This window comes from Amphiprion ocellaris, chromosome 20 (assembly GCF_022539595.1).
Source record: "Amphiprion ocellaris isolate individual 3 ecotype Okinawa chromosome 20, ASM2253959v1, whole genome shotgun sequence".
Lineage (NCBI taxonomy): Eukaryota > Metazoa > Chordata > Actinopteri > Pomacentridae > Amphiprion > Amphiprion ocellaris.
In genome coordinates, this window is record NC_072785.1 from 23,742,359 (window position 1) to 23,851,933 (window position 109,575).

Below are 109,575 nucleotides of genomic sequence, written 5' to 3' on the forward strand. Positions count from 1 at the left end.
TCAGATAATACCAAAGAGGAGGTTTATGTTTGCTCTGCTTGAGGCTTAGAGCAGTTAAAAATAACAAATTTGAGGTTCTTACAGATGAATAATTACTACTACTACTATTTACTAATCCTTCCCTTTCTGGTAGCCATTCCTCCTCACTTCTACTAGCATCATCCTTCTCACTCGACTGTGGTAATTCCTCTACTATCCTGTCGGCCTGTCTATGATGCCCTGCTGCTGAGCTCTACAAAATAGAAATACATACAAAAACTTCATGTTACAGTCTAAAAACATTTTAAAAAGCTTATTTACAGCCACAATAAGTTCCTGCAGATGACATATTTTCAAGAACAGCAGCAGTAATAGCCTAATTGTGGCCAATGAATTGTAATTGAAATATAGCTGGTGATGCATGATGTACACTAGTGGACACGAGATTAATCATAATTTCCTCCCAATATAACATCAATACTTGGAAAATTTTGCAATTGCATGACTCCTTAGATGTTCCTTGATGTCACCATATTTTTCTTCCCTGCAAAGGTCTCTTTTTATAGAAGGTTTGAACAAAAGAAAATGAGCTACTTGGTGTTTCTGGCTGCCTGTCGGCCATCTTGGTTTGACTCTTTTTAAAGAATTTGCAATGGCTAGCCAATCACTGGCAGTGGATGAAATGATCCAGTAGGATCCACTGTAGTGGCTGATGTCCAACTAGCCCAATCAAAACTCATGCAGGTACAAGAAAACAGCTTTAGAAGAGCTGCACACTGTTGTGACCTCTATGCATGGAAGGTTTAAAGGCAGAAATAATGAACACAACACAAATAAATTGCTGGCATACTACAAATTCTGCATAATACACAGTGGAAAATCACAGTGATATTGTAATAATTGAAGGTATTTTACAGTTGTCAGGAGAGGCAAATAATTCTAAACTAAATAGTTACAGAGAAGAGGGGGAGAAATAAACTGATTTCAGAATGACGGAATGAGATCTATAACGAATGAAACACAGGTTTCAGGTAGTTTAGCTCCGCCCACTGAGACTATCTCCGCCTGTCTTCTCTAACGTCCGCAGTTGAGACATAAACTCTGACTTGGTGACACTCAGACTCCCGCTGGACTTTCCATTCAATTTACACATTTCTTCATATATGTATAAACACACACACACACACACACACACAGATAAAACTACCAGAAATCCATATATATAATATGACCAACATATGACAAAAAAACTACCAGAACTATGAATAAAATGACCAAAATATGAGATAAAACTACCAGAAATATGTAAAAAATGACCAAAATATGATTGGTTGATAATGTATCAGTGTTATTATTGATTATTGATTGGTTGCAAGGACAGACATTTGTGTCTGAGTCTCTGCTGTCATCTATTGGTCCATCAACAACATGACTTTTCCCAGATTTAATCCCAGAGTCCTGACTTGTTAGTAGAATGATGAAGAGGTCAAAGATCACAGCATGTAGTGTAAAAGTTCCAGAGAAGACATTAACTGCAGATTGTAAATTTGTAAAACCGTAAATTTGCAATAGTTTCTACATCATGACAAGTTGTTTTGATCATAGATTTAAATACCACATTGTTCAGTTACTAAATGACTAAATGTTGTGTTACTTTGTAGACACTCTGGAAGTTGTCATGTGGAAATGATGATTTGTCAAAAGATAATTCCTCAAATGTGAACATTTTCAAAATGTGCTTTTTTCACTAAAACAAATGCAATAATTAGGAGTTGTGGTTATTTATAGGTTATTATGCTGTGGTTTTACTGGAGATCAGACTGGGCTGAATGTGGAACCTGGACTAGAATCAGTTTGACGTCCTGCTGCAGGGCTTTGAGGTAAAAGATTCACACTAAGTTGGATGATGAAAAGATGTTGAAAATATTAGGTCCACATGACCACCACTGTTTCTCTCCCTGCTCAGATTTAGTTGCATGTTCTAGTTGGAGAAAGGTCAAAACTTCTACAAGCTTTGACAAAGTAAATGAGTACAAAATGAATCAATCAGTAACCTGCAGCTCTAACTTCCTACACGCTAAATGAGACTCCTAATATGTAGACGACGACTCATCTGCATTCCAGTATCCTCACTACCAAACTGTCCAGCAGCCAGAGAAAGATGAGCCAGTAGATGGAATGTCAAAGAATACCTGGATGTCCCTCTGTTTGGATTGGGAAGTATCCCAGCATGCTTTTCTGGCCATCCCGACCCACAATCCTTTGCAGTTACTTTGAGCATGAGTATAGACAAGCTGGAGCTGCTGACAGATGACGGGTCATTTTCCACCACAGGAAGTTTAAAATGCATTATTCTGATCAGCAGCATGTCCCAGCTGTACTCATGCTGAATAAAACACAACGGACCATGGGCTGTACTGAAAGTAAAAAGGATGAAGAACTGCATCAAACCTGCTTTCTGTGATTCTATTTTCTTTTATCACCAGTAGGTTCCACTTCCAGGGTAACAGATGACATTTGTGTGTGTATATATATATACATATATATATATATATATATATATATATATATATATATCAGTTTATGAGATTATGGTAATGCACTGGACTTATATCTCTGCCATTTGGCTTCAGGTGTGTCTGATTAAGCCGTCCATCACCGGTAGATGACTAGATATCAGGTGACTCACCGTGCACGCCTCATTCTGCTCTGAGGGTTAGTGAACAGAAGTCCAACATGCTGAAACATTTCCACTCTGTACACATTTTTCTCTGTAATTTATCAAACAGAAATATTAAAAACCTTTTCCTGTCCTCTTCTGCTGCACGGTAAATTAAATGGCACCATTTTGTGAGTTAAGTCACTCACTACTTGAAATTTTTCTATTTTTTTAATCTAACAATTCAAACAACACAGTCATTTTCATTTTTTATTCATGTCTGCCAATTATGCTTTCCTTGTTTTATAATTTAAAGCCTTTATCTTTGCACATGCCTCATATTCGCTCATTCTGGCTCCTTTTTAGGTCTCGTTTCCCTTCTGTCCTCCTCTCAACACTACATCCTTTTATATGTCACTACGCAGGAAAACAATAATCCTTTTCACACTTTTTTTTTTCAGAGCTAACACCTGCAGGTTCCAGCAACACGTGGAGAAGATTATATATAGAGGTGAAACGACATGGAAGAGAAGAAAACGGGAAGAAGAAGGAGAGAGAAACAATAGAAAATGACATTATAGTGCACAACTCTTCTGAGTATTAATTGGAGATGAAACGTGCAGACACACAGATCAGAGCTGTTTCTTTCAAAGACCAGGAGATGCTGTTAACCCGTTGTGTTGTCTTCAGATCCTGTGCACTTCCCTTGTCCTCAGGGTCAAAAATGAGCCGCCTCCACCGAGCCTCTAAAATAGAGCAGCTTCATTGAATTTTCAACCAAAAATCTATTTTACATGAAAAAACAACTTGTCATGCATCACACACTTTGTGAATGTCTGAGTTTTTTGCTCTTCAGAAGGCAGAAAGACTGTATTTAATAAATGGACACCATTCGTTTTTATTGCATCACACATGCTAAAACTGTTTTCTTTGCTCAAGTAGAGGTTTATTATCACTATTATTGTTGTTAAAGGTACTGCATAGGTGTAAACATTATTTATTTAGCAAGAGATAGTACTTCTGTATCCTAAGAAAGTACCAGAAATGTGCAGAAAGTAGCTTTAAATGCATTTTTGAAGAGAAACAACAGTGTATACTGTACAATGGAATGGAAAACTACAACACTTCCTGGTCTCTAAGGCCTCCTTAATCCATGGTTTGTGTTTGTTGGTCTCTGATGTTAAATCCTCCCCCTGTCCCGGTCCATGATGTGGTTGTTTCTTTTACAGTGGTCCCTGATGGCTGATTTTTTTGTTTTCTTGATCTGCTTTTTCTTTTTGTGTTCTTGTGAGTCGTCCAGCTGTTTCCTTTATTCTGTCTGCTGTTCCTTTCTTCTTGTGTTGAATGATCTTCCAGTTTCTCCAGTGTAAGTTTTATTGCATGATTTACATGGAGTTTCATATATGATGTTGCATTTTTTGTCTTTTGGTTGGACTGATAGCTGCTGAAGTTTTCTATGTGGTTCTACTGCTGTGTTGACGTTGTGTTTTCTCATTATGGGATGTATGGGTTCTGTTGTCCTTCGGATGTATGGAATGCTGATTATGTCTTTATTTTTATTGTTCTGGTTTTTGTGTATGTTTTGTTTTTGTTTGTTTTAGTTATTTCTCTTTGTTTTTGGCTCATATGGGATATTGGCAGTGTGTGAGTGTGTTCTGATGTGTTTTTCCTCCTCCTGTCTGTCTTTATCGTCGGTTATGATGCTGGTCCGTTCTAATAGTGTTCTAACTGGTAGTTTGTGTTCTGTGGGTGTTCTGATGTCCAGAGGAGGTTCTGGTCCGTGTGTGTGGGTTTCCTGTAAACTGTTATTTTGATGCTGCTGTCTTCTCTGTGGTGAATGTTCATGTCCAGGAATGAAATGGTCCGGTTTATTTCCTCTTCATGTGTGGATTGTATGTTTCCCGTGTCGTCCTTGTTATTCAGATGATCAGTGAGTTCTTGTGTGTGTCCAGATTTTATTATTTCCAGGATGTCGTGGACGTATCTTCTCCAGAGTGTGGGTCTGCAAAGCGGGGATGGCTTTGGTTTCCAGGTCCTCCATGAAAAAGTTGCTCATCATGGCTGAAAGTGGATCTTTTTTTAATTTTATTTTACCAGGTAAGATCAGATGAGAACAGTTTCTCCTTTACAATGATGACCTGGCCAGATGTGCCATTGCTAAACCTGGTTTCTGACTGTAGATTATTCCTTTCAACTGAAAATCCCCCACTGTGACTCCATCCTCCCTTTGTTATTGACAGCATTTAGGCTGCTGTGATAAAAGATTGGTGTTATTCATTCATTTGTTTTCCATCATTGGAAGGACTCTCAGTCATATAAGGAGCTCTGTCTGTTACACAGCAGCTTTATGGAGGAGATGTAGACCAGGCTCTGAATGCAAACAGATAGACTCTGTGGTCTGTCCCTGGTAGAATGTAGGAGGATTATTATGATTCACAGTTTTGTATTTCACTTTTTACAAAATGTTCTGTTGGATAGAGAAGCAGCTTCGTTACATGTTTAAAACTGAATTACAGACAAACCAACACATGTTTGTGCTGAGCTGTAGATCAGAGATGTCAAACTCACATACAGCCAAATATAATCTCCAGTGGGTTGGACCAGTAAAATCACAGCATGATAACCTATAAATAACCACAACTCCTAATTTATCCCTTTGTTTTAGTGCAAAAACTGACATTCTGATACAATGTTTTTACAAAACATTATGAACAACCTGAAATCTCTTAAGAAATTAAGCGAAATTTCAACAACATTCATCCTCAGTTTATCATTTCCACATTACAACTTCCAGATCACAGAGTGTCTACAAAGGAACACAACATTTAGTCATCTGGAACTGAACCAGAGAGGATTTAACTCTATGATCAAAACAACTTGTCAAGATCAAGAAATTATTTTAAATTTACAGTTTTACAAATATACAATTTGCAGCTGATGTCTTCTCTGTAATTTTTACACTTTGCAAAGACATCATGCGGGCCGGATCGGACCCTCTGGAGGGCCGATTTTGGTCCACGGGCCACATGTTTGATACCACTAATAACTGATGTGTTACTGTTTTAATTTGTTGTCCTCTATTGGTCAATTTTCATAAGAGAACTGAGAATGGTTTTGATCATTTCTTGCTTCAATTGCTTCTCATCCCTCCCCCTCTATCTCTACCCCTCTATCTCTACCCCTCTACCTCTATCCCTCTATCTCTCTTCCTCTACCTCTTCTGTCCCTCTCAATCCGCCCAGCCAGCAGTAGATGGATCCCCCCACATAAAGAGCCGAGTTCTGCTCAAGGTTTTTTTTCCCTGTTAAAAGGATGTTTTCTTGCCACTGTCGCCTTGGGGCTGCTCTGGGGTTCAGGCATATGGGTTTTTAAAGCGTCTTGAGACACTTTGACTGTAATTGGCACTATATAAATTGAATTGAATTGAACTGAATTGAATTGAATTGAATTAATTCAAATCAACAGGTGACCTGGATGAAGCTTGTTTTGTTCCTCCAACCTCCCCTGTCTGCTGGGGTCTGTGTGTACTGTAGAATATATCAAACAGTGCGTTAGCATGCTCAGATATTTAGCTTTTACTGCAGGGAAAGACCAATTTCAGTGTGAAAAAAAACCCGGAAACCATGGTGAAAATGAACCCAATGCACAGAGACTTGTCAGACTGCTGTGGTTCAGTCACTTGAAATATCTCCTCTGAAATAGCATTTTCACTCACGTCACTTGTTTTCATGAACCCAATTACCCGTTCTTTTTATTTTCCCCTGTGAGCACATATCTCACACAAACAGCCACAAGTTTACACTTTGACTCAGTGACTCCCGTCAGATGTTTTCAAGCACTGGTGCTTTGTGTACATCTACAAGGAATACCGGAGTCCTATTCATGTGTGTTTGTGTAGAACTAGCATAAAAGAACCTTTATTATAGAGTTATTGATATATAGCATGTTTTTATTATTTTTATTGAATAATTTGCCCAGACATTTTGACACTTGAAGGTCTCAGGATGCTCAGATCACTGTAGAAATAAACACACTGTGTTCAGAGAGGATAACATAGAACCAGTTATTCCAAGTTTGTGTCTCTCTGACGTTACCACACTGCTGGTGTGGAGAGGAAATACGACATCTGACTTTAGTAGAACACCCAACAATCAGTAAACAGCAGCTGAATTAACAGAATTTTGAAGCACTACCATTAAAATCCTTGTTCTATGTCCTATCTGCTCATAGAAATGGAGTTAGGGATGACTGTTGTTTTAACGTACTAGGAGTTGATGCTGAAGGGGCCAGTGAGGGGCAGTATTTGCAGTTTAAGTGACCTGTACGCACTGTATATACTATATATATCACAATCATGTTTACATTTCATCCCTGCATCACCGCTCTCCCATTGCACTATCATCCAGCTATTTCATATATAAAAAAAGGCATAAAAGGCAACAATAACTCTGTATTTATTGTTGATAACTGTATCTTGTACTAAACTCCCACTCTCTTCACTTTAAACATGCTTTTTTTTGCACATTTCTATAGTTGCACATAGTAGCTGTACTCTCATTTTCCTTCTGTATCTTTAACACATAAAACTACTTGTGTGTTTTGTTTTTAAGTCACATATTTGGCCAATTCATTTAAATCTGATGAAATATTTTGGGGTTTTGTGGGGGGAAAAACACAAAAACTGCTATGACCTCTCAAAAACTGTGACATTTTGCATAAAAAAAACTCAGCAATTCGTCAAGAAAATAATGTGAAAGTGCATCAAATATGGAAACTGCGATCTTAGTATAAAGCTCAGATGATGCTTCATTTCTGTGGAAGCATTTCTTTCAGTTAAGGACACACTGCTTCAAATGCTAGAGAGGGTTTGATCTCTAAGCAAGCTGAGATAGCCGCCCCTTTAAAGGCCAGCACAAAGCCAGGAAGTCCACTTTAAAGCCTGAATTTTCTCCTCAGTCTCAGTTCTTGGTGACACTTTCAAGTGCACGTCTCCTCAAAGGCGTGGATGACACTGTCGTATGCCGGAGGGGGCGTCTGAGAGGGCAGGAATCCTTTCAGTCCGTTGTTGCCCAGCCAGAATGAATGTCTCTTGTTTGGCACCAGGGAGGTTGAATCAGACGAAGCTACCGTGTCCTCGGTCACCTGGGTGTCTTCTCCCATGTCCAGACTGGGCCTGCTCTTCTTGGCCAGAGGCCGAAAGGTGGAGGTCTCTGCTCCCGGTTTGCTCCCCAGAGGCCCCACCGGCTCGAGGGAAGGTTGTCTGTAGACGCTCAGGAAAGTGCTTCTGTAGAGGCCCAGCTGGCTGCCTGTGGGGTCACGTGCTTGTGAAGTGCCAGATTTCTTTTTGGAGCGCCTGGTGATCCTGGCCGTGGCCCGGCGCCTCGACGCCCAGGTCAGCAGAACGTAGATCAAAGCGCCCAGCACCAGGCCCACCAGCACTGACAGACAAAAGGCCAGAATCATATCGCCTGGAAGCAGAAAAATCAATGCGGAGTCTCAGAAAAAAGGGGAAATACAGAAGGATCAAAATAGCAGTTGGAAACATTTAGCAGGACGGGAGGCAGGGATGCAATGTGTGGTTCTGAAAAAAAGGGAAATTATTTCCCCAGATAGTGGAAACAAAATCTTATTAACATAGACAAGGAATATGGTAGAGGTGCATCACTGCAGCAAAGTAGGTCTCAAATGTGCCAGACTTGTTTAAGTATTGATTTTTTACTGCTGGGAGCTGCTATACTGGGCACGATGTTACATAAAACCTTACATCATACCTGTTGTGTGGGTTCACCGACTATGTGCAGCAGGATCATTGTGTTGAAGCACAAACTGATCATGTAATTAAAGTGACGCATGAAAGATAACTTGGGTCATGCTAATCTTTAAATTATGACACATATGAATGAACACTGATTACAAAAGTTTCCTGTCTTCTCAGGAAAAGTTGATCATAGGAAGTTTATTGTATACTGTAGCAGAACAAAGAGCCACATTAAAAGACATATGAGAAAGTTATACTGTGTATAAATGGAATTTTACAAGCTAAAATATGATAGAAGGTACAAACAAAGCAAGTTTAAGGGGATGAAACATAAGAAACTGAGGGAGAAATGCAACAGAGCAGTTAGAGATGTCTGAGTAGTGTTAAATTTAACTTCATAAATATACAAATATAATGATTTTTAAGCTGCAATTGCGAAAAATGAGGTTGAATTCTGGAAATCTGTTCTGAATAAATGGTGTATACTAACTGTTCTGACCCTGGCGACAGTAAGGAAGCACATTCAGGATACCTGAATAATATCAATGGGTCATCATTTGGCAACAGAAATCTATTCTAGCCTAATCACTTCTCTAGTTTGAGCACATTTGATGATTTTCTCAAAACTGTGTCTCGAAAATGACTAAATACTTTAGAAAGTCAAAAAAAGCAAGTTTAAGTTGATAAAACTAAAGAAACTGAGGGAGAAATGCAACAGTGCAGTGTGATGGATCTCAAGTGTCCTCACTTTAACTTAATAAATATACAAATAAACTGTGATTTAGTAGAATAAAGTTGTTTTCTGGAAATTTATTCCAAATAAATGGTATATACTAACTATTCTGACATGGCAACAGCAAGGAAACACATCCATAACACCTATAAAATAGATAAGATTTCCTCTAATAATCTAATATTAAAATTCTGGTATTTTAAATAAGGAACTATCACATCTTCATTTCACAATGCAACACTTGCATAGTTTAGACTATGGTTTTTGTGCCCAAAAGCCCCCAGATCTTTAGAAGAAACAACCATAGACACACTTACCAACATTAAATGATTGCAGTATTTCCAAAATGGGATGTGTTTCATTTTGTGCCATTATTCCACCATAAGCTGGTGTTCGATTCCGCTCGGACTCCCGCAGACGGACAAACACTAAGCTTTTTCCAAGACAGGCCCTTCTCCCCCTGCAGTGTTTGCTGAGGCGGAAACTTTGCTGTCATGCTTCCTTCCCTCTCTGGCTTTAAAATTAGCAAATGCATTGCTTATCTGTGTGGGACATAACACTGGGAAACAGGGTTGTTTCCTTTTGCATCATTTCCTTGGGATCAATACTCTTTAACAAAGGCTCTATTGGCACGATTTATGTAACGTTTATGGTCACACGACGTCCTTCATGTGGTGCACATAAGTTCTTAGGAGAACTTTCAGGTGAAATACCAAGAAACAAGACCCATTAAAATGCGGATTTCCCGCTAATGTCTTGGAAAAGTTTCAAGTGTCTTAACAAGGATCTGGATAAACTATCTTGTAAAAATCCAACCATCCACTAGAGAGTCTGCAGTGTGAGAAGCTCTCAGTCTCTGTGGGGATTTCCTTCAATTGTTGCTCTGTTCCCACTTTAATCCTGCTGCCCTCAGAGCTTTCAGGGGAACAAAACCACAAATCAGCCCTCTGTAGCCCAACAGCTGATACTAAACCCAACTATTCCCGCTCTATAAATGTACATAATCACAAGCTTTACAAGACTACAACAAAGAAAGAGTGTTGTTTACACTTTTCCAGCTTCATGAGAGTAAACTGTGATTCTAGGTGTTAAGACAGTCATTTCACATAGAAGTCCAGCAGGTGGCGCTCAAGTACTTGTAACGAAACAGCAGGTTTGAGCACTTCATGGCTTAGTCAGCTATTTATTGCAAGAATTGCAGAGTCACAAGGTTTTGGAAGATTTCACAAATCACAATTTAAGTGTGACAGCTAAAAACGTGAAAAATGTTAAATGAAACTGTTTAATTTTGAAGCATCATTTAGTAATTTCTCTGAATCTCTGTACTCCTGATTTACAATCTTTTAGAAAAAATTCTGAGAAGACCCACAGTGCATTTCTAATTTCCCTTCTGTAGACATCTACAGCATCCTGTAAAAATGTCATGTGACTGATATTCCTGCATATTGTAACCCTGGGATGGAGGAAATGTTCAGATTCTTCAGTAAAAGCTGCAATACCACATTGTAAAAATGCTTAGTTAAAGGGAATATTTCAAATTTATGAAGGATGATGAAGGCATCATGAAAAATTGATATGTAATTGTAGAACAGTTTTTGTGAATTTTATTATATTTTATTTATTAATTTATTTATTTGTTCTTGTGGATGCATTAATGTTTAAGCAGAGTTATACTATTAGCTGCTGTCCAAGGTGAAGCTACATATAATTAATTAATTGATGAGTTTTTACATACTTTGAACTGTATTTTATTTCTTTTAATATTTTTTCTACCTCTTTAATAATGTGTTGATTTTTTTTTTTTTTACGTGTTGTGCTTTCATCTGTCTTTTAAATTCTGATGAATCTATGCCCATTTGTTTTATATTGCTGCCCTGTGAAACACTTTGTCACCTAGAGTCTGAAAAATGCTGTATAAAAAATACATGATCCTTTGAAGCATGTTATTGGTAGCATAATTTTAAAATGCTGTCTAATCTGAATACTATAGGGTTGTTTTCGTTGGTTGCTGTGATTGCTTTTAAAGTTCAAAATGCCCTAAAATGGCTTCTAAGTCCTTGCAATGAAAAAAAAAAGGCTTGTTAAGTCACCCCAAAGTAAGTGAAGGCTTCAGTTATCCGGCTCCACCAGAGTAATCATAACATAATCCCATATTTATTTGTTTATGTATGTATTTATTTATTTTAATTATATTTATTTTAATTATATTTATTTATCATAATGATATTCATTCATTTCGTTAGTTATTTATTCATTTACATATTTATTTATTTTTTGTAATCTAATTGCATGCCATCAGTTAAACCCGGAAATAGACTGTCAGTATAAACTAACTGCGAGGAGAAACAGATACCAGAGGTTCATCTGTGTGCAGCTGAAGAATGAGTGGATCAATGAATGAATGAATGAATGAATGAATGAAGCCTTTTGTCCCTAAAAACGATGCTGACATGAACCAAACCACCTCATTTCCGACCCTCCTCCTCCTCCTCCTCCTCCTCCTTCTGCTGCAGTTTGCGGTCACAAACTTCTCTCGGCCTCCATGTTTCGCTCTCTTCGTTGCCGTGGCAACCGGGCAACACACGCACTCACTTCCTCCGTGAAGTTATCATGGTCCGCAGGGCTGAGAGGGGTAAGATGAAATGTCAGCGTACAGCTTTGAAATACATCCATAGAACAGTGTTTGTTTACTTTAGACTTGATGCTGTTGCGGTGGAAGCTTCCATGTTGGTGGTTTTGAGGTTTTTTTTAGTCACTGAGTTTGGCTCGTGTTGAACAGGTGGCTGAGTAACAACACGCCAGCGTTCAAATAGCTCCACAGGTACCGAGTTTAGTTTGATACATAATGAAAAGAACCGCTTCAAACTAGCGCAACAGACACTTATCTGCGGATATATACAGATGTAGGTCTGTCTTTTCTACGCTTTTTACCGTTTTAGTGTCGAAGAAACGCTGGAGTCCCAAAGGTGGAAGTGCCGAGCTAACTTCTTTAAGCTAGTTCTGACATTTTCTCACTCAACATCTGACTTATTTTAAATTTTCCTTCACTTACATACAGGTAATCATATTTAATTTGGCTCAATTGTAATCACTCATAAGAAGCTAAGAGGTCATGGCACTAAGAAAACTGATAACTGAAGTAGCTGTATGTGTATTTTTGACCCAGCAGATTTAGTAATTTTTCCAGAAGACCTATAATTAATCTATGAAAGAACCAAAATGCATGATTGTAACAAAGACACATGTTTCAGTATTTCCATCATAGTAAACCAAGACTTACAGGAGTCATTGGAAAGTCAAAACTGCAATAATATACACGGTCTTTGCAAGTTTGTGTAAACTTTGTTCACCACTGTAAATAGACTAAATCATACTGTGTAATTGTTACTTCCCTTTTGATAATGTTTTGCTTATCTACTTATCTTTGTCTAGCTGTAATGCTATTTTTATATATGTGACTTCCTGACAACTTGTAATCAACCAAATTCAGTGGAATGTACCCGCAACATTGGCTGACATTACCTACAAGTTCTCATAATGTTTAGAAAACATTGTTTTCTAAAGTTCAAAGAACATTTTAAGGATATTTATAATTTCAAATAAATGGTTCTGTGAGGTTAAAAGTTAACTAGGATGTAGCATTTTAACATTCAGTGGATGTTATGAGGATGTCAGATCATGTTTTTGATAATTAGTAAGCTATGAGCAAACTGTGTAGTGAAAAAATTGCTTGAAGAAAAGGTGCCTGAAGTCAAACCTCCTTGACACACCTCTCTTTTGCAGGCAGTGAATGGAAGAAGTGCTATTATTGGATGGTAAAGCTGCTTGTCCCTGCTTGAAACCTGAGATTCAATTGGACCTGGTCCTGCAGTGAAACTAGAAAGAGAGAAACAGAGGGAGGGAGGGAGGGAGGGGTGCAGGGGATGTCCCACTCAGGACAGTTGTGAAGGATCTTTGCTCTCAGCATCAGTGACCCATCTTGTCATACAGCTGCGACGAGTCGACATGGCTTCTCCGAGGCATTTCGGCCGAGGGTCCGTGGACATAGCTAATGTGATGCAAAAACTGCAGGGTAAGTGTCACTTTTTTTGCTCAGATGGCCTACGGACTAAACATCCTCTCCTCCTGCGCTGCTGCACAGTAATATAGTGCTGATTCAACGCCTGGGCTGCATGCCCATCTGAAGTTTGCCAGCATTTGCAGGCAGGATGCTGACACACACCCGCTCACACACTTACTCAAGCTAGAGCATTTAGGCAGCATATAGTTAGAAAACTTAGTGTAGTGAAATGATTAAAATTGAATTATTGATATTATTTATTGTTTGTGGATTGGCATAATTTTAATATTAAGTTACAGTCCTACATTTTGCAAGCGACCTGTTTTCAAGTACTTGTAGTCTTTGAAAACATACTAGAATCACACATTTGTGTAATTAGATAAAATGTGCACATGGTCACTTTTGCCACCAGACTTATTTTTTATAAGACGGCACATAATCTTATTTGGAATAATAAAAAAATCTTGTAATGTCTTATGACCTAACTTTAAAAAGACATACTACATTGTTTTGGTGGCGTGCTGTATGTTGAGTGATTTAGAAGTTATTTAGAGGAACATGATGCCATTTATTCACTGAATATTGTGAAACTCCTGATCTCAACACATGCTTCAAAGCATGAGCTTTAATTAATTGGTTGTCCCATCTTTAAATCAGATTTTCTGTAGACATTAGTAACGCAAATTTTTAGCAAAGAGGCTTGTGTTTTCATATCCTGTCAGCAGTGTATCACAAGTGAAATTAATGCATCATAGATGCATTAAATCATTTTTTTTTAAGGAAATTGGGTAATCTTTGCCCTTTTCTTTGACCACTTCTTAGAAAATGTTCTTTTTTATCTTTAGTTGAAAGTTTAGGATCTTTCTGAATCCGGCTACTGGTCATCAGGAACATTTAATCTGCCTGAGTCTTGGCATGAGATACTGAGTCACAACAACTGCAGCTTCATGAATGCACAGACAATGCACTGAACAAGACTAAAACCTGACACCCTTTCTGCCCTTGGTAAGAGAATAGATCAATAGCAGGAGCCTCAGTTTGTTGGTGTCCCCCTTTTGTTACAAGGGCATTAGGCCACAACCATCACTACACGAGTCTGGTCATTTCTGGCATTTTGTTTCCAGTTAAGATGCATTTTTAGATGTACAGTATAGCAGGAAATTTCACACCTTATGGCTTGTTTCCATAGCTACTGTTATGAAATATTTGTGTGTGGTTTTGCCAGTGTTGCCCAGTTCCTGCTACTGAGACACTTGGTTTCCTGTGTACTGCACAGCTGTTTCAATTGACTTGATATTAATATGTATTCTAAGCACAGTGAGGGTGAAATGTGTCACTGCAGAGAACACCTGCCATTTGGGTGTTTTGACAGTATTGGCTCAGACGTGCAATGATACGAAGGATAAGCTCACTCAAGGTGATTTAAAGTTGTTTAGGACTCTCTAGGTAGATGTTTCCTCCTGTTAATTGCAGAGAGATAAATGCAAGCTGCATCTTGTAGCTGTTACTGAAAAAAAAAATCTAAACTCAATATTGTTTTTTTCACCTGAAGAGTGCACAAATGCCACAATCTGCTATGCAACGCGCCACTCATTGTTGCGTTTTATGTCAGGAAGTGGAATTTGGTGTCAGGTCACATCTGGAAGATGTTATTGTGCCAGTGGTTTGAGGTGCTCTGTAAATGGCAGGCAACAAGGTAGTCTGTGCTTTTTCGCTGTTAATCAAAAGCAGCTTCCTGTCATTAAAGGCATCCTGCAGAGAGACTTACTGCAGAATCGCTTTGACTTGAGCAACAGTCCATGTGGGTGGATGAATTATTGACAACAGATAAGCTTGTAGTCTTGTGAATACACAAATCTACAAGTAGATTCTGCAAGATTTGTGAAGAAGTGTTTTAGTGTTACAAATAATCCACCTCAGGATAAACAGCTCTTTGAACTTGTTGCTGACGTCACGCTGTGGCAGTATTCTGTGCATCTGCTTGGTTTCGGGACCAGATGACGATGGCGCACCAACACCTTGCAGCCTTAAATGCCCTCAGGGTGCAACTGATGTCTGTCTGTTGCCTGGTGTGTCTGCATGACAGGCGCTTTGCTCTCATTGGCTTTCTTGTGGGTTTCACTAGTCGAGTGTCAAACAGGATATGAAGACACAGAGCTGGTGAAGCTGGTGAAGGGTTTGTGGTGATGCCGTGATGTGCTGTGATGATTCTCCTCCCCGGAAATACGGAGAATCAGTCAGATCTCATATCATATAGAATGATATGTGAAAATAATGCAGTTTTTCTGATATTTTTGTGTACGTTTCTCTGATTTCCAGTCATTTAATGTGAAAATATTACCCCTAATTGCTTCCTGTGATAAATAAGACAGTAACTAAAGCTCACTGTCTGAAAGGGGAAATAATTAGGGTTGCATCACACAGTTATTTCCTCAATAGTAGCAATGTCCACAAATATTGAAACAAAAACACCTTGAATTTTTGTTGTTGCTAGACCAACAGCCCCAAATCCAAATATATCCTCTTGAAGTTATGTGAAACCACTGGTGGAAAGTAACTACATATACTTCCGTACAGTTTTGAGATGCTTGTACTTTATGTCAGTATTGCGATTTTATGCTACTTTATATTTCTACTCCACTACATTTCTGAGGAAAATATTGTACTTTCTACTAATTACATTTATTTGACAGCTTTTAAGAAAAAGATTTTACACATTGGATACCATATCTATGATGTAAGATTTAAACATACGACACATTGTTACAGATTAATCCATTAATTTACAACCTTTTAGGCTTTTGACATCTTATAAAAAGCATTGTGTTCAGGTTCACATTTCAGATGTCTGAGTTGTGAACAGCTCCACCAAATGGTGATTTTTATCCTGCAAACTTCTCACATGGTCTCATTTTAATAAATGTTCAATTGATCCAAAGTCTCATTTAAAAAAATAAAAAATAAAAGAATATAGAAAGACACAACAAATATATTTGTGTAGATGAACTTTGTCTTTTTTTAAGATAAGATAAATCCCACAGTGGGGAAATTTGCATTGTTACAGAAGCAAAGATAATGGAAACATTTAAGTAATATAGGAAACAAATAAAATAAACTAAAATCTATATAAGTACTAATTCTAAAAATAAAACAGTAATGTTATTGCACAGATTTTTTGATGAATAGAAATGCTGAAAATTTTAATATTGCACACATTGTCTATATTGCAGAGATTGTACATAAGTAAAAAATTTATTAAATAGTATATATTCTGTTATATGTAGAAAAATAGATTTTGCTCAGGATTTTTAAAGTACAAAATATTTATAATTCACAAAATTTGTGCTCCCACTAAATATCTTACTGGATTTATTTACTTTGTTGTGTATAAAACTGTGTATAAAGTAGTTCAAACTGGTTCCACCTGCAGCAGCTACTACAGTAACATTCTGCTGACACACTGAGGTTTCTCTATTAATAATTTAATGAAGTTATGTATAATAATAATTCAGTCCAAATGTGTAATTTTACTTTAAAATGTTACCTACATTTTGCTCCTAATACTTATATAGTATTGCTTAAGTAGCAGCAATGATAAAAGCAGATTAAAAAAAACTCATTGTTTTGCTTGAAAAATTATATAAAAAAATGTATTTTTTTTTTTTTTAGCTTGAATGCTAAATCCCCAAATCATACTTTTTGGTAGATCACCTCCCCATCCTGCACATGGAGCCAGTAACTAGATTGCAGCCTTGTTATTAAAGGTCACAAACTAAAAACACTGAGCGCCACTGTGGTGGAGTGCAGCCATTATGTTCGCCAAAGGGGGTGGAGTAGTTACATCAAGACAAGAAGGAGAAAGAGAAGCATGCGTGTTGTCAGCTGTGAGAGATGCTTTTACTCTAGTGTTGCTAACAGCTGCTGGAGACAGACAGACAGCCATCACACTGACATGACAGAGAGCCTAATTACCGCTCTACACTCTGCTAAGCTGCATCAGACTCTTTTAAATACTTCTTGCACAAGCTAGCATGTATATCTTGTCTTTGATCCCGTCTTCATTTTGTTGTCAGTGTTTTTGACGATCACATTACAGTGTTGTCATATTGTTTTGAAGCTCAGGAAGCCATTCAGTAAGTAATAAACCCTCAGTGTCAAGTATCTGAGAATGGACTGGCTCGAGTCCAGCGACAGAATCACTTCTTGTCCTGCTTGGTGCTAAAACTAGGCCTGCTCTCTGCTAAATGGAACAGCAGAGTGAGTGGGCTTTCACAGTGCTCCCAGGCGACCAACCCACACTGATGTAAATGCACCTACCTACTGTATACTATTGCCAGAGGTATCATCTGCGCTAAGATCACCTTAAGTACTCCATTACTCATGTGAATTGCACATGCTTTAGTGGTTTGATGTGCCGCGTGGTGTTTGTTGCTGGGGTCATCCACTTATAATTGGCACTTAGCTGCTGGTACTGCATCAGCCGTAATTAAATCAGTTGACAAAATCGTAATGACTCAATAATGGGGAGATGTTTTACGTAAAGATTTCATGCATGTCAGAGTAAGTATATCCTGACCTACATATGTGAGTCTTATGACTCAAGGTGAACCGTGTGACTGAGTTCAGGACTCTGGACAGCTCCTTAATAGCAGGCCGAGAATAGCACAGAGCAGCTGGAACATCAGGAAAAGTTCATGTAATGATGGGTAGAAGCTTTTTATTTCTTGTGTTATTTTTGTTCAATTTGATGATCAGATTATGAAAGTGTTTTAGGGCACAGTATTGGACATCAATACCTTTGTGTGTCCGCAGAGTACAGATGGCTTTCCAAGAGTCGGTGCTGGATGTCTGTGTCGGATTTGTAATCTTGTTTACTTATTCCTGAATTATGTAAGTCGGGATTAAATATAAAATTTTTGTAGTTCATCTTACGTGTAGTTTGTGAAGTTTACCTGCACATTGCTGTAGTTGACAGGATGCAGTTGCTTAGTCTGAATTAGAAAGTCAACACTTGAGTCTTTAACAATAACTACACTTAGAACATTTAACAAAAAAAATAACATCAAGACAGTTAAACAATACCAGATTTGTCAACAGACACGCAAATATACAATAAGTATCAAATAATAGGCCATACAAAATCAGAAACTGATATTCCAAGCAATGCATAAAACTAGATGAGTCATTCATAAATTATAGAACAATACAGTCAGTGATAGCGTTAAGTAATATCGTTGTAAAGCAATAAAGTCATAAGGCATAATTACTACGGACAACTGCATTTATATTAAGAGAACAGTTTAGAACTAGTGAAAAGATTATATGGACTGGTAACTACAGCTAAATTAATCTAAGTTTTAAGTTGAGTTGACTTTCAGTGTTAGATTATTTAGGCAGGAGTTAGTATACCGAAGCATTACATTTAAGTTAAATAGTCTAAATGAAAAAAGGGTTTCTAATCAAACAAATTTATACTTCTCATTGTCAGATTACTTGAGTTGATATTGGCATTGAAACTCGTGCTGGCACTAGTATTCACAGTTTTTAAATGATCTCCTGCCCTGGTTGATTCTGGTGGAAACAAAAACACACCACTTCCTTTGCAGCTTAGGATTTTTCCTGGGTTTGGACCTGTCTGGATGTTTGGAGTTTAAAATGATAAAAGTAAGAATAGAAGTTGAAGCAAGCAAAGAAAATATTTTTATAGCCCTTTACCATTCAATGTTCATCCTGTGAGATGTAGCATTATGTAGGACTCTATATTATGAAAAGTTGAATTTATATCAGCAATTAATACATGCATTGATAGATCAGACTCTTCTGTTTTTGTCCAGTGTAACTTTTTGAAAGAAAAACTTTTATCATGAAATAATGCAGTTTATAGTGGATTGATGAATTTAAAAAAATGTAAAATATATTTTCTCCAAACCAATAGGTGCTACAACATCTAATTAATTATGGATTTAATATTTGTTTGTTTTTTGTCCTAACTGAAAAACTGATTCAAGTACCTAATCTGAGTCTTGCATCTCCGAAAAGCTCTTTGTTCTTAGTGTGAGCAGCTGTCAACATGATTTTAATGGCACGACTAACCTTTTGCTGTTTTGATGTGAAAAGGGAAAAAAAAATCTGCTAAACAGCTTTTCTGGGCCAGTTGCACCAGCAGTCTATAGAGGAGTAATAATAGAACGACAACCTCAGGACTATTTTTAGCATATCAGAAAGGCTTTTAGTAAGCTGGTGGTCTTGAAAGAATAAAGGGGAGTTTTCTGCAGGAGACGATAAGCTATCAAGTACCATATTTACTAACTATTGTGTGTTATATTCAGAACAGTTGAGTAGAAAACCAGAGTGGCCAGAGCTGAAGTGGTTCTGCAAGGTCTTGTAGGACAAATATGGATCTACTAAAGAGCTTTTACATGTTACTTTGTATACAAAAGGGAATCCCGGCTTGGGTGTGTCTGCTTTGTCGTCACAATAGCACCAAGAAGGAGCAGGTGGTGGACGTCTGTCACCAGCCTCGGCATTAATTATTAAGATTTGCTGCAGCAGGGTGAGCTTTGTGTAGCAGTCTTTTAATTTTGTTCTGGCCTGTTTAATCAATAGGCCTGTGGGGACTTTATTTAATGTTACAGTCAGAGAATTTTTTTTTTAAGTATTTTTTTTAATTATTGTTATTATTGTTGTCTTGGACACTAATGCTTTTACAGTCTCATAGAAGATTAAATAAATCTTTTATTCACACACAGGCCAATACACACACACACACACACACACATACACACGCACAAACCAAGCTTAAATTGGGATAATGCAGCCAAGGCTGTGACATCACCGCCTCCCACATGCTGATTGGTGGAGCCATTCTCCAAGCCGAGCTCTCTCCAGCCTCAGATGGTACGATGATACAGCGAGGCAGTGCAGCGGGGGCTGTGCACATCCACACAGGCATGGCTCCTCTGGATGGCAAAAACACAGGAAGAAGGAAGGCTGGGATTGTAAATCACCCTCTCTGTTAGGGGTTTTCTGCTTTTGCCATCTGTGTGTGTGTGTGTGTGTGTGTGTGTGCGTGCGTGCGTGTGTGTGTGTGTGAGAGTGTCAGGGAGGAGGGGACGGTTTCATCTCCAGCAGCTCCTTTTTTTATGCTTTCACTGGGGGAAATCAGGCAGCCAGATCTGTTTTGCTTCCTGCTGGAAAAAAAGGTTGAAGGGACAGCCGTGTGTCAGTTTTTCCACTGTGGATCTAATTTTCAAGCATACATCTATGTGTACCCTGGAACTCATGAAATGCGAAGAGCGAGCACCGGAGAGTGGGGTGTAGAATGGCTCACTATAAGGATGTATCTGTCAGGAAGACTTCTTTAAATCTGGTGACTGGATTTTTTCAGTATCTCCGTGGTAAGTAGGGCAGCAGCACCCTTCATCTCTCATCTGTGTTGACCTGTGTAGCTGATATGGGACACAACATATGCTAATGTTTTGTAGGCGAATCCCTGCTTTGTGAACTAGTTATCCTGCTGCACAAACACAGCTGTACTGTATGTGTGCTGCATGTGTGTGTGTGTGTGTGTGTGTTTTTCCAGTGGATGTGCGTGCTATGCTTCAGTGGGCATCCCCTGTGCATCAGTGATGAAGCATTTGCCTGTGGGTTAACGTGATGCCTTTGCTCCCTGTATAGTGTTCGCATTGCTTCCTTATACACGTGACCACTGTCTATATCTCTGAGGGTGGATGTTTAAAAATGGCCACTCTGTGCGGTGTGCAGCACTCGCCAGCCGGCATGCGTGACAGGGTGTTAGAAATCAGCCCCCGACGCAACAACAGCAACACCAGACCAAAGAAATGTGCTGTTTTGTTGTACTTGCTGCATAATGCATGAGGCGTCGTGGCTGAATATATTAATAGACCACAAAAGGAGGCTGGGGGGTGATCGAAACAATCACGCATGTTATTAGTGAACACAGGCAAGACTTGTGAGATGTGTTGGCAGAAATTTCCTCCCCACTCACTTTCTAATCTCCTCGTATGACCTCTTCGTGAAAACATTTCTCAGTAGCATCATTTATACTCACGCTGGCAAGCTTCTGTTAATCACGCTGCACACATCTAATCATTGCAGAAGGTGTGCAGTTTAACATACATGGTGCAGGACTGCTGTAATGCTGCCTGACATCCCGGAAGCAGCGTAAAATTATACAGTGTGAGGTTGGACGAAGCAGCGTCCCAGCTGGGGGAAGCGATAACTGACAAAAGTTAATGTTACGGATAAATATTTTATGTGTTTTGTATTTCTATGGCATCTATAAACTCAACCACATCCATATCAATTAACAGCCACCCTCTTTGCAAGAACAAATCCAAACATCAAGTCCTATATATGTGTATATTTCTCTCCATCTGTTTGCATGTTCCTGTAGTCAAAGTGTTTGGCTTCAGCTCCACAGTCCACCATCAGAGCACGTGTTGCTGCTATCGTGTATTGACATGCCCTGTGTGCCTTTAATTTACAGATGAGCAAGAGGCGGTGCAGAAGAGAACATTCACAAAATGGATCAATTCTCATTTAGCCAAGGTATGTGTCAATTTCCACTAATGCCATCCACTGCTTGCTTCTACTTTACTGTCACTCGTTAGGAGATTGCAGGATTTAACAAGCTCGTCTTGAACAAACTGTCAAAACAATTACATCACAAGTAAGTTGGAAGTAGCGCTGTGATGACCTTTTATCCTCAGAGTGACTCGTATCATTTTATCCCCAGTCATGATTGTGTACTTCCTCTTTGGTAAGTAGCATCTCAGGGTACTGACCGGTCATGCCTGTAGAAAGAACTGGCGAGATTTGCCAAGCAACAGCCTGTAATGACCTCTTAAAACAGAGCACAAGATAACTGCAATTATCCAGTTAACTGTAAATAATGGCATCATTTAGCTCATTTCAAAATCAAATCACGTTTAATGGAACAGGACTGGTTATAATGGCGGTTTGCTGGATCTGACAGAGTGGAAGGAACATAGACTCACACCTGTGATTCTTCTGGCCTATTATGCTGTGACAAGAGCTATTGAAAGGTGTGGGCAGAGGCTGCAAAGATGACACACACATGAAAAAGCTCATAGTCAGTTTAGTTTTTAATAAATCTCACTAGGGGGATTTATACTCAGAAGAGCTTCTATACCACTAGTGGAGTGTGTTTGTGTGGACATATGGGGGGCTTAATGGAATTATTCAGACACCGGTGTGTGGGTTATGTATTTATTGTGTATTTAGCGTTTGTGTGTGTCACTATGTGTGTTGGTGTTTGGCATGTGTGTGTGTTTGTGGGCAGGATTGGCAGGGACAGTAATGCGGTGTGCAGATGGAGAACAAGAGGGTGAGGACAGTTCCCTGCGGGCAGTCGTCTGCTTCTAACGTTCATGCATGTAAATGACGATGCAGCGAGTGCACAACAATAACACAAGCCTGCATGCTGTGCTACATCACACTGTGACCCGAAAATAACAGCGGCTGAATTAGATTATGCACCCCATCAAACCTTAAAACTACAAAGCATAATAGAACTACCAGAGAACTGTTAAAAAATCAGAATAAGCAGCTGGTAATCTTTACGTAACTGTAAGTACAGATGACACAGCAGAGTGTGCCACTCAGACAGCATTGCGGGGTTTAAATCTAGGATCTGGCAGAGAGATTTAGTTTCGAGGGGTCTTTTGTTTGGGCCTGATCTGCCCACAATAGTTCAAAGCTTGGGCTTGTAAAACTTTGGAAGAATCTGAGTTATGTGGTGGGCCAATGTTGGGACGCTCTGTTGGTCTATTCATCATTATTCATGCGCTGCGCTCAGGCTCACTCACTGTGCATACCAATAGGGCTAATGTAGCATAAGCCTCATCATGAAAGCAATGTCATACTGCAGACAGCTCCTCAGTGACCGCCTTATTTTACAGGAAAGTTAATGGTGGTGACTTTTATTGTCAGTACACGGAATATTACTTGCAATAATAGTAAAAGTTCTGCTTGAAAATTGTCTGTTTTTATGGATCAATGTTGAGTATTGGCTTGAATGAAATCTCCCTGTTTTATGGGTGAAAGTGTGTATTATCTGAGCTTGAACTTCCGGCAGCTGTCACACTTCCCCTTCAGCTTTTGTGTCCATTTCCTGTGATATTGTATTACTAAGCGCCTTTTCGGTTTTTTCAACAGTTTTTTCCACTCTCATATAATTCAGTGAATTAAGTTTTCAGGGTGGGTGTGATTTACAAATGACAGGGGTTGTTTCGCATTTGGAAAACTAAACTAAAGCATTGCTCTTTTGTGCTTAAATCTGACTCACAGAAATAGACCAGATTATTACAGACAAATTCTACCCTATTTTCGCATATTCCACTAGTGATCCTTGAGCTGTTTGCTTTAATAAATCTAAAGTTTACAAATTAAGTTTGAATCAAGATTGCAGAATTCAACAAGACACATTCTCTGAAGCTGTTTTGTCATGACAGGAAAAAATGAGTACATGTACCCGATAGCAGGATAGACAATTGCCTCTTCACACTGTTTTGCCCCAGATAGGCAGCCAACTGCATCCTGTCATGGAATATGTTGAGTTGTGAAATGGCCTGTATACAGTGCCAAATAAAGAATTCCCATGGTGAGCCTTTCTTTTAATTAAAGCTTCACTCTGCCGAAATGAATAAACATCTGTTTCATTTGCTAATTCTGTGCTGAACGTGTGTTGCAGTATGTCATAACGCTGTCATTCGTCTTGGGCAGCTCTGTAAATGTGTGGAAATATTATGAGGACACAGTTAGGGTTAAACGAGTAGCATCGCCTCAGGACTGGGCACCAGGCCACTGCCGAGGAAAAGGCACCATCTTTTCAGCTGCAGGGAGGCTCTGTGGTTGTTGCTAACAAGCCTGTTTCTCACAAGCAGCGCTTGGTTTCCCCTCGTCCCTGCTAATGTGCTAGAATACCAACATCCTTTCACACTGTAGACTCACCAGCGTAAATACATTTGTCGTGGGTTTCCATAATTGATTCATATGCAAGAAATTTCCACAATATTTTCTTTCTGCATGTTAAACCTGTAGGGGTGATGAAAAAAATAGATAATCGATTAATCGAGATTATTAAATGGCCAATTATGAATCGATTTTAAATTTCCAAAAAAATCTATTATTACATTTTTCAAATTGTAATACAAAGGCGAGTCCTCCTGTTACTGGCTGTCATATATGATTTAACCACAAGGTGGAGCGCTATTAACTGTCTGTCATAACAAGACACGTGTAACTGAGCCAGCGAGCAAGTGTGTCGGCGCTAACCGGGTGCGACGCCTGAAAAATGAAAACAGAAAACACAACATCCGACAACCAACTAATCCACCCAGCTCCATCTGGGTTTAAAACAAGCGTGTGGGTACATTTTGGTTTTCATGGTAAGTCCTCACAAGATATCGACAGAGCCTATGTTGTCTGCAAGCTTTGCCACGCTAAGCTAAACTACTGCGGCAATACTAGCAACGTGAGAGCTCACATGTCGCGCTTCCATCCAGAGGAGGCAGCCAGGGCTGAGAACGAGCGTCTGAAGCCTGTCATCCCACCAAACCAGGTGGCTAAGCTCGCACCCGGCTCGGAGCGAGCTAAGAAAATCACAAAGTGTATATCCTACTTCATCGCGAAGGATACGAGACCATACAGCGTGGTGGAAAACACGGGCTTCCGCTATTTAGTCCACAATCTGGAGCCAAGATATGTTATTCCGTCCCGTGTCATGTGGACCAGCTGGTCTTCCTCCATAAGAATCTGGTTGTTCCAGAGCAATGAATATTGTTAACTATTATTTGATCACTCAATTTACACAGTGTGTTCTGTTTTTACAACTGTGTACAGTATAGCTATAAGGTTACAGTAAAATGTGTGTAAAGGAAATTAACTCTACATTCATTTTTACTATATAAGTTACCATGCAAAAATCTGGTTGTTCTAGACCACTGATTCAGTACTTGATTACTCACAACACAGTGTGTTGTGTTCTGTTTTTTCTATTACAGCGTATAAGCTACAGAAAGTTTATTGAATTTCCTATTTCATTTTGCCATTTAAGTTGCCATGACGGTCCAAGGTATCACACGCTGATCTGTGACCACAGAAAGTTCCAAAGCATCTGCATCTTTGTTATATGGAGAGTAAAATGAATAAATAAATAGAATTTGGACATGTATTCACAAGTGTGGATATTTTTTAACAGTGAAAGACTACATTTAAAACAAAGTAAAGCAAAAATTAATTTGGATATTACAATTACACTACAATACTGAAGGTGCTGTGAGGTGTTACTCAAAAGAGAAGTCAAATAATTCAGCAACTGACTGACGTTAAATTGAAGATCAATAATCGGCAATAATCAAAAATCGAATAGATAATCGGCAATAATCGAAAATCGGTTGGTAATCGAATCGGGACTTCAATAATCGTAATCGAATCGAATCGGGAAATTGGGCCAATTCACCACCCCAATAAACCTGTGTCTTCTCCCCTCCAGCATAAACCACCATTAGAGGTTAACGACCTTTTCGAGGACATCAAAGATGGGGTGAAGCTCTTGGCCCTGTTGGAGGTCCTGTCTGGCCAAAGACTTGTAAGTCTTATTTGTTTATTGCACAGAGTTTAGATACATAAATTGCGTGGTTGCGTTAATACACATAAGATGCTTTGCTGGGTGATTAATGCTCTCTGGATTTCATGTGTGGATTTAGTAAAGGGGAAGAACTGCCCTTTATATTATCCACTAGAAGTAATGAATATGCAAATAAGGGCACATATTTTCACTTCCACATTCTAGCAAGTCAGCATTTTCTAGTGTAAAACATGAAATATGCATATGAGTTTAAGTGCCTCGGTTGCATTAGACAAAGAATCATTTATGATTTAAAAATTTTAAAAACGCACAAATTTGAGTCATAGAGTTGATTAGTCCCGTAATTGGACTGATTTGTTTCATTTATTCCATTGGAATTGTTAAACAAATTAGAGATGCAGGCAGTGATGGACAGGCATGAGGATGTTAAGTTTCTGTTTTAGCCAAAGCTATGAGATTCTAATTTATTCCAAACTTAGTCTTTGCTAATGACAATGCAGTGGAATCATTACGCCTGGCTAACGACTGTATACACCTATCAGCCACAACATTGAGAACACTGACATGTGAAGTGAATAGCACTGATCATCTTGTTACAATGCAATGCTCTGCTGGGAAAACTTGAATGTTACTTTGATGTGTACCTCCCACTTAAATGTCGGACCAAGCACACACGGATAGCGAAAGTATTGTCAGACAGCAAAGCAGAACGATGAACCCTGCCACTTTGCAAAAAAACTGCTCAGGGCCGACTTGAGGAAAACGACAAAGAGCCCAGAGATCCTGCCTCTAAACTCCCTAGATCCCAATCAGATCAAGTACCTGCAGGATACACCAGAACAAGCCACAGAGGCCCCTCTTCACAACCTACTAAACCAATAGGATTCACTGCCAATGTCCACCCCAGGACAACCCAAGATGTCTTGTGTCTATGCCCTGATTATTCAGGCCTCTTTTGGTGGCATGATACAGACCTACACATTATTAGGCAGGTGGTTTTAATGTTGTGGCTGATCATTGTACTCCTGTTGTTATATGACATGCAAACCTCCTAATATGACACATCTGTAATATATATTTAACAAAACTTCAAACACCCCATGTTTTGACAAAAATGTTGTAAGCATTTAGTGTTGGATCACTGCACATAAATTAATGGGCCATAATTTAGATCTGAGCCTCCCACTGTGAGAAGCTGTTAGTGCAACACTCACTATCTCTCTGACACTCACACAAACACTGACCCAGATTCTGGTATTTAGTAATTAGACCTGTCTTGATGCAAACTGCCATGTCATCGGTAAAGCTGTTACTTGGCAAATGAGGCAGGCTTTATAGTGAACACTTACTGCTTTCAGGAGAACAACCCTTCTGGTGTATATCAGCTGAAACTTTCACATTAGCTCCTTTTAGATGTGCTCTCCATTAATCTGATGGCTTTTGAAAAAGACGACTTCATGTCTGGATTATCACCCTGGTAACTCTACTATAAAAGTTGCCATGGCAAACTTAATTGGTCAGATGTAGTAACATATCTTTATCCCTTTGAACAAGTCTGCACAAGTCTGAACTGCATCGGACAGACACACACAAGTAACATACTTTGAGTAGTGTGACAGGTTTCATAAAGCTTTTTCCATGTTTCAGCACTAATATTAGTACATATACATCACAGAGTGCAGGAGACACAGTTTGTATGCCAAAATCACAAAATCTTTCTCGTTTAATTATCCAAGAATTTCACAACTAACACAAACCAAATGTCAATAAAATGTAGCTTTATTGTGATGAAGACATGCTAGAACAGGTCAGATTAATAGGTCTCAACATGATAAACAAGGACAGGAGCTAAGGTTTAGTTTGTTGCCTCTAGTTGTTTGTAGCAGTCTTTTCTCTGACTTTATGAAATAGCTATAGAGTGAATTTCACATCTAATACAAACTAAAATGTCCATAAATTTTTACTTTTACTGCAGTGAAGACAGATGCTGGAACAGATCACATTAATGGGACTTAGCACTGTCGAAACGTCAGCAGTTTAGTTTGTTGCTTCCAGCTGTTTGTAGGAGTCTTTCCTCCGACTTTATTAAATACCTGTAGGATAAGACTGAGGCAGCATCCATATGAGTGTCTCCAAAGAAAGAGACCTGTGAACATTTAAGCATGTTGAAAAACACTAGTAACTTTTAATCACTTCTAATTATAAATGATCCTTGCCGTAGAGACAGGATCAATCAGGGTCTAGCAGTAAGTCAGCATCACACACAGAGTCCCAGTTTAAACACTACTATTGAATTGCTTGTTGTTCTTTGTTGTGCCATGAAAATGCCAAAAATTGAAACTTTACTGCAAGGAAGACAGAGGCTAGAATAGGTCAAATTAATGGGACTTACCATGACAAAGCATTAGTAGTAGCTGAAGCTTAGTTTGTAGCTTCTTGCTGTTTGTAGCAGTGTTTCCTCTGACGTTATTAAATAGCTGTAGCATCAAGCTGAGGCATGCTCCATATGAGCAACTCTGAAGAGAGAGAGCATTTACACACATGAAACAGCAGTGGTAACTTCATTAACACAGAGCCACAGTTTAAATGATCGACTTAAATTATTTGTTACACAGTGGATTTAGATGTATTATTTTCTTTAATACTGCATTATTATGAATTCGTGTCACTTGATGTTCAGGCCAATCTCTTGTGTAGAACAAAAATCACACATAGCATGGCTTTTTCTGTCACTGTGGTACGTCTGAATGAAGCAGTGAGGAGCATTACGTAAAGGTGACCTCTGTCTGAATGACAGAATGGCATCACTTTACCAGATTGATGAAACCAGCAATGTAATCCCATGTCTGAAAGGAGCTGCAGACAGATCTTATTGATTATAATCCATGTTTTAAAACACAGGGTGATTCTTTGTCTCTCAAAACAGCTTTGACAATCTGCAGATAATTTATCTAAGAAAAGCCTTGTTAAAACCCCCAGGACATGTTCACCATCTCACAGTGCAATTAGAACCAAATGTGATCATTATTTCAGCTGCCAATGTGAGTGGTTGGTACAGTAGACAAAATCACCATCTGCAGTTAAATTTGTACCATGTTTCTAGTCAGCAGATGGTTTAATGAAAATATCCCCAGCTTTGCATGATATGGCTTCCTTGGCTAGCTTGATTTTCCCTCTCTGTCCTGTCTGTCTTAAGCCCTGTGAGCAAGGCCGCCAGCTGAAGAGGATCCACTGGGTTTCCAACATCGGCACTGCACTTAAATTCCTCGAAGGCAGGAAGGTAAGCATGCCCTCACAACAAACATTTAAACGTTTTGAAGTATTTGTCAATTACAAATAATACTTGAAACAGTGGCATGTCTTAAAGAAATCAAGGGTATGATTTAGAAGTCATGAGAAAATGCTGTTGACTGGATATTTGTCTGCACAACATGCACTATGTTCAGAGTAGCGGGAGAAGTACTTCTTGATTACATAACCCATTTCTAAATCCCTTGGCTCTATGAAGCCAGTGTCCCACTTTCATCTGGGTTCCCTGAGGACTCAGACTTACATTGTTGTGATCTCTCTCCCATCATGTGTGCCTTCAGTCTGTGTATCGAGGATCTCCGGTCAGTCGCCATTAAACGCCCTGTGTGATCATATACTGTATGCATTCTTTTCATTTGATGCACGATGTACTATATGCAACGCTTGGATACAGCCATTCTGTTTTCATAAATGTAGTCATTACGCTTTTCTATTGACATGAATTTAATGCATTTTGACTTGGACACTGGTTTCTGGTGTGTCTGGTTCTCTGAATTGCTCAAGAGTAAAGATGTTAAATTTCCAAATTCTAGCAGTTCTCTAATGCAAGGTTTGCAATGCTGTGGTGCATCTGCTTGTTCCTTAATGCTTAGTTTAACACTCTTTTTTTTTGCTCTGGTTGACCTTTCACTGTGGCTGTTTCTGCCTTCTGCCAGTGACAATACTTAACTGCATCAAAGACCTGACTTTGATGAGCAAACAAAAGCTTGCAATGTTCTTTTGGGTTGTAAGAAATTCAAAGGGCTTCTATGAGTGAAAATTCTCACTTTCAAACTATCTGCATGTGGCTGACTTTTCAGAGTAATCTTCTGCTGGGTTTTCGTTTCAGATCAAACTTGTTAACATTCACGCCACTGATATCGCAGATGGACGACCATCAATTGTCCTTGGGTTGATATGGACCATTATCCTCTACTTCCAGGTAATGCTTCATCTGAGAGTTTAATAACTGTGCTCACTCCAGGGTGAGTTGCTGCCCTGCAGATAAACCTCTCAGGCCAGAAATTTTTTGCCCAACACTTTAATTCAGTATTGATTTTTGGCAAAATAGTATTTCCTTTTTTTTTTCCCTGTTGTTTCTCAATTAGATTGAGGAGCTAACCAGCAACCTGCCAGCCCTCCAGGCCCTATCCAACAGCAACTCTTCTGTGGAGAGCATACCCAGCTCTGAAACAGGAAGCCCTCCCATGAAGAGGAAGGTGGTTAACAAATTTCAAGGCAATGCCAAGAAGGCCCTGCTCAGATGGGTGCAGTGCACAGCAGCCAAGTATGTCACCTTTAAATTACCTTCTCAAATTACCAACATGGATAGAGTTCTAAATGCAAATCTGCACAAATGATACAAGGAAATGACTTGTAACTCATTTTGTAAGCCATATCTTTAAGATTTCTACGTTTATGCACGTTTATATCAGTCCTGTGAAACATAAATGGTTACATATATGTTTTTCAGGCATCATGGAATTGAGGTGAAGGACTTTGGTCCCAGCTGGCGGGATGGTGTGGCCTTCCAGACGGTGGTGCACGCCATCAGGCCAGACCTGGTAGACATGGAGGTGGTACGGCGGAGAAGTAACAGGGAGAATTTGGAGGATGCATTTGCACTTGCAGAAAACGAGTTGGGCATTCCCCGTCTGCTGGATCCAGAAGGTGTGTCCTTGACCTTTTCTGCTGCTTACATTAAAGATTTCAGAGTTATAGTCTGATGTACCAAAATAGCACTGGATATGTGTGTTAAATTGTTGATTCTCCTTTAGTTTGCTGGTGTTTGTGATGTAAAATCAGCAAATATGCCATATTAACTAGATTAATTCAATTGTGTTACCATGCAGATTCATTCTATATGAGCGTTTTTTAGAGGAAATGCATGCCGAAAATACCAAAGCCACCTCGCAGAGGATTAAAATTCAGTGTTTATCCGTAGCTCAGAGTTGAAGTCTGTAGAAGCAAAGCAGTCCTGCAGTGGCTCTGCAGTCCTGTCTTCAGTGGCAGAGTCGTGATGTTTTATTGCACACAGAGCTGCACTAAAACGTCTCTGCTTTTACAGGAGCTTGACCCTGATTTCTTGAAACATCAGGTCAGGGATGGAGATGAGAGTAGACATGTATAATTAGTTGTCATGCCTCAGTAGATATATCCTCTTGAGGACAAAGATTGTTTTTGTGTCATACTGACTTAGTATCAAATGTAATGAGTCTGTCATACATTCCTGTCATTTCTACAGGCATGAGGGTGTGGTATTGACATGGTTATTTTAAGCTTAAATTACATTTGTTTCTGTTGGCTAGATGAGCTAATTTTCAGTGTGAAATTTCATCCAATGACATTGTTTGTGTTGCTCTATAGATGTGGATGTAGACAAGCCAGATGAGAAGTCCATCATGACATATGTGGCTCAGTTTCTCAAGCACTACCCAAACCCCCACCATTCTGAAACAGATGGACAGCAGGATGAGGTACCTTGTTTAAATTTATGATTCCGTATATTAAGTTCATCTAAGGCAGGTGATACTTGTGGCAGTTTTGGGGATGTCTTTGTGTATATTGCCTAGGCTCTATTTAACTCCATGTGCTATTGTCGGTAAAGCTGTATATATGGTTGCCATCCACATTTCCCAATAACTGCCTGGTATGAGGTGCGATCAAAATGTTCTGACACTGTTACTGTTGAGTTTGCATGGACCAGGTTACAGTCATTGAACATGTGTGAGCAGTAAATGTCAGGATTCCACTTGAGACTGCTATATCAACTTTTGGATCTGCATTACCCACATTTTTGTGACCGCTGGTGCGTATTTGGGATTTTACCATGGAACTCAAACTCATTTGGGAGCATCTCATTTGGGATTAGCAAACTTTAATGTCAAAGAGCATCACTGGTAAGGAGAGTTGGAACTGTTGCCACAATCCAGAGACCAAAAAGCAGTCTTTGCAGTGGAAAAGCCTGGCATGTTAGCTCAGGAGCCCACCTAGTGAATGCTTGTCGTTTTGTACAACATTTACAGAGTAATGCTGTCTGAGTTAGTCTCCCAGGGTCAGACTGTAAAGGCAGAGTTCTGCTGTTACGTCCTGAGGCATTTGAGGGCGCGTATTCAGCACAAACGACCTGAACTGTGGTGCAATGAAATGTGGGTGCTGTGTGAGCATGGTGACTATGCACAAGTTTTTTACCACAACAACACAATCTTCACTCCGCATCTGCACCACTCGCCAAATTTCCCTCTCTGCGCCTTCTTCCTCTGCCCCAGAAAGAAATCCAAGTTAAAGGGTCGCCGTTTTGACACGCTTTAGCAGATTCAACACCCATCACAGACGGTACTTGATATGTACAGAGCAGAATTTCCAGGTACCGTTTCAAGCACTAGGAGTAACGTATCACTGTGCAGGGTGACTAATTTCACACAGCGGTCTGACAGATTTAAATTAGGTGTGATTTTTGCTTTTTATAGGTGCAGTCTCTGAACTTTTTGATCGCACTTTGTATATCATCCATTGTAGAGAAAGACCGCATACAGAGATCATACCATCATTATGTGAAACTGCTTTACCTGCTGCTGACCTCAACAATTGCAAGCCTGTGCCTGCAATTCTTCACACTTGTCATTTTATCACGTAAAGCTTAAATGAGTGAAAGCAATCATAGCATGATCACGGCAGTCATATAATTATCGGCGTTTTGTTTTCCATCAACACGGACTCATTTAATTTCTCCATCTACTCATTTTTTGTGCACATTAAGCTGCTTCTTGGCTCAATTCCAACTTTTGCACTGTCACTGCCAGTACTTCAGGTGAGAGTTCAGGTCATAGTGCTGCATGCTTTCTGTTTGGAGTGTATGCCCATCTCGCCCTCAACTTATTTCCCATCCACTTTGCTTCTTCTTTTTTTTCCCCTTGCTAATCTAATGACTTTATGACGTATTTGCATCTCTGTGTGCCTTGCTGCTTTCCTGGATAGTTTGGTCCCCAAGATATAGAGCAAATGCTTGAGGTATGTTCAACTAAACATACTAATTCAAAAGTTTGAAGAAGATAGTTTTAGTGTCCGTACCCCTTCATATTCCTTTACTTCTACCTCAGCTTGTAAGATTAATTAGTTCTGAAATGCAGACTTATATCCTAGCAGATTAAGTCTTCTGTCTAATCTTTAACTGTGTGTTTCTGGAATGTCATTTCGGTGTGATGCTTCGAATGGCATGCTGATTAGAAAACAGGATTAAGTTTGTTCCCAATCTAAGCTGCCTGTCTATTAAATGCGACAGAGGGAGGAGCGGAAGATGCTGAGAGAGCTGAAGGTGTTTTTAGATCAACTGGAAAGAGATGTGCTGCGAGCCCAAGGGGCAGAGGGAAACCTCACCGACAAATATCAGGTGAGGTTATGTGTGGAATTACAGAAATGCATTCCTACATTCACAGGAGATGTTTTTCAACATGCGAGTCTCCTGATGTTTTTCAGGCATTTAAGAGCTTCCGTGTACAGTACGAAATGAAGAAAAAGCAAACAGATCCACTGCTGCAGCCAGTTCACAAGGAAGGCAAGCTCTCCGTGGATCAAGCTCTGGTCAAACAGGCCTGGGACCGTGTGTCTGCCAGGGTAATTGTACTGCATGCTTCTGTACAACATGAATAATTCATAACTAAGCCACAAAGAAAAACAGAATTAATTATGATGATTAATCAGACGTAGATTAAACAAAACATGAGGATTAATAATAGATCATTGTCTCTTTTAATTTGTCATTGCTAAATAAATTGCATCATCACTCTGGAAGCTGATAGAAACACATGTCGGGGTTCTTCTATTTACTCTGTGCCAGTGAAAGTTCATTGGGGTGTAAGTGATTGAATCAGCTTGTTCAGAGGGGAGGAGATGGGAACAGAGGCCGTTTTGTTCATCGGGCAGTCCTCCTCTCTGGGCATCTCCAGCTTGTCTAGACTGGCATAAAACTCTTTTGTAGCCTGATTGCTTGAGAACATGTGGAAACATTTTGATAAGCATAGCCTGCTCTTGCTTTGGTAGAGTGCTTTTTTTAAAATGGATGTCAATTGCAGCTGCTGGACTGGCACATCCATCTGGACAAGTCCCTGCCTGGTCCTCTGGGAGTGATCGGAGCCTGGCTTCACAGAGCAGAGATGGCTCTGAGAGAGGACATTCCCATCCAACACGCTCATGAGGAGACAGCCAATGTTCTTCACAGAAAACTGGAGCAGCATAAGGTAAGGTCGCATGCCTTTCGGTGTATTTGGATGCCTATCATACTACTAGCATCGTTTAATCGAAGTACATTATAATGCAAAAGCAATGAAGGCATAATTTTCTTTAATTCTGCAGGAAGTATTAAAAAACTTGGAATCACACCGGCAGCCCTTCCAGCAGATACACAGGGACAGATCAGTAAATGGAGTGCCTGTCCCACCTGAACAGCTCCAAGATATGGCAGAACGGTAAGATGTTTATCAAAATAATTTATATTCTTTTGTCTTATGAGGTAATTTTATGCACACAACAAAATCAATTTGATGTTTTCAGTATTTTTCTGCACTACATTCCTTAAAACCAAAGCAAAAACCGAATGACAATTGTTTAATTTGCAGGTTCAACTTTGTGTCTACATCATCACACGCTCACTTAATCAAAATGGAATTCTGGGAAATGAAGTATCGACTGATGGCATTTCTTATGCTGGCTGAGTCAAAGCTCAAGTCCTGGATCATTAAATATGGCCGACGGGATTCAGTTGAACTCCTGTTGCAAAGCTACCTTGTAAGTTGAAATCATTCTCATTGTAGTTGCAGTATTTGAATGGTGCTGCATCTGTCAGACCATCTCATGTTTGTCTTTCTGTTCCAGACTTTCATTGAAGGCCACAGATTTTTCGAGCAATATGAGATAATCTTCACATCCCTCAAACACGCTGCAGAGGTTTATGTTAAGTCTGACAGCTCAAGTAAGACTCCTTTCTGTTTTCTTCCCAAATTGTCTGTTATTTATACATGTCATATGTGTGTAAGTGTTTGTCTGGGCTCCTAGTAAACAGTCTTACTATTGATTTCATGTTACAGGGTCTAAGACCTGTAACAAAGGTAAGTCTAAAAACAGTTTGACAATGTTCAAAACCTTAATCTTGCCTGTCTCCTGAGCCATTTCTCTCTGTAAATTTGGGGCTGCACTTTTCTTTTCTAACATTCTTTGAACTCCTAGAACTGAACAATCATACTGCATTCTGCATGAAGGAGTAACCATAACTGGAATGCTATTTAAGCATGATTTTCCTGACCTAACACACAGTAACATCAACCGCCAGGCCAAATGATCATCAGATATAATCAGCTGCTCTTAGTAACAATGTTGATTTTGAGCTAAAATGCTCTTGTTCAACATTTTACTTTCAGTTGATGAAGCAGAAGGGGTGAGCAAATTCCTCAATGATACTACGGCTCAGTGGAAGAACCTGGCTTTGGAGGTGCGGAGTGTTCGCAGCATGCTGGAAGAGGTGATTGCTAACTGGGAAAAGTATAGTAGCACAGTGGCAGCTCTGCAGGCCTGGCTGGAAGATGCTGAGCAGATGCTCAACCAATCAGAGAATGCCAAACGTGTAAGTACGTTCAAGGATACTAGTGAAAAGAGAATGTGTCTGATTGGCCATAGGATGTGCAGTTGAACTCCCTGTGTTTCCTCTTTGTTGCAGGATTTCTTCAGAAACCTTTCTCACTGGATCCAGCAGCACATGGACATGAATGATGCTGGGAACTTCCTCATTGAGACATGTGACGACACGGTCTCACGGGATCTGAAGCAGCAGCTTCTGCTGCTGAACGGAAGATGGAGGGAGCTGTTTGTCAAAGTCAAACATGTAAATGCAATGCTTTCGATATATAAATGTGCCACCAAAGCAGTTTTGATAATACAGGTGCATTTAAAACATTTTTTTAAATCACATACCGTCTTCTTCCATTTTATTGGCAGTATGCAAGAGCAGATGAGGTGGACAAGCTGAGACAAGACTACCAAGATGGGATTAATACCTTGAAAATGTTCATGGATGCAACCAATGAGAAGATGACTGCTCCTGTCCAAGTATCTTTCCTAAATGTCAGAGCCTTTGCTCAAGATGTTGAGGTAAATAGCCTGTACTCTTATCATCTCTCTCCGTTCCACAAATTCTTAATCTCTGTTCTGCATGTTATAATAAGATATTTTTCAACTCCCAATAGGAAATCAAGCACAAAGTGCCAGCTATGGAAGCTGCATGTAAAGCAGCCAGCCGTACTGCTCAGCTGTTGACCAAAGACACACCACAAGAGGAAGTTTCACAGATGATGGCTGTGATGGCTTCGATTAAAGAGCAGCTGAGTAAGGTGTGTGCATGTCAATATGCATTCGGTGTCTCTTCTTCATTTTCTCATGTGTGAAAACCTCATTGTAGTTAAACTGATGTGGAGATTCAAGACTGATATTGTTGTCCAGTGTGTGTAGAAGGCGTTCAGAGCTTGTAATTCTTGCCAGTATTTATTATTAAGGTCTGCCAGTTCTCATAAGATACAAATTACTGTTTTTAATAACATGTAAAGCTACAGTTTCTTGTTCTGAAAATATTCTGCAGTTTATAAAACTTGTTCCTACTGAGACTAATGAAACATCTGTTACATCTCACAGTTACTTTTTATTTGTGATGCCGCTGATTTAAGATCAAAATAACACTTCCATCAACATGCTGTCTTCCAACCAGATAAGGGAGAGATGTTTACCTTTGCTAAGGGAGTCTCAGTCCCTTTTACCTCCACTGGAAGAAATGGAGAAGAACATCACAGGCTTCTACCAAGCTCTGGAGAAGGCTAGTCATATCACCAGCACCCCTGATTCTGAGGGACCAGTAGATTTCAAACAGAAATGCCAGGTGAGTAATATAATTTGCACTAAAATTTCACTAAATGACTTTAAAATAGATAAAGAAATTTGTAGCATTTCAGTTTGTCATTTTCTGCAAGACTATTTTCAGAGAATATATGAATAAATGTCTATTACTCTGCTTGTCATTTAACACTACAGGAGCTGGTGACCTTCACTCATAGCTGTAAGAAATGTCTGACAGTAATAGAGAGAAACCACCAAACCATTCAAAAAATAATGAACAGCAGTAAAACCCTGCAGCACATGGACATGAGTCTTCTGCAGAAACGAGTAGCAGACCTGCAGACCTCCTCACAGGTAAAACCCTCAACCTTCTGCAGTTCAACACATTAACCTTTAGAAGTGTCTAAAAATGACTTGTTTTTGTGTTTAGAACATGATTAAGGAATCCACAGAGTGGCGAAAACACGTGGAGGCAAACAGCTGCCTCATGAAGAGGTTTGATGAGTCACGGGTAGAGCTGGAGAAGGTTCTTAAAATGGCGCAGAACTGTCTGACAGAAAGAGGCAACCCAGAGGAGCTGCTTAAGAAACACACAGTAAGAGCCTTGTGTGATATTCTGATTGTTTTTCACCTCTTACAGTTGTGTGTTTTTTTTTTTTTTTTTAACAAGAGAAGCTGCTGATGAGTCATCCAAAACATATGGATACAAACATACTAGTTCCAAGGTTGAAAGAGCCAACTGTAGCTGTACATACAATGTAGAATGTTACACAAGCAGCGCTGGAACAACATGGAACAAATCCACAAACAGAAAAAATCAAATAGACAGGCCTTGGTGAACACAGCCTCTGCTTAGGCCAATGCTTGGTGCAATTTTATAAAAACTGGTGCAACAAAATTTGAAAGGTTTTTACTGTGCTGATGTTCCAGTTTGCCACCAAATGTCATGAAATTTGGCTTGGTAGTTTAATTTTGCTGACAAATAGATACAAAGACAACCAAATCCACACACACTGCATCAGTTCTTACCTTGGTGCAGGGTCTAGAGAATAATTACAGTAGGATGTATATTAATGAGACTCAACCTATCCTGATGATGTTTTTTGCAGGAATTCTTTGGACAGCTCGACCAACGGGTCTTGAACACATTCCTCAAGGCTTGTGATGAGCTGACAGATATTCTGCCGGAGCAGGAGCAGCAGTCACTGCAGGAAACGGTCAGGAAGCTGCATAAACACTGGAAGGTTGGTGCCATGTATCTAATGTATTACTATGAAAAATCACCGTATTCATTTTGCAAATCTCCCACAGCCCTGTGTATAACAAATACAGAAAAATATCCTTAAAACTTACAAGAATGTTTGCTAATAATCCATTTGTACATATTTAACAATTTAATGTTATCATAATGCAAACAAACAAAAAAAACACTTTAATTTTTACTGCCACATATGAATCTATATTTGTATAGTTTTGTATAGCTGTCCAAAATGTTACTTGTTACAAACTGCACTGCCCTGAATCTGACTTCATAGCTGTTGCCCTTCTCCTTTGCCAGGACATTCAGACAAACTCCCCCTTTCACCTGCTGCACCTGAAAGTGGAGGTCGAGAAGAGCAAGCTGATGCTGTCCCTGCAGGAGTGCCAGGCAGAGGTGACCAGAGAAAACCGCCACCTGGCCAGCATGGGCAGCGAGAGGCTCATCAAGGAGCACAGGGTAACAATAAGCACAGTGTAGCTGGCTGAGTTACATGTATTGATTAACAGACTGTGAAATAATTCAGTGCCAATTCACTGCCTCGTACAGTAAGCAGTGTGGGAAGATTTTCATGATATCGATCCTTCCGAAAGACCTGAAGCTTTTCCGCTTTCAACCAAATACTATCCTCGATTGGCAGCGTTTTGTTGTCTTGGATTCACATAAATCTTCCACTGTGTAAAAATGGCTTTCTGGCTTTCAGGCCTTCTTCAGGGAAAAGGGCCCTCAGTCCATATGTGAGAAGAGGCTGCAGCTGATGGAGGAACTTTGCCAAAAACTCCCCGAGGGCGACCCAGCTCACCAAACCTTGGAAACAGCGAGAAAGGACTTTGCTGAGGTCCGGGAGGAAATCGAGAACACCCATCAGAAGCTAATGCAGCACCCAGAAAAATGGAAGGACTACAATGCAAGGTGCTGCAAACTTATGCTTATTTTGGTGAATTCCCTTTTTTTAGTAAGTTTTTGTGAAGGTGTTGCAGTGGTTATGTCTTACATAAATCCAAGAAAACACAGGAATTGTGGTGTAGAATTGTCCATTGTAGTAACAATAGAACAGTGTGCTGTGCATTCCCAGGCTGTGTCATACATTTTTTACATTTTTTTTAAAGTAATCATGTTAAAATTCCTTTAGTCTAGTGAAATACAGAACAGCAATTGTAGTTTTCAGTGCTGATGTGTCTGATAGATGGCAAATCATTATTGGAAAGTTTTGATCCTTTATACATTCTTATTCACATCCCTAATGACACACACTACCCGCCAAGAAGCAGGAAACATAATTTATTTTTTATAGCACAATCTAGTTAGCCCTGATATGTACGTATATTTTAGAGAAAATCACTATTATTATTCCTGACATCTTTTTGAACTTGCATAAGGTTTTTTCTTTATATTGTCATACAGGTATGCTGAACTCTCCTGCTGGCTGATATCTAAAGAAAGCCAACTGCGTCTGCTGAGAAACAGAGCCAACGACCCCAGAAAATATGGCCAAGTGAAGGCGACCATCATGGTGAGTTTGTCCCTTTTATAAACTTCAAACTATCCACCAACATTCTCCTCCTCACCTCTTCTGTGGTGGGTCACTTGAGCTGTACCACTAACTTGTCAATGTCACCTGTGAGGAGATAAAACTGTAGAACTGCTTTGCGTCAAATGAGTCTTTTGTCCGCATGTCTTGTATCACACTCTGTTGCTGCGTGCAGGAGCTGAGAAATGATGCAGAGCTACAGGAGGGGAATCTCGGCTGGTTGAAAGCCCGTATGGCCGCACTGATTGAAATCTGTGCTGACAGCGATGCCCAGAGGCAAGGAAGTGCACTGAGCAAGCTCTCCACTGATTTTAAGAGTCTTCTTGCTTCTCTCATAGAGGTGGGTGAAGTTCTCACGTTTTATTAAGGTGCCAGACAAAATTTGACACTATGCTCCCTCTGGGACTCTATAGTGTGCTGCTGAAATACTTTAATCTACCTGAAAAGCACAGGCAGAAGCAAATATGTCATAATAATATGTTTAAAACAGGAGTGCATATTGTTAGAAGATTCATACATCTGTCATTATCCCACTTTCACTTAAGACACCTCTTGAAGTCCATGTAAAGCAGTGAAAAAAGGTGTTTTAAGTTTAAACTCTTATTAACTATCCAGACAAATGTGAATGATTCTACCAAATTAGGTTTCAAATTCTGAAAAAAAAAGTAGTAGGAGATGGTTGGCTTGGCCCCGTTCACCAGTAAGCATGGATTATCTATGAATCCTATTGATGAAAGTTTATAAGACTACCCAGTGTAAAGTGGCTATGCATCAATGTGGCTCTTGTGTTAGAACATAATGTTATAGTGTTATGGGAAGGGGTCATTCAAAGTGTAGCTCTAGTGTGTTGTCAAGCTCTGTTTTGTGGCCTGCTGAAAAAATCCTGAACACAGAACTCTACAATTAGGTAGTACATGGTTCACAGTTTTGTCACATGTTTTTATTAGTACTGTACAATGTGTTTAGAAACAAATCTGTGGATATCTTCACTGAAAACATGAAACCATAGTAAAAAATGCTCCACAGACATGTTCCACTCAAGAAAAGCTAATACTAAGAATTGTTACTATCCACATCAGAGTTCTTATACATTCATATTTTGTACATATTGAATAATATAGTGCAGGCCTATACACAGGCTTTCACCATCAATTCTGATTACTGTTTGTCACATTTATGTAATTTCACATTATTTCGTATCTGGTAGTAAGTATCATTTGTGAAAGTCTTCTAAATTTGTCTGTCATATCCTCTAACAGGCTGAGAAGATGGTGCTGGCTGTGGGTGATTGTGTACAGTTCAGGGAAGAGGTACAAACTACCTTGGACGACCTTGTTCAGGGCCAGAAAGAAGCCCAGGCTGAAGTTACCAAAATACTGGACTGTTCAACTGCTAGAGAAGCCCAACAACTGCTGCTTGTCCACCAGGTACTGTAGAACTCCTGTTAACCTGATATAACTTGTCTTAGTGTTTAGCTTGTTTAGCGTTTGCTCATTGCTATTAAATATAGATGATTTTTTTTACTATTTACTATCTAATTTGACTGTGTCTCCCTGCCCATAGCAACTGTTAAAGCGACTGAAGCTGAAGAGAAAAGATGTCCAGCAGCTGATCACCAGAGGCCAGCAGCTCCAGGCCGAGGAGGGACTGGGCGAGACTCTGCAGCAGGACCTGCAGAGCTTAGAGAACACACTCAGCAAAATGGAACAGAATATGGATTCACAGGAGCAAAGCCTCGAGGTGAGAAATACTGAAATAGAAAGTGATTCCGGAAAGCTTCGATAAACTTATATTTCACTGTAGATAAAATCAGCAGCGTAGCTCTGAATACTAACCTACAGCTACAAAAATAGAATGAAGATGGTTTTACTGCGTTCTTTGCTAAATAGTGTTAAAACAGACACCTCCACCTCATATTGCTTGAGCTGTTCTTCTTTATTTTTCCTAAAAGTCAGAATGGTATCTTGTGACATGCTGCACTGATTTATTACTGTAAAATGAGAATATGATGAGGCATTGTCTGGATGTTAGCTTAATCTTGACACTTTTCATCTCCTGATCAGTTTATTATTGAGTTATGGCACTATCAATTGTCTCCTTCCTCAATTTCCTGAACCCCTTCACTCTTAATTGAGTAAAGTGTCAGAATTAGATCTGTCAGTAGCTGAAACACTGTTTATTTAATCTCTGCTATAATATGCTCTCAATAGTTTTGTTGCCTTCCAAGCTTGTGTGCATCTGCTGCGCAATGTTTTGACACTGGTTTATCAACTTTTTGCTTCTCTTTGCATTTTTAACATCAACCTGTGCATCTAGACTGTAAATGAAAATAAGCCCTTTTGCCTAATTTTTGCACAATAACATCGTATCACTAAAGAAATGTGTTTCCTTCTATAAATATATACATAAAGTGTAACACTTAAATGAAATGATCAGCTGTTGATCGAAAAAGCTTCCAGTTGGAAAGTACTAGAGGGATTCCTGTTAATGCAGCAGGTTTTGCAGATGTAGCATTCATGGAAAATGTTCGGAGTGGAGGGTAGAAAGGTCTTCTTGATATTTTCCGCTGCAGGGAATTGCTTTCTGAGGCATTACGGTGCTTTAAGACGATAGCGACGCTGTGAGTCAGTCTTCTTACCCTTAATGATGCTATTGTTGGATGTTGACAACACAGGGGTAATAATCTTGAAATGGAAACTTTGTTGGACCTTTTTGTGCCACAGGTCCATGTAAAAGATCCTCATTAGGGTGTGCAACAGTGAAATGAACGTTTCTGGCTGTCAATAGCTGAACAGTTCATGTGCAGTGGAGTGAGGTGCTGGCAGAGGATTATCTTTGTGAGCTCTGTAAATATGCTCATCGCCCCACTGATAAGGCCATAAAATGACAGTGGCATCTGCATACATAATGGTATTGTGTGAGATGGTTTAGCAAATACAGTCATGTGTCAGTTTTTTCTTTGGTGGTGATCTTGATCTGGGATTTCTGCTACTGGATTAGGGCTGAATGATGTGTACTGTAAATAACACCATATTGCGATTATTTTGACGGATGTTGCTCAGCGAGGATGCTAATTTTTATTTTTTCTGCTGGAGCAAATATAAAACTGATGATGTACCAGACAAACAGGTTCCCTCATGACTAGAGAATATGATTTGTAGGCATCTCTGTAGCACCACAATCCTTCATTTATAATCGTACGTTGTGACATGTTTTTGCTCCTGCGATTTGGATATGACATTTATCATATTGCAAGCTTGATAATGTTTTGATTAATTGTTCAACACATGCCTTGAATTATTTTCCTGCTTGAATGTAAAAGCATTTATACTACATTCAAGTGCTAGTGATAGTTGCAAGATGTAATATCAGAACTAAAGAGGGTGGTTTGTTTGATGAAGAAACATATTATTAGTGTCTCTTCCAGTTTTTGTTGTTATACATTTTAGAAGTTTCAATCAGACTCCTGTGCACTGCTAAACTTGCGGATATATATTAATTAGTGCAGTGTTTTGGTGCTAGACTTTGATCAGCAGGAAAAAAACACACACAAAAAAAAACAACTTTCAGATATCCCAGTTACTTTATCAGGCACAGACGTGAGACAAATTTCTTCGGTTCAAATACATTTTATAAGTAAATAAATGGCAATAGAAATGTAGTTGATTGGTTTGATGTCAATCATTTTGGATCATTGGATCATCAGGTCACACTGGCAGCCTGGCAGGAGTTTGACAGCCAACAGGAAGCAGTTCATGAGTTTGTCAACAAAGCTCGCTCGTCAATGGAGAGAGACCTGAACTTCAGCAGTCCAGAGAGCCTGGCGGTTGAACTCGACCAGGCCAGAGTGAGTACATTTTACTTCTAGGTAAATATCCTGTGGTTGAATCTCAACACTGTAAAAAATAATACTAAAATTTGCCATTTTGTAACCAGGTGTTGTTGAAGCAGTGCGAAGCCGAGGCCTTGCACATGAACACGTTGCTGAAGAGAGCGACGGAAATCCAGCTCGGTCCGAAAAACAAGACTCTGCTTTCACAACAAGCTCGTTCCCTCAGCGAGCAAGTGGACAAAGTGGAGGCTGGACTGAAAAAAGAGTAAGATGATGGATTAGATTCAATTTACTGTCAGATAGTGTTTCCAAATACTCTGTGGCTTTTCCGCATTGCGATACCAGATGAATTGAGCAAAAAGGAAAACTGACATTGTAATGAAGACATATTTGAATGTCAGTTGAGAGTATTTTTGTCTGATGAATGACCTGACTCACTCTGACAGACCCATATATTCTCTGGTAAATCTTATTATCTATCTTACATGAATACCACAGTTTATTGGCAACTATTGCTCAGGTAATTTATGATTTTTTTTTTACTCTTGTGCCCCAGTGTGAAGACTCTGGAAGACATGAAAGATCAGTGGGATCGGTTCGGAGCTGGATTTGAGGCCTTTTCCTTGTGGATATCTGACAAGGAAAAGCAGCTGGACGTAATGAAGTCTTCTACTTTGCCTCTTGCGGAACAGATCAGCACAGTTAAGGTACAGTACTGTCTCCTGAAGTTACAGCCCTCTCACACTGTGTACCTACAGTAATCTTAGCCAGCAAGCTTAAACCACAAAACCAGAACACTACAGTGTAAATCAATAAGGCCTTCTTAAGGAGACATTGGCATCAGTGTCGCAGCTTTGCTTTGTCCAAGCACTGACAGACTGTCTCTGTTTTTGACACCCACATCAGCCCTCTGTCTTAAACACAAACGTAGAGGAGGAACTATTTATGAGGTCTGTGGTTTGTGTTTGACTTTGTAGTTTCAGTGCTGCTGGCATGCTCAATGCTGTCCCAATTAGACACAAGTCTGTCTTTAGTATGAAGTGTAACTTTTTACTATTAAACTTTCAGTTTAGGTGTTTTTGATGGTTATAATCATGGCTTTTCCTGCACCTTCAATCAGGTTTCAGTCAGCACCAAAAAATGGCATCAAATGAGACTAAAAGTAGTACTTTTTTTAGTTTTAGTAATATTAATAATTTACTCAAGCATCATAGATATTTTAGTTTATCAAATGGACAAAAATATATTTAGATTTCTGTCAATCAAGTTTACCGTCATGTGTAAGTAGCCCCCTAAAAGCCCATTCTGAACCAAGGAAAGCCTTGATTAGGATGATTTGCTCTATTATGTGAAAATGCCACTCACAATATAGATTTTGATTTAAATTTCAGCTGTTAAATTCTAGGTTTGAAGAACAACTTGACCAATTTTTCACTTTAAGTGTGTTTACAGGTGTTAGCTCCTGAGAGATTTGAGCAAAGTCTGATAAATTATGTCAAGTGACTCCACTTGAGTCAGTGTTGGTAGTTGCTGATCATCATTTCTGATTAAGAGGCTACATTAGCTGCTACTAGCATAAGACACCCAGATCTCACTGCTGTTTCCTGATTGGTCACTAAGCTGGTTCACAAGACTTATCTACATGTTGCCACAAAGACCTGCTCATTGTGAGACCTGAAGCTTGAAATACCTCCTTTTTTGTACAAGTTTATGTACATCACACTCTTTTCTTCTAAGTTTAGAGTGAAAAATGATCTTTTGTTTGTTGTTCTCATTGAAGCAGTGTTCTTGAAAAAGGGGGCAACTGGTTGCAACGTGCATTCTTATTTTGTTGAATTGCAATGTAAGTTGTTTTTTTACGCAGTAATATGAATAATGCATGAAAGGGAGCTCTGTTACAGTATCTATCTCAAGCGTGGGTGAATTATTGTAAACTTTAAATCTGAAACCAGACCCTTCACTTGTCTAGCAACAAGTCCAGCTGAGTCACTTAATGCCAGCGGCAGAGAAAGAAGAACCGAAGCGAGTTTAAATGATACCACTGGGCCTTTCTAAACAATAACATCCAAGTTTTTAATGAAGTCCAAGAGAAAGCAGCGTTATTCTAATGGTTTTTGGAGTTTACAAATGCTTGTCAGTAAGATAAAAGAATAGTTACTGAAAAATGACTGTTATTAGAAAGACGTTTACAAAAAACGTTCTTTTTGAAGTCACGCTTCAGTTCATAATGTAACAAAGTTAAAGCATGTGATGGAGCTTTGCCACAAGAGACAACATGAAAAATGTGATTGTCACACTGTGTTTATAAAATTTTTGGCATATCATTTTAAACTCAGTATCAGACAAGCTGCATAACCTGTAGCCTTCTTTTTTTTTTTTGCTAATTGCACTGTTTCAACTTGTGATTATGATCACAAATCTATTAACTATTCGTCGCTAGTTGTATTGTATTTTTAATTTGTATTTTAATAGGGAAAAAAATCACCTCAAATCATATATATTTTTGTTTTTGCATTTTTGTATTTGTAAGATTATTAACATATAACATTATTGGTTATTGGCCACAATAAATATATAAATATAGGCTCTTTTACACTCATTTTGTGCACTATCCACTGTGAATCAGATACTGTCAAAGAAGTGTCAAATCAGTGGAGTAGTTCATTAATTTTACCACACTGAACATCTCTGCAATGCTCAGTGTCATGATGCAGTCTGCCAGCCAAAGGCCAGTGATGATCAGGTAACTTTGTCAAACATGTAGTCAAAATCACTATTGAAGTGTTCAGAAAAAGGTTCTCAAAATAAGAGTCTTCGAACAGTTTTCACAGTCTATAATGAATAATGTTTATTCACTACAGAGGCTCTAAGAACAAACATGAGTTTGTGTTACATCCTCTTATATACTTCCGTAAACTTCTTCTAAACTCTCCTCCTTTTCCTGGAAAACCACAACCCGTCTTTCTTAAAAAAACAATCAGAACTTCTCTATCATCATGTATACATGTACATGTATACATGAATTCAGTTTACACATCATGTTTTCCAGTTTTATCATTTGTTTGTGCTTAAGTTTGATCTAAACATTGTGTTTTCCAGTTTCAGCATTAGTTCAATATCAAAATCGCACAACATCAGAAAAATCCTGCTGTGTTTCACTTCTGCTAAACAGTTTTAAAAGACTCAAAGTGAACATCTCTGTTTTGCTTTTTATTGTTTTTGCAATTCCAGGCTGTTGGGAAGGAGCTTCAGGACCGAGCTCAGGTTCTTTCCCAGCTGGAGACAGACTCCCAGGCACTGGCCCAGTTTGTATCATCAGGGGAGGCGGCTCGCATCAAGGCCCGTCTGACCCAGATCGGCAGGTACTGGGAGGAGCTGAAGGAGAGTGTGCAGCAGCTTGATGGACAGCTGGAGGAAAGTTCTTCTCACCAGCAGAAGTTCAAAATGAACCTGGAGGAGGTAAATACGCTCACCGATACTGACACAATACAGTATTTACTGAAGATCTGGCTATACAATTTGTTTGTGTCTCTTCTGTCTCCCAGGTGCAAGCATCTCTTGGTGAGCTACATACGAAACTGGAGCATCCAATCAAATCCTGCACCTCCTCCTCAGAGACCTACAAAGCTCTTCAAAACCACATGGTATTCCCTACTTTTTTCCTGCTTCTTTAGTAATAAAATCACAGTACCTTTGTGCAAAACAAAATTTTTTCAGTGCTCATTTTATTAGTGAGCTGCAACGTCTTGTATCTCTGTGGCAGTGATTCAGTTCACTGGAAATGCTTTGTGCGTCACTGTCATGTTTTGTTGTTCCCCAGGATGTCTGTCAGTGTCTGGAGAGGCTGAAGGGAACCCTGCTGTCGCTGTCAGCTGGAGCCCGACGACTCAGTGACAAAGAGCAAGCAGAGAGGACGGTGACGGTACTGAACACCAGCTATGAGGAAAACGTACAGGAGGCAAAGGACAAACAGAGCACTCTGGAGAACCTGCTGTCTCTCTGGCAAAAGTATGAATTATGAAACAGAGAATGACCCTAACATAATGCAGGATTTTGATGCCATATCAAATGAAGAAATGTTGATAGTTAACTTAACCTGGTCAGATAGATACAATACAAAGTGTGTTTTCTCTAGCCAGCATTGTGAATGAACTGAAAAATAAATCTTGCAGTTTGAGACACCAGTTTTTCTAATATGTTTCAGGTACGAGAAGCAACGCTCGAACTTTCTTTCCTGCTTGGAGAGAAGTGAATCTGCATCCAAACCAGAAAGTCGGTGTCTGTCAGCGGATAAAGCCAAGCTGCGCAGCGAGATGCAGGATCTGCAGGTACAGTTTATACGTATGACTGTCCTAACACTAAAATAAATCGTAAGTCAATAATATATTATTATGAATGCATAGATGAAAAAGTACATGGTTTTGCTTTCAGGCCCTGCACTCTGAGATCCAGTCCCTTGAGAGGGCTCATGTTGAATTGGCATCTCTGGGGCCTTCATTATATCCTACTGCACCTGATGAGAGAGTCAGTCAGCTGAAAGATGAGCTGGAGACCCTGAAGAGGAGATTGCATGTCCAAAATGAAATCCTTCCCCAAAGGTATAGTAAGATAGTCCAACTGAAAATTATGTTTTTTCATAGTAGTTCATCCAGATAGTAGCTTGTCTTTGACAACACCTGTCAGTATTTATACAGCAACAACACATATGTCACCTGAAAGGACTTCATTAAGGTGAAGAAATTACAAAATTACACAGACAAACACAACAAATACCAACCAAACTTTTCTTTAGATTTCCTTTAACATGCACCTTGGCAACAATGGGAGAACAAATAGCTTCCCTTTATCAGGAAAAGACCTCCAGCAGAACCAGCCTCTGGGAGGGCAGCAGTCTGACATGACCATTTGGGGTGAGGGTAAAAGGGAGAGAGAACAGAATAGCCCATAGAAAAGAGAGAGAAAAGAGCAGAATGAAAACGTGTAGCTCCACAGCCAGAAATACCTGCAGAGAGGACAAAACATAAACTACAGGAAAGAGAAAACACAACGTTAGTGACATACAGTGGCAGCATATGAATGTATAGAGAGAAAAGGAGAGGGGTTAACATTTTTATGTGTCTGGTAGGATGAAAATTCTTTAAAAATATTTAAACATGTGAATACTAATAAAATACAGCTATTGTTGTTTTGTGGTATACTGTATGTTTTGTATCCCAGTCTTTAAATGATCTGTTGTCAGTTATCAGCTGCTAGAGTTACAGTACTCCTAATGTTTGTTATGCTCATTTACATACAGACACTTACATGTACACATGGTGTAACAGTGGGGATTTTTTTTTTGTTAAATTCAATTTAATAACATTCAGAAAATATACTGGGAAAATGTTATTTATAGCAGGCTTGACTGAATTGCAGACTCACTGTGGATTCACTTTCTTCCCCAGATTCAAAGAGCTTCAGAGCCACCTATCACTGGTGGAGCAGTTTGACCAGGCGCTGCTCAAATTCTCCCAATGGAGTGAAACCATGCTCTCAAATCTGCACTCAGCTTCTCAGATCAACATTAGCAACCTGCAGTCTGCCGCCACCCAGATAAAGGTAAGAACAGAACCGCAAAGAAAATCAGCGCATACTAAGGTCACTTAAAGCCCAGAAAATAGTGCTTTGCTGCAGAGCAACGGTTGATCCTCATCACTTCCCTTTGACAGGAGACCCAGGTGGCCCTTCAGAAACAGTCCGGTGTGAGACAGAGCTTGGAGCAGCAGACCGAGAAGCTCTGTCAGTTCTGTGAGCCTGGTGATGTTCAGCTCCTCCGCAGCAGAGCAGACAGCTGCCTGCAGCCTTACCTGGAGGCCCAGCAGTTAGCTGAGCTGCAGTTAGAGTGTCTGGAGAGACTCGAGACTTTTTTACAGTCCCACAGTGTAGCAGCAGGAGTGTTACGGGGCCTGAGACAGACGGTGGAGAGTGCCGGGAGCTGGGATCGTGGAAGAGTCGAGGAGCTGCAGCAAGAACTGGCCACTGTTGTTCCAGACATTACTCAGCTGGAGACTCTCGCCATCAGTCTGGACAGCAGTCTCTGCAAAAGCCATCTCCACATCGGTGCTGATGAGGGTTCTCGTAAGACGTGCCGCATGCTGGCTGATTCACTCAGTGCTGAGCTGGATGCTGTGAGGAACTTGCTTGGTACTAAGCAGAGTGAAGCAGAAGCCCTGGGGGCGCTGTGGACTTCATTTAGACAGCGGAAAGAACAGCTGCTCAAAGCGGTGGAAGACATTGAAGAGAAAGCCGACCACCAGAGCTTCAAAGAGCCCAGCCTGCATGCTCTACAGCAGCGGTAAAGTATTACAGCAATATCTGATTTAGGTCAGTGAGGTCAGCGGCAGAGTTAGTGGGGCATTACCTTTATGTGCTAGTACCATGGGGAGGCATGAGAACACAAGCAACAATATGTTATCTCTCTGTTTGTCAGACTTCGGTTCTTTAATCAGCTGGAGGATGAGCTCCAGTCACATCAGCATGAGGAGCAGTGGTTGAGGGATAAAGGCAACCAGCTGGCTCAGAGAGACGCAGAGCTGGCCGGGGAGGTTCTGAGAGAAATCAGCCTGCTGGAGACGACATGGGAGGACACCAAGAGGCTCATCACAGAAAGGTACTGAAGGACCCCAAAAGCTTGTTTGCTTGTTTTTGCTGAATGCATTTCTATGTTAGGCATTTTGTTGTATTTTATACTTCATCTATGTGTAAGCTGGTATAGCCCGTATCTAATAAACTTCTCACTTCTGATGCCAGACAAGACCAGTGCAATATCCTTGCCGAGCTTATGAGAGAATACCAAATCCTGAAAGCCTCCATCAGCTGCATTATTGAGAGTGCTGAACCTCTGGTTGAGATAAACTCTGTTCTGAAGGACCACGAGGAAACCAAGAGATCACTAACCAAGGTTAGAACAGATGCATATTTCATCCTCAGAGTTTTGCTTTTTGGGGTTATATTCTACAATCTTTTTTTTTTTTTTTTTTTTTTTTTTTTTAAATTTTTGTCGTTTTTTTTTTCCTTCCTGGTTGGTCATTAATGTACTTTTGTTGTATTTGCTTCATTTGTAGCATGAAGGAGTGAAGGTGGAGATGGCCAGTAAGCAACATGAACTGGATCAGTTTTCCGGCAAAGGAAAGCAGCTGGTGATTGAACTAAAGAAGATCCCTGACTGTGACTTTCAAATGATGAAGAAGGACATGGAGACGCTTGTTGATCAGTGGCTGGACGTAAGTCTGACTTTATGCATTAGTGTGATGTGTTATTGTTTTGCAATCAGTGCAGCTATTTCAGGCCGTGGTTATACAGGCAGTACTTGTTCATTAGACCAATTCAGTTTATTTTATTACTTGATTTAATTTTATGTTTTATTGTCAAAGATGCTATATAAATAAAATTTATAATTGTTATCATTAATATTATTAGTATTAGCATTGGTATTATTATTAATAGTAATAGTGGTACTAATAATAATACTGGTAGGCCTGTTGAGTTTCTTATTATTGTTATCATAATATCATTATTATTAATAGTAGAAGTAGTGGTGGTGGTAGTAGTAGTAGTAGTACTAATCATGGTAGTAGTAGACAAATTAATGTACATATTTACTTTATGTGTTTTTATTGTCAAACATGCTATATAAATGAAGTTTATTAGTAATACTACTACTATTACAACTATCAAAGAAGAAGAAGAATGCTAGTAATGGTGCTATTGGGACAGTGAAGTTTCTTTTGTACTTTTTTTGTACTATTTTGTCAGTTTAGTGTCTTTGTGTTTCAACAATTCTAGCGTAACAAACTTTAGTGACTGCTTTAATTTGTTACCCAGGTGTCTGAGAAAATAGATGACAACATAGTTCGTCTGAACCAGAGTTTGGCTCTGTGGGATGATGTGCGGAAGATCAACGAAGACATTGATGGCTGGACGAGCAGCTGTGTGATGGAACTAAATGAAAGCCTGAACAACCTGAACAACAGTCAGAAGGTGTCAGGACGGCTCTCAGCATTACAGGTAGGGTAAGACGTAAGATGTCTTTGTAAAACTGGGTAATGATATGATTTTACTTTTAATGACTAACACTATATGTGGGTTAATGTTATAGCAAATAAATACCGGAATACAACAGATAGTGTGCACATTTACTCAGTAGGACATGTTCAAAAAAAATGTCTCAAATACCACAAACATCTCTGGTAAGAGACACCAAATGCCTGCTTTACATTGCAGAAATGCTTAGATGTACAGACGCTGTGTGACCACAACCACATTGTGTATTATCTTCTAGATTACTAAACAAAACTGAAAAACCAAGCCAGACTGGGTGTATTACAGCCGTTTCTCTTTTCATCCACAGGCGGAAATGGGCGAGAAGGAGCAGAAACTTGAAACCCTGCAAAGCAAAGTGTCAGAGCTGAAGAAGTGCAGTCAAAGTCAAGAAACTCCTGCCAAACTGCAGGTAATAGATGTGATTATAATCTTACCTTTTAGTTTTTCCTGAATGATTGTACTGTTTTTCAGGAATTGTACTCCATTTGCACTCACAGACCATCAGATTTTAACTCTCTGGTCCTCCTCAGTTCACCACAAACTTCTTTTTCTAATTGCGTCAGGTTTTGGAGAACGACCTGAGGAAAAAGATCAGCACTGTTCAGAAGCTACATGAGCAGGCCAGAGGAAACCTCATGGACTTCAGCACCCAGAGGAAACAGCTGGAAGACTACATCTCACAGATGTCTGCATGGCTCAAAAGCATGGAAGATTCTCTGGTTTCTTCTCCGACTGGGTCAGATCCCGAAGACATCTGCCGAGTGAAGGTAGAGCCTAAATAATAGTCACATTATAACTTAAAACCCTTGCAAAAGTGGGAAGAAGAACCTTGGTTCAATATACAGTACTGAGATGCAATGTTGTTGGTATTACAGATAGGAGGTCATTTTCTTGTAGGAAACAATGCCAACAATGTGAGCTAATCAGCTAATGTACATTTTTAAACGTGTTTTGAAGGACCTTCAGAAAGAGCTGCAAAATCAGCAGGGGAGTATTGACTCCACCAGGGAGAGCCTCAACACGCTTTGTAGAAAATATCCATCTGAGGAGCTGGCTGGTCTGGGTTCAGCTCTCACTGACCTCATCAAGACTTATGAGTCAGTGAACCAGCTTTCTGCCAGGACGCTGGTCTCACTGCAGAACTGTCTTCAGCAGCAGTTCAATGGTAAGAAGTGCAATTTATTAAGAGTTCAATCAAATAAATGGCTTTTTTGATGAGAATCCATGCCTCATCTAGTGGTCACTGAGTAAAAAACATTGAGTCTCTCTGATTCTAGACCAAATATTATTTCTGTTTATCCCCCATCCTCCTTAGACCTAGTTCAGGAGTTCCATCGCTGGCTTTCAGAACAAAGGGAGATCGTGAAAGAATGCTCTGATCGATCGGGAGACACTCAGATTGTGGAACGCAAACTACAGAAGCTAAAGGTAGGTTCAATAAATCAGACTTTGATGGGAATAAGAAAAGACTGCAATTTGCTCTTAATTTATCACAGTGGAAATTAAAATAACAGTTTAGGTGCAAGGAGATTTAGCAAGGAAACTAAGAGGATGTGATTTTCCGTCAGGGTGCCATGGATCGCGTGGAGGAAGGTGAGGTGCGTCTTACTCAGGTCTGCGAGGAAGGAGAGAAGCTCCTACTTCATCTCCCCAAAGCCAGCGCTGGCCAGGTCCAGCAGCACCTGTCCTCCATCCAGCAGGACTGGGACAGCTTTGTGGAGCAGTGCAGACAGAACCAGCAGATCCTGGAGGACAGCGCTTCTCTCATGAAGGGGTAAGAGAGTCACACGAGCCACTTCTGTCATGCACATTGTAAGGCCGGCGTTTATAAGCATTTTGAATTCCCTCTAGGTTCGAAGGTCGCCTCAAGAAGCTCAGGTGGTGGTTGGAGCATATGGAGAAGAGAATGACCACAGATCTACTTGAGGCCAAGCAGCGAGGACCAGAAAAGGCTGTGCTGGAGCAAGTGGAGGAGTATCAGCAGGAGGTGCTCAAAGAAAGGTGCTCAATCTGTGTATATTTTCTTAAAATAGTTTTTAATGCAGAGAAAACTAAATTCATGATCCATGAGCCAAATATATTGTTCCCGGCAATCTTGTTATTTTCTTGAGCAGTTGACAGTATCTGGTTTCCAAAAGAGCAGAAAGTTCTTAACCTTCCAAAAGGCCTCCAACTCAAATAGTGGAAGATACTTTATCATCTATCGGACGGCTGAAACTATCAGTAATCATAGATGAAAGATTGTAATTGGCATAAAGAGCCTGAGGGGGAGAACACTGGAAACAGGAGTGAGAGGTTGCAAATAATTCAGTTACTTCTCTCTGCAGAGGTGAATAAACTCTCATCCTTTTTCAGTAAACTAAAGATCTTTATAATGTCTCTTCTCTGAGTTCATCCACTAGAAAATATTTTGGAATTTGGATCAATGAGTGGCTGACTTTTTGTAACAAGTGACTAAATTACAACAAAAATGGTTTCTTTCACAGGAATGAACTATGTTTCTCCTCTGCGTTGTAGTAGAACACTTGCTGAGACAACTTTTTTATCAGTGTGAGATTGTGACTCCTAAGCCCTTGGATACGGTTTATCTCGCTGTATTAGGTTTTATCGCCATTGATAATTATGGTCCCCATCACTGTGGGCTATATGCTAAGGTTGGACAGCCTTTCCTTACATGACTTCATTACTGTCCTTTACTGAACATGCTCAAGTAATTGGATTACTCTGCAGGTGCTGTTTTCAATTCAGTTTTACTCTCTGTTCAACCTTGAATAACATGCAGAACAATCTGAAGCTCATTTTTAGAACAATTTTGGTTTTACGTTTCATCTTATGTTACTTCTAGCTGCTCTTGTTTTAATGGATTCATTTGTTTTGAAATATTAAATAATCCAATTAATGTTTTATGGAACATTTAAGCAGTTATTGGAACTTTATGTAATCATTATTTAATGTTTTTTTTTAAAACAATCTTTCCCTTTAATTTTTTTGTTGTTTTTCTTATTCATGTGCTTGCATCTCATAGATAGATAGATAGATACAAAGATACATAGATTCTTTATTCATCCCCTTGGGGAATTTCAAGATATCCACTAGCTCACACATGTTACATTTAAGATAGATGAGGGAACAATGTACCAAGGATCATGCAAATATCCCCAAAAGGTTCTCTGTAATTGTCCTCATTGAAACACTTACTGAAACATTCTACTTCTTTACATGCAGGGACTCCTTTGAGCGTCTCTGTCAGGAGGGCCAGGCTCTAAATGAAGGTGGGCGAGGCGACGGGAGTGAAACGAGAGTGTCAGCTCAGCTTCAGTCGCAGCACCAGGCCCTGCAGAGGCGTGTGAGAGAGAGGCTGCGCAGTTGTCAGCTCACTTTACAAGAGCAGCAAGCCTTTGAAGAGACACTGCAGACTACCTGGATCTGGCTTAATGGTGTTCAGGAGCGTCTGGCTTCGCTCAACAGCACAGTTGGCAATAAAGAGACTCTGGAGAAAAGACTAGGTCTTGTGCAGGTCAGTGGATAATGCCCTGCTCCAAAAATATAGCTATTTACTTTACAGTGTTTTCTTGCCACATTATTTAGAATCACATAAATTATCTTGTAGATGAGTCATATTTATTTTTCGTTGTTTTTGTGTGTGTTTAGGATATCCTGCTAATGAAAGGTGAAGGTGAGGTGAAGCTCAACATGACAGTAGGCAAAGGAGAACAGGTCCTAAAGCACAACAGAATGGAGGGGCAGGAGGCTATTTGTTCACAGCTCCAGAACCTGAAGGATGCCTGGGCCAATATGTTGATGACCTCTATGAGCTGCCACAGGTAGAAAACGTATCATGTCAAAGAGCTGTCAGGCTTACAGCTGATACTATATACACAGATCGTCAATATTTCATAACCTAATAACGATGTATCTTTGTCCACAGTCGTCTGGAGTGGACAGTGGCCCAGTGGACCAGCTTTCAGGAAAATAAGAGCCAGCTGCAGCAGTGGATGGAGTCAGTGGAGCAGGAGGTGGGGATGACTCTGCCTCAGCAGCCAGGCCTCAAAGAGAAATCTGCTTTACTGGAGCGCCTCAGGGCCATCCAGGCCGACGTGGACGCTCATGCAACGGCTCTGTCACGCCTAACGGACAAAGCGGTGGAGATGCATGAAAAAACTGGCGACCAGACGTTTGGACCAGAGTCAAGGGCGGAGCTCAATGCACACTTTGCTGATATCTCAGCTGTCGTCAAGGTGATTTAGATTTACTTAAATAGTGCTTACAAATCTTTCTGAATCCTTGATGAATAATGCAGGAAAACGTGGCCAGCAAAAAAGAAGCTGGAATCCAAGAACACTCCCAAAGGCGAGATAGTTAGTGTCTTGGCAACTTTTCCTTGGAAAATTGTCTAAGCAGTTGAAGTGTTGTCCAAATGGAAAGACTATTTACATTGAGAAAATTAAGACAGTACGTTAATAAATGACCATGACTGCAAACTCCCATTCAATAGCATACAATAAAATACTTCATACTAAACTATACTATACTAGACACATTAATATTTAGACAGGACTCATAATATCTTAAAATTTGTGTTTACATTGTATTTTTCTTCCCCACAGGGTAAAGTGCAGTCCATGCAAAACATCGTGTCTGAACATGAGCAGTATTTCGATGCTGTAAGAGACTTCAATGACTGGCTGGTTTCTGCAAAAGAGGAGCTCCAGCGCTGGTCTGACCTTTCAGGAGACTCAGTTTCCATCAAAAGAAAGCTCTCCAAAGTGCAGGTGAGCAATCTCAAAAGGTTATAGTTGAGAAAATAACCTTGTATGAGAAGTCCTTCAGTTTAAGGACACATGGAACACGTCCTAATCTTCCTCCTCAGTGTTGACTCCATCTTCCTTGTCATGTGATAAGGATTAAACATGGATACGCAGTTATTTTTGCCGCATGTGGCAGCAGTTTCACTGCCACACTCAAGGCGTCAAGATAATTATTTTGACTCAGTCAGGCTTAACTTTGTTGAATCTATGCAGCTTATATGCGTGATCCTTTTTTTTCATTTAATTGGGACATTAACTTGTAAAGATTAAACGACTATAAAGACTCTTAAAGACTTCCTTAGAACCCACTAATTGTCAAAAGTGTTGCGAGGGCTAATAAAACTAATGAGGAGCCCTTTAGGGGTAGAAACAATATTTAGGTGAGAATCTATGTGAACGAATGAATACATGGTGGATTGGACAAACATGCCAATTTATCCTCAAAACTAAAAAAAATAATAGTAATCAAAATGTACAATAGGCTATGTAGCTACTTACAGGACTGTTGAGAGATTTCTTTCTCAATATATTTTGGTGGAACTAAGTTTAGAAATATGCAAGCATGATTTCCCAAATCATACTCCTGGTTTACAAAGTTGTTTATTAATCCCATGAACATATGGTAAAATAACTGATCTGTGGTGAATGTTTTGTAATTAAATTTGTTCATCATTCCTGGTTGATCTTTCCAGGAGCTGCTTGACTCTAAGCAGCGTGGCAGAGAGAGGCTGAACCGGGTTCAAAGATGCGGTGCAGTGGCGAGAGATTACACTGGCTCAGGGGGTTACGAGGCTTTGGAGCGAGAAGAAGCAGCCCTCCTGTCGTCATGGGATCAGTGGGAACGTGGTGCGCTGCAGACACGCGCTAGTTTAGAGACAACACTCTCACAAATAGCCAGCTCTGAACAAGAGTTCACCAGCTTGTCAGCACAGCTGGAGCAGGACCTGCAGGACTTCAACCGCCAGCTGAAGGACTGGAGACTGCGACTGACCCAAGCAGAGGGTAAAAATGATGGAGAGGAAGCTGTTAAAGGCTGGCAGATTGCAAAGGCAAGTCCTGGCTTAGTTTAATTCCATTAATAAGCAGTCATCATTGAAACTTGATAGCAGGAGATGACTAAAGCATGTAAAATGCTGCATTCATTGCTTCATGATATTTGTTTTCCATCCAGGACACTTTGGAGGAACTTGTCAAAGCTGAACCCACGTCTGATAGTCTGAAGACCCAACTCAATGATCTGTGCCGGTTCTCCAGAGAAATGGGAACGCAGTCTGAGAGAGTGTCTGCTCTCATTAAGGAATACAACAGGTGAGAAAATGCAAATATGGTGAGCTGTTACTACATTTAGCATATATCAGACATTTTACTTTTTTTCAGATCATTAAAAAAACCCGTTATGAAATTGCATACTAGGTATGACTAGAAAAATTGTAACTCTAGTACAATCCAGTGCAAAGCAACATAATAGGCAAACAAAATACAGTACTCAAGACTGACAATTTCTGTCTTTCTATGTTTGTGAAACATGTGAGGCTTTATTCGCCCACACACTGTCTAACTTGCAAAGATACTTTTGTTAGTGTAATGTTTTGGTGCTAGATCAATGTTTGGTCCACCACATTTCCATATACAGTGTAGAGAAGCAAGCATGCTCGAAACAAACACTACAATTAAGTTAAACGCTGCAAACCGCACACTACACTGTGTAACTGTTAGTTACTACTTAAGTGAATCAAAACCTCTCGGACACAATGTCAATAAAGTTAATAATCTTGGAAAGTTCATATTAATTACATGGCAAAGTAAGTGATTTCTAGTCAGACTGACAGACAAGCACAATAGGAATGACAAAATCTGATTTGATTTGCAAATTACATTATAATTTAATGCCCTGCAATATATCCAGAATCATTTTCTTCCTGATTTCTAGTCTGAGTCTCCAAGCATCCAGGGAATGCCAGAGCAAAGAGAAACTACTGGAACAAGGCTTCCGCTCAGCTTTCAGAGAGTTCCAGCAGTGGTTGGTCAATGCCAAAATCAACACAGCCAAGTGCTTTGACGTACCTCAAAATCTCAATGAGGCCGCGTCAAGTTTGCAGAAGATTCAGGTAGAGTCAAATGCCATGAAGCAGAAAAATAGATTTGTACTGGTACAAACAATTATTTTAATCTTTAAACTTGTCTGTGTGTTACATCTGTTCTCACTTCTCTTCTCAGGAGTTTCTAAGTGACAGAGAACAAGGTCAGTCAAAGGTGAATGCTGTGGTTGTGAATGCTGAGCTCGTCTCCAGCGTTGCAGCTAAAGACAAAGTAGATGCAGTTCGGGCTAAAATGAACACCGCCAGAGAGGACTGGAAAAACATCATGTCTAGTCTGCACAACAGGGAGACGAGTCTGCAAGTAAGCATTTAAACAATGGAGCCATGTTTCATCTCATTCCCTCAAAACCGTGGTGCATTATTTAGTTTTAAGTCAGTGAAACATATCAGCATCTTCTTGTGTGTTTCAGAACCTTTTATCTCAGATGAAGGACTTTGAGGCCAGTGCAGAGCCTCTTCAGGAGTGCCTGAACGCCACAGAGCTGGCTGTACAGGAAAGCAGCACAAGACTTCATGATCTCACAGCCAAAAAGTTAGAGCTTCACAAGCTGCAGGTACAAATGCCCAAAGTCCACCAAGCTTGGAACATCCCTCAAAACCAGTCATGCTCGAGTGCCATAACCACTCAGGGCTGAGCTCCTTCCATTTGCAGAAGCTCACCATTCCAGCTCTGTTATGAAGTGTTAGCACTGAAACTCTTCACTTCGGAAGCAAACCGCCAATAGCTTATGCTAACTGCCAGAACTTTCCGCTCCTCACTTTTTAACAGTGTCTTTAAAAACGCAGTGATTTTAGAATATAATCATTGTTTAAACCTGTCTGCTGGCTATTTTCTGAGGGCTTGACTGCATGTCATGACCAAGAGCTTTTACCAGAAGTAACACTGGCCATATGTCTCATCTGCTTTTCTTTACGTCATGTTCTCATCTCTAACCCGTCTTTGCTGTGTGTCTGAATTTAACTGTCTTATATCTATGTGTGTCAGCTTGCATGCCTCTTTGATAACTTGCTTGTGCTCTTCCAGTCTGTGCTTGAGGAGTTAGCCTCTCACGAGGTTCAGCTGAACAGGCTGAAAGAGAAGGCCCAGCTGTTGTGGGATGAACACGCGGCCGGCAAGGGTTTTGTGCACCGCGTCTCGCAACTCTCCGCTCAGTACCTAGCTTTAACCAACCTGACCAAGGTAAAGTAATGCCTACCAAACTGCCTGGGCACTGGGGCTTTTCTGTGGGTAGAGCTGGAGACGAAACGGATGCACTAGACTGGACGGAGCTCTGACTTGACTGTATTTTACAGATGATAAACAGTGACTGTACTAACTCACCATTGTTAAATACTAATGTCTTTCTTTTGTTAGTGTAAGTATTTGTTGGAAGATATACACACTAATTTCCTTCATGTCTTTTGTAGTACATAATCTTTAGACATCTGCATGTGCACTTGAGGTTGAAATCTACTCGGCCAACTTCAAAACCTATATTGGTCTTTTTTTGATTGTGTCCTGCTCTGTGGTTCTGCAGGAAAAGGCATCCCGGATTGATCGAATAGTCACAGAGCACCACCTTTTCTCCCAAGGGTTAAAGGAGCTGCAGAACTGGGTGGCTGACACCAGCCATATGCTGCAGACATACTGCGCCCCCACTGCTGACAAAAATGTTCTTGACAGCAGGATGATCAAGCTGGAGGTAAACAAAGTCGCTGTTAGATTTTCAAAAGGCAAACTACCATGTTGAATACCACATGTAGAGATTAATCAATGCACACTGATGGATGTTGCACCAGGCCTTGCTGACTGCTCGTCAGGAGAAGGAGATACAGCTGAAGATGCTGATCACAAGAGGAGAGTCAGTTCAGAGAAACACCTCAGCAGAGGGAGTACCTGTGGTCCAAAAACAAATACAGGACCTAAAGGATTCATGGGATGCCCTGCTCTCAGCTTCTATTCAGTGCAAAAGGTTTGTCCTTTACCAAAAATAAGGACACAAAAGTTTGTCCACCAAGAATTTCTCTGTAAAAAGAAAAAAGTGAAGTCCACACAACTAGCATCTGCTGCTCTTTCTCTCCTTCTGTTCTTCTATTGTAGCTTTTGTTGTATCCACCATTGTCTGACATTATTCTAATCTCAAAAATCAACAGTCAGCTGGAGGGTTCACTGTCCCAGTGGACCAGTTACCAGGAGGATGTACGGCAGTTTATGGCCTGGGTGGAGCGTGTGGAGGAGAGTCTTGATCCTACCGATAAACAATGCCCAGAGATGAGAGATAAAACTGCTAATCTGAGCAAGGCCAAGGTACAGCAGTCTTTCTCTATCATACTGTGTACCACAAATGATTTACTGCATTGACTTGCCACTTGAATAATCTTTGATGAAAATGCAGCACAGTTTGATTTCCATTCAGAATTGATTGATAATATAACGTTCTCTCTTGTTTCAGTTACTGTATGAAGAAGTGCTCAGCCACACCAGCCTGCTGGACACCATCACTGCAAAAAGTGCCAGTATCACTGAGAACTATGTCACTCAACTGGAGCTGCAAGATCTGCAGGAGCGTTACAACACTATCAAAGACAACGCTATGGTAAAAAGCAGCAGAATGTACACAACGCTTCAGTATTATACAAAAATACAGTTAAATTTAGTATCCTGAGTTCTAATAACACAATATGAGACAATTTGATTTAAGAAAAATGAGGTTAATCAACACAGAATTCAACACAGAAAACATCACCACACTGCTTGAAATGCAGTGAGTGTGAGGCGTAAAAATAGCAACCTCTGGGCTGCATATTAACACAGACGTCAAAGGAAAAATGAGATACAATTGATTGATAGATTACAGCTGAATCCTCACTGTGTACTTCCTCAGAGGGCTGTCGGAAAAGCAGAAGAGCTGGTGAAAGCCCATCAAGAGTATCAGCGGGGCCTTCATGCGTTTGAAGAGTGGCTGGAAGAGGAACAAGAGAAGCTTGGCTGCTACACCCAGCTGGAGGGGGATGTTGATATGCTGGAGGAAACTCTCCAAAAGCTGCAGGTCATTATCAAATTATCAGTGTGGTAATTAAATGCCATTAGTTACATAGTCAGAAGTTGTATTCAATTAATATGTAAAAATGTAGAGAGATAAAAGTGCTCGACTGCTTCTATGTAATTACAGGAGCTGCAGCTTCACTGCACAGAGGGCCAGGCTTTGCTAAACACCATACTGGTCAGTCGAGAGCTGGTCATCCCCTGGGGCCTCCCTCAGATAGAAGACAGAGCGCTGGAGACACTTCAGCAGGAGTGGAGGCTCTACCAGGCCCGGCTGGCCGACACGCGAGCTCAGCTCAACAGCGCTCTGGCCAAACTGCGGCAGATGGAGCAGAAGTTCCAGCGTCTTGACAGCTGGCTGAAGGGCATGGAGACAAAAGCACAACTGCGGAGTAATCGGCGATCCGACCGCGCCACCAAAGATGCTCAACTTCAGCTGATAAAGGTCATCTCTGATTTCCGCACTTTCCATAAATCTCGCAACAAATTATTTTAGTTCTGAAATCAAGTAATGAATGTAATTAAACCGAATTAATCCAAGTGTCGTTCTGACATTTATAAGAATCCGTCTTTTATCAGAGCTGGCAGGAGGAAGTGCTGGTTTATCAGGAGGAGATGGAAGGCCTCAGTCTTTTGGCTCAGCAAGTTCTGGATGAGACGCATATTAGCAGCCGGATCAGCAGCAGAGCCACTCAGATCACAGCTCGATACCACGCCCTGCTTCTGCATTTACTGGTAACATCTTCTTGAATACAGTAACACATAAACTACAGTTCAAAAGTTTGGGGCCACCTAGGCAATTTCATGTTTTCCATGAAAATTCTCACTTTTTTTTCATAATTGCACAATTCAACACCATTAGCTAACACAATGTAGCATTAGAACACAGGAGTGATGGTTGCTGGAAATGTTCCTCTGTATCCCTATGGAGATATTCCATTAAAAATCAGCTGTTTCCCACTAGAATAGTCATTCACCACATTAACAATGTCTAGACTGGATTTATCATTCATTTAATGCTATCTTCACTGAATAACCTGCTTTTCTTTCAAGAATAAGGACATTTCTAAGTGACCCCAAACCTTTGAATGGTAGTGTAGCTGTAAATGGCCAATAATATAAGGTACATTCATCCATATACTTCAATGCATACCCTTTGTTTCTTGTTGTTTTTGGCTCCTGTTATATTTTTCTGACTGTGGTCATTTTTAACTGCAGTTTAAAGGACAGCAAACTCAAAACTGTTTCTTTGACAAAGTTATAATGTCATAAATCCTAAAAAAGAAACATGCAACTTCGGTGATTCATTTTAAAGACATTGAAAAAAAAATTCTGATTAACACCTAAAACATTTTTAGTTTATTGGCTCCAACTCTTGTTCATATTTGAGCCACTAATGGCTCCATGGATGTGCTGAGGAGTGCAGAATTTTTTGTTTTTTACAGAATCTGGTCAATGCAAACACCTTATTTTGTGTGAAGTTTTGAAAGAAACATGTAGATTAAAGTGATTTTGACAAAATATCCTGATTTTAAGCTTGTATTATATTTAGAAAGCTTAGAATATAGTTTAAGTTCACAGATGGAATGACACATCCCAAATGAGTGGTAACAGGACTGTCGTAAAGTTGAGAAATCCTACAATTCTTCGTGTTTTTACAGGTAGTGGTTCTGATAAATTGTATAATCTTGATGTTTTTTTTAAATATACACCATATCTTTCGAATCCACCAGGGGCTATTGTTGTTCAGAGGGTTCTTAGATTAAAAGAGGTAGAGTAAAATATCAATCAATCAGTGTTTTGACAGATAATTAAAAAGATGTCATCAGTTTAGCTATCATAATCCTTCTTCTCCCCCTATAACCTTGTTTTTCCTGTTACTTTGTATTGCAGGAGACCATTAAACAGCTGCAGGAGGAAGTGTCCTGCATTGAAGAGGCTCAGTGTGTCTTCACCACCTTCTCAGACTGGCTCAGCTCAGCTCAGAATAACTTCAGCACTGTGGCTATAAGTGTTGATATAGTGGACCGCTTTGCCATGGAGAGAAAGATGAAGAAACTGGAGGTATACTTAATAAAATACTGGACATGTCTTCTGCATAAATGTCTGTCCTGTAGAGAAAATGTATAGTATTAGACCTCCAACAGAACTGTGTGACACCACTGTGGCTTGGCCAAACTTTTTGTAGCATTGCTGACCTTTCTAAGATGTTTGTTATTAGGAGAAATCCCAGAAAAATAATAGAAGTTGCACAATCTGGTATTTGTTAGACACCTATTCATCACGGCTCATGTCATCTTCAGGCTCTTCAGGCTGACATGGAGCAGGGTCACACTTACCTGAAGGCGATGAGGGAGAAGACGGAGCGAGCCATGGCGTTCTTGGAAGAACCTGAAGCAGAGCAGCTGAAGGAAGAAGTGGACACTCGACTCTTCCTCCTAGAGGAGTTGATGACAGCTCTACGCACAGAACATAGCTCCCTTGAGAAATGCATCTCCCTCTCCAAAGACTATATGGATAAATACAAGGCTCAGGCCCAGTGGGTGATGGAAACCAAGAACCTTTTAGCATCGAGTGTAGAGCCTAAAGCTGAACTCTACCAGAAGAAGGCTCAGCTAGCAAAATACAAGGTAACAATGCTAACAAAACGTGTTTTGTCCTTGAAACTGTGAAAATAGATATACTACTACTTGATTTTATCTACTGTATTTTGTTTCTTGTCATGCTTTCAGACCATCCAGCAGACAGTGCAGTCTCATGAGTCAGCAGTAAAATCTGTCATTGAGAAAGGGGAGGCGCTGCTCGACACAGTAAATGACCCCACTATCAGTGAGAACATGAAGAGACTGCAGTCTGACTACCAAGACCTGTGTTTGGCTGCTAAGGTATGGCTGGTACGGGAAGTTGGACTTGGGTGGAGAGTCTGAAATGAGTAGAAAATTAGTCATTTTATTCATTGCTAATGTTTGTATGTTATATTTCATCAGCAAGCATTGCAGACAGAAGCAATTTTGAACACAAGTGTAAGGTTTTGAAAGCAATGCACAGGTATATTAGATTATCATGTATGATTAAAATATAAAAATAAGAGAGGTTTGCTTTTATGTTTCAGATGCAGGTTCAGAACCTCATAGAGTGGGTGAAGGAGCACGAGGATTACAACAGTGAACTGCAAGAAGTTGAGAAATGGCTTTTACAGATGTCCAGCCGGCTGGTGACTTCGGACTCCATGCAGACCAGTAGTATGGAGATGGCCACTCAGCAGCTTGCCCGACATAAGGTGGTTTACTACATAGTGTCCTAAATTAAATTTTTTTTATTGTAATATTCACAGTTTACATCATTACATGAAGATACTTTTGGACCTTGTGATAATATCCGGAACCCGAGATGAGCAAAATATCGATTTGGGAAGTGTGCCCATTCAGTGTTAATGATGCACTGTTTGACCATTTTATTTTAAAGACTGAAACCAGCTTTTAATCCTCTCCCTTAATTCAATAGCTTTCCCTCATTCCCCTGCTTTTAGTCATCAATGTCATTATAAATTCCAGTCTAAGCTGCCTGTACTTTATTTAAACTGTCCACAACTTTATTCTTATCTCTTGTCTTTTTTAGTTATTTAGTTTTAATCATTTGTGTCTGCTTTATTCAACTTATCTTTACTGTTTTTGATGAATTAAATGTAATTAATTACATTTTTATTAATTTTTTGTTCATTTGCCTGTAAAGCACTTTTAATAACCTCTGTGTATGATAAGGTGCTATGTAAATTAACTTGCTTGTTTGCTTGCATTATCTTCAGGCAATTATGGAAGAGATTGCCAGTTTTGAGGAGCGTCTCACCAGCTTGAAGCAGAAAGGTGAAGGTCTCGTTGCCAGCTGTACAGATCAAGTTCAAGCTAAGATCAGCCAACAAGTCCAGGCTCACCAACAGGGAACCAGAGACAGCTACTCTGCTATCTGCAGCACTGCCCAGCGTGTGAGTAATAAAAGACAACCACTGCTTTTTATTTACTGTTTTTCCAACAGATTTATCACACCGAGTAAAGTTAGTGAAGTCATAATGCCCCCATTGTGCATCAGGTCTACCAGAGTCTGGACCGGGAGTTGCAGAAACATGTTAACCATCAGGACACTCTGCAGCAGAGCCAAACGTGGCTCTCCACGGTACAAGAGGAGCTTCAGCTCAACGATCAGGGACCATCTGGTCTGCAGGAAGCACTGAAGCAGGTGCTCATCACAGCACAGTTTTGGCTGGTCTTGGAATGCAGTAATGTTATTTTTCTGTAATTTATTTAGATTAATTACTTTTCCACACACAGGTGAAGCACTACAGAGCCCTTCAGGAGCAGGCCAGCACTTACCTGGACCTGGTGTGTTCTGTGTGTGACCTGTCAGATGATGCTGTAAGAGTGACAGCTGCTGAGGTCCAGCAGGTCAAACTCACGGTCAGTGTTATTTTACCTTGTTACATATTTCACAACGTAAAAGACGAATTGTATGATTTTAGTACAATTAGTATCACTATAAGTCTTGAATACTGTAATTAAAATGAAACAGGATTTTTGCAAAATAATGTAATGTGGTGTACTACAGCAAATTTTAGTGTGTATATTACTGAACAAATATTATTCATCAGTAAATCACTGAATGCATTCAGTAAGAGATACAGTGTGGTTGCACCAGTGATAGAGATATATATTAAAATAAAAATATAACATTATATTGTGTCCATATATTAAGAAGGGTTTTTCATGATGCATAATCCTGCAAATATTAACTTTGTGAGGGTTTGCAATGTGTTTGTGCAGATAGAGGAACGGATGTCCAGTGCTCAGGAGCTTTCAGAGGGCTGGAGAGAGATCAAAGAACAAAAACAAGATCTAACCAGCCTCTTCCAGGACATGGAGCAGCAGCTTCTCAGCCTCTCCAGAAGACCAGCAGAGCTGGAGACCAAGATAGCACAAAACATGCTGTCACAAGCCAAGGTAGGAGACAGTATCATAGCCATCAGTCCCTCAAGAATGCACACAGGCTGAAACCTTTGTGATCATGCTGCAAAATCACCCTTTCTCTTTCTTCTGCTGTTATGTTTATCAAAGTGATAATATCTGTTTGTCTGCATGTGCTTTTTAATTTAACTGTACAGCAGAGTGAGTCCAGACTGGATTCTGTCTGTGATTTTGCCATTATTATCTAATCCAACATTTTGGCTGAGGTTGTGAAGAGATTAGAGAGAGATCTGCTTAGTGTTTGGAAGTATTTATTTTTGCCATCCAATATATTGCTTGTCACTCAGGAATGCAGCCAGCAACTGCAGTCTAAACAGAGGATCCTGACTAAGATGACCGAGACAGTGAGCAGATTGACAGGAGGCCAGGACTCTCCGGAACATGCAGAGCTTGACCGTCTGAGCCATTCCTGGCTTGAGCTCTGTCACCAGGCCAATAAGCTGCAGAGCCAGAGAGAGGAGGACCTGCAGAGATCTAAAGAATATCACGATTGTATCGCTGCAGTGGAGGTGCTGTTTGAGCAGGTGTCCAAAGAGTGGGACAATCTGGCCAGGTGTGTCCATCAAAATCAGTTATTTCATACTGCTATGAAAGTGTCACAATATCAGAGATCAAAAATAAAGTCATCTGTGGGCAGAAGCTGTTAAGCAAAAGTAGCTTCTATAACCACTATTTCATATATTTTCAAATTCTGAATTTCATGTCTATAAATCAAAATATGTAATCTTTAAGTGTCATTGTTTGTACTCCACAAATTTGTATAATGAGTTGTTCTGTTTTTGTGCCACAGAACGGACGCTGAAAGTTCATCTCAGCATTTGGAGGCATTGAGGAAACTTGCAGTAACTCTTGAAGAACAAAAAGGGGCTCTTGAAGACCTCAAGGACCAGAAACAGAAAGTCATCCAGCATCTGAACTTGGACGACAAGGAGCTGGTAAAAGAGCAAATCAGCCACTTTGAGCAGCGATGGTCTCAGATGCAAAACCTAATTGAAAGAAAGATCCAGGACTCAGTGGTGACCCTAGAAGATATGGGTCAGGTGGAGGCCCGCCTGAGAGAGGCTCGGGACTGGGCAGAGGAGCAGCAGCCTGCCCTGTCTGAGGCCATGAAAATGAGCCCTCCTCCTGAGCTGGCTCAAAGCTTCCTGTTTGACCACCTGAGCATCTGCAGCGAGCTGGAGGCCAAGCAGCTCCTCCTGGCCCAGGCGATGGCGGACGCTGACAGGGTTCTAGCGCGACTGGGCCTCAGCGAACGGCATCATCTGCAGCAGCTGATTTCTGACACACAATCTGAGGTGGAATCTCTGAGCGTGAAAGTGGTGCAGCGCAGAAAACACCTGAGCAAAGCTTTTACAGAGAGAACACAGTTCCTGATGGCTGTGAGTCAGTCTATTTCCTGGGTCCAGCAGAATGAGAAGAAGGCCCAGGCGGAGGAGTACATTGCTTTGTTACCTGATGACTTAGCCAAGCAGGTTCGAACATGCAGAAACATCCAAAGCAGCTTAAAAGCCTATCAGAGCGAGCTCACCTCCTTGTGGTCTCAGGGGAGAGACCTGATGAGGGATGCCAGCGAGGAGGAAAGGACTGAGATTCTCACAAAGTTACAAGAGTTACAAAATATCTTTGACAAAACGCTCCACAGATGCGGCCAGAAACTTCAGGAGCTTGAAAAAGTGCTTGTTTCTCGAAAGTATTTCAAGACTGATCTAGAGAAAATATGCCAATGGATAAAACAAGCTGATATCGTTACCTTCCCTGAAATAAACCTCATGGTTGGAGATGCTGAACTGGAAGCGCAGCTAATGAAATATCAGCAGATAGTTGAGCAGGCAATTGAATATGAGAACCTCCTCTTAATTGTACAAAGAGCTGGACAGGAGATATTGCCCACATTGAATGAAGTAGATCATTGCTATTTGGATGAAAAACTCAACACCCTCCCCCAGCAATATAACAGCATATTAGCACTAGCCAAAGAGAAACAGGAGAAAATCCAGCAGGCCATTCTCACAAGGAACGAGTACACATCTTTCATAGACGTCACTCACAAAGCTCTGAAAGAACTCGAAGAACAGTTCAACAGTCTGGGGACGCAGCCTGTAGGCCTGCAAACAGAAGAGGTTCTCAGCTTGCAGAGTGATTACAAAGCAATCCAGACTGATCTCAGCAACCTGGGTCTAGCTGTGAGTGAACTGAACCAGAAGAAAGAGGGATTTCGGAGCACCGGGCAACCGTGGCGCCCGGAGGAAATGACGCAGCTTGTGAGCCTGTACAATGGGCTAAAGAGGTTGGTGGAACAGAAAGTAGAGCATTTGGATGAAACCTTGGAGTCATTTGAGGACCACAAAGCGATGGCTATGCAGGTTGACTTTGAGTTAAAGGCCACAAAAGAGCAGCTGGTGAAAGTGAACGCTGAGACGCAGTCGGCCGAGGAGAGGCTAAAGAACTACCACGCTCTGGCTGGGAGTCTGCAAAGTGCCAACTCTCACTTGTCGAGGCTGATGGAGCAGATGGACACCCTCGCTCCTCGTGTGGACCAGGCAGCCCATGACGCCTCTAAAGAGCAAGTGGTCCTGTGGCAAGACGAGCTGCGATCCTTACAGGCTGCCGTAGGGGATCTGATTGAAGAATGCGAGACCAGGTTTATCCAAAGTAAAGACTTTGAGACGGAGATGAAAAGGACTCTGGACTGGTTACAGCAGGTCAGGGATGATCTGGGCTGTGCTGTGATTGTGGATGTCAGAGTGGAGAAGGTGCAGGAGGAGATCAGGAAGCAGCAAATCATGCAGGAAGAAGTTCAGTCCAGACTGAGAATTGTGGCTGCTCTTAGTAGCAGAGAAAAGCAGGAGTTTATCAGTGCCAATGAGCTCGTCCCAACCCACGTAGATACAAGCCTGGAGGAAATGGCAAAGCTGCAAGCAGATGTTCAGAAAGCGCTGTGCTCCAAACAGGTGGGACAGTCTTACATTCAGTGTTTAATGAATGTGAAATGCTTTAGTGTTGTTAGCTGTAGTAATCCAGTATTTTCTATCTCATTTGCTTTTGTGTGCAGATTACTCTGGAGGAGGCCTTGGTGCTGTGTCAGAAATACCACTTCAGGATGCAGTCGGCCTGTGAGTGGCTGGAGGATGCTGTGTCTTTCCTGCAGCAAGCTAGTTTAGGTGTGGATGTAGAGAACTATGAAGAGTGTCTCAGACAGCAGGGAGACATCATGGCTACAGAACAGGAGTTTCTTATCCACCTGGAAGAGTTGCAGACTCTGCTTCCTCAGCTGGAGAACCTAGTGAACCCTACAGCTAAAGAGCAGCTTCGGGTGAGTGTGGAGTCGGCAAAGCAGAGAGGCGTGGAGGTTCGAGATCAGCTCCAGTGTCATCAGGACGTCCTTCACAGGTAATGAGAAGGAAATAAAGATAACAGATTTTAATTGCAGTTAATAGTGGAATTTTATACTGTGATACATTCTGTTTTTCTCAGCTGTGTGGCCCAGTGGAAGACATACCAGGAGGCAAGGCAGACAGTCATTGAGCTCATGAATGAAGCTGAAAAGAAGCTGACTGAATTTTCTACTGCAAAGGCAGCAACAAGCCAAGAGGCTGAGGACAAGCTGTGCAGTCACCGGGTACGAGATAGAACTTCCTTTTAGAAAATAGGTGGTCCTTCTATGAATTCTATGTGCAATTAACTGTCTTTTTTTTTCTTTTAGTCCCTTGTATCACTGGTGAATGGCTTCCAAGAGAAGCTGAGTGGTTTAGAGGAACAAGCCGCTCAGCTTGAGCTGGTGGGCAGCGATGCCAGCAAGGCCACCATCAGTCGCTCCATGACCACCGTGTGGCAGCGCTGGACACGACTACGCAGTGTTGCACGAGGACAGGAGAGGGTGCTGGAGGACACAGCACAGGAATGGAGGACTTTCACAGAGAAGGTACACAGGCAGAAGGCAGTTACAATTACATAAAGATATAGCTTTGCAGGTGAAGACTTTCATAAGTAAATATATTCTTTTTTACAGATGGTGAAGGTTAGAGCAGTCTCTGATGAGCTCCAGAGTCGTGTCCCGGACAGTGCAGTAGAGAAGGCCTCCAAAGCTACTCTGCAGTCTCTGTTGGACCAACATGACCTGCTGAGCCAAGATTTGGAGCGGGAACTCTCTGCCCTCACACTGCTGCGCCAGTACGCCCTCAGCCTGCTGCACGATGTGGAAGTGCCTTCACCAACAAATGATCAGGATGAGCTGCCCAGCCTGAAGGAGATCAGAGCTGTACAAGACCAAATGGAAAGGTAGGAGAGGCTAAACTCTAAATGAGGGCAATCTGCAGTAACTGTTTTTAATGGCTAACTTGATAGATAGGTGCTTCCTTTCCTTCCTGAAATTCAACATCTTCAGTGCTCTCTAAGTTAACTATGTATGTTTTGCCATTCTGAATTTAATAAGAATCAATTTTCTGTTTGCCTCCAGCCTTTTGACTCAGTCCAGGACCAAGCGAGCTCAGGCAGCCCAAGAACTGAGGGACAGAGAAGAAGTGGAGAAGGAGCTTAGTGTTGTAAAAGCCTGGATCCAGGAGACCCGAGAGCTTCTTCTCAATCCCACACCAGACATTGATTCTCTGTTGCAGGAGCTTGAGGTATATCTGCCATCTAAAAAGACAAATGTGTAAATTTGTCTACATGTCTAAGGTGTTCCTAGAACAACACAGTGCATCATTTTTTTCTGTTATTTCAACAAAAAATTAAATTTATCTACTTTTTGTTGTGTACAGATTGTACATGGAGATGTGATCACATATCGTCAGAATGTGGAGAAATTAGCAGAGCAACAGCAGAGCAAGTACCTGGACCTCTACACTATACTTCCTTCTGAAATCTCCATGCAACTAGCTGAGGTGTCGCTGGCATTGGGTGCTATTGAGGATCAGGTATTGTATCATATGAACAGCTTCAAAAGTAGATAAGAAATTGTTTGCATGTGTCACTTCTGGTATTATTTACTCATCTGGCTTTTGTTTACTTTTCTCCTTTATGTTCCAGGTTCTCTCTAAAGAAAGAGAAAACCAGAAAACCAGAGAAATAAAGGAGGACTTCAGCTCCAGAATCCATGACATTTCTGAGAAACTCAAAGCCATCTCCAATAAATTTAAGGAAAAGTCTCCCGATGTTGATCATGCCAAAGAAGAGGTTAAGGTATGTTATCTTCTTTTTGCTGTAGGTGACACAGATGGCTCTGAAATTCTTGTTTTTTATTATGTAAAACTATTCCTAGTATTGCTCTTCCTTTTCTCAGAGTCTGTTTGAGGATTTGGACTCCTGCGGTCGCACTCTCTCAGAACTTGATGCTGCTGTTCAAGAGTTCGGGCGCAGAAACCCCCTGCTGGCCAAACAGCTGAGCGACGCCATCAACAAGCTATCAGAGATGCATCACCACACAACACGACTGGCAGACTGCAGGAACAACTGGCTCAAAAAGGTTTGCTTTTTAAAGTTTTCTGCACATAACACAGCTGGTGAGCTATAACATTGATAAATAGAATGACATGGGTAAAAATACTTTCTTAATTGTGTTTTTATGTTGTTCTGTTCAGGCTGTCTGCTATTTAGATGAGTATAATGAGATGCTAGACTTCATCTTGAGGTGGTCGGAGAAAGCCAAAAGCCTGGTGAGGGCAAACATCATCTGGAACTCTTCAGTTCATCTGCAGGAGCAGATTCGGATGTATCAGGTGAGTTGGGATGTTCTGGTGTTTTAAAGTTGACTCTACATTTTTCCATATATTTATAGAAGGAAGGATTTAAATAGATGGATATATAAATAGCAACTAGACTTTTTGGTTGTTTCAGACTTTTCACCTTTCATCTAAGAGGCTTCTTCAGAAGTGAAAGAGACTCTTAAAGTGACACATCTTCAAAAGCCTAAAAGAGAAATTTAGTTGCTTTTTAATGAAGCTCCTGGGATAAAATGGCTTAGATAACTCAGAATCCACACACAGACAGACATGGTTTCACCGTGATTTGTGTTTCTCTACCCAACAGTTCATGGACACTTGTGGACTTTAAGGGAATGTTGCAGGGAATAAACCTCTGACCCTTTGGTCTCTTACCACCAGAAGCCCAAAAAACACATGCCTTTCATTCACCTACCTTTCTTTCTTGTGTTTAGGCTGTCCTGCGTGAATCTCGAGAGCTCCACGGAGACCTGGAATCTATGGCAGAGAAAGTAGAGCTTCTGTCTGAGGTGCTGCAGGTCGAGTCTATGAGCCAGCAGGTTTGTGAACTCAGTCGACACACTGAGGAGCTTCAGCAAAGCATCAAGACCCGACTGCAGAGCCTCCAGGATGCAGACAAGGTACTGAGATTTCCTTTTTTCTGTTTTACTTTTTGTATCATATGATGTATTCATACCTCGTGATAAATATATAACTGACTTGTGTCTGCAGAGCATGGAGGCCCTCGAGTATGAAGTTAAGGCGCTACATGTTGCTCTGGAGCAGGTCCAAGCCACACTGACCTCACCAGAGTTGGCACGTCAGAGCCTGAAAGAACAGCTGGCCCAGAGACAGGTAACCGTACAACGTCAACATAATCCATGATGTGGTCTATAATTTAAAACACCTTGTGTGCTTACTTTGCATGTTGGAGCTTACAAACAGTTTCACACAATATTAACTTTCCCTGTTTTTGCAGCGTCTGTTGGCAGATATGGAGAGCTTCAAGCAGCAGGTGCAGGCCGTGCAGCTGTGTCAGAGTGCTCTCCAGGTCCCAGAGGAGGTGATGCCCAACCTTGCCATCTGTCGCACTGCTCTGCGTCTGCAGCAAGAAGCCAGTCAGCTGCAGCACGTTGCCATTCAGCAGTGCAACATCCTGCAGGTACAGTGGGGGGCGCCATACCTGCAGCAGACTAACATGTTGTCAAGCCTGCATTCAGAGACAATATGCAATAAAACTGGACATGGGAAGTAGCTCAAGAATGTATTTTGAGGCTGTAAACAATAGAAAATTGATATGAAAATGATTCCAGTTAATGTTTTGTAACTTGTTCTTTTAGTTTCAACATGTGGGGGAATTCACATGGTTCTTTACATATTTTGAGAACTTTACTGTTTTTACATTCTATGAAAAACTTTTAGTGGATGTTTGCACTGATATAAAAGTTGCAAAATGATTTCATTTTTTTATGTAGGAGGCAGTGGTGCAGTACGAGCAATATGAACATGAAGTGAGAGACCTACAGGGGCTGATAGAGGAAGCACATCGGGTCATTCAGGATCGACCGATTCCCAGCAGCAACATCCAGGAGCTGCAGGCCCAGATCCTTCACCATGAAGTACAATGCTTTAATTCACTTACTTAATTTTCTCTGTCCTGTACAGGAAAGGGAGTAACTGAGGCTAAGGAACCCTAGACATACCATTTGTTTAATACAGGCCCAACTATAGAATGCTTAATTGTGTTTCTAAATCTGTGCCTTTACTGCTAAATACACATTCACTGAGCATTTACTGAGCTGACAGTCTGTATCTGTTGAATTAATTCAGTGTAATCCTGCTGTCTCCTTATGGTATTGTCTGCACTGTATAATAAGTTGAAGGTGAAAAGGTGAAAATCCCTCGTAACTGCTTAGTAAGTTTTGTATGTCATTAAATATTTTAGGAACTTGCCCAAAAGATCAAAGGCTACCAGGAGCAAATTGCCTCACTAAATTCAAAGTGCAAAATGCTGGCAGTAAAGGCGAAGCATGCCACCATGCTGCTGACAGTGAGCGATGTGGAGGGGCTGCCTGAGGGGCTGCAGGAGATGGAGGCGGAGAAATCCAAGAAATCCTCAGCACACGCCATCATGGTAAGCGACCATGATCTCCCGTGTCATATACTCATTCTGCTATTTCTGGCTTTAGCTAACAGAGTTTTATTCCTTTAATTTAATCAACTAAACACCTAATGTTTTCCAGTTCATCTTCCATTTCTGCTCTTCTGTTAATTCTGCTTCTTGCATGTGGTGTCAGATGACGGCTGGTCGCTGTCACACTCTGTTGTCACCTGTAACTGAGGAGTCCGGTGAGGAGGGAACTAACAGCGAGGTTTCATCTCCTCCTGTGTGTCGTTCTCCTTCTCCTATAACTCACACTGAAGTCACTATAACCAAGGTATCTGTCTTTTCTCTTCGTCTTCATAGCAATAATGCAGATATGTGTGAAATTTCTATAGTTTTTCTGACATCTTTACTCAGTTTGCTATCACACCTAATCCATGCAATAGATACATCATTAAGGCCAAAATATACCAACTCTAGTAATCATCCATTTGTATTTTCTGCCTGCATCTGCAACTTCACCGTGACATATAGTAATATGGGGGCTTTAATAAAGTATTACTTTGATAATAATGAATGTTTTGTCTAGATGGGAAGAGGAACTCTTACAAGAGCTCCAATCCAGGAATTATATGACCCCACATTTGAGTCTGTGGCCAACTTAGATGACCTGCAACGCTCATGGGAGACTTTGAAGAATGTGGTATGTATAATACAAGACCTCACTCAGCTTAATTTAATTATAGTGTCATTTCTACATTGCTACATGTTCTCATGAAAACCTGACACAGGTTGCAGTAACTATAGTATGCAATTATTTCATAGTAAGTCATTAGTACTCATATTGAATTTCATCTCATTAGAAACTTGCAACAGTGTCTAATAATTCAGAAAAGTAATTGATTTATTATTCCTGCTATCGATCATTATTTTCAGGCATCAATAATATTTCAAACTTACCTCTTTTTATTCTAATTTGTTGACTTACAGATCAGTGAGAAGCAGAGATCTTTGTATGAAGCTCTGGAAAAGCAGCAGCATTACCAGGGTTCACTGCAGTCAATCTCTTCTAAAATGGAGGCTTTAGAGGCCAAACTCAGCGAGCCTCTGGAGGCAGATAGAAGTCCAGATAGTCACATAAGGGCACACGAGGTGAGTCCCATACAGAAATGTGTTGAATTGTTTTATGTGTAGGAAGCTAAGGTCACTCTTGCCTCTGTCTTTGTGTCAACATGTTTATTTTAAGACATACCACTATATTGCCTCCAGGCATAAAAAAAATTTCTAATCTTCAAGTCTTCTGTGCAGGGTCTGACTGAAGAGATTCAGGGTGTGCAGGAGGAAATAGACAGGCTGCAGAAAAGCTTCACCGAGGATCTTGCCACCAATGCTGTGGACTCGGACATGGCTGACCAGCTGGCCATGCAGTCCTCCCTCGCTGTGTTAGCGGAGAGGATGGCCACCATCCACATGAAGGCCACAGGAAAACAGCAACTATTGGAGGTAGTTTTTGTAAAAGTGCATTGTAGCTAAAAGTTGTGCGTTATTTACTAATCTCAATTCTGTCTTAATAACTTGAAAATTGCTGTACTTCAGGAGCGCGTCAGTGACCGTCTGGAGGGTCAGCGTCAGGAACAAGCCATACATCTGTATCACACCCAGGCAGATGAACTGGACCAGTGGCTGATCAGAATGCGCAGTGCTGTAACCTTCATCCTTGAACCTCAACCTGTAGAGGAGACAGATATGGAGGATCAGCTGGCCGAATGTCAAGTGAGAGCTCCCTCTGCTGTCTGCTCACAGCAATAAATGCAATCAGGCGTTTGAATTCCTGCTTCACTTAAGAATATTAATGGATTTGTTAATATGAATGTGAGGTTACTTAATAATACATACGTCATAGCGGATTGTTAGGAATGGTACAGAAACTCTGAAGTACTGTTTTTTAGGTTAGTGTTTCAGTTCAGGACATTAATGCAAATTAAATTTAACATAGGGATTATTTACATATGTCCTTAAATATTGTGTTTGCCTTATTACATATGGATCATCCCAGGGGGGCAGGGGCCTTTCAGTGGGTAAACAAGAGCATTAGTGGAGTTAGAGGGGTATTCAGATGGCTGTCCTCCTAAGCGACTGTAGCACTAGTCTTAAGCAGATTATGCAGATAGCTCTGTGGGACAGGGGTGTGTTAGAAGCAAAGGGTGGAGTAGTCAGGGCAGGAAGCTTTCAGATGATTAATGGAGTCTCTGCCGGGATTGGTGCTGGTCACAAAGCTGCTAGAATATCCAAGTAGGGGAATCCTAGAGTGCGGGGCGGGTCAGGATGGGACAGTTACTCTCTGCCTGAGAATAACCTGCTGAAGCTATCGATTGCAAAGGAGTGGCAATGCAATTAGAAAGCAAATGCGTCTTCAAACATTGGAGCAACTGTCACTAATGGGCACTGACAACTGGTCTGGACTTAGGATGGTGTTTAACGCAGGGGAATTGCTTTTGAATTTGAGAAAGAGTGCGTATGCTGCAGGGCATGGAGCGTGAAGGATTAGCGGTAATATGTTGCACAGGAGGCGAGACCGGCGAGGTGGGCCAAGGATGAGAACTCTCCCTGTCCTGTGGACGGGGAAAGCTGCTGGTGTTGGGGCTTCAGCCGGACCTGGAGGGTCTGTAGTGTAGAGGGGGAGTGAGCTCCTGTAGGTGGTGAGACATCATGTTTGAGCTGGCCTCTCTCCTCCTGCTGATGCAGAACATGCTGCTGGAGATCGAAGAGAAGGTGTCGGCCCTGTCAGAGCTGTCCATGCACAGCGAGAGCCTGCTGCTGGAGGGCCGGACGGACACCAGGGAGGAGGCTGAACATTTGGCCAGGAAGCTACGTACGCTGAAGGGTGGTTTGTTGGAGCTGCAGAGGATGCTGCAAGACAAGCAGGTTAACATTCAGGTGAGATTTAAACTCTGACATACACTAGTGTGTGTGTGTTTGTAACGCAGAATATTTGACAATATTGGGTTCAGTCCTTACTGTGGCAACCACCTTTACAATGTTTGCACACGTGTCAGTGCAAGGTGTTTAATATAAAAAGCTTTTCCACAATAGCGCGTAATGTTTACTTTTTGCCAGCACAATTAAGAACATTGTATATTTGCACTACCCTGTTCATTAGAGCAGAGAACACATCAGGTTGGACTAAGTATCGTGTTCATTTGCTATCTGTCTCCTGGCCAAAGATGGAAGGTTGCTCAAGTAAATATTAAATTTTCCTCCTGAAGCTCCCAGTATGACATGTCTTTGCTTTAGTATTTTCTTTTGCTGTCTGATGAATTTGCAAAACCTTTGCAGATGTGAGTCAAACTGTAATTAATCTGTTTGACGTCCTGATTATTTGCCAAAGTGTGTGCTCTTAAAGAATTCCTGTTTTACAATGAACTGTGTGATTCTCCAGGGTTCTCTGCAGGAGCAGGAAGACAGTGAATCAGACTCCAGTCTCTCTCAGAGTCCTAGTGTGCAGGACTGGCTGGCCCAGGCCCGAACCACACGAACTCAGCAGCACCAAGACAGTGTTCAGAGACAGAGGGTAGGAAGTTTTACCTTGTTTTTTTTAACCTTGTTTAAATGCTTATGTATTGCAAAACGAAAAACTGAAATGTCCACATTTTGTACCGACGGTTAGGCAGCAACATGATCCTGATAATACATATAAAAAAAATCCAGACAGCCCTCAAAAATGGGAAAGACAACAAACCTCTTCCACCATTTCAAAAAGCAGCGTATGCAAAGAGTCTGGTGTGAAACTGCTAATGCTAGCAACCAAGCTCATGTTTGCATTCAGTGTTTCTCACCAAAACATGTTGACTGTATCCTTGAGGTTTAACAAACACATTGCATGTGTTTCCTGTCTCATTAATATACATTAAATCAATGTATATTGAGTTAATGAATGATATCGATAAATATGAAAAAATTTGACAATATTGTAGCTCAGCTTCTCTTTGAACAATAAAATCAAAACACATCAGAATTGAGGGTTGTGACTCAATGTATTTTACAAGGTTTTATGACGAAGTGAAGCATAATCGCACATCTAGTACAATCTAACATGTTTGTCATGTTGTTTGTTTTCTCCTGCAGGAACTGGAGGAGCAGCTTGCAGAGCAGAAAAAGCTGCTTCAGTCAGTTGCCAGCAGAGGAGAGGAGATCCTCATCCAGCAGGCCTCACCCAGCAGTGCCAGGTATTTCACATACATGTACACAAAAACATATGCAACTAATGTATGTCATGATGCATGTAATGATGTTCCTTCGTGTTTCTGTCACTCTGCAGTACATCGGAGCCATTTTCACCGACAGCTTTGGCTGAGAGGGAAACTCAGGCTGGACGGGAACAGATGAGGCAGAGATGGGAAAGTTTGAGACTGGAGCTCAAAACTAAACTGCAGCTGCTGCAGAAAACCCTGGAGCAGGACCACAAGCAGCCGGTACAATCACCGTGGTTTTACTGTTGTTAACATACAGTTGTGATAGAAAATGAAACGTAGTGTTGTTAACCGGCCCCTATTTCTTTTTTTTTCCAGGTGTTTTCCAGACCTCCTCGTGTGACCACAGCTGGGCCTCTGTTTAAAGGCGATTCACAGGCAGACAAATCCTCCCTGAAGACTCTGTATGATAACTTCAGACAGACCATAGAAGACATGACCACTCAGGTACCGCATTTCTGTAATTAAACTGTACATTTAAGATATTTAGTTAAGTGTGTTGTGTTAATGGAAGTTTTCATCATTCCTATGTCTCTGTAGCCCGGTGGTGGTGAGACACAGGTGCCGCAGATGGAACAGAAGCTCTACACAGCTGTGTCATCCACCTCCTCCTGGCTGGATGGTGTCGAGAACAACGTCTTCTCTGGATCAGTGCTGCTGGCGGAAAATGCAGAGACTCAGCTGCAAAAGCAGGAGGTACAGTTGGAACAGCAGCTTTATTATCACTGCAGATTTAAAATAAATCACACAAGCCTGGTAATACACATGACCTCAGATTAATTCAAAACTCTCAATCACTACAAGATGAATCCTTTACCCATCTTTATGTGGTTGAAGTTTGGCATTAGTTGAGGAAATAACATATATATAGAAATGTGTATTTGCCATTGGACTGTCAAACTGACAAACTGTCAGTTTACCCTACAGATATATATGACATATGTATAATACTGTAGTTGTGTATTCTTTAAAATAGATCTAACTGCTTCTTCTCTGTAGACCCTGGAGAACGATGTGAGACATGTCACAGAAGAGGTGAAGCTCAGCCAGACTCTGCTCGCTGGATCTTCAGGGATGAGACATGAAGACAGAGCGCTGCTGGAAGACAACCTTGACTGCCTGAAGGAGAGATTAGGAGCTCTGGGTTGTGCTCTGGGACAACGCTGTGACCACATGAGGACCAGAGCACACGAACTCACAGCCTACCAGGTCTGCCAAATATTGTGCTCATCTTGTGCTTGAAGGGCTTTTAAATATTGATTTTGATTTATATGGAGTCATTTTTGCAGCACTAATAACAGTTCAGGAAACATTTATTTCTGTCATGTCTTCAGTAAGCATAAATTAAAATATTTAATAAGTAAATGTAATATTATACACTCAGACGTTTAGATATGTACTAATGTACACTGCACATATTAATATAAATGTTCTCTAAATGTTCTTCTGTCTGAAAGACTGAACTGCAGCTTCTCCAAACTGCTTTAATTGAGACCAAGTGCCAGATCCTACAAGCCCTGGCTGGAGCAATGGATAGACCAGCCTCGAAACAACTGGAGGTAATGAGAGTCTTAACTTAAAAATTCATGCACATACCGCAGCACTCTTACTGTCTCTCAGGAAAACTTGCAGAGAAAAAGAAAATGACTGAATTTCACGAATTCATGTCACCCCTGTCTCTCAGGTCATTGCTAGTGCAGAGGAGAGCCTGAAAGACTTTGAACAGAGAATCACAGAGCTCAAAACCAGAGGAGCAGCTCTACAGGCAGATCAGATATCAACAAACAAACTGCTGAAACTACAGGTAACAGACATCACCGTCGGCTCTCACAAAGTTGTGCTCAGTTTGAAATCTTTGTAGTAAAAGCTACTTTTTTTTCTGAATGTACCGTGAAGAAACTGCAATGAAAGTCTACATACTGTATACAGCATGAAATTGAGGTGTTTTTAGCAAAACAAAAACACCAGACTAGAGGTATGTTTTTTTTCTGTGTTTCTGTCCAGGATTCTTACGAGGAGTTGGTGATGACAGTGGGTTCCCGGCGCAGTGGGCTGAACCAGAACATGGCTCTGAAGGAGCAGTACGAACGAGCTCTGCAGGACCTGGCAGACCTGGTGGACACAGCGAAGGACAAGATGGCTGCAGATCAGAGAATCATCGCCAGCTCTGTGGAGGAAGTCCAGCATCACCTGGACAAACATAAGGTCCAGTCAACCTCTGATGAGTTCCTAGGCTTAGAAGACACGGAACCTAAATTCTTTTCATGTAAAAATCAAACTATTAAGAATGAAATAGACCTGGTTTATGTGTCTGATTGCCTTTTCTAGGAGTTCTTCCAGGGTCTAGAGTCCCACATGATTCTAACAGAGACGTACTTCAGGAAGATCAGCGGCCTGATGCTTCCCAAAGAGAATCAAGCTTTGGAGGAGACGCAGGCTGAAGCTCAGAGTGTTTTGAAACAAGCACACAGTAAAGGAGTGGAGCTGGAGTGTATCCTGGAGGTAAGAAAGAAGGAACAGCTTATGTTAAACAATTAGATATTGTTAAGTATTACAGGGGTTAATGGTTAGAGAGAGACTGCTTCATTAATAATCAGTCTAAAGCATCTGTTCAGAAAAACAGTAAAATAAATATTAACTAGTATCCATGGCCTTCTGGCCAACCATCTCTGATTAGCTTGATTTTCTTAAAGCATAAAATATGGATATTTATGAAAACATTTATGCAATTTTAGCTTCATATACTAAATCAATCGTTTTTTGAATTGCCGGTCGACCCACTTTCAGCAGAGTTTTTTTCACACATTGAAATTTGAAGCTTTTTGGATGACATTAACTCAGGAACTGTTAAAGATGAAATCCTAAAATTTTCACTGTTATTTGTCATCATCATGTCATGATTCACAATTTGCAATACTGGACAAGTAGGTCAAATAGTCTAATTATGAGTGAGTTAAAATATAAAATGGGAAGCTGTCCTGAAAAGTCCCATCTTTGAACACATGATAACTAAAAATTAATTCAAAAGTCAAATAGTTATATTTTCAACCATATAAATATCCATATTTTATGCTATAAACATTTCAGACAGATGAGAGGTGGTTGGGCAAAAATAATGACAATAATTCGATCATTTGGGATGGAATGACATATATGTGGTCAAATTATGCATTGACAGTGTTCTTCATTAGGAATAAACACGCTTAATAAGCAGAGGTTTACTTGGAAATGACCAAATTTCAAATATTGTGTCTATTATTTTTTTCAGACTTGGTGCCGTTTGATGCAGGACTACCAGAGTCTGAACCGACACTTGGAGACGGTTGAGGGAAGTATTCCTTCTGTGGGTTTAGTGGAAGAAACCGAGGAGCGACTTCTGGACAGAATCTCCTTGTATCAGGTACAAAGTGACATATATTTAGATTTTAGCTATAAAATACCTTCCTTTTTTTTTTTTTTAAGATATAATACAGTCATAATGACAGAAGCTTTTTTGGTAGGATTTGTTGTATGACTGACAAGGTGCTTTGTATTGAACTTCTTGTAGTTGTGATCATCTCTGTATTCAGCCTTAGATTCCCAGCTGGTGCCACTTCTCCTACAAAAACCCACATTTTTTCCCTCTCTGCTCCTCTTTTATTCTTTGTAAAGGGTCTGAAGGGGAGACTGACGGAGCACCAGCATAAGCTCTACCAGGTACTGGATGAAGGTAAACATCTCTTACTGTCAGTTTGTTGTCCTGCGGTGGAGAATCAGCTCGCCCTGCTGGGAGAACACTGGCTCAACAACACCTCCAAGGTCAACAAGGAACTGCAACGCCTCGAGGCCATCCTAAAACACTGGACCAGGTCAGAAAGACATAAGAATCAGCACTGCTTTTAGGCATAGATTAAAAAAGAGCAAATATGTCACTAGATTAGCATTTCTTTTTAACCGACAAATTAATAAGGATTATTAAGGATGTTTTTACCGAAAGAGAAAAGCTAATCTAATGTGACAGACAACAAAATGAACATAATCAAGCTACAAATGTGTCACTGTGTCACATCATTTGAATTCTGTTTATTTTCTGTAGGTATCAGAGAGAGTGTGCAGAGATCAGTGAATGGCTGCAGTCTGCACTGGAACGTGTGGAGTTTTGGAACACGCAGGCGGTTTTAGTCCCACAGGAGCTGGAATCTGTCAGAGACCATCTCTCTGCTTTCCTTGTAAGGCCACAGACCATCATTTTTTATTGATTTGTGTTTTATTTTCCTGTATTAATCCAAAGTTTGTCACTTTTCCAGCAAAGGAACTGCTCGATATTTATAGACTTACAAACACTGACCTGTGGGGGCTTGTTTCAATGCCTTTACTATTGATAGTTAAACTTTGCTTCACCCCAAGTCTTTAAAGGCAAGTCTTACCATTCAGGCGACTGTTCTGGGGCAATTCCAATGGTCACTGGGACAGAAAACTGGCATGTATATGATCGTGAGTCAAATTTGATGAAAAAAACACTTTAAAATCTTGATCACTTTGCCCCAAAACACAGTTTAAAAAGCAGAAATCTCACAGGTTATACAATGTTATGCTTACACATATTCACACACATATACTCCATTATTTATTCATATTTGTAAATCCATGTTAGGACATTAGCCTGCTGCATTTGTCCCATTTTAAATACTTAGTAGTGGAAAGCCACAGTGAAGCACACCAAACTACTCCTGCTTTGTGGCCAGTGCCTCAGTTAAGATCAAAGGTAGAGGTTTTCACAAGTTTGATGTATGTTTGAAGGGTTTGTAGTTATTTCACATAATTCTCTTTGAGTCTGAGGTCTGTTTTTTAGCTTTTTGTTTAGTTACTGGACAGAAAAGTTCCCTATTATATTTAATACAGTTTATGTTTAGTTTTAAGTAGTATTGTTACTGTAGTATCATTGCACTGTATAACATGTTTTTGATTGCATATCAGCTAATGATTTCCCATCACTGTCTGTCAGGAATTTTCAAAAGAAGTTGAAGGAAAGTCCAGCCTGAAGAGCTCCGTGGTAACCGAGGGCAACCAGCTGCTCCGTCTGAAGAAGGTGGATACGGTGGTGCTTCGCTCCGATCTGGCACGCATCGACACGCAGTGGACCGAGCTGCTCACACGCATCCCAGTGGTTCAGGAGAAGCTGCATCAGGTATCAGGTGTCACATGCAGCCAGACTGAACAAGCTTAGCTGCTCCGGGGCAAATAGGATTACCCCTTTCCACTGCAGCTTCACCCGTATACACAGGTTTTCACTTAAAGGTTGCCCTGAAGCTAGAAACATGTGCTTTTTTTTCCTCCTATGTTTAATGTTTTTAGATCCAAATGGAAAAGCTGGCTTCCCGTCATGCCATTTCTGAGCTGTTTAACTGGATATCGTTGATGGAGAATGTCATTGAAGAGGATGAAGAAAACCTCAAGAGTGCTGTCGGCTCAAATGTGATTCAAGACTATCTGCAGAAATACAAGGTAGTGGATTTTTTCTGATTCATAATAATATATAAAGATATGTAGCTTTTGAGTGTAATTAATTATTTTTCTAGGTAAAACTAACTAAAAGTATGTCCAAACCGTAGGTTCTTAAACATGTGAATTGACTGTTTTTTGTGCACTCATTAACCTGATTGTGATAGAGAGGTAATCTATGATTCTTAATCTGTGACTTTTTGTGTGAATCTACTGTTGTTTCCTCACTTTAGGGCTTCAGAGTAGATTTGAGCTGTAAGCAGCTGACTGTGGACTTTGTTAACCAGTCAGTGCTGCAGATCAGTGGTCAGGATGTGGAGAGCAAACGCAGTGACAAGACGGACTTTGCTGAGCGTCTGGGGGCCATGAATCGACGCTGGCAGATCCTACAAGGCCGCATCAATGAGAGGGTGAGGCCATAACTGCTGATGCTGTTGCAATAAAACCCATAGCATTGAATAGACAATGCAGCACAGAGTCTCAAGTTCATTTGTGCAAAACGCTTGCAGATCCAGTTCTTGGAGAGCCTGTTGGAGATGTGGTTGGAGTATGAGAGCAGTGTTCAGGCCCTGAAGTGTTGGATGGCGACTCAAGAAGAAAGACTGAAGAGGAAAAACCGGATAGAGGATCTGACATCTGTGCAGAATGCTCTCAAAGACTGTCAGGTAGGACTGATTTGTTCTAGTTTTATGTTAGCATGTTCCTTCCCCTTCATGTTTTTTTCTTTTTTATCAAGTGAAAACTTGTTGTTTTAAGGAAATGGAGGAGTTGGTGAAAGAAAAAGAGAAAGAACTAGAGAGAGTAGAGGAGCAGGGCTGCGCTCTCGTCCAGAACAAGACGGATGAGGCCTGTGCTATCGTCATGGAGACGCTCCAAGGTGTCAATCACACTTGGGCAAACCTGGACCACTTGGTAATTTCACTGCTCTCTTTTCACCCAATGTGCCACTTAGATTAGACCCATCTATTCTGCTTTGTCCAGTTGTCTCTGATGTGTTCTGACCTTTACAATCCACTGAATCCATTCAATGTCACTTTATTTTACCTTCAACAGATAGGACAGCTAAAGATCAGCCTGAAGTCAGTGCTGGATCAGTGGAGTCTATACAAACGGGCTTCAGAAGAGATCAATGGCTACCTGATGGAAGGAAGGTACTCTGTGTCTCGTTTCCGCCTCCTCACAGGATCCCTAGAGGCTGTTCAGCTGCAAGTGCAAAGTCTGCAGGTACATTAGGAGGAGGAGGAGGTGTTTGATTTATTATCTATGTCAGCTGTTATAGCCTTCAGGACAGCTTTTCTCATATTGATTGTGTTGGTGTGTGTTTCTGAAATCTCATTACGATGTAGCCACATTTCTATTTTTCATGAAAGGAATTTTTCTAAATTTGGTCGTTTCCCTGCTGGTGAATTAAGCACTGTCTTTGTCTGTCACCTGTGAAGGATTTGCAAGAAGAACTGGAGAAACAGGAGAGCAGTTTGAGAAAGTTTGGCGCAATAACCCACCAACTGCTGAGGGAGTGTCACCCCTCAGTGTCAGATTCTCTCAACAATGCCCTTAAGGACGTCAATGCAAGGTGATCTTAATTTTTTTAAATCATTGTTTCTTGCTTCTCTAAATAATTTTAATAGTTCGCTGAGTAAAATTGTGAAAATATTGTCATTCTTTTCACTAACCTTTACATCGGTCCATGTCATATTTGCACTCAGATGGACTGGCTTACTGGAGGAAATAGCAGAGCGTCTTAGAAGCAGCAAAGGCCTGCTTCAGCTGTGGCAGCGCTACAAGGAGCTTTATGAGCAGAGCTGCAGCAGCATCCAGCTGCAGGAGGAGAAGGCAGACCAGCTCCTCAAAACCACCTGCAGTAAGGACGTCACTGACGAGGAAGTGTCTGACTGGATCCAAGAATGCAGTGTGAGTACCATAGCTGTGCTACTGTGACTAGTTTTACGTTAAAACAAATGTTCAATATATGACTGTGTGTTTTAGGGCCTTCAAAATACTTTAAAATTTATGGCTGTTTTGTCTCAGGAGCTGCTCCGGTCTCAAGCTCCAGTTCAGGCCTCACTTCAGGTCCTCCAAGAACTTGGTGAGCAGCTGAAACAGCAGGTGGACACATCAGCAGCATCTGCTATCCAGTCAGACCACCTCTCTCTGACCCAGCGGCTTTCTGCAGTGGAACAGGCGCTCACCAGACAGCTCACCGCCCTGCAGGTAAAAGGAAAAGACACTCAGTGTAGACTCCAAGTTGTCAGTTTAAATAGTCAGTCAACAACTGTGAATTTTACACTTCTGAGTTGACACCTCTGTCTCCTCTACACCAGACTGGAGTACAAGACTATGAGACCTTCAATGATCAGCTGGAATCACTGAGCTCCTGGATAGTTGAAGCTGAGGAGGCGCTGAAGGTGCAAGATCCTAACGGCTCCACTGACCTGACACTCATCCAGGACCGCATGGAGGAGCTCAAGGTTTGTTGTTTTTTTTTGTCAGTTAATTGAACAAATCAACAACTAGTCACCCAAAAACTGAGAAATGCAACCATTTTTTTCTTTCGGTCTTGCAGAGGCTAATGCTGAAGTTCAGCAGTATGGCCCCTGAATTAGAGCGTCTCAATGAGCTCGGTTACCGGCTTCCTCTCAATGATTCTGAGATCAAGCGCATGCAGAATCTTAACAGAAGCTGGTCCACAGCCTCAGCACAGACCACAGAGAGATTCAGGTATGATGTGACCAAAGGTAAAAGCAAAATGTGCAAGACTTTGCCAAGGGTTATTAAAATGCTGTGTATCTACTGTATTTCTGAAAGTAAACATTAGAATTACAGTAAAATGTCAAGACTAACAAAGTTAGATTAACTGACTAACTGAATGAAGGACTGACACAGATAGCATACAAAACACTAAAAATGTACAATAAATGCCACTCTCCTTGTGACTGAGATTTTAAAATGAATTAGCATCACAATAGCAACTTTTATTCACTCAATTGTTTTTTCCTTGCAGCAAACTCCAGTCATTCCTCCTCCAGCAGCAGACTTTCCTTGAAAAATGTGAAACGTGGATGGAGTTCTTGGTCCAAACAGAAGAGAATCTGGCTGTGGAAATTTCTGGGAACTACCAGAGTTTGATGGACCAGCAAAAAGCCCATGAGGTTAGAATTAGTTGAAAGTAGAAGACCCTGAAACATCTGCTTTTGTTTGTATTTATTAATCATCCATATCTTGTGTTGCAGTTATTCCAAGCTGAGATGTTCAGTCGCCAGCAGATCCTTCACTCTATCATCAGTGATGGACAGAGGATGTTAGAGCAGGGCCAAGTAGATGACAGGTAAAAGTCTGCAGTAATTAGTGTATCCAAGGTACAGAGACCTGAATGATCAAATGTTGTTTACCACTAAACTCTGTCATAAACCTTTAATCTCCTGCAGGGACGAGTTCAACCTGAAGCTGGCCCTTCTGAGTAACCAGTGGCAGGGCGTCGTGCGTCGGGCTCAGCAGAGGCGAGGAATCATCGATGGCCTGATCCGTCAGTGGCAGCGCTACAGAGAAATGGTGGAGAAGCTGCGCAAGTGGCTGATAGAGGTCTCCCATCCTGCAGAGGCGCTTCAATCAGGAAATACAATCCCTCTGCAACAAGCTCGCTCCATGCTGGATGCTGTCCAGGTACATGAAAGACTGTTACAGGCTCTAAACCACACCTGTCTGATACTATAAAATTTGCAACTCTGAGAAACATTTACATTTATTGGTAGGGCAGGATCTGTATCAGGTTTGTAGCTTGATAACAATTATTTCTTCCTGGTTTAGCTGAAGGAAAAGGTGCTGCAGCGTCAGCAGGGCAGCTACATCTTGACAGTGGAGGCAGGCAGACAGCTGCTCCTCTCTGCTGATAGTCGGGCGGAGGTGGCCCTGCAGACGGAGCTGACTGATATCCAGGACCGATGGAAGCAAGCGAGCATCTGCCTGGAAGAACAGAAGAAAGAGCTCGCCACCTTGTTAAAGGTAAATTGCATGAGCTTGTGTAGTACAGGAAGCCATGAAGGGATACTATAATAGTTTTATTTGTAGGAACATTTTGCTTTGTAGTTACAAATTTGTACTTTTTTCCTTTTCTTTTTGCTAATTTTACATCAGTAGCAACTACTTGTGCTAGCTATAAGGAAAGACCAACCAGCCATTTTAGAGTAATACATGAAAAATACCTAGTTTGCTTTTGTCTGTTTAACTAGTAAACTAGTTTCCTGGTCACATCTATGTTACATAGTTTGAATGCGGCTGCAACAGCTGTTTTTGTCACATTTGTGTAGATTCAAGATGTTAGAGTGCTTATTTGTCACATGCTTATACAGTATACACAGTGAAACAACTGTTCCACAAGACTGTATGCCAACAAGACATGATAAACAACATTCCTTAAAAAATACAAGAAAAAATAGTCATATATAACGAGGAATATATAATGTGTCATATACAGGACTGGGAGAGATGTGAGAAAGGAATCTGTGGATCACTGGAAAAACTTCGAGCCTTCAAACGGCAACTCTCCCAACCTCTTCCTCATCACCATGAAGATCTGCAGGCTGAGCAGATGCGCTGCAAGGTACCAGCTTCAGTCATTTCAAAAAATGCAAATTTTACGACAGCAAGTTTACAAATTAACATTGCTCTGAGGATGTTAAATAAAAAAGTGTAGGACTGCTTCATGGTTATTTAAATTGGCCTCATCTATTGAGCTGATGTTCAGATCAGAAGGCTTGTTTTAATATTACTGCTGTTTTTATTTCAATAACAGGATCTGGAGAATACATTTGATGGCTGGACCGGTGATCTGGCTCATCTGAATGTACTGAGAGAGTCTCTGTCGTGCTACATCAGCGCTGAGGACCTTTCTGTACTGCAGGAGCGTATTGAGCTGCTGCATCGACAGTGGGATGAAATCTGCCACCAGGTACAGCTCTAGTTCTATATCTGTCTGTTTTAATATACTGAATAAGTATTTAAATTAGGTTGTTGGTCAGAAACTACTTTGCACACACATTCTGTATCACACATTATTAACCACGTAGCATATGTAACACCTCTAAGTGTCACTATGTTTTGCTCGTTATGTCCTGCAGTCCCTTCACACACCAGATGGTGTCGCTAGTGACAAGCTGCATTATAAGATATAGCGGAAGCCATACCCTAACTGTTATGCATCTGGATGGTTTAATTTAGCCAACATCTAATACAACTGTTCCTTATATCCTGTAGATATAAGATAGGAGGCCAGATGGAATTGATATTAATTAAGTAGTGAGTTTTTTTCTCATATTGATATACATATTTATAAAAAATGGTGTTTCGGTACAGTATGCAGCGTTCCTTGGATTATTAAAATTTAACTTACCATGGCCTTTTAACTTAAATTTTACTTTCTGCGTCAGTAACTTTTGCACGCAAAGTTAACTTCACTGCAGTCAGACAGTACAGAAAACCTGAAACCTTTTTTTTCAGTGTCGCATCCTGTGTGGACTAGATAAAACACACACACAGGAAACACAGCTTCACACACTATCTGCGTGATGCAAATGAAGCAGTGATCTCTGTAGCACTGCTTCCTTTTGAGACATTTTTGTTTGCATTTGTTTCAATTTAATGTGCATGTAGTGATTGTTTTCATGCACTTCGCACAGAGATGCTGTTAACTTTGTATTTATTTTGCTGTGCTTCTGCAGCTGTCGCTCCGCAGGCAGCAGGTGAGCGAGAAGCTGAATGAGTGGACTGTGTTCAACGAGAAGTACAAGGAGCTCTGCGAGTGGCTCACCAACATGGAGAGCAAAGTGTCCCAGAATGGAGACATCAGCATTGAGGAGATGATCGAGAAGCTCCGCAAGGTAAATAGATACGTGACCTAAATGACACAGATCGCTCAGACATGTCTTACATTTACTACAAGTCTACATGTTGATACCTGCTTTTCTCATTATCTTCTTTATTCCTGTCTAAATGTTTGGGTTTATTGTATCCAGTGAATGTGGCTTTTTTTAGCTCCTGCCAGAGTTACAAACCACAATTCTCATTTAAAATCAGAATCAGCGAGTGATGATTAAGCAAAACCATATACTGCTGTGAGGACATATGTTACACAACATTACTGCTGGTTAGAATATCAGCTGCATCTGTGTGCCCCACTTTAATTTGATATCTCAATACTTTCTCCCTACAGATTTCATATTTCTTGCCTTGTCTCTTAAATATTTGTGTGTCCCAGAAATGGCTTGCTCATAAACCCAACACAAACAGATGTGTTAATGTCTGCTTCGTTGTAGTAGCTCCTCATTCGTCTTCTGTTGCTTTTACAACTGCAGTTGTAGTTTTTAAATTGCCTGGTTGTTTTGCATTGTTCCTCAGGACTACCAGGAGGAGATCACAGTGGCTGAGGAGAACAAGCTGCAGCTGCATCAGCTGGGAGAACGCCTGGCCAGAGCCAGTCACCAGAGCAAAGCCACTGAAATAGAACAAAAACTCAACAAAGTCAGCGACCGCTGGCAGCATCTCCTGGATCTAATTGGAGCTAGGTGAGGAAACACTCACACTCACACCTGTGTAGAAACTTTGTTCTGCTGGGATATTTTGAGTGTAATTATGCTGACTAATTATGTTATCAGAGTGAAGAAGCTGAGAGAAACTCTGGTAGCCGTCCAGCAGCTGGATAAAAACATGAGCAGCCTGCGCTCCTGGCTCGCTCACATCGAGACCGAGCTGTCCAAACCCATCGCCTACGACTCCTGTGACTTCCAGGAGATTCAGAGGAAACTCGATCTTCAGCAGGTGACCTCATATACTGTGCTTAAGATATGTGCAATATGCATCATGTATTTTTAATATAAACACTTCACTGTTCACCTGTAGCCTCAGATTAATACTGAGTTTCACTAGTTCATGTTTAAGTACTGAATTCTACTATTCTCCTAGTTTTTAGTTTCCTTTTTATCTTCTTCCTTTAGCTCTTTGTTTATCGTGTGGAACAGCTTCAATAAATGGCAAATAGACATGCAGACCTTTTTACAGCAGAGGTGCAACAGGCCTCTGTAATGGTTTTGTAAAATGTAGTTTCTGAAATCTTGAAAGGGAAATGCTTGGTGTGTTCTATTTTTGTGGTACCTTGCTGGTATTGTAATTGTGTATTGAGTAACAGTACTGCTGCACAAAGAATTTATCAGATTTCTTGATGACAATAAACTAATCTAAAGTCATTTTTGCAAAATTTTAGACCATTTACACCTTTGTCCCTTTTTCATTTATATTCACACTTATTCATATTCACTCTTTGTCACTCTATTCCTGCCGTTTAGGAGCTTCAGCGTGATATAGAGAAGCACAGTACAGGAGTGGCGTCTGTACTGAATCTGTGCGAGGTGCTTCTGCACGACTGTGACGCCTGCGCCACCGATGCAGAATGCGACTCCATCCAGCAGGCAACTCGTAGCCTTGATCGCCGCTGGAGGAGCATCTGTGCCTTGTCTATGGAGAGGAGACTAAAGTAAGATGATAATGCTAAGCGTGGATAATATGGGTGTATATAAATGCGACATTCTACTAATATTTCCTTCTGTTAGGATTGAGGAGACGTGGCGTTTATGGCAGAAATTCCTAGATGACTTTGCACGTTTCGAGGAGTGGCTGGCCACTTCAGAGAAAACCGCAGCTCTGCCCAACTCCTCTGGTGTGCTGTACACTGTAGCCAAGGAAGAACTGAAGAAATTTGAGGTATTTCTTAATTGTTCTGTGTGACCAGTTAAAACCGTCACAGAATGAAGGACAACTCGACCTTCTCTTGACCCAGAAAGATAGTGCTGATTGTTACAACTCTAAAGAGTATTTTTTTTCACTCAGGTTTTTATTTATTTTTATACAATTACACAAACCAAGAAAGAAAAACAAACAAACTGAAGAATGCCTGGGTAGTAACAGAGCATCTACATCATCCTTCAGTCCTGTAAATCATAATTTTCCCTTTGTTCCCCTCAACGCTGCCATTTCAAGTCCTGTATTCTGTCCACTTGGTCCATTTTTTGTCCTTTTGTGCTTGCTGTAGTCTCAGTTTGTGAGTTAGTTTTTACATTATATCGATTTCCTCAATAATTTTCAACTATTGTTCCTTTGTTGGTGGTTCTGTTTTCCCCCAGTTTCTCGTTACAGCTTTTTTACATGCCACTAGCAGTATTTTCACTAAATATCTGTCATTTCCCGTCACACTCTCTACAGAGAAATTACGAAGATATTAAAGTGTATTTTAAGCCAGTTTTTTTCCTGACAAACATGTATACTTGGGTTCCTGCAGGCCTTCCAGAGACAAGTTCATGAAAGCCTGACCCAACTGGAGTTAATCAACAAGCAATACCGCCGCCTGGCCAGAGAGAACCGCACTGACTCTTCCTGTCGTCTGAGGGAGATGGCTCATGATGCCAATCAGCGATGGGACAACCTGCAGAAGAGGGTGGCATCCATCCTTCGCAGGCTCAAGGTACAATATTTCTACTATTACTTTTTGTATTATTACATTCACATTTTCATTCATTTTGATTTGATTTAAGTTTACATCTTCAAGTGCATTTCTGTTTTTTCTCTCCACACTTTTATGTCAGATGTGTGTTTTGACTGTTTATCCACAGTGTTTACATGATCCTAACGGCAGCATCTATTTTTCGAATTTGCAGCACTTTATCACTCAGAGAGAGGAGTTCGAGACCGCCAGAGATGGCATTTTGGTTTGGCTGACAGAGATGGACCTGCAGCTGACCAACATTGAGCACTTCTCTGAGTGTGACATTCAAGCCAAGATCAAACAACTCAGGGTAAGTTTGTTGTAATATTTCAGGTACATGTAGTCTTTAAAGACTTTGAGGTTTCTTTACTTTTTATTGCCCACATTATATGTATATATATTTTTAGATCTGTTTTAGTTTTGGATTTTATTAGAGTTTGAGGAAGGTCTTGCACATTTGCACACAAAATTTTGTCGTTACTGTAGCAGATGGAGTGAATGTTCACCTTTGGATCAACTTAAAAGTGATCGTTTCTTTTATAGTTTAAGTCTATAGTGTGGAAGGTCTAAATATGTATTGAGAAAGAAATCAGGATTTCCAGTTGTTGATATGTTTGAAAAACTGTAGGAAAAAAACAGATAGGTTTGTTTATTTTAAAATCTATTCTAGCTTTGGATTTTATAAAAAAAAATTGAGGAGTGTTTTACACACTGGCACGCAAAATTTAGTTTTTTTTCTTAAATGATGACGTAAATGTACAGTTTTATTCAATTTAAAAAGCGATAATTTCTTTCATAATTTAGGTTGTAGTATAGAAGGCCTACATATGTACTTTAAAAAAAATCAGGATTTCCAGCTCTTGATGAATTAGAAAATTTATATAAAAACTTTTTGTCCTTTATTTTTCTACAGATTTTCTAACGCTTCAGAAACTTGTCATATATTTTGATATTTACCAATATGAAGAGTAGTTAGACTGACATTGCATAGATGATATTGCAAGATAATTATCACACAAGTCATATTGAACATTAAAATTATTCAGATCTGGTGAGCAAAGGTGAATGTGAAATGTGAAAATGTGTTTTTTTGAGAACTCTGCATTTAGAATTAAACATTCATCCTCCTCTGGTCCCACAGTCGTTCCAGCAGGAGATTTCTCTGACAACAGCCAAGATCGAACACATCTTCCACCAGGGGGAGGCACTGATAGAGAAGAGCGAACCTCTGGATGCTGCTGTCATCGAGGAAGAGCTGGAAGAGCTGCAACGCTACTGCCAGGAGGTTTTTGGTCGAGTGGAGCGCTACTACAAGAAACTCATTCGTCTTCCTGTAAGATTTCAGATTTAAACCAACTATAGAATTACATTTTTAATTAATCTGAGCAGTTATTTTCTATTGTAAGTGCTTAAATGTTGTGCATAAAGTGTTCATTTCTTGACCTTTCCTTTATCTTTAGCTTGCAGACGATGATACTGAGGTGTCATTCTCGGATCGTGAGCTGGAGCTGGACGAACACTGTGATTTGTCCAGCCTGCCATGGAGTGAACGTCTGGGGGATGGCTTCCTGTCACCTCTGCCCTCCTCCGGTCGCTCAGCCTCCCTGGCAGCTCAGCTCCGGACCGAGCGCTCGGGCAGAGACACCCCGGCGAGCGTGGACTCCATTCCCCTGGAGTGGGACCATGATTACGACCTGAGCCGAGGGCTGGAGAGCGCCAGCAGAGCCCTTAGAGAGCAGCAGAGTGAGGAGGGAGACTTCCTCCAGCGTCCTGCCTCAGGCTTGTCTGGTCAGTTTCCTTATACACTCACTGTTTTGCAAAGTAAAAGACATTTCTCCGGCTTTTAATAAACATTTGCTTGTAACCAGGGTAAATCAGTTGGAAGAAAGAGATGTCTTTAGTCTGAATTTATTCATGAGCGTGATGTTTACTGCCAACTTGCAAAATGTTTTGACCTCTGACCCTTTGAGAAACCAATTAAAAAGGATAATTTACCTACATGGACAAAACAATAATGCATTGGGGCTCTGTAGGGACTGAAAGATTAGGACAGAAAGTGAGTGTTTTCCCTGTGACTGTGCAGCGAGTTCCATCCACATGTCGGTGCATCAACAAGGTTGAAGACAGCAGATAGTTTATCAGTCAAATATTGTAAAGCCCTCTGCTGAATGTGTGTACTGTATAATGTTTCTTCCAGATGTAGTGATCCCAGAGAGCCCTGAGGCCTATGTTAAACTAACAGAACAAACACTGAGGTCCTCCACTGGTAGGCAACAGCAGACCCCAGCATGCCACTTGTGTTTGGGGCCAGAAATAACAGCCTCACTCTGAGTGACACCACACTTAATAGCGTATTCACCAGCTTTGTTGATTTGTGTTGGTTTCCTCTCTTATACACACTTTGGGCACAATGGCACCACTTCCTAACACCAGGGGATAGGGTCAATTCCATTTTTATCTCTTCAATTCGCTGGTTCTGCGTTGGGCTCTAATTCAGCAGAACGGAAATGGAATTCAGCCTAACCCTTCTTTCTAACTGGCTTTTATTACTTTTGTTTGACTTGCAGTGTGCTGTGTAGCTAACCTGTTTGGGTTTGTTTCATGTGCATTTTGTGTTTCAGAAAAGCATGTTGTTTTTTGTCGCAGCGAGCAAGTCTGAACTAGTAGAATCTAATAGAAGGGATTGCAGATTTGTTTGAAGTTTTCATAGACTCAGTTCACACAGAAAAAAGATCTCTCAATTATTAGAAATGAGGGATGCAGCTCCTGATGCAAGTCGGACAGAGGAGAACTGACTGACTTGTTAAACTGCACCATGAGTGACGAGTGGTCAGGAAAACCAATCTGCAGTCCTGTCTACTTCTTCTCATTTTTTTGCTGTTGTGTTTCTCTGTCTGAACTGGGCCTTTTCTTGGGTAGTTAAGCATATTTCAAATAATCACTATGGCTGAATATTTATTTGTATGCTGCAAGGCTGACCAGTTGATGATGTGTCAACAGGGGAGGTCGCATCTGGAGACTCTCAAATTCACCCTCTCGATGTCACCCGTTTCCACCTGCAACAAATGGACAGCAGCCGCAGCAGAACTCCCACAAGCACAGACCTGGACGCCTCATATATGGGATACGTACGTGTTACTCAAACTGCAGATCAAAACAAATAGTCTGCCAAGTCTTTTTTTGCACTGAACTGTACATTAAAGTATAATTAGTTCTTCTTTACCATCTTATATACAGTTTAACAACCAACGACTTGATATAAGACCCGACAAACTCTTTATTTTTTAATAATTTCATATTTTGTGAGACCGCAAATATTACTTTTACTGGAGTGTTTACTTGATTATTGAGTACTACGCTGCTTGTAGTAATCCGACGTCCATCTGCTCTGTAGATGCGACTGCTGGGTGAGTGTCGTGGCAGCATCGACACAGTGAAGAGGATGGGCTTCGAGCTGAAGGAGGAAGAGGATACAGTGTCTGGACTGGCAGATCCCAGTAGCTCAGAGTCCCAGACATCAGGTAGTGTTTCACCGAAACATTTCCTGCATCCATATATCCTACATTACCATATATTTAAATGAACACTTAGAGCCTAATCTAAAAAATGCACATATTATCACGTTAAATAATGGAAGATCTGGATAACCTGGACTGTTCTGAAATAAATATAACATATATACATATAAATGATATAACATATATGAGTTCTTATTGTGACCATGTTAAGAGCTCAAAAGTTCAGGCAGTAAAATTACTTTGACAGTAGCCGAAGGTTCAAAAAGGTTATGTTTCTGAAAAGAAAGATTTTAAATGCGTATACGTTGTAAATCTTATATCCAGTGAGATGCACTCTGGTAAATTCAGCTCACACACTCTTTACTGTCTTACCTTTTTCTTATTTTTTTGTATTTTACTCCCTGCTTTCTAGGCGTTATTGAGCGCTGGGAGCTCCTGCAGGCTCAGGACCTCAGTAAAGAGATGCGCACGAAGCAGAACCAGCAGCAGTGGCAGCAGCTGAACTCTGACCTGAACAACATTTGGACTTGGCTGGGAGAAACGGAGGAAGAGCTGGAGCAGCAGCGAAGGCTCGACCTGAGCACGGACATCCAGACGATTGAACTACGCATCAAAAAGCTCAAGGTCTTAATGTTTCCTTTTTAATTGCACCTTTGCACTGCGTGTTTAATATTTTAATTGTTAACTTGCTTTTTCCTCTTTTAAATTTATATATTAGTGTTACTTTTTGTCTTTTTTATATGGCTTAATTACCCCTTCTTCTGTTACAGTAGATGAATTTGACCATTTTCAAAGGTTGAGCACAAGGATTAGTTCAGAATCTAGTGTGTCAAAATCACCCTGATGACTTTTCTCAACCCCTATTACTTTGTCCACTTGGCATCTTTATTTTGTTCTTGGTATTCTCGCCATTTTTTTGTGTTTGTTACATAATTTGTAAGTTTCCATGGCTGCCCACAGTCCTTAACTATAATATGTTTGTCTACAGGAACTGCAAAAGGCGTATGACAAGCGCAAGGCCATCGTGCTTTCCATCAACCTGTGCAGTGCTGAGTTCCTGCAGTCAGACACTGAGGAGTCGAGAGAGCTACAAGCCAAACTGAAAGACATGAACAACCACTGGGACAAACTAGGCAGCTCACTGGAGGAGTGGAGGTCTTCATTACAGGAAGCTCTAATGCAATGTCAAGTGAGTGCCATTCAGGACATTCACCTTCATCAATCGTTTAATTTCATGCATGGATTTTCTCATACACGTATGACTGTTGAGTCTGAGCTACATCTTGATCAACAGGATTTCCATGAGATGAGCCACGGTCTGCTGCTCTGGCTGGAAAACATCGATCGCAGGAGGAATGAGGTGGTTCCCATTGACCCGATCCAAGACAGCGACACTCTACATGAGCATCATAAAACACTTACGGTACGAAACATATCATTATTACCATGGACTGTATATTAAAGATGGATGTAGCCTCTATGACATCACCCATTGGTTTGTGGAGTGCCGTTTTGAAGCCTCAAGTTTGGCATTTGGCCACCAAGACTGGATCATACCCTCTTTTATTTTTTTTTTCCCTAAATGGCACCAAATTAAAAAATTAACATCTTACTCTATTGAAGGAGACTTGAAACTAGAGATCGAGACCACAAACTCATTAGGAAAATGTTTACCAAGATAATAATTTGAGGGAGATGTGGGGTCATTATCTCATAGACTTCTGGTTGTTCGAAAGAGTGCAGATTTAAAGCACTTCTGCATTGCCTTCACGTTTCAGACCTGGAGGCTGCATCCATCTATTATGCACAATCTATAGGCATTACTAATCCTTCAGTCTATAAACTGCAGCTTGTTTTCTTATATTTGTGCTTTATTTAAGTGAAATGACAACGCTCAAGAACCTTACGTCAAATCCAATTCAAGAGGACCACGTAAATGTTTGTACTATTGTTTTTGAATTTACTTCTGAAATCTAAAATCCCCACAGCAAATCCGCCAGGAGCTGCTGGACTCTCAGCTTAAAGTCGCCTCCCTACAAGACATGTCCCTCCAGTTGCTGGTCAACTCTCAGGGCAGCGACTGCCTGGAGGCCAAAGAGAAGGTTCACGTCATCGGGAACCGCCTTAAACTGCTGCTGAAGGAAGTGACCCGAGACCTGCGAGAGCTGGCCAAGATCCTGGACATCACAAGCAGTCAACAGGTAGAGCCCTGAATCTGCAGCTTGGTATTTTACAAATTGCCTTTTATATTTATCATATATTTTAGGTTTACAAGGAATTTTAGCATAGTGCTGTTGATTAGCTGTTTACTTTTATTCCTTTAGTCTGTTTCTTGATCAAAAGCTCCAGATTTTATACTTTGTTCATCATCTGGTTTGTGTTTTCTTTGAAGCCTTGCTTGGATTAGGGGCCAACATTTATAGGCTAACTTTTCAGGATTCTTCATTAGGAAGCCAAAGTTTTACAGACATCTATAGAAACAAAGAACTATAAAATTATTTTTTTCCCCAGTATGCTTCTTTATTTCTTTGTCAAGTTTTAGGTTTTCATCTGTCAATTTTCTCATTGGTAAATAAGTGCAGAGTTACCAGACAAAACTGGATTGTTAACTGCCAACGGTACTTTCTAGGTAGTATTGGGTAATTTCCTGGGATTTACATGAGTCTGGCTTGTTCTCTGTTTTCTAAATTAGATTTTGGGAAATTGTGTTAAAGCCGCAGTAGTTAGAAATCTGGATAAAGTAAAAGCAAATGCTAGATGTTGAAGATACAACCCTCCTGGCAATCTTTGTTGCTTTTTATAGTATATCCACTGATCTGATCTTAAAAGTGGTTGGCCAAAGTCTCCTGTCAGACAGACCTGCCTGCATCCTCTAAAACCTAAAAAGTGAGCTAGAAGGAGGTGTAGAAGTCTAGTTTGCTCTCAGACCACTTGAATTAAAATCTGCTGAAAGATTGGTGCAGAATTTTTGCCCAATGACACCAAAATATCACAGCTTACCTCAGCTTTAACTAATCAGGAGGCCATTTTTTAAATTGGAGAACCACATTAGGAACACAGGCATAACAGTTTACCTACTACTGTCAGATATCTCATATGTTTCTCTCTTTCCGTCTCTGTCTTTGTGAATGTTTGTGAATCATCAGGATCTGTCCTCTTGGTCATCTGCTGATGAGTTAGACACATCTGGTTCCCTCAGTCCTGTATCAGGAAGGAGTACACCAAGTCGGCGACGATCGGTAACGTTTAACCCTCCCTGTAATGCTGCTCTATGAGAACCAGGCGTTTGGTAAACCCCCCCTACTAGGACAGTAACTTGTGCCCCGAATGCCCCGTTGAAGACCAGATTCATCCCTGTCATCCCAAGATCTTTCCTCACACCCTTTCTACACCTCCACAACCTGCTTTACACTACCTCCCTCTGGATTCTGACCTTTTTCCCAACCTTTTACTCTTCTCGCACGATTTCTATTCCAAGACAATCTTGGGAATCCTTTCTTTCTAACTTTTATTATTTCTTCCTTCCTTTTCTTGGCAGCCTTTTGAGTTCTGCCCCAGTTGTCTCTTTCTTCCAGACTGAAACCTTTCCTCTAACTGACACTTTCCTCTAAGTTCTTCTCACTCTAGTTTCCCTGTAGTGGTATTTTTAGTAATACTGGCTATAATGACTGCTAGTATGATAAAATAAGCGCAGATCATGTCGTTGGTTTTGTGATGTAGCAAGCATGACTTCATATTTGTTGTATATTGTCGGCAGCAAGAATGAGAAAGCGGTATTTTCTCGTTTTTTATCTGAAAATCAGTCCAAATAAGCATGTCATTGCTTATATTATGTGTATGTTACTAAATGTCACTGTTACCAGAGAGATTCACGCATCACATTGAATAATTTGTAGCTTCCTATTTGCCCTTTATTGCACTCACAAAGTGAAGCAATACAAAGTAATCATGCACGACGATGAAAAGCCAGATTCCTTGTAATTACGAAAATCTGTCACCTTTCACGTATGATTTTGTTGCTGCTCTTCTCTCATTTTGGGTTTTTTCTTTTCATCGATAGCTTTGTCTTGATTTGCCTGGACTGAAACATACTTTCTTTCTTTTACCTCCCCCTCCCCCTGTTCATTGCAAACAGAAACGGGGCAAAAGTAGTGTGTCACAGCCTGGACCCTCTGTGAGCAGTCCACACCACAGGTACCTTTCTGTTGGTTTCTAGCACAACCAGAAGATAATGGAACTCATCAGCCCATGATGCGCTTGGAGACCGGTTCATGCTTTCTAATGCAACATTTAAAGCACGGAGAAAAAAAAAATTCCCAATTTCTCTTTATTAACGCTTGTGCCAGTTTAGCAGCTCATGATAGTGAATTCCATCATCTTCTGTCAGTCTAGATGCTCTGTGTAGGTTAGGCGGTGAGGTGAGTGGCAGCCCCACGCATCCTTGATAAAAGAGTTTCACAAGGAATGGTGCAAGGCCTCTTCTCCGCCAGTCTTTGGCTGCTTAATATCGCTAACCGGACGGCGTTTCTTAACACGAATACTTCTCTACGTCTAACTCTCCCTTGCTAGCACACACACACACACACACACACCTTTTTTTTCCCTTAAATTGCCGAGCCAGTAAATGTCTGCAATGAACAATGCAAAGGCTGCAGTTTCTCTTTCTCTCTCTCGCGCTATCTCTATCTGTGTTTCTCTCTTTTGTATGTGACATTTCTTCTTCTTCTGCTGCTGCTATCTCACTGACTATCCACCATCTCTCCCCCTCAGTCTATCATCTGTGAGTCTCACCTCTCAGGTCTCCATTTGTCAAGTGGTAAAGGGGCACTTTTGGTAGCAACAAAGCACAGCCTGAGTGTGAATCATACGTCATTTTGCTCATGCATTCCTGGAGTGACTGACTTTAAAAAATGTTCTTAATGATGGTGACTTTTACCCTCTGAACCCCAAGCAGCTTCTTCTTGTCCTACATTTTTACTCACGGTGGGCTCTTTTTTCACTGAAGTATAAAGTCCTGCACCTCTTTGGAAACAGCGCAATCATGGCTAAATGTAGAGAGGACTCAAATCTCTCTTGTGACAGATTCCTAATGCCATGAATCATAACTAAATGAAAAAAAAATTACTAGGTATTTTTCCTGCTACTCTGCACATCAGCTCTGGAAAGATATTTAATTTCTTGCTCACAACTTGCTCCTCTATGTACTGTTTCGGTGCCATGCAATATTAATTTTATTGATCAAGTGCATTTTATTTTCCTCTCAATTTCTTTAATTAATTTCCATACATGTTTCCTCTCTTGTCTGTGTAAACACAGCCTGCAGTTCAACTAAAAAGTCCCACAATTTTTGTTGTGCGAGTTTTGGTCGCACCGGAGTCATAGTTTATTAGCTGTGCAGAGATATGCAGAACTTTTAGTTTTCTTACAGGATGTGTTTACTGTAAAATGTTTATTTTAGCGTGACTTTGATAAAATATCATAACTTTCAGCAGATTTTTGTTATTTTTCCCAGCAGAATTGCAGATTTTGTGGTTCAGAGGGTTAAATGAGAGAGTAACATTAATATAATAACATTTTGTGATAAAAGCTTATTTATTTTCTTGCTAAGAGCTTCCTTAGTTAGAACTGGAGGTGGTTAGAAACAGTCAGACTAGCTGTTTCCTCCTCCTCCCAGTCTTTAGGCAGTGTCCTTAGCGAAAGCTTCGTATTTAACATCACACGTTATAAAGTGGTATCAAACTTCTCATCTAACTCTAATCAAGAAATTGAATTTTTCCCAAACTACTACTTAAAAGCACAGAGCAAAACTACCTTATCCGAGAAGCTGTTTCTAATTGCTATGCTCTCCTTGCCTCGGCATGCTTTGCATTTTTCAACAGGACACAAACTTTCAGAGTCCGTTGTTAAAAACAAGAATGCGTTAATACTCAGCTGATACTTGCAGCATGCCTTTTGTCTTTTATCCTAACACCTTCTGCAAAGGAATGCAAGCTCACATATTAAATGTACTCGTGTGGTGCAGGATTGCAGTATGTCTGCCTTGAGGACTGTTTTGTGACTGTCTTTGTAACTGTGTTTATCCACCCAGTCTCAGTCAGCATGTAGATCATGATGTTAAACACTGTCCTAGCATTGCTTTCACCTACGTTGGCAATGTCATTCAAACACAGCATGGTTGCTTGTGTTAAAGCAAAGCCATGCAGTTCTCCTGTCATGAACTGAGATCTTATTTGGATTGAGAACAGACACTTGAACAAGGAAGCCTGTGGAGCGGATATCAAATTAGGATGTGGTCCAACTGAAGTTTGGTTATTAGATTAGACTAATTTCATTTCTTGGTTATTTTTACTGAGTCCATTTGTGTAGAAAAACAGACCGACACATTTAATAATGTTTTAATGTGATTATACCGCAGTGAGAGTTCAGGCGAGAGAGGGATTTTCTATGTCTGTGTTGGTCGATGTGTTTAACTAAACCCGAGTGTTTGCTGCCTTGTGGATGCTTGTGTGTGATCAGGTCTCGCAGCGACGTTGGATCCGCTTCCTCCCCTTCTGACTCGGAGACGCCGTCGGCTCGTAGGTCCTCGTTTCTGTGGCGCGTCCTCTGGGTCGCGCTGCCTCTCCAGCTCTTCCTGCTCCTGCTCGTGGTCTTCGCCTTCCTGCTGCCAATGTCCGAGGAGGACTACTGCACTCAGTCCAACAACTTTGCTCATTCCTTCTACCCGATGCTCAGCTACACCAACGGACCTCCTCCAGTGTAGGTGGGCTGCCGAGACCACGTTTGACTTCTTGCGTCACCCGAACGGGAATCACGGTATCTTTGAAGTCGTGTTGGGAGCAAAAACTAACCTTCATCATCCATTTGTACTACAGAAAAAAAACAGCTGCCATCTCCAATTAATATCTTTGTGTGTAGCACATAGGATCAAGCATCTCACTATGTTACTCTGTGTAATGCTGTGTCAGTTAAGGAGCATTTTTTTGGGTGTTGTTACAAACCTGGAGAGACTGTGGACATCTGCTGGATGAATGAACTGTTCACTCAGTGGTGTGTACGTGTTGAAGACAACTGTCAGTGGAAAACACCAAAGTAAAAATGCTGAATTATAGCCTGTGAATCTGCTTGTAACTGAAAAATTTGTAAACGAGGACAAAAAAAACAAAACATTTAATATATCTTACATTGCAATTATTTTTTTACCTGTATTTTGGCATGCAGTTTTAATCCTTTTTGCTTTTATTTACTGACATCCTTCACTGTGTCTGTTGTAAACGATCCATTTTTAACTTGAATTACATTGATTCATGTCATTTAAGCCAAGTCTAGTGTTTTAATATCATCGGACACAGTTCAAGAGTTTAAAATCATCCATCCATGGTCTTTATACATTCTGCTGTTTTATTTTTTAAAAGTATCAAATCTGTCTTTAAGATTGAGAATTATGACATATAGAAAACTATTGTATATTTTGTATGACTGTCGGTTCGGTATCAAATGTATAACAGTCTGAGATTATTTAACACGTGTATATAATGCAAAAAAGTTAATATGAGAAATGTATGTATATGCGACCATTAGAAACAATGAATGCCAAATCCTCATTCTGACATTTGTCTTTTTATTAGATTTTTTTACAGTCTGCTCTCTGAATGTGTATTTTAACATGCTTTTTAGATAATACCCCAACATTTCTCTTTATTTCAAGTGATATTTGGTTTGAATATGATGAATAAATTTAGGTTTCATGAAGGCGAACTGCATCACCTGAAGAAGACCTGCAGGTAGAAACATCCACAGTGGAGGAATCAGGAAGGATTTGCAGCAGATGATGAGGCCACTGGTGAGTAGAACAACGGCAGGGTGGGTTAAGATGATGATGATGGTGATGATGAGCATGAAGAAGGTTCTCCAGCAGTGTGATGATTTCATAATTTGAAAGAGTTGAAGATGTAGCGTCCAGGCCCAACATCTGGGAAACCACCATCCGGAAATCTACCAACTGAACAATGGAGGACAAAAAAATTGATGAAAATGTTCTTTTGATTTTCAGAAAAACAAGATGTTGCAGGCCTTCCATGTTTACTGTTGAACCCTCACCTCTCTCTGGGTCTCGGACAGCTGAGCCAAACTCTGTCTGAGGCTGCTGAGCTGCTGCTGGTCTTCTCTGGTCTTCTTCTCTTGGCTCTGCAGGTCTGAACTCACTGTGCTCAGCTTCTTCTCCACCTTCGTCTTCACATCCACCAGCTGATCCAACTTCTTTTTCTGCTCCTGCATGGTCTGACTCTGTTCCACGACTTTCAACTTGACACAGCAGAGACCCAATCGGGTGTTGACGTTTATTAAGTGAATCAACAGTGGCTTTATTTACATATACTGGTTTTCAGATATTCTGATATTTAGCAAAAAATGTGCACGTTTGGCTTCAGAACCAAGTTGCTTTATGTACATGATTCAGAATTACAGTATTTTTAACACAAATACACCAAACATTATGAGGTGAAAATGCCTCTGGAGTGAAACGGTGTCCAAACCCGTTTCCCCTCTACCTTCAGCTCATTGGTGTGGGACAGCTGGGCCTTGAGCTCAGTGTTGGACAGCTTGGTGGCCTTCAGTTCTCCTTGCAGACGCTCCACTTTCTTCTGCAGCCTCCTGACCTCCAGATGTGCATCGTCTCGTTCCACAGCCAGCGCAGATCGACTCCTCTTCTCGTCCTCCAGCTCTGAAAGCTTCTTCCTCAGGAGCTGGATGTGGAGTCCTTTGCTCTCTAGCTGGTCCTTCTGTGACTTTAACTATCAGGAGCGGGAATATTGTGATTAGAGGTGCATCACGTGTCATGAAATGCCAAAGATGTCTGAAGATAATTGCGTTCCAGATGTCAGCAGTGTCACGGGTTCAAAGAGTGTGTTGGCTACCTTTCGTTGTAAGCTGTAGGTCAGACTTTTAGTCTCCACCAAAGCCTTTCCCTCATGTTTGACAAGTTGTTCTGCTCGTGACAGGATGAGTTTCAGCCTCATGTCAAAGCCGAGATCCACAGCAATACTGTCAACCTTCATCATCTCTGACAGCTGCTCCAGAAACTCCTCGTACTGTTAAAGAAATAATCAATACTTTAACCTTATATAGATGCTTTTATTGTGGATTGGCGTGTGACTTATTTCCACCCCTGCTGCTTCGTTCACCTGCTGTTTGCTGTGTCTCAGTCCGTCTCGGTGCATGTCAGCTGTCGTTAGTTCAGCCTCCAGACTCTGCAGTCTCTCCCTCAGGTCCTGGACTTGCTGCTCTGCGAGTTCAGATCTCTGTTGTGTGCTTTGCCGGAGCTCCGTCTGCTCACTCAGCTGCTCAGAGACACGACTCAGCCTCGCCTCCATGTCTGAAACTGTCTGCAGAGCCAGAGCAGTAGAACTGGGTAGTTACAAACCTAAATGTTAATGTATAGATACAGGAGGATGAAAGAAGTATTCAGATCTTTTACTTCAGTAAAAGTCCAGATACAGTAATGTAAACATACTCCGTTACAAGCAAAATTCCTGCTTGGAGAAAAACACTTAATTAAAACCACTTGAAAAAAGAGTTAGCAGCAAAACGTAGTTAAAGGATCAAAAGAAAAGGCTTGCCCCCTTCTGACTGATATTATAATGTATTAAATCATCATATTATTAAAGCTGAAGCATCAGCGTTCAGGGTGGAGCTAGTTTACATGCAGTTTTGTATATTAATCAGCTAATTTCTGAGAGTAAAAATAAGTGAAACAGTTGTTTCTGTTCTCTAGTCTTTGATTTTACATAAGCTATTGGATCATTTGAATCTTTGCCGAAATAAAACAATGTGATAAGTTTTAGAGAGAAAAAAAACACTTGTTTTATGCAGCTGAAAACAACTCAGACATCTAAAATGTGACACTGGCTACACACTGCTCTGAGTGCATAAGAAGAAGAAAATGTCTGGAAACTACTAGTTTAATCCTTCACAGTGTGCTGTCTATTGTGTAAAATCTTTATCTTAAAAGTAATCAAAGTCGTTGCATAACTGTAGTGGAGATGAAAGGACAATATTTCCTTTGGAAATGAGGAGTGAAAGTAAAAACTGCATAAAATGTAAATAGTAAATTAAAGTACAAGTATCTCAAAATTACACAGCAGTACAGTATTTGATTAAATGTAGTTACAACTTGATTAACTTAATTCTAAGCTGCTTTGCAGTTTTTACTGTCTCTTATCTGATAGATGTAGTTATTTTGTAGCTGAATATTTTAAACAAGTTTGTTCTTCTGCAAGTGGCTGCAAAATTAGTATCCTGCTTACATGTGAATGCAACAGAGACATTGATCAAATGGTATAACGTATAATAATGTATCATTGGCAGAGCTCTTTATGGCTCCAAAACAAGTACTTGTATACTCAATACTGCTGTCTTTTGCTTATAATGCTTTGTTAATTGTTGTATTGCTAATTTTATTGGAGTATTTGATCTTATTGTATGACAATTTTATGCTTTTTCAAATAATATTAACTGAAATACATAATGGTTTTTAAATACTAGTAAGTAGTTTGTCATAGAAACATGACACTTTTAAAGTATTGAGTTGATATGCAAAAAAGTAAAACAAAAAACACTAAGATAGGTAACATTGTTGACTTTTTTATCTTACAATATATGGCCAAAAGTCCAATACAGTGCAAAGTAAGTATGTTTTCTTGTGATCACAATGAAGCAAATGGTGGATTTTTTATTTTCAAAGGCTATATTCACCTTGTAAGTTGCTGAAGTTGTATCAGAAATGTCCCTCTGGTTCCTCACCTTATTGCAGAGCTTGTCCAGGTTCTGCAGAATCTCTCTCTCTGTGGGCAGGATGACGTCCTCACACTTCCCCTGCAGGACCTCGGCCAGCTTCTCCAGAAACATCTGCACTTTCCCTTCAGCTGCCTGAGTCTTTCTTTCAAGCTCCTCCACCTGTTTCTCCAAACACTGTGACTCTCTCCTGGCCGCCTCGATCACTCTCCTGCTGGCTTCAAGCCTCTCAGTCAGACTCTGCTTCTCCATCTCAACACTCCTCCGTCCCACTGAGAGGCCATCCAGCTCCTAGAAGATACAAAAACACCACAATGCTGGCAAATCTGAAGGTAATTTCAGAGCATTACTCATTTAAGAAAAGGAAGTTGTGTCCCAAATGGGTATTTGATTGGCTAACTACCTTTAAAGCACTAAATGAATTCATGAATAAATGCAGGAACACTATTTACCCACCACAGTTTTATTACTATCTGTGTGAGGAAGGCTGTTTGCCCCTTTAGACCTTCAACATTCAGCATTTGGAGACTTGTGCTGTAAACTAACAGCCTTGTAAACACAATTAAGGACAGTTTTATGTTGTATAAGTACCACTTTGAGTGAATCCAGAGCAGCTGCACTACTGGCCGTCTTCCTCCTCTCCTGGTCGAGTTCAGCCACCAGCCTCAGCACCGTCTCTCTGCTGGCTTTACACTCCACCTCACAGGACTTCACACTTTCCTCCAGAACAGCGATCCTCATCCTCAGCCGCTCCTTCTCATTAGACTGACAGTTATGACGCCACACAATGATATTAATAATTCAAAAGAAAGTTTTTTTCCATTTTTCCATTTGTGTTTAAGCTATTTGAATACCAAAAATGCCAACTTAAGGAACATAGTAGTTCTAGGACATAATGATTGAATTCAATAGATGCTTTAATTAATTGTAAATCATACCTCATCAGAGTTTTCCATAATTAGAAGTGTTGCAGGAGAAGTGAACACACTGGAGATAGTTGGTTCTGTTTTTAAGAAGTTTCCTGGCAACACCAAACACAGGATCTACAAGGTTTACCCAGAGGGGGCGCTGTAGCACAGACTTCATCCATTTGTGTCAGAGCAATTAACTTAAGGATGTTCCCTTTAAATTTTTGCATTCAGTATTTCCAGAAAAAAAACAGACATGAGTGATATAAACTTTTGGGTACATGTTGAACAGTATATATGGAAAAACAATTCAGTTCTGGAATACAGATATTTTGATATGTTTTTAAAGTTTTGCTTGTTTTTGTTGTTGTTGTACAGTTTCACAACCATAATAAGAGATGAGCCATCTCCAAATCAGATTTTGTACTTTTTTGAGAAAGAAATCTAAAGATCAACAAGACAATTAAAACTAATTTTATTTTCAACACTTTTATTGTGGATCGATACAATTTTAATCAGAATTATGTATTAATTTCTCAATTGCTGCCTTTTTAAAAGAAATATTTTAGTGTACACACTGTTAGGGAATTTCTGCATTGTTGAGAGAGGACTGAGGGTTGAGGATTGGCTTATGTTCAGAATAAGGTTTACTGATATCAGGAGAAGTGATACAACGAGCAGCATCAACTGTGAGGATTCACTTTGACTTTGGGTATATAAGGAGTTGGGAGGAATGCCATATTTAGATTACAACCCAATATGGAGACAACTTGATTGCTCAGGAACGTCAACTAGACAATAATCTTAACCAAGTCATGTTTTTCTTACAGCAGTTGTCTGTGCAGCATCTGCCTTTCTCAGAGTCATATCAGGGACAGAGAGGGCCTGAATGTGCTCACAGCCTCAGTTTTGGGGGAAGCAATAGGAACAGGTGATAACCCGTAAGATAATCTGAGGTGACCTGTAGGTTCTACAGCTTGATTCAAGGTGACTGCAGCTGACAGATGCAACCTGCATGACATTCTGGGATGTCTTCAACTAACAGCTGCAAGGAAACATCTCAATAAGGGGAAAGAGAGTCATTTTTCCTGCACACATACCCCTGCCATTAATACTTTGTTTACTGTATATTTTAATACTACTAATGTCCCTCAGAATAAATACATTATAAAAGACTTTAAACTATTTGAAAAAATAGTGGCTTTTGATCGCAAAATTGTTAATTAGATCCTGCAAACGTGTAAAATAACACAAGATAAAAAGCATGAATCTGAGGAACATGCACGTGAAGGTCAACTTTACGGTTTTATGGTCCTGAGTTTAGACTTTCAGGTAGCTCCAACCTGAACCTTTACCAGCAAGAAAATGTATGCTACTTATAGTTCATAGCATTTATCATGAGCAAGATATGACCTATACATAACTATATTCAGTGGAGTTGTTAGGCTTGGATGTGTAAAGTTATAGCCCCAAATGTTTAATGAGTCGCCCCAGAACTAAGTTTTGTTTTGGTTCATTTAAAAAAAAAAAAAAAAAAAGATGCCTTGGATCTATCCGTCTACCATTCGGATCATGACAGATTGAAGATAATATGACGTGTTTAAATTAAAACGTTGTGTAATTATTTTTTTTATTTTTAATCGTCTGATTTTTTAAAAATTTTCCTT

At 40.6% G+C, this 109,575-nt stretch overlaps 3 protein-coding genes across 15 annotated transcripts; 1 reads left to right on the forward strand and 2 right to left on the reverse strand.

The window, feature by feature from the left end:
- Positions 1-6,566: 6,566 nt before the first annotated feature.
- On the reverse strand, positions 6,567-9,629 carry myct1b (myc target 1b). The gene is made up of 2 exons (XM_023285453.3): positions 9,447-9,629; positions 6,567-8,106 (listed from the first exon to the last, which is right to left on the reverse strand). Exons 1-2 carry the CDS (start codon positions 9,499-9,501, stop codon positions 7,616-7,618), a joined length of 546 nt encoding a protein of 181 aa, XP_023141221.2. The 5' UTR covers positions 9,502-9,629; the 3' UTR covers positions 6,567-7,615.
- A 3,453-nt stretch (positions 9,630-13,082) lies between these two features.
- On the forward strand, positions 13,083-103,819 carry syne1b (spectrin repeat containing, nuclear envelope 1b). Of its 13 annotated transcripts, XM_055005701.1 has the most exons (148): positions 13,083-13,201; positions 21,699-21,760; positions 25,728-25,823; positions 29,020-29,103; positions 29,414-29,434; positions 29,962-30,054; positions 30,221-30,399; positions 30,586-30,782; positions 31,479-31,588; positions 32,872-32,922; positions 33,090-33,122; positions 33,394-33,501; positions 33,588-33,725; positions 34,184-34,348; positions 34,464-34,576; positions 34,727-34,895; positions 34,983-35,079; positions 35,195-35,215; positions 35,525-35,727; positions 35,821-35,985; positions 36,099-36,251; positions 36,347-36,490; positions 36,862-37,029; positions 37,182-37,340; positions 37,417-37,581; positions 38,096-38,230; positions 38,545-38,703; positions 38,948-39,156; positions 39,649-39,757; positions 39,951-40,115; positions 41,035-41,202; positions 41,339-41,515; positions 43,482-43,622; positions 43,712-43,872; positions 44,164-44,314; positions 46,839-47,066; positions 47,153-47,251; positions 47,428-47,615; positions 47,812-47,935; positions 48,039-48,205; positions 49,052-49,205; positions 49,316-49,941; positions 50,077-50,256; positions 50,397-50,547; positions 50,711-50,869; positions 51,471-51,653; positions 51,997-52,098; positions 52,253-52,456; positions 52,647-52,854; positions 53,005-53,117; positions 53,258-53,463; positions 53,541-53,690; positions 54,915-55,206; positions 55,341-55,513; positions 55,618-55,927; positions 56,297-56,461; positions 57,190-57,546; positions 57,669-57,805; positions 58,428-58,605; positions 58,715-58,897; positions 59,007-59,150; positions 59,621-59,776; positions 60,114-60,278; positions 60,376-60,548; positions 60,730-60,883; positions 61,029-61,172; positions 61,461-61,625; positions 61,749-62,066; positions 62,201-62,356; positions 63,515-63,685; positions 63,925-64,251; positions 64,354-64,506; positions 64,734-64,901; positions 65,427-65,603; positions 65,708-65,854; positions 65,947-66,072; positions 66,436-66,612; positions 66,924-67,189; positions 67,427-69,587; positions 69,689-70,026; positions 70,111-70,255; positions 70,340-70,558; positions 70,646-70,914; positions 71,093-71,258; positions 71,394-71,549; positions 71,662-71,814; positions 71,915-72,097; positions 72,213-72,350; positions 72,788-72,973; positions 73,065-73,187; positions 73,312-73,494; positions 73,808-73,951; positions 74,278-74,466; positions 74,630-74,770; positions 75,026-75,139; positions 75,427-75,588; positions 75,745-75,939; positions 76,033-76,209; positions 77,182-77,373; positions 77,876-78,007; positions 78,562-78,662; positions 78,755-78,908; positions 79,005-79,133; positions 79,227-79,382; positions 79,686-79,895; positions 80,144-80,245; positions 80,371-80,490; positions 80,691-80,891; positions 81,015-81,188; positions 81,955-82,086; positions 82,338-82,534; positions 82,762-82,894; positions 83,671-83,853; positions 84,021-84,170; positions 84,401-84,577; positions 84,677-84,832; positions 84,924-85,079; positions 85,221-85,391; positions 85,607-85,740; positions 85,874-86,078; positions 86,196-86,378; positions 86,489-86,635; positions 86,731-86,885; positions 87,169-87,316; positions 87,398-87,492; positions 87,593-87,827; positions 87,972-88,166; positions 88,639-88,764; positions 88,957-89,112; positions 89,882-90,040; positions 90,558-90,724; positions 90,815-90,977; positions 91,502-91,689; positions 91,766-91,916; positions 92,491-92,673; positions 92,867-93,004; positions 93,836-94,027; positions 94,155-94,482; positions 94,892-94,960; positions 95,695-95,822; positions 96,089-96,215; positions 96,625-96,836; positions 97,201-97,401; positions 97,507-97,635; positions 98,201-98,413; positions 99,359-99,451; positions 100,348-100,406; positions 102,729-103,819. In XM_055005701.1, exons 1-148 carry the CDS (start codon positions 13,135-13,137, stop codon positions 102,970-102,972), a joined length of 26,451 nt encoding a protein of 8,816 aa, XP_054861676.1. In that variant the 5' UTR covers positions 13,083-13,134; the 3' UTR covers positions 102,973-103,819. The 13 variants fall into 13 exon arrangements, with proteins under 13 accessions (XP_054861676.1, XP_054861682.1, XP_054861679.1 ...); XM_055005707.1 differs by lacking the exon at positions 35,195-35,215; XM_055005704.1 differs by lacking the exon at positions 29,414-29,434.
- Positions 103,820-103,821: 2 nt separating this feature from the next.
- On the reverse strand, positions 103,822-108,080 carry ccdc170 (coiled-coil domain containing 170). Its single transcript, XM_035955174.2, has 8 exons — positions 107,939-108,080; positions 107,592-107,765; positions 107,010-107,291; positions 105,392-105,592; positions 105,125-105,298; positions 104,759-105,001; positions 104,310-104,513; positions 103,822-104,211 (listed from the first exon to the last, which is right to left on the reverse strand). The coding sequence occupies exons 1-8, from the start codon at positions 107,954-107,956 to the stop codon at positions 103,948-103,950; spliced, it is 1,560 nt and encodes a 519-aa protein (XP_035811067.2). The 5' UTR covers positions 107,957-108,080; the 3' UTR covers positions 103,822-103,947.
- Positions 108,081-109,575: the final 1,495 nt, after the last annotated feature.

Excerpts from the sequence above, each read along its gene's own strand:
- syne1b (XM_055005701.1), top strand. The coding sequence starts at position 13,135 with ATGGCTTCTCCGAGGCATTTCGGCCGAGGGTCCGTGGACATAGCTAAT. Across the intron at positions 74,771-75,025 it reads CTGAAGTCACTATAACCAAG|ATGGGAAGAGGAACTCTTAC; the intron begins GTATCTGTCTTT and ends TGTTTTGTCTAG. Across the intron at positions 78,008-78,561 it reads ACAGTGTTCAGAGACAGAGG|GAACTGGAGGAGCAGCTTGC; the intron begins GTAGGAAGTTTT and ends TTTCTCCTGCAG.
- myct1b (XM_023285453.3), bottom strand. The coding sequence starts at position 9,501 with ATGGCACAAAATGAAACACATCCCATTTTGGAAATACTGCAATCATTT. Across the intron at positions 8,107-9,446 it reads ACTGCAATCATTTAATGTTG|GCGATATGATTCTGGCCTTT; the intron begins GTAAGTGTGTCT and ends TTCTGCTTCCAG.
- ccdc170 (XM_035955174.2), bottom strand. Across the intron at positions 105,002-105,124 it reads CCTACAGCTTACAACGAAAG|TTAAAGTCACAGAAGGACCA; the intron begins GTAGCCAACACA and ends CGCTCCTGATAG. Across the intron at positions 104,514-104,758 it reads CCCACACCAATGAGCTGAAG|TTGAAAGTCGTGGAACAGAG; the intron begins GTAGAGGGGAAA and ends TGCTGTGTCAAG.